Source organism: Acomys minous, assembly GCF_964271855.1.
Source record: "Acomys minous genome assembly, chromosome: 2".
Classification (NCBI taxonomy): domain Eukaryota; kingdom Metazoa; phylum Chordata; class Mammalia; order Rodentia; family Muridae; genus Acomys; species Acomys minous.
Window position 1 is genome coordinate 40,833,999 of NC_140484.1, and position 144,179 is coordinate 40,978,177.

The window sequence follows — 144,179 nt, forward strand, 5'->3', positions numbered from 1 at the left end:
TGAAACAATGCAAAAAGTTCAGTATAGTGACTCTATATCAAGCAGAGACACACCTTTGTGGTGAAGGGGCCATCGGAGAAATTCTTAAAAGGAAGTTTGGACAAAATCATGTACACAAAATGTACAATAAAAATGCATGTTATAGGAGGGTGTGACGGAGCCCGCCTTTAATCCCAGCACTCAGGAGGCAGAGGAGGGTGGATGCCTATGAGTCTGAGGCCAGCCTGGTCTATAGTGATAGCCAGGTCAGCAAGCATCTCAACACACAAACAAAAATATATTACATTTTCATCACCAAACCAACAAAATCTACTATGATAACAACACAGATGATAACTCCTCAGTTTTGACAGCATCTTGACTGGGAAGGGGAAGCAGACAGAAGCTGTGGCAGACATTTTCAGTTCCTGCTCCACCATCCTTTCTTGCTAAAATGTCCTCGCTGTGCCCTATGGTAATGTTCCAAGGTAATGGATGAGGCTGGCATGAACTTACCATTATGGCTCCCTCTTCTGAGCCGCCAGACACTGAGAAGTGACCACGCAGCCCAGATCTGACAGGAATTGAGGGCAAAGAAGCTAGATTAGAGAAGGCCTCGAAGGCCACAGTGGGGATTTTGAAACTTACCCTTTAATCAATGATAACTAAAATCAGGACTTTAAATAGTCTGGCCACAACCATATATGTAGCTGCTAATTTGAGGCTAGGTTTTGTTTGTGTTTTGTACTTATTCTATAGTGCACAAAAGTGTTATCAATGAGTGTTAGAAATAAAGAAATAGTTGGGCGTGTGGGGCATGCCTTTAATCCCAGCACTTGGGAGGCAGAAGCAGGTAGATCTCTGTGAGTTTGAGGCCAGCCTGGTCTACAAAGCAAGTCTAGGATAGCCAAGGCTACACAGAGAAACCCTGTCTTAAAACAACAACAACAAAAAACAAAACAAAACAAAAACCCAAAAACCAACAAAAAAAAAAAAAAAAAAAAGAAAGAAAGAAAAAGAAATAATGTCAACTGACCAAATGAGGTAATATAGCAATATATTTTATATGAGTTGAGAAGATCATGGGCAATCTGTTTTATTATTAATAAACAAACTTCATATTTGAATTAGGACTGCTCTACATGTATACATAATTTTAATTCCCACATTGACAGAGGAATTAAAAAATTACCCAATTCCTATCCCCCATTTGTACTTTTCAAAGAAAGGCTCTGGTTTTACATATGACTGAAGAAACTATGTGATTTTGTAATTCAGAGTGCTAGTGTCAGAAGCATACCCAATCCTTCTATGGATATAAAAATCTCAAGGAGACACACAGTAATGGACATATAGAAGAAAACCTACCTCCAAGCACCCAGTTCCCTGCTGGTTCAAGTCACCTGAGATCGCTACTTTGCGCAATGCCACTGGTTGCAGGAGGGGCGCATTACTGTGAGATGGCAGACAGCAGCAATTTTCAAATTACATATTATAATCAATACAAACAAAATGAAAACTGGATAAAAACCATGTTGTGTAGTGTACAAGGTTCACCTCATAGAGTTTGAGTGTGTATATATACCCAAATATACATACAAATTTGGACATACAACTACACACACACATGTAGAAACATACAGAGCACAGTACACACTGTTGGCCTAGACAGCAACGTTTTTCTTATGCTAGGTACTAGTCAGGAACATTTGACCTTCATTCTTACAGAGGAATGAGCCTTTGCACATGAGCTGCGCTGTGCCTCCTGCAGAGTGAGAGTAAGCCATTCTTGCATTCATGAGAGAGTCCTGTCCAAAGGCACGGGCACACACTGCTTTGTATGTTGTGAAAAGTGCGACAAAAATGAACTGTGATCAGCTGTCCTGCAGGCCATCCTACATCCCAGTTAGTGTCTTCGGCATTTCCCTTCAAGTTCCCCAATCCATCCTAAGAAGGCTCGCTGCATTCCACCTCTGTGGTGTTACTCACAAGCCTTAGAAACAAAGAGAAAAATATGAGGACTGCAAATCTTATTTGATTAGATCTTCACACCCAAAACTGTAAACCCAAGAATGCTAAGATTACAAGGATTTTTGAGGCAAAAATTCTGCTTTCTCACAAAGAACCACATCAAATCCAAGCCCTGTTATTTTAATCCTTACATCAAAATTTAAGCATATCTTTTTTTTCATTTTTTAAAATATATTTTATTAATTTGTTCATATTACATCTCAATTGTTATCCCATTCCTTGTATCCTCCCATTCCTCCCTCCCTCCCATTTTCCCCTTACTCCCCTCCCCTATGACTGTGCCTGAGGGGGACCCCCTTCCCCTGTATATGAATTTAAGCATATCTTAAAAAAAATAGACACATTGCCACAGTCAATGAAGACTCATAACTGGTGCTGAGAGTAAGTGACTGTTGAGTGCGCAGCCATAAATAGGGCATACATATCACTACCCTGCCTCCTAAGGCTCAAAGGACAGTGTAGGAGAGGGGGCAGGAGGGCTCGAAGAGCTGGAATATGCGGAGGAGTGTGAAACACTGACTCTGGGGTTGGAAATGGCTGTTGTACCAGTGAACTTTCTGTAGCTATGATTTCATGCACAAGACCTGCCCAAGACAGGCCCACTAAACTGTATCACGATAGGGAGGGGCCCCTAGAACCCCAGTCCTCCCGAGGAACTATGTGCAGTTAACTGTGCCTGGGAGAAGGGTTTTCTTCAGTGAGGGAGCCACTGTTAGGTTGTCTATGCTCGGGGACCTACCAACACTCACACAATCCTAATTAAACTCAGTGGGCTACAGACAATAACAGCAGTAACGAAACAAATTAACGACCAAAGCCAGCATAGCAAAAAGACATGAAAGTAGGAGGGTGATGTAGTGGGAAGTGGGGGTTCAGTGAGAGTGGGAGGGTGATAGGAGAGGGTTATGAGTGATGGAAACGACTAAGTACATCATACACATGCTCATAATCATCAGCAAATGAAAAATAGAAAGGCCAGATGCCCAACATCATTTGCCACTGGCATAGATACTTGGCTGCCAGAAAAGAAAACCCTTGATGACCTGTAGTGCACCAGAGGGCAGCTGGCTGCAGAATAGCTCTTGTCCTTGAGTGTTGTCTGCATGTGGGGAGAAGTATCACAACCATCAACCCACTGTCTTGACTGAAGAAAGCTTAGCTGGATTGTTCAGAAGGTCGAGAAAAAAACCTGACACATTCTCATTATTCTCACAGTATTTCCTCTGCAGTATTTGATTGCTGAAATAAGTAAAATGTAAAAATGACTTGAGCTCTCTGATGAAAGAAGTACTGCTTCTGAGAACTTATTGCAAGAATGTAATTCAAAGAGAAAACCAACAGTATGCACAGAATGTGTGTGTGTGTGTGAGAGAGAGAGAGAGAGAGAGAGAGAGAGAGAGAGAGAGAGAGAGGGAGAAGAGAGAGAGAGGGAGAGGGAGAGGGAGAGGGAGAGGGAGGGAGGGAGAGAGAAAGAGAGAGAGAGAGAGAGAGAGAGAGAGAGAGAGAGGGAGAGACACGGACGGACACACACACACACACACCCCTGGTTTGCTAGGCATGTATATTAGGCAAGCACTGTTTGCTGACTAGTTTTAAGTCAACTTGACAGAAGATAGAATTATCTGAAAGGAGATAAACCTCAATTAAAGAATGTCTCTATAAGACTGGACTGCAGGATGCAGGGCATTTTCTTAATTAGTGGTCGATGGGAGAAGCTCCAACCCATTGTGGATGGGGCCACTCTTGTGCTGGCGGTCCCGACTTCTGTAAGTCCTTGGCAGGCTGAGCAAGCCATGGTGAGCAGGGCAGTGAGCGGCACATATCCTTGGCCACTAGTTCTGCTCCTGCCTCCAGGTTCCTGTCCTGTGTGAGTAGTTCCTGTCCTCACTGCTTTTGGTGATGAACTGTTATGTGTGACAGTGAAATAAATCCTTTCCTTCCCAAATAGCTTTTGGTCATGGTGTTTCATCATAGTAATAGTAACCCTAACTAAGACACACTCCAACACATACAGATTTTTTTTGCAGGGGTAGGGGCACTAGGTATCAACGTTAACACTGTAAAAACAGCAGGGAGTATCTAAAACAATTAGCAAATTGCTAAATGATGTTATATGAACTGGAGCTATTAAACCAGCTAGTTACAGAAATATTATTTGCTAAGTAAAAATTATATTTCAAATTCAATGTAGGAAAATACAAATATTTGATAGTAAAAAATTCATCCATCTGGTATCGGCCATGGAACATCTTGGTTCTACACTAAAATATCAATTCTAAGTTTTAGATTTCACTCTGGTGTATAAAGAAAGAACTCAGCCTTTGATCTTCTAATGACAGTGACACAGAACTTTGTTATATAATAACACCTACAAAACACAGAATACCGAAAACCACAAAGCAGCATGGCTGGTTACCCAGTGTGCTCACAACATCCTGTAAGACAGGGAATCATATGAACACAGTTATGATGTCTTCTCTGCTTTGCCATAAAGATTGTTGAGAACCAATAGTGATTTTTATAATGAAACAAAAACAAAAGCTTTTAAAAGGAGCTTGGATGTTCCTGGTGGCTAGATTGCTTTGCCGCAGTAAGACTAGGTAATGGTTACATTTTGCTTCCAGCTTCATGTTTGAATTAGGACTACACTACACTTATAGCTTTATGGTCCTGGGTTATTTATGGTTGCAATAATTAAAGCCCAATCTTTTTATATCTACCTATCAGTTTTATTACATTGTTCTGATTATGACTCTATATTCTTATAATGAAGGATTTTCTGAACGGAGTTGTGCAAAGTGAAAAAACCTGAGGAGTCAACATTTGACCCATCGGAAAGGCCACCCTAGCTTGCCGGGGCTCAGCGAGAGCTGCCTATGTTGAGATTCCGCCTGGCTGGAAGAACTCAGAAAGGTGATGGATTACTATAAATAACACAGTAATTTATTTGTGCAATGGAAGACTACTATAAATCCTAGAGGCAGGAAAAATGAATCTGCTTCCAAGTTTTATCTCTTCTAATATTTCTGTTATGATTATTTCACCTCTATCTGTGATCCAGAAGAGAAACTTGATAGCCTTGATGCCAGCACTCCTCACCTACCTCAGCCCTGACGGAGTACATCATTAAGTTATGGCCAATCACAGTATGCAAACTATCTGGACATAGTGATAGCTCTAGAAGTCATGTGATCATGCAAAAAATCTTCCCCATGTCACTTCAGCTGAGTTAAGGAAAATTATTTTTTTAAAAACTTGCCAGAAGTTGGTGGCGCATGCCTTTAATCCCAGCACTTGGGAGGCAGAGGCAGGCGGATCACTGTGAGTTCGAGGACAGCCTGGTCTACAAAGCAAGTCTAGGACAGACAAGGCTACACAGAGAAACCCTATATCAAAACAAAAACAAAAACAAAAAAACAAAACAAAAAAAAACCCAACCCAAACCAAACCAAACCAAAAACACAAAACAAAACAAAACAAAATGAAACCTGTTGAAGGTTGGGTATATAGCCTAGTGATGCTCGGCACATTCATGAGGTTCTGGGTTTAAGCCCTAGCATCACAAAAACAAGCCTGTATAAAATAAACAATTTTACATCTAGAAAGTATTAAAGATAACGCAGGACCACTCAGAACCCCAGCTTATCCACTGAAGGCAATCTTGGAAAGGGTAAGCTACTATTTTACACTGGGTGCTAATAGCAGATTATCACGTCTGTTGGTAGAGTGAACCTGATTTTACAATAAAGTCAAACAGAATTGTAGTGGAACCCGCAGGACACTAGTCTATCTCCTTACTCCAGAAAAAACAAAACAAAACAAAACAAAACAAAAAGCCTAAAGCTATTGCCACCTCTGGATTTTCTTTTCACTAGAGCCAGATTTAGGTAGTCTACAATTTTCAGTTGGTAAAACAGAACTTTATAAAAAATACTTAACAGAATAAAGCAAAGGCGGAGTTCCAGATAAACTAACATCAGCATTTCAAGCCCATTGTGTCAGCTTCCTGCCATGAATTTAAATAACATATAAGCCATTAAGAGACGTAACAAGGATAAATATTTCTAAGCCTAAAACTATCTGACCAACAAAACGATCAAGCTCTAGAGGGGCACTCACTGCCTGAGAGTTAATTGCTAAGCAAAGATGAACGAATGCAGTGTCTCTCTCCTTGTTGGCGCGTGTGCGCACCATGAAGGGAATATAATGAGCTGTTGTCAAGGTTCTTTCTCCTCCACCAAATGATTTGATAGGATGATATTTACCGTTTTGCTTCTCCAATTCTTGCTTGACATCTTCATACACTTGAGAAAAGAGGTCCTCTTCAGACCTTGTTCCATCTAGGTAAACTGAAAAGTGAGAAACAGCAGTTCAAATGTTAGTAAAGAATGCTTTGGAATTTCTTTAAAACACCAATAGCGTTCACCAGAGAACCCAGAACTACGACCTCGGGAAGGAAGGAATGAAAAGAGAGAGAGGTTATGTGTTGGGCTTATGGTACCCACTGTGTATCTATTGTGTATCTATTTCCTCCGCATTGCAACATTCCTCCTAGAGGGAGGAGCAGACTGCAAAGTGAACTTCCTGCCTCATCAAGCTCCTGACAGTTAGATTCACAGGGTCCCTTCCTGGGGTTGCATTAGCAGTAACTGCTGGGGGCAGAAGACTCTCTTATGCCCACAGCAACAAGAAGGTGGTACCGACAGCTGGCTCCAGAAATGTCACATTTATGAGGTGGCACCATGGTGAGACGGGCTTTTGGTGATGCAATTGTCTTTAAGTCCCCCATGCTCCTGTCTGCTACTCCACTAACCTCATTGGTTCATTAAGCTAGAAGTGGGACAGTATCTTTGGTTTGTCCATGGTGCCTGACTGTCACACCATAGCATGTCAGGAGGCCCAGAAATGAGCAGTTCCACAACTGAGATCATCTGAGAAGCTTTCAAACTATGTGTCAGCCTGGACTCTATCACACGCTACAGAGACCAGAAGCTACATATTTTTAGTAAAGCTCACATGAGTACTTGTGGAGAAAAAGAAGTTACCTGGGTTAAAGGAAAAAAAAAAAAGGATCAGTTGGGCATGGTGGCACATGCCTATAATCCCAGCACTCAGGAGGCAGAGGCAGGCAGATTTCTGTGAGTTCAAGCCCAGTCTGCCCTACAAAGGAAGTCCAGGACAGTCAAGACTATAAGAGAAACCTGGTCTACAGAGCTTCATGGAGGTCTGCCTGCCTCTGCCTTCCAAGTGCTGGGACTCAAGGCGTGCGCCACCACTGCCCAGCTGAAGCTCACATTTTTAATACAATTTCCTGGTGACGGCTCGGCTGGGTGAAAGTAGAGACTGCATCTGCCATGCTTAGCTTCCACGGGCAACGTTCAGGCAAGGATGGTTCAGTGAATGCCATTTGGAATCTGAGAGCTTAACAAAAGCCACCAGTTGAAAAAGAAACCAGCAAGAACCAGTTGTAGAAGAGGGAAAGGCGGAGAGTGCCTGAGCACCTCTTCAAAACTCAAAAAACATGGTTTCCAAGTAATCTTTCCTGTGCTTTGATGTAATGGGAAGTAAAAGCCCCCTCGCACCCCCCCCCCCAGGGGGGGAGTGGTACTTACCAATCTCCCAGGTGATGTTGTTCATTTCTTGTCTATGCTTTAGGTACATGGGCCACACGTGGCCATCAAAGTACCCTGGAGGGTCTGGAGGCTCATATACTCTTGTACTGGAAGAACACACAGGAAACATGGTATTGATTCAAAGTTATGACTGACAAAGTAAACGGATCATCGGTCAAGATAACGCGGAAGCCGTGTTCAGGTTAAAGGTAAAGAGGACTCCAGACGACTCGTTTTAGACTCAACCGTGGTGAGAAGGGCAGCAAAATGGGCATTGTTCTGTAATCTAAACCGTGAGCCTGTAACTCACTGGCACTCACCATTACCTTTTCTCTGCCTCTTGTGTTTTATAGAAGAAGTATGGGACAGGTACAGGAAGAAGCAAGGAGCGAGATACTCACAGGGCGGCTTACCCTCTGTCTAGCTGCTGGTCTCTGCAGCTAGAGAAGGACATGGTGTGAAGGGTGAGGAGGAAGGAGCTGACAGGGTGGAAGGTGACAGGGTGGGAGGTGACAGGGTGGAAGGTGACAGGGTGGGAGGTGACAGGGTGGAAGGTGACAGGGTGGAAGGTGACAGGGTGGGAGGTGACAGGGTGGAAGGTGACAGGGTGGAAGGTGACAGGGTGGAAGGTGACAGGGTGGGAGGTGACAGGGTGGGAGGTGACAGGGTGGAAGGTGACAGGGTGGAAGGTGACAGGGTGGGAGCTGACAGGGTGGGAGCTGACAGGGTGGAAGGTGACAGGGTGGGAGGTGGGCCCTTTTCTTAGATAAGTTACTATACACCAGAGGATCAGTTACCGAAAAAATGTTTGGCTTTCATGTTAAGGCCTGTTCAATAATGGCACTTTTCTTTTTTCCCCTGTATTTCATGGTTTGAATGGTTTCTAGACGTACCTCCTCCTCCTCTTACACTCTTCGTATGGAACGGTCAGAAAATAGCTTCTGCTCCAGATGGTGTCCAGTGGCCTAGGATAATAGCACATGCAGTTCACAGGGCTCCCCTCCCTCCACCCCAGCATCCTCCCTCCACCCCGGCATCCTCCCTCCACCCCGGCATCCTCCCTCCACCCCGGCATCCTCCCTCCACCCCGGCATCTTCCCTCCACCCCGGCATCCTCCCTCCACCCCGGCATCCTCCCTCCGCCCCCACATCCCTTCTGGTTGGTACTGGAGTGGGGAGGCTTACTTATAATTAAAGAGAAGGAACCCTTCGACAATTAAAATGGGAACGCCTTGCGCACTCTCCAAGGCTGCTGCTCCTGCACGGTGTCCTGGGTTTTCCATCCAACACGAAATGGCTGACATCATTTCGTCCATGTTAAGTGCTTCAAGCACTGAGAAAAACATACAACGCGTGGAATTAACACAGCAAACTTTTTCTGGGGGCTGGCTTTTTGTGATAAGCATCTCCAGGGCTCTGTAAATGTATGACATAAAGGTATTTTACTTATCCTTCAAGGTATCTAATGACAAATCCTTTAAATGTCCAATTAAAACACTAATAGAGATATAGTTAGATGGTACATCTGAGACATTTTTACTATGGAAAATCAAAGATGTACAAATATAAAATGCAATGAATAACACACCACTATTTCTAGCTGTAATTTTTTTTTACACTGGTATATTTATTGTTATCTGTGGAGGACAGAGGACAACTTGAGGGATTCTGTCCTTCAACTATGAGGGTCCCAGGGATGGAACGCAGGCTGTTGGGATTGGTGGCAAGTGCCTCTACTCAACTGCGTTCTCTTCCTTGCCTGCCAGCCTTGACTACATAAAATTCACGGCTGACCATCACATTAACTACTTCCTTATATTAAGACATTAACAATTTATGGTACTGGAGACTACATCCAATATTTTGTGTATGTTAGGCAAGCATTCAACCATTGAACTATATCCCCAGTCTGATCTTTAAAAATAAAAATAACATTATGGCTGGAGTTATGGTTTGGTGGCTAAGAGTACCTGTTGCTTTTCAAGAGGACTCAGGGTCAATTCCTAGCACCCACACTGTGGCTCACAACTGCCTGTTAACTCCAATTAAGGAAGATAAAATATCTATAGATACACTTGAAAGATAAAAACCATATATATCTGGAACCATATATATATAATATATCTGGAAAGTAGCTACTATTTTTAATAGTAAAAGAGTGCTTTTAAATGAAAACCTTTTATTCATTTATTTTTATGTTTATGGGTGTTTTGCCTGCATGCATGTATGTATACATGTGTGCAGTGTCCAGAGGCCATTAGAGAGCAGTCTGATCCCCTGGAACTGAAGTTACAGACAGTTGTGATTTTCATGTTCTTTTCTCTCATATTTCTTTTTCTTTCTTTCTTTCTTTTCTTTTCTTTTTTTTTTTTGGAGGCAGGGTTTCTCTATGCAGTCTTTGCTGTCCTAGACTCACCTGTAGACCCAGCTGGCCTTGAACTCACAGCAATCCGCCTGCCTCTGCCTCCTGAGTGCTGGGATTAAAGGCGTGCGCTACCACGCCTGGCTTCATATTTATTTTTCTACTGAGGCTACTCAGAGAGTTGTATGATTTTGGTTATTATACTTTTTCAGTTACTAAATTTCTTCTTGGTTCCTTTGTTTGTTTGTTTTCTGAGACAGGGTTTCTCTGTGTAGATCTAGCTATCCTGGAACTTGCTCTGTAGACCAGGCTGGCTTCAAACTCAGAGATCTGCCCACTTCTACCTCCTGAGTCATGCAATTAAGGGCATGGTGGCCTGTGTGAACTTGCCTGGCTCTTGGTTCCATTTTCACATCTGCTGTTTTTTTTCTTGGGGCCATTTAAACTTTTCTCGTAGGCTGCAAGCCTAGCTTGCAGTTCCTTGTTGAACCTGGGTTTTTTTTTTTTTTTTTTTTTACAAAGCTACTTGAAAATCGTTGTCAGACAGTTTTGACAGTGTTGTTACGGAAGTGATGCTTACTGGCCATTATTTTTCTTTTTCCAGTTGAGATTTTCCTGTCTCTTTGACTGACACATGGCTCTTGGGCATTTCCTGATGATCTGGGGTGCTGTGAATTGAGATTCGTATTTAATCTTCATGTTTTGCAGCCAGTCACTCTGAAGTGTGCCCAGGTTCAGAGGGCACGTGTGTTCAGCATCCTTATGATACTGGGTTGGGAGGCCATTCAGGGGAAAAGCTCCACTGCTGCTACGTGAGGGCAGAAGCTCAGCCTTCCACTGGGTCCTGATGACAGGAGTCGTGCAGCCTGAGTGATGAAGATGGAGAGACAGCCTACACTCTCTACCATGTCTCATTCTGACTCTGCTGCCCGTAGTTTGGAAGTTTGGCTCTGCTAAATCTCCTGTGGATGGTGTAGGGGCCAACTCATTCCATATTGCTGGTGATGTCCTTGGGGTGTAGCCCTCTGCTGGCCCTGTGGACACAACAGAAGGTTTTCTTTTTGTGCCAAGCTAAAGGGGGACAAAACGACAAGTGGGCCATCCTTGTTCTGGTCCTTTGGTTGTAGGGTTCTTGGTGCTTTTTACGTCCATGTTACATATATTTCCAGCATCCCAGGTGATACATGGATAGAAATAAAGAAAATACAGGGAACACACCTGTGCTATCCCTTGAGTCACAAAGCCCTCAGCCAGCTTGCTGTCTTCTTTTTCCGTCTTCCTTTCTTTGTTATGTTGTGTCCCAGGTTATGTCTAAATGAAGGCGGCCCAATGAGAAGGGGACAGGGAGTCAAAACATTTGCTACGTGTCCTAGTGATTTATCTTTTAGTTCATGGTATCCATGCATCTTGCTTCACACAAGGTGTGATGATACTTAAGATTTGCTTTAAAAAAAATGCACATTTTGGGTGGGAGCAGAGATGAAGTATAACTACCCGGGGCTTATTGTATTCAGAGCTGGGGAGTAAGCTCATGAGCATTTATTATGCTTTTCTAGCTACTTTCGTATTTATTTGAAACTGCCCATAAGAAAAATAATATTAAATAACTTATAACTAAGAAGTGTGCTCACCCCCCCCACCCCCCCCACCCCCTCCACCCCCCGTCTGCCGCCTTGCAGCTTCACTTACTGAGGTCTTGTGCACAGTATGATGGGTTATGATTGTATTTGGAAATACAATGATGAGGTCACCTTATCATAATTAGTTAAGCAACAGGGCAGGCACCTTCTATGATATGACTGATGCCACTATAAAAGGCGAGATTTAGATATAACACACACACACACACACACACACACACACACACACACAGAGAGAGAGAGAGAGAGAGAGAGAGAGAGAGAGAGAGAGAGAGAGAGGGAGGAAGAGATAGAGACACAGAGATATGACATTAACTGAAGGGAGAGACCACGCTCATGAAGCAAAGGCCAGGGTGTGACACAGAGGCAACTGTCCCTCATGGCCCTCACCAGAAACCAACCCTGGCCACACCTTCATCTCAGACCCCAGCCTCAGAACTGTGGGGCAGCCCCCTTCTGTAGCTTAAGCTGAGCAGTGTGTGCATTTGCTAACTTACTTTTGTAAGTTGTCCTTTTCAGTGGTTACAGCGGTGTGGAGTCTACCTGGAGCATCTTTACATTGCCATAGTTACCTGAAAAGTTCGAGTGTTTCCTAAAGATAGACTCTCAGATGTAGGACACGTGAGTTCATGGCAGGAGCATTTCAAGGCACTTGAGAGACATGTTTGTGTTAGTTTATAATTCCATGTAATGTGCACGGGGTGACTGATTTGTGGTACCCATGCCATTGGGTCATTATCCCTATATTAACATTCTTTGTTTACCTCAGAACTGGAAGAAAGGTGATTTGCCATTATTTGATATTTATAGCCTGACCTGCTTTTTGGAAGCACTTATTCACATTCTTCTAGTACATTTTTTCCTATTTCAGTATTACTTTTTTGTTACTAGTTTATAAGAATTCCCCAATGAATAGGAATGATAGCGCTATGCCACTGTTGAAACTTTTATTTCATTCTTTCTTTATAGAATGTTTTCTGACTTTTGGACTAAAGGAAGAGAAGAAACAATGTATCGAGACTGACACTTGAAAGAGAACAGCAAGGAAAGGATTTGGTCTGAAAATTACCATGTGTAAGAACTGTTAAAAAACCTTCAATCCTCCGGCTTTAGATAACATGACATTTTAGGTGAGTCTCCCCTGTAGGTCTGTATACATACTAAGAACAGCCTGTGATATATAAAAGAGTAAGAACAAAACTCTATTACACTGGTCTCCACAAGAAAAGAAATGCTTTCTGACTAACTTTAATTCTTTGGCTTCTAAATAGTATTAGCCTGGCTCAATGACCACATGCCAGTCTAAAACAACATCCGCAAATTTTTCTAAGTAGTAAAACAAACAAACAAGCTTCTTGGTTCTTTGCTACCAGGAGGGGAAGCTGAACATATGAAAGCTTAATCTGATGGAGAAGAAATGTTCTGGTGGGTGATGGTCAAAGTAGTAAGCAAGGCTAGCCACATGCGCCCAACTCAGGAATGGCAGAAGGATGGCAAACCCACTGTGCCCTAGCTTTGGGAGAAATGTCTGTCATTCCAGTTTTCAGTTTGAAATATAAATCTGTGTAAAATTTTCTATTTATTTAAATAGTTGAGCAGGAAAAAAAAAACACTACAAAGGCTGGCTGAAAGTACAGCAATATTCAAAATTCAATTTGTGTGTGTATGTGTGTGTGTGTATGTGTGTGTGTGTGTGTGTGTGTGTGTGTGTGTGTGTATGAGAGAGAGCGACAGAAAGACAGAGAGAGAGAGAGAGAGAGAGAGAGAGAGAGAGAGAGAGAGAGAGAGAGAGAGAGAGAAGAGAGACAGAGACAGAGACAGATGGGGGGGAGGGGCATTGTTGGGGTGGTGGTGCAGTGCCAGAGCACACTTTTGGAGATCAGAGGACAACTTTGTCGAGTCAGTTCTGTCCTTCCATCTTTACCTTCTTGTCCTCCTATTTAAACATTTAACATTATGCTAGTAGAGAGGGCAATTGTTTGTATTTGAAAAAGAAAATAAACATACATTTAGAATATTTTACGTGACTGTACTTACCATCATACTGCAAAAATCCATTTTCATCTGTGTCTATCTCTGACTCTGGCTGGAAAACCAATAAAATATCCATCAAAACAATATGGAGGGCAGAAGTGATGCAATTATACAATTAATAAGGTAAGCCTTTAATAAATGTTTTGAATAATGATGAAAAAGATCACAGATGGTCACTGACAGATGGTGCCATCTAGTGGGCAGGTAGTCCTACTGCGCCAAGTTTATTCTCAGTAAAAAGCTTTTGGATATAATTTTGCTATTATTTTTTTAAATAGCATTAACTTTGCTATTAAACCTTTTTGTGTTAAATAACTTATCCAAGAAGCTTCATAGATACCTTGAAGAAGTCATCCTGAGATATTATGCTGCAATTGGGAAGGTGTCTCTGCAAGTTCTTAGCCAGTGTTGTCTTCCCGCCATTTGTCACGCTGAGCCAGGAAAAATCAAGAGGTCCAAGAGTACATTAGGGAACATGGAACATTCTTAAACAATATATGTATATGTATATGTATATACACACATATGTATATATATGTATATATACATACATGCATATATATTAAGGATATTTAAAACAATATTTACTGCTTGGTAAAAATGCTCATTTGCACAGGTCATGTTTTGTTTCCCAGGTGAAATCACAGGTTTGTTTGTTTGTTTGTTTTGGTTTTTTGAGACAGGGTTTCTCTGTGTAGCCTTGGCTGTCCTGGACTTGCTTTGTAGGCCAGGCCAGCCTTGAACTCAGAGAGGTCCACCTGCCTCTGCCTCCCAAGTGCTGGAGTTAAAGGTGTGCGCCACCACGCCCAGCGAAATCACAGGTTTGAAAGATAGGTTGTCCTCATAGTAAGGTAAGTAAAGGACGGAGAGGGGCAAGTGACAGTTGGGTAAGTGAACTGGATGCTAAAACTTCAAAGTATAGATATTGTCAGTCAATGCATTGACTGTCAAAACAGCTCCAGGTTCAATATGCACCCCAGAGAGTGTCCTCGGCTCACCTTTCTGCGTTTATAAAACTGCCCATGGTCACTGTGATTGTTTCAACCACACAGGAAGAAAGAGAAGTGTCTTACTAGCCGGGCGTGGTGGTGCATGCCTTTAATCCCAGAACTCGGGAGGCAGAGGCAGGTGGATCACTGTGAGTTTGGGGCCAGCCTGGTCTACAAACTGAGTCCAGGACACCCAAGGCTACACAGAGAAATCCTGTCTCAAAAAACCAAAAAAAGAAAAGGAAAAAAAAAAAAAGGGAGCTCACTCACTCATGAGCCCACATTTCCTGTGGCATGCCTCTTTCTTCCCTCTCTCTGCACCTGGCGTCCAGGTAGAGGCCCCACTGTTAGTCCTCCCACCACCTCTGGCTGGACTGTGGCATGTGGAGACGCAGGTACCTGACTAACTCATATGTCTTGTTTCCTACTCTCTTGCATGCGAGAGACATTTCTCTAGCCAATCTTTCTTTTCTCATTGCGTCTTTCTTTGGAAACAGGGTGTCCCTCTGCACTTGATATTGACCCACTTGTGTATCCCTGGCTGCCCTTGAACTTACAGCAAACCTTTTGTCTGAATCTACTGAGTACTGGGATTAATGATATCAGTCACCGTGCTTGCTTTATGGTATCATTTTTACAAAGAGGCAATTAGCTCAGAGATCAGGGCTCAGTCACATCAAAAGGGTCTATGAAAGAATGCAGGGTCATTGTGAATTTGCAAGAGATTACATCATCTTCACTAAATTTTAAGAGGATATTAGTAGCTCCTTTTATTATAAGTAATAAGCTACAGCAGTGATTATGCCTTGACTTGGGCACCTACAAGACTGTACACTGAGCTACAAGTGGGTGGGTATCTTGAAGTATCATTAATGCTCATTGTTGTTTCAAATTTACCTGTGCTGTCTACTACACTAGACTACTACTACACCACCATAAGGTTACAGGTTTGCATATAAACATTTTATGTATATATATATATATATGTATATATGTGTGTGTGTGTGTATATATATATATGAGATTTATTTGTTTAATTCATGAGTGCTCTATCTGCATGTACACCTGCATGCCAGAAGAGGGCATCAGATCCCAGTATAGATATTGTGAACCACCATGTAATTGCTGGGAATTGAACTCAGAACCTCTGGAAGAGCAGACAGCGCTCTTAACCACTGAGCCACCTCTCTAGCCCCCTTATGGCTGTATATTAATGTAATTGTTTTCCTTTGAAATCCTGTGTTTTATTTTGTGTATTTGAAGTCACCCTGAAGAGAGATGAAGATTTCACTATGCACCAAATGTTCATAGCACAAAAACCCTGACTAAACATCTGTTGGTAAGAACCTGTGATTAATTCTGGGCGAGATTAACACCACAGTGTTTACAATCTCCAAAGGAACACATTCATCAGAAGGTACTTGCTCGGAGGCTAGGCATGGGGGCTGTGCCTTTAATTCTAGCACTCAAGAGCTAAAGCCAGGAGGATCTCTTGTGAGTTCAAGGATACCCTGGTACACAAAGTGAATTCCAGGCCAGCAAGGGCTACATAATGAGACCCTGCCTATGTTAAAAACAAACAAACAAACAAACAAAAAACCAAGCCACCAAAAAGACCCATCCCACCAAACAATAACAACAGAACTCAAAGTGCTTACTGTATATAAATTATCATGTAAATACCTTATTATGCCTGCAAAGTAGAGGGTATTAATAAGTTGGCTCGTTTTACTTTACAAAACACAGGTAGGGAGTCTATGAGGATGCTATTCTATATACTGAGAACCTTTTGTTTAACCAAAAAAATGTGACCCTTTCTCCTTTAACAAATATGTCTATAAACTACACTGCAAGCCCAGATTCAAGAAGTCAAGCTTTTGTTTAAAAGGAGGTAACTTTACTAAGGTCTGAGCAACCAGACAAGAAAATGTGTCATTTTTTATGCTTACAAAGTTGAATCTGCAATAAACAGACCCTTCCCGCTGATTCGTCTGAAGCCACAGAGAAGGAAGCACTTTTTTTGCAGGGCTCCTGCAGGGAACACCCTAGCTGGGAACGTATCATCATAGAGCCCAGAGCCAGTATCCACACTAGGAGTGGAACCCTCCCGGTACATCACGTGACCCTCAGGACCTACTCCTTCCCCTACAGCAACCTCACAACCTCCTTCCCACAAGCTCCCCCTTGCCCCAGGGGAAGGAGGCCATGACTTCAGGATCTCATGGAGAAAGGTGAGTAGATACATGATGCATTTCCCTTCCTTGTTTACAAATAAATGTATAGCTCTTTTTTTTTGTTGTTGTTGTTCTTAATATGCAAGGTAATAGGAGGGTGCAGTAGTACCGGCAGAAGCTAAGAACAGTGTGCACAGTTAACGGAACAAGATGTGAATGCTCCCATAGCAGGGAGATAGTCTAGCTGAGGCGAGTGAGGCTTGGGAAGCTGCTTGCTGCTGCCGTAGGGAGCAAAGTTTAACTCTAGTAGGGTCCTTTAAAAAAATATATATATATATATACATACACACACACAATACTATAATTAGGGGTAATGCCTACTATGGGAGGGTGGCAGTGCATATGAAATGAAGGGGAGGACAACACTAGTCTTGCATAGTAATACCGCTTTGGCCTCGGGCAGCCTGCGGTACTGTCTGATACTCAATTCACCCATAATTTCCTTTGTTTTTTCCTCTGATGCCGGGGTTAGAAGCTAGCCTAGAAGAAGGGCCTCACACACGCAGGCAGATGCTTTAACCCAGTCCCACCTGCTTCCTAACTGACTCCTGTGTGATGTAATGCAGTAACACAACAGATTATCTCCCTCAGGTTACACTTTTAGTATGTCAAATGTTTTGTCACTAGGACACGACACATGAAGAATGACAGACACAATCCAGGAGCAAGGCAAATGATATCCTCCCAATAGCTGTGGATGTCACGCTTGCACCTCAGGTGCTGGTGCCACAGATCGGATGACCACAATTTAGAATATTTGTGACAGAGGGTTAAGTGGCTCATATTACACTAGAGCAACACAAAGTAGCCTAGCCAAAGCGTACACCTGGTTACCCTAAGGGTGGAGGAAGAGGAAGAGGACTAGAGACATAAAAGCCTGTATTCCTCTCATCAAAAGCCAGGCGTAAAAAAGCAGAGGGAGGGATCCCCCCTGCCCCCCCCATACCATGCCAGAGCACTCACATAAGAAACGATAATTACCCCCAACTAACGGAGTGACCAATCAGGCTTCATCGTCAGTGTCCCATCCAGAAAACAGATGGAAATACTGCTGACCGAGCCTCCTCCCTTTCCGGGAAACCCCCACCCGCAGCACTCCTCCTAGAACTTGGGACTCCTCACAACTTTCTCTATCATGTCCACTTGAAAAACCATCTGGACATCTGGAGTGTCTTGCCCAGCTGTTTATGAAGGAATTACTCACCCACCAATTCCAATGACAAATGTTTTCATAATTGGCTTTGGAAACCAAGTCTTCTGAGTATTTCCTAAAATGTATAAAAATGAAATAAATTCAGTGTCTTTTAGTTGTCTAGAGTTTGTCCCGAAAAGACATAACAGCTGAGAGGGGATCAGTGGCCTCAGCCCCACATTCCCCACACTGTCTTGCTGCTCATAATAGCCGGTGTTTTCTTCGGGACTGTTAACTCACATTATGCCTGTGTGAGCCATTTCCCTGGGTTTCCTTGTGATGGCTATTCTTGGTTGTCAACTTGACCACACTCGAGTGAACAGAAACCCAAGCAGCTGGGTACACTTGTGAGGGATTTTTCTTATCTAGATTATTTGAGGTGGGAAGACCCACTTTTAAGCTAGATCTTTGGAGGTGGGAAGAGTCACCTTTACTCTGGGCCATATCTTCTCCTGGCAGCCTATATGAAGGGCATGAAGAAGGTGCTCTCATGCTTGCTCTTGCTAAGTCCTTTCCTTCACTGGCATTAGAGCCTACTTCTTTGGGATTCTGGCATATACTGAAGACCAGCAGAGACCTCAAGCCCAGCAATCTGAGCAACTACTGAATTCTTGGACTTTCCTCTCACAGTCAGCCCTATTGGACTAGCTATAACAGTATTGGAAGCAATAATAATAATAATAATAATAATAATAATAATAATAATAATAATAATAATGTGTGTGTATAATTTCATATATATAAAGGCATGGTTGCCAGTGGCAAAAGAAAATGGAAGTCAGTCTGTCTCTTATTTTCTCCCTGTCTTTCTGAAAAGCTTTCCCAGGTATAGCGTAAATAAAACTGGCTCAGACTGGAATGACATATCCATTTCTAGAAAAGCCAGGAAGGAAACTAGACCAATTAGTGAACATCTTTCTATCATCATGAGAGGCTATGGAACACTTTATTACCGAGAGCACGGAAAGGATGTGGCATGTGCGCTGGCTTGTCAGGCTCAGGTGGACAAACCACGTCATTCTTAGTGATGCATTATTGAAGGGCCATGCATTTGCTGTGTACAGCTAATGGAAAATACTGGTCCCCTTCCTAGCCCACATATCTGTGCACACACATCAGGATATTGCCTCAGTTACATAGGATGTCAATCATGACTGTGGTCGTGGCACTGAAAAGACTTGAGGGGGTTAGTTGTATGGGAAATATAGCGATTCAGAGATGAGGAACGAGGTGGAAGAACCTAATTACGAAATCCCTTAGGGAAGGGGGTAGAAACTCCCACAGCTGAATACAAGGAAATGCAAGGAAATGTGTGTGTGTGTGTGTGTGTGTGTGTGTGTGTGTGTGTGTGTGTGTTTTCCTTTTCTCTCAAATCAAGACAGCAGCCACCCTTCATGCGCCTTCACCAGCCTGAGGACCTGAGTAACTTGCTACTAGTTTGATGACCTGAGTTCAATGCCCGGAACTCACATGGAAAGAGAGAACTGACTCTTTCCAAGTTGTCCTTCTGATCCCTGCATTCGTGGGTCCATAAACAGATGAAATAAATGACTGAGAAGTTGGAGACCCAGGCACCCCGAGTCCACTTAAGTTAGCAAGCTGGGACTATTCAGAGCAGTGTTTGAGTGAATACTAGACCTGTCTCACCAGCAATGAGCAAGTGATAATGTGGTGGGGGGGTGGGGGGGTGGGGTGTAGCGGGTAGGGGCTGGGGGTGGGGGGGTGAGGTGGGGGCAGTAGGGGGGGTGGAGAACTGGACTACAAAGAAACAAGACTGGGGCGGGGCTGAGTGGCCCCTGGAGCAGTGAACAGCCTACCAATTCCTGAAACGCTGCGTTTCAAAAACTGTGTTGGATACAGAAGGCAACTGGCTACAGATCCAGACGTGGCACTGTCAGCTTCCGTATCATCCTATTTCATTACCTGTCAAGGGCCTCTTTACATATGGTTTGAGAACCAAAATTTTTGAACAACTTGCAATCAAGAGTTGCCATGCTCCATATGTATGCTGGAGGGCTTTTTGTTTGCTTTTGAGGGCTTTCATGGGGCTCAGCCTGGCCTTAAAGTGGCTGTGTAGTGGAAGATGGGTGACCTTACACTGAATGTCCTGCCTCTACCCCTGAAGTGGTGAGATTACAGGTGCGCGCCTGCACACCTGGCCTTGCAGCAGAGAACGTTATGGAGCACACACAACTTGGAGCCAAGATAAACCGTACATCTTATGATGCTGCCGCCGGGGAAGCAACCTTTCAGACTCTTCAGAGTCACGGAGTCAGGGCGTCCCAATGCCTTGTGTTTTGTGTGTCACGGATGCAGCTCCTTTTCCTAAGCAGCAGGGGCCATTTGCACAGGGAGTGGGAGAAATGGCTGAGAGAGGCGCAAACTTAAATGAGTCTTTTATGTTTTTTTCCAATTTTTAGTATGTTGAGACAGAATCTCACTATGTAGCCCAGGTTGGTTAGGAAAATTGCTATACAGCCGAGGCTGTTTATGTGCAAGGCTGCCTTCCTCAAAGTATTGGGATCAGAGGCCTGCATCACCAAGATTGGCTCATTTGAAGAATAAATAAATAAACAAATAAATAAATAAATAAAATCATTTGATTTTCACTGTTCAGAATGAGTCCCAGGGTGAGTGAGGAGTCAGCAGGCTGGAAGGGGACAATAAGTCTACCACAGAATCTGAGAGATGACAGGGCAAACACATGTGCTCTTCACATGAGTTGAGGGCACCTGTTTTCAGGGCTTCAGTGCGCTTCATTCAATAGCTACTTGGATATTCTCCTATGGACAGGACTCATTTAAACTTTGATCCTTTTGGTAAAAAGAAATCCCCCACAGCTAGAGTTCCTGGTAAGCAAGGCCCCAGGGCATAACCATCACAAAGTTCCTGGTAACCTTTGCCTCTTTAACTTACTTTTTTTTTTCTAAACTAAACTTCAATAGACATTTTGACCTTCGTTTTTATGGAGGTTCTTTTAAAAATTGATTTAGTAAATTTACATAAATTGCATGTATGTTGTGTGCATGTGTGTGGGATGGTGAATGCCATGGATCTCCACAGTGCAGGTGTAGAGGCCATATAGGTCTACCTGTGAGAGTTAGTTCTCTTTCCATCTTGTGGACGCTACAGTTTGAACTCTGGTCATCAGATTTGGCAGCAAGGGCAGTTGAACCTTTTTGCTGACTCCATAGTTTCTTACATAATCGGTGTTTTCATTTTTCCCCCCTTTACCCTAATATACAACAGTCATATAATACTGACATTGTGAGCTTATGTCCGCGGGATACAATGTCTCTTAAGATGAGCTGTTAGGTTAGGGTCGGGCAACTTTTGAAAAGTACTCAAACAGTACTTTAGGTTTGGCTTTGTGGACAACTACTCAACTCTGACGTTGTAAGGAGAAAGTGGCCACAGTCAATGCATAAGCAATTGATATGTTCTAATGATATGTTCTAATACAAATTTATGGACACAGAAATCTAACTTTCCCCTAACTTTTCGTGTGCCACATGCCACAAAATACTATGCTTTTGTCTCAGTTATTAATAGCTCCAAAAGCTTCCTTAGGTTTTTATACAGCCAGGCAGCAAGAGGGTTGGAGTTAGTTAACCAGATGCTGCAGGAAGGACCGCCCTGTCCCGCTCGGGATCTCCTACCAGCCAATGTGTGGTCTCCTACAGCTACCGCCCATAGAGTAAGGAGCCTTGGCTGGCCACAGTTTAGAAGCTCAAATCCCAACCTGGTTTCCCAAGACGTAACCAGGTTCCGGGTCTGGCTTAGGAGATTCTGGAAGGTCTCCAGGCCTCGGCGTGTCTACGCAGCCGGCAATGAGTACTCACCGAAGCGGATTGGAATACACCCCAGCAGGGCCGCAGAGCAGGCCTCACGAGGGTTTCAAGTCCAGAACTGCCGGCAGATCACCTGAGCAGTGCAGCCCTTCGCCAGGTTCCGTAACACCTACAGAGCAGGGTGTGGGGGCGTGGCCACCATAAGGCTCCTCCTCCAGGGCGGAGGGCGGGGCCCAGCGCTCCGGAGAGGGCTGGACCTCTGAGGCTCCTCCGGGCTCCCCGCGGCAGCCAATCAGCGTCCGGCGAGGCGCGGCCACTTCCTGGTGGGAAGGCAAGGCTGTCTGCGGAGCTCGCTGGTCCGAGTGTCCCGCATCGGCTGCGCGCGAGTCCCGAGCGGACGCAGCCAGCGCAGGCTTGGCGCCCGGTTCCCGTCTGCGTGTGGGGCTCCCGCGGCTGAGCCTGGCCGCTCCGCCTAGCGCCATGTCCAAGCCACCTCCCAAACCGGTCAAACCAGGTAAGAGCTGTGCGCGCTGCGAATGCGGGTCTCCAGGCTGCGGGACACCCGGTGCAGGAGTTCCCGGGGAGCACCCACCGGCTCTCTCCGCGCTCCTCGCCGAGACGTTCTAGCGATGTGGTGGCAGCACCTAGGTCGCGGCCACTTCCTCATAGTTCGGCGTGTCGATGTCAAGTTGGAGTTCTTGACCGGCCGGAGAACGGGAAGTGCGCTGCGGCTGGGTGGGGTTTGCGCCGGACAGCTGCGGAGTCCCGACCAGAGCGGGCCGGGGAACCGGGGTCTCCCGGGAGCTTTCAAGAGCTACACCCGCGCTTCTAGCGGGACACAGTCTGGACTGCGACCCTCTCTGCTCTTAGCCTTAGACAGTGCCACTCTGTCACGCGTCCTACCAGTGCTTTGCGTAGGGTGACTCTGGCGAACTAACTGGAGAGCACGAAGTTCCTCAAAGCAGTTTGCCTGACCACTCTCTGGTTCACTTTTTAAACGTTGTTCGGTCTTAGAGTGCTTTCTGTGACGGGGAGGAACGAGAACGTTTAAAGGGACGGCTGTGTTTCAGTTCAACTAAATAAATTCGTAGGAGCCTTCATTTGGGTAGGTAATTAGCAGGAATCATAGAAAATGGGAGATTAAGGACTGACGAATTCCCAGCCCCTTTCTACCATTCGCCTGCAACTTGGGTATTGCAAAAGCTGAAACTTGAGCCATTTACACCAATATTTATAGCAACTTAACGCTGCTTCAGTGATTTTTTTATTTTAACCCTTGAGGTTTTTTCCGTTTGTTTGTTTTTGCTTTGTTTTGTTTCGGTCAGTCACTCCTACTTAAATATTTTCCCAGTTTTCTTCCTTTACGGCAGTATCAAGCCCCTGAACTTAAAAATAATACACACACACATTTTGTGAACTAGGCATTCTCTGACGACTTAAATTTTGCAGGGCCCAGTGTGAAGGAAGTGGCTCAGACTGACTGGCTTTGGCCTGAGGAGAGTCTGGGCGGTGCTGGTGGAGGCTGCTTTCGATGTGAAATCTGAGAAGTTTGCAATTTGCAATTTAGATGCGGATGTATGAGGTGGCAGTTTTGTAAATTCAGATGTAAGTCAGGACCTCAAGTGTCCAACTAGGCTGAGTCCTTTGATAGCTGTAAACAAAGCACTTGATTTTGAAGAATGTGGTAAGAATCATTAGGTCATGAGATTCTTCATCCCTCCAGACACATTAAAAGTCAAATCTGTGAGTGCTGCAGGCACCACCTATCTTTGTGTACGTGCTTGTGAACTTGTGTATTCAGGCACCCTTGGGTGTGGCTTAGGACTCATCCTGTTACTAAGTGGAGATTTGCTCTGGGAACTAGTTTTGTTGTTTATGCCTGTGCCTTTTCCTCTCCAGCAAACCAGAAAACACATGGCTAAACATTTTCACTGTTTAGAAAGAGCTCTGCCTTCACTGAGATTTACAAGGAAGGCATAAATAAAGTTGCCGTGAGAATCAGTTTGTTGACCTAGTAACTTAACAATGAGAAATATTAGTGTCATAGGCCTGAAGGCTGTGTGCTGGCTTACTTGAAAACTGAAACCTTTATTGTCACACTGGCCTACATGTACTGTGTCCTAGGCACTGGTCTAGTTACCAGGACAGGTTTGAATTAATTTCTTCTCAACAACCCTATCAGGTCAGTAACATTTTTATTTCCATTGCCCATGGAGGGATGAAGGGAAAGCACGGAAGGTCAACTTATCTTGTGTCAGCAGTGGGGTGGTGGTGTTTGGAGAATGGAGGAGTGGGGCCCAGATAGTTTGATTCCAGGATTTGTGCCCCATGTGAGAAGCCCTGAGAATTTACAACGGGATAGGAATCTGAAAGAGCCGGATTGTTTTATGCACAGAAGTGCTGCATACCCCTAGCTAGTGACAGCAGGTGAACTGTCCTGTCTTTCCTGGTACTCTGGGCAATTCACAAGGTCACCAAAGAAGCCTGGCACTCATGAGGATATGTGTTAATTTCTCATTTATTGCTTTTTTTTAAATGCCCTCTCTCATCTCCAAAATATTTCTAAGAATTCAAATTATAAGAGAGAGTTGGGGGAGAGGAAAAAGAAAAAGGCTTGGGGTAGAGAAGGAAGAATAATAAGAAATGAGAAGAGAAGTAATCTGATAGGCATATAGGTCATAAGCTCCTGTAAAGTGACTGAACAAGGTCTGTCGTGTGAGTCTCAGCTTCATGCAGACAGAGAGGAGACCAAGGTAAGGTCTGTTGTGCTCAGGAAATTAACATGTGTTACTTATTCTGGGAAATAGTTACTTTAATGGCACTGAGATCTGAGACAAAATTTCCCGCAGAATCTTCCTGTGTCTGAGGGGATGTCTGTACAAGAAGCAGCAGAGGAGTGAACAACACGACCTCTAATTTAATGGGCCACACTGAAAAGACAGGAGCTAGATGAGGTGACAGAGGGACAGAACAGTTACCATAAGAGTCTAGAATCGTGTTTTACTTATTTTTTTCTGTTGCAATTTAAAAGATTAAGGAATTATTTTGGCCCACAGTTCAGGGGTATAGTCTACCACAGTAGGAATGTCCTGGAGGCGGGAGCTTGAGGCATCCTGCCACGTTGTATCTGCAAAGAGAGAAGGATGTAAGCTCCTGCTCAGATAGCATCCTTCTTCTTATCCACATGGAGTACCCAAACCCAGGGAATAATAGGCTTGTTTAGGATGAGTCTATAGACCTCAGTTAACCTAATCAAGATAATCCCTCCTAGGCACCCATTCTCCTCCTCCTCTTCCTCCTCCTCCTCATCCTCCTCTTCCTCCTCCTCTCTCCTCCTCCTCTTCTTCTCTCCTCCTCCTCTTCCTCTCTCCACCTCCTCTTCCTCTCTCCTCCTCCTCTTCTTCCACCTCCTCTTCCTCTCTCCTCCTCCTCTTCCTCTCTCCTCCCCCTCTTCTTCTCTCCTCCTCTTCCTCTCTCCTCCTTCTCTTCTTCCATCTCCAGTTTTGGTTTTATACACAGTATCCTTGCCTGTCCTGGACTCAATTTGTAGACCTGGCTGGCCTTGAACTCAGAGATCCATCTGCCTCTGCCTCCCAAATGCTGGGATTAAAGGTGAGCGCCACCACTGCTGGCTCCTCCCAGGCATTCTTTTTTTTTTTTTTTTTTTTTAATAAAATTCATATTACATCTCAATTGCTATCCTATCTCATGCATCCTCCCCTTCCTCCCTCCCTCCCGCTTTCACCCCATTCCACTTCCCTATGACTGTGACTGAGGGGGACCTCCTCCCCCTGAATATGATGCTGTGGTACCAAGTCTCTTCTTTTGGTAGTCTGCTATCCTTCCTCTGAGTGCCATCAGGCCTCCCCATATGGCCAAATATCTCCCAGGCATTCTTAAATGTCCTATGTGATTATTCTTAAATGTCCTATGTGATTCCATAGCCCAGGTCAGTGTCACAGCCCAGGTCACAGATACCAGGGGACATTAAACAACAATATGGGTTAATGGGTCTTTTCAGGCCAAACAGCCTGTACCCAGCAAGGGCCCATTCACTGGAGGAGGCTGCCCAGGCAAGTTCAGGTGGGATCCAGCAAGGAGAGAGAGTTCAGCCACTTTTTGTAGGGCAGGGTGGGGGGTGGCGTGGGAAGGATATTCCAGAGTTTGTCCTTCAGATATTTCCTTTGTTCTTTTCTGTTTTCTTTCTCTCTTTGCTTCTTTCTCTGTTTCTTTCTGTTTTGTTTTGTCTTTTCGAGACAAGGTTTCTCTGTGTAGCCTTGGCTGTCCTAGACTCACTTTGTAGACCAGGCTGGCCTCAAACTCACAACCATCTGCCTGCCTCTACGTCCCAAGTGTTGGGATTAAAGGCGTGTGTCACCATGCCCAGCCTCTTGTTTCTTTCTGTGACTAGCCCTAACTGATCTGGAATTTACTGTGTAGACCAAGCTTGCCTGGAACACTCTGATCTCAGTTTGCCTCTGCCTCCTGGGTGCTGGGATTAAAGGCTTTTGCCACCATCCCTGTTTTCTTGTTTAGGCTTTCCTTAATGTAGCTTGTATTTTAGACCCTGCACAGGGCATTGGGGGTTGCCAGGAACTATAAGATAAAGTTTCATCCTTACTTGTTTGGCCCTTACTTAGTTTATGTATATACAACTAGATGGCTGATTTTTACTTATTTAATTGTTTAATCTCATAATTTAAAAAAAAGCAAAATAAAGTATGTAGAGGGGTACATGTCTATAATCCTAGCGCTCAAGAGGCTGAAGTATGAGGAGCCTGGTTATGCAGCACCTACCTCAAAAAACAAAACAGAAATAATGAAATATCTTTCCTACTTTAGAATATTTGACAATTACAGATAATAAATAAATATATTAAAATCTAAAAACCATCCTTATCACCTAGAGTTAATCACTGTTTATATGAATAACCTCTCGTGTTTTATTCTCCACCCTCTGGAAATCAGTTTTATTATTTAAAAAAAAAAATTGAAGCAATTATCTTCAGAATTCTGTCCGAGAGTGTCAGACTGAGAGGTCTTGCTGTGGCCCGGGATATGTTTTCATTCTGTATTGTCTGTATTATGCTAGAAACATCATTCCAGTCACAATGTGTGCCTTGTGTGGCATTTTTATCCCTTGTGGGATCACTTATGGCCAGTGAAGGTTTGTGGATGAAACCCTCCCCTCCCCATTAGATATGTCACTGTGTGGAACATCCTGACCTTCAGATCCGTACAGCCTCTCAGTTTATGCAGACAGCTTTTATGTAGTTTACAGCCACCCTCAGGAGTCTTACACTGCAAGGAGGGTGGCTCTACCTGGCTTGTCAGTGTACAGGACAGAATTCTGTTCTCACACACACCGTTTGGGAAATTTGATGGGCCGTGGGATAATAAATGCCCTGAATGCCATATGAACCTGGAGACCATTTCCTATTGGACAGAGGTGGTGACAGTGCACTATAGTTGGAAACTTGATGTCTGACCTTGACCATCTCCTTCCAATGGGGTATTGATTTTGGGGATGAGTGGAAAACAGCATAAATATTTCATGTGTCTTGTGAAAATAAATCTGGAACTTAGGAGAAACCAGTCAGTGTTCTGGGTTCTTTTGTTATTCACAGTAAAAACACAACAAGCATTGGATGTATGCCTTTCAATAAAACTTGAGAGGAAAAGAGTCTCTGTCTAAATTGGTCTCAATTATTTTGTAATCCATCCTTGCGTAAATCACAAATCAGTGGTGAGAATGACCGCTTGGCTTTCAGATGTACACAGGGACACTTATCTCTTATAGATGTGATGTGTGACTTTATACAATGGCTGAGTCAAGTCCGAGGGAAAACTTTTTTTATTTTTTATTTTTTTATTTTTCCCCGAGACAGGATCTCTCTGTGTTAGCCTTGGCTGTCCTGGACTGGCTTTGTAGACCAGGCTGGCCTCGAACTCACAGTGATCCGCCTGCATCTGCCTCTGCCTCTGAGCGCTGGGATTAAGGGTGTGCACCACCATGCCTGGCCCTGGATGATGATGATGATGATGATGATGGTAGAGATGGGAAAAATTAATGGTTAGTTGGTTCCACATGTCACAGACTCTGCCCTCTATCTCCTGTCTTTATCCTGACGTCCCTGTGAAGTCGGATTAGCTCCTTGTTTTGCCCGGGGTAAGTAAGCTACTTGATGCCTTGAAGCTAGTTGTGAATGGTGTGGCTTGGAAATGGAGCTCAGGCTTTAACTTGGACTTGTGCCGCGCACGTGCGCGCGCGCGCGCGCGTGTGTGTGTGTGTGTGTGTGTGTGTGAGATCTCCACATAGCTGTGGAGATTGGAGGGCAGCTTGCTGAAGTGTGTTCTCTCTTCTACACTGTAGATCCCAGAGACAGCTTGTTAGGTTTGGCTGCAGGTACCTCAACCCACTGAGCTAACTTCTGGCTCAAATTAGAGGGATTTGGAGAAAAATGTACAAATTAGTACCCAAAAAGCCTGGGTTTCTTTTAAAGTTCTGCATCATATGTGCAAACGAATGCACATTTAGATTGTTTCCAGTCTTTTGCTATAGCAGTGTCAGAACAGATAGTGTAGTTTTGAAAATCAGTAGGGCATAGTCCTGCAGTGGAATTTGTGTATCAGAAGGTGGGTGCGCTGGCCTTTTCAGAGACTTTTCAAGTCCATCATATCAGTTCACCCAGCCAAAGCAGGAAAAAAAAAAACCTAATACATTTGCCTTGGATACTATCACATATGACCAGAGGGCTGGAGGCACAGGGCATAGAGCTTAGGGCAGTTGAGAGGATGTCACAGAAGAGAGGTGATACAAGAAGCCGAGAGCTGAGTAAGGGTTTGCAGGGGTGGGAAGGGGCAAGCCATTTGAAGCACTGAGGAAGCAATCCATCTCACTATGCACACTTGACTGACCACAGGTACCAATTTTTTCTAAGAATCCAGGGGATCTTGGTGCACATATGGAACTGCAAAGTGTGTGTGTGTGTGTGTGTGTGTGTGTGTGTGTGTTGTGTTGAATTAAAGAGAAAGCCAAGACATCATTTGCCTAGTTTTTGAAAAATGCTTCTTTTGCATGCAGAAAGTGAGAGCTGAAGTGTTCACAGTCTAATCCTCCATGCAGGCGCACCTGAGGTTGTGGTTTTGTGTATTGGTAGGCTGTTGCTGTTGAGCTTATAGCTGTAGTTAAAGAGTATTAGTACTTAAAATAGATAAAACTAGTTACTTGGTGATTAATGTCACCTCTTCCTCCTCCCTTTTTTTTTTTTAGACAAGGTTTCTCTGTGTAGTCTTGGCTGTCCTGGACTCACTTTGTAGACCAGGCTGGCCTTGAACTCTGAGAGATCTGCCTGCCTCTGTCTCCTGAGTGCTGGAATTACTGACAGGTGTGCACCACCATGCCCTGCTTGGCATGGGATTCTAAAACTGTATTATCCCTAGGACTTTGAAGAGCTACTTTGGTTTTATATTCTTGGGATTCATGAAGCACTTGGAGTCTGCCTTTTCTCTCTTCATTTCATGGGAGCTTGTGAGCAGTTTGAATTCACACTAAGGAAGATTCATGATCAGTGGCATTGGAACCCACCCAGAGGGATTCAACTCTGGCCCCTTACAAGAATAAGAAAGAGCATCCAGGACCTAAGTCACTCCTGTGAGACAAGAGCTATCTTCAGCATAGGGTTAATCTGGAAAGGCCGTGTGTCTTCTTGAGACTTGCCCGAGCAAACACTGCACTTCCTGGGAGATGCTTCCACACCCTGACCCTCTGAATACAGGTGAGGGCCTCAGGTGAGACTCAGTTGATGGGTGTTTTTGACTCTGGAAGTCTGGAAGATTCCTGTGTCTGGTCTTTGCTTACAGTCCAGACTCTGACACTTATCTTTCTATCCTGCTTGCTTACCGAAGTTGCCGGGGTTTTCTAGAGCAACACTCTTTAGCTGTTTGGGGGGTCTACTGTTGTGATGAATCAGCAAAGTGCCATCTTGATGGCCCTCCTGGAAGACCTCAACTGGAGACATTCTCATAGATTGTTCTGGTAAAGACACTGGCTTTGAAACATTGCAACAGAAATCATTCCCTTCCAACCTCATAGATCAAACATATACCAAATTTGAGGTAGTTCCCAGCCTTAGTTTCCTGTTGGGGAGGAAAGCTGCCTCTTCTATCACATCTGCATTTAGGGTCTAAATCCAAGTCACCAGCTGAGCTGTGTACCAGGATCTGGCCCTAACATAAGCTGCATTCTAAAGTAGGAGCTGCGGGCTGGAGAGATGGCTGCTCTTCCAGAGGCCCTGAGTCCAATTCCCAGCAACCTCACTGTGGCTCACAACGATCTATAATGAGATCTGATGCCCTCTTCTGCCAAGCAGGTGTACATACAGACAGAGCACTGTATACGTAATAAATAAATAAATCTGCTGCTGTGGCAACTGCTGCCATCCTCTTTCTGAGATCCCCTCCCATCCCGTTGGGCTTGTAGTTCTTACTGAATACCTTTTTTCTCCTCTTGGAGGGCCAAGTCTGTACTTGAGTATTGAGGCTCAGGGGTTCTTTGGGGACCTTTGGTCCCTAGGACTTGATTTTGCTCCTTGAGAGCTCTGTTTTCTATAACAAGCCCACTTGCTGGTTGGCTGGGGTCTCTGATGTCAGGACACCTGTTCTGGCACTCCCTTTTGACTGGAGTCTAGATCCCCTATGCTCCATCATCTTAGGCATGGCCAGTGTCCTTGGGCATGATAGACATCTTAAGGCACCAGGACCACAGGCCTGGGAGCCTCACCATAGTGGTTTGCTTAGGACTATTGCAGTCTTCCTCGTTCTCACAACAGTTAGAACTTGGTTTCCATTTTTTCCCTGTCCATGCACGCTGAGGATGAATTCACTGCTTTGTCTGACGGGTGAATGCACCCTCAGTGTTAACCCAATCACTGAGCTGTTGTGGTTCCCATCTTTCCCGTCTCCAAAATACTTACATTATAATGTAAGGCAAGGGTCTGGGATGTAGCTCAGTTAGTATAATGCTTGCTGAGTGTGCACAAGGACCTGAGTTCAGTCCCCTGTGTCGTGTAAACCAGGCATGATGGTGGGTATCCTGTAACCCCCGCACTCCTGAGGTAGAGGGAGGAGGATTAGAAATTCAAGTCCAGATTTGCCTACATAGCAGGTTTGGGGCCAGCCTGGGCTATATGAGACTCTGCCTCAAAACAAACAAAAGATACATACGGTATATACAGTAAGTAGCTACCTATATACAGGAAGTAAGAAACAAGCTTCTGGGAAGGAACTCTGAATAGCGAATGACTCTGTAATAACAGAATTTGGATATAATGACCACCTCAGAGTGGCCATTAGAGGCCCATGCTGTGCAGTGCAGAAGAGGAGGCCAGTTATGAAAATGAAAAGTAAAACCCAGCTTTGAGATGAAGTTCTGGCCCCGAGTGTCCAGTATACTTGCTAGGTGACCTTCGTGAGTCATTAGCCACCACTCTGGGCGTCAGTTTCGTCATCATGTCTCAAGTCTGATTCCACGTTTACTTCATCGCTTTGGAATGGCCTTTTATATAATTTTATATAATTTTTCACATTTCTGAATAATCCCACCCACACTGCCTCCGGAGCTTTTAGTTACTTGTAAAAGCACTACCTACCCCTAGCCGTGCCTCGTGCCCCATGCCATATGGATCCACATTCATGGAGAAATGGAACACTCCAGGTCAGATTTCTATGACTGTGAGAGTGGAGAGGATGGCCTGAGGACCAGGGTGGGGTCCAGGGTATTGATAATTAGATCTGATCCCATTTCATTTAGTCTCTGCCCTTGCAGGGTAGTGTTTTGTTTACAACTAACTGGGGAAAGAACATTGGGAGCCTGGCAGGTTGGGGCAGGAGCACCATATGCACGGATCCTAACGAGACTATTGTAAGATGTGACCATACACACATGGCTGCCAGGACAGGTTAGAAATTTTTTATTTTTTTACTTATTTATTAAGCTGATATTTTTATGATTTGAGAAATTGTACAAAGTATTTTGATCATGTTCCTACTTGTCTCCCAGCACATTCCTCATCCTCCCCCCTCCCTTTTTTTTTTTTTGGTTTTTTGAGACAAGGTTTCTCTGTAGCCTTGGCTGTCCTAGACTTGCTTGTAGACTAGGCTGGCCTTGAACTCACAGCGATCCATCTGCCTCTGCCTCCAGAGTGCTGGGATTAAAGGTGTGTGCTACCATGCCCGGCTCTTCCTTTTTTTTTTTTTTTTTTTTTTTTTTAAATAACCACTGAATCGAGTTTATGCTGCCTATATTATATATTCATGGCTTTAGGGCCATTCTCTAGAACATGGTCAATCTAGCAGAAGCCTGGCTCTCTCTCTCTCAGAGTTGATCAACCCATACAGGATTTTATGTTTAAAGAATGCTAGCTCTGGATGTGAATTCTAGGAACAGGACTTGTAGTTTTTAGAAACTCATTTCCTGTGTAAAATATTCTTGGAGCTCACCTTTCTGGGGCACTCCCGTCTTGTCTTTTGATCTCGTTTTCAGTGTGAGGGTCTTATACTCTGGGTTCAAGGTTGGACCTTGCTTTCTAGGAATTGTGGTGTTTGATTCTCCGCAGGAGGGTTTTCACTGCTGCTCCTTAACCAGAGGATGAGATCTTCCCCTAAGACAATGACTGTCCATGGGTTACTCTGCATCCTATGTATAGGCCACTAGGAAACTAAAAGCCTCTTTTCCCCCCACTCTTAAATAATGCTTATGACTGGGGTTAAAGGGATTAACTCAGGAATTTACAATTATTGTGATAGAAACAAGTTACATTGTGATAGCTTTAGGATGAAAAAAATTCTATTTATAGGAGATTATAATACTTTGAATATCAATTTGTGGGACAGATGGTGAGAGATGGTCGGCTGCAGGTGTATGTGGACAGTGTGGATAGAGGAGAGTGAATTCTGTGGTTATCTCAGAGCCTACAGATCAGGGGACCACAGCAAGTGGCATAAGTGGACAGGGCCACAGCCCTGAGGGTTCGTGTTCTTCCTTTTTCTGCCCCAGCCACTGCATTCCCATAATACCACGGAATCTAGGCTTGGGAGGGAACCAGGCCATCCCTAGAGTTTAAGGGACGATTCCACAGTCTCCTCCCACTCATGTTACCACACTCATGAATATGTGAAATGAAGTTCTGGGTACCCTCAATGCAAATGGATTTTTAAAGCTATCATGAGCCTAGTATGGCCTCAGAGGTGGGCGGGACCTTGGCCTTACAGTGTCCTGGAGGTGAGGTACTGATTTGTGATCTTCAGGGGTTGCCACCTCCCTTGCCAAGTGCCGTGAGAGAAATGGGGGTTTCTACTCAAACAGTCCTGTAATTTACCCTGTTCTAATTATGGCCTCAGAAAACCACATCTTTTAGTTTATCTAGTCCTGTTCTCTGAGGAAGTTCTAGAGGCCTCTGCTCCCTTTGGACTCTTCCATCTTCTTAAATCTGAGGTGATTTGGGGAAACACCGTGGTCTTTGACCCAGTAAAGGTCGCCTCTGGCCCTGTGGGAGCCTCTTGGACCTGCTGGGGCTTTCCAGACCTCGTATTTCTGTCAAGCCCTTCCTCTCCATAAAAGGGTGTCAGCTTTGAGGACCAGGGCTCACCACCTGGGTGTCTGCTGCTAGGTGGCCAAGGTTGAGGAGATGGAGACTCCAGACTAGGCCTGGAGTGGGAGCGCAGGAGAAGCACACTGTGCCACATTTCCATGGCCACCATCTATCCCTGCCCCTCCCCTGACAGGCATGGTGCAGACCTCTGAGGTAATGCTGCTGTGTTTGAGAGAGGATGCTCTGAGGGAGGAGTCTCTAGCTGAAAGCTGGGTGACTCTTTGAGATTTTTTTTTTTATGGTCTCTTGGGTGTGCTGTGGAGAAAAAAAAATCTAATCTTATAATTTTCGGAAAAGGAAGGGGTCAGTTTTCAAAGGAATTGCTTGTTGATTTTTTCCCCCTGCTCTTTTTCTCATGATTTTTACATTTTGCACATGCCCATGTTTTGTTTGTCATACCAGAGTTTGAGTGTTAACTCTCTGCTACAAACTTGGCTACTCTTAGGTATAATATCCTGTTCTCCTTGAGTGCGGGGGCCTGAGGTGACATCAGTGTGGCCTCTGGTGAGTCTCTGTGTCTCTTGCACACATTGATATATGAAATGATCTGACCTAATACGGACCTCCCAGTAGTAAGGCAGAATGTCTATAATTAGTTATGACTGGTATACAGAAAGGGCAAAAACAGGGGAGTGGATTCTTCAGGGAGAGGAGAGAAAATAGGAACAAAAATATTGGAGTGAATCCCTGAAAGGAAAGTTAAAAAAAAAAATTGTCTTTTGTTTTGTGAAAACTGTGTGTGTTTCTTGTGAACTACATTTCTTTTTGTGAGTCTTCTTGAAGGACTTGAAAGTGCACACAGGCCTACCCATGTGAGTGTTTTAGCTTTCTAGGAGAGTTGGTTATGCTTGCCTTCTTCTCTGCTAATATGGAATTTATATGCAATTCTCAGCCTGGAAATAATATGGAAAATGGCTGAAGGCTAAAGTGTGGACCCCTCTCCCGCCCCTCTGATCTTGAGGAAGCCCTAGCACTCATTCATGCCCCAGGCCTGATCTCTCACTCTTCTTACCATCCTCTGCCTCAGACACAATGACCTAGTGGACATCCCCAAAATGTACTTCCTGCCCTCCAGCCCCTGCATGGATATATCTTTCTAAGTCAAAATAGGTGTTGCCTCCTGTAACTGTACTGATCTCAGTGTTCACCATGCTATTTTGTGAGTGTCTTTGCCATGCTAGGTGTTTAATTGTCTGCCATTTCTTTTCATGACTATTTTACGGAGAAAAGGGGGAACCAAAGGGACCCCTATTAGTGAACCCTGATAAATGCATATGTCTTCCAAGTTGTCCTTCAGTAGGACATTAATAAAGAACATATTTTCTTATAATACCTCTTCACTCTTGACAGTTCATAACATAAAGGAAATAGCCATGACTTTAATTCTGCTACTTAGGGAAATAGCATTCTGTTTTCCTGTAGTTTATTTCTTTATGCTTATGTTGTTGTACATAGCTAGTTGTCTGAATTTCACAGCCAGTCTCTTAAGTAATAGCAAAACATATGTCTTTTCCCCCAAAGCTATATTTCTGAAACATTACTGATCCTGGGGCCTTGCATAAAGGAGAAAGTGCTCTACTACTGATCCACATCCCCAGCCTTAGAGTTACTTTTTACCTTGAGACAAGCTCCCACTCAGTTGTCCCTGCCTGGAGTATTTGCCCTGCTGCCTGGTGGCTTTGGACTTGGGATCATCCTTCTTGAACCTTCCGCGCACCTGGGGTTACAGGCTGGTGTCTAGCTCAAAACCAAATTTTAAAGAAGATGATAAAACTTTAAAAGTAACCTATATTCTAGAACTGTGTAAATGTACATATTAATGAATGTTTTTAGCTATGAATAATTCTATATTTATGTTCCTAAATATGTTTTAAAAGTACAAATTTAAACTCATCTAACTCTCAAGCCAAGGGATGCAATATATGTTCTGTTCCCTTAATAAAAGCATTGAGATTTTTGCTAGGATATTGTATGTAATGCATTCCTAATATACAAGACTAGAAATTTGATAATACTGCTTTCTTCGGTGACAACAAAGACATATGAAGGAGAGATAAACATGTTTTTTGTTTAGGTCACATGTGGAGGATGAGGAAAAGACTTGTGAGAGAGCAGATGATGTTTATCCCCTTAGAACTCGAACCACCATGTGGGGGAGATTGGTTATTAACCAGCTAAAAAACATCCTTGAGCAAATTCTGAGAGGAGGTGTAAATGTGAACCAAAAACAAAAGGCGGGGCCTTTGGAGACTTGGGATAGTTTTGGCTGTTCCTTTGCTCCACTTCTAGACGCTCCTAGAGAGAATTGCTCGAGGGAAGGCTTGGGGGCTCCGGGCTCTGGCTGAGGTTCCGGGTTCTTGTTGCTCCAGGTTCCAACAGAAGAAATCCTGCTGATTACACCAGGAGAATTGTTCCTTGGAACTGATATGCTTACGGTTTCATTATTGTATTCTTTAATCTTCTTTTCCTGTTGTTTAGGTTAGTCGGCTTATAAGTGAGGTACTCTCGGTTAATAAGTTCGTAATAAAATATATTTGCCAAGAAAATTGGGCCTACAGACATATGCAATAAGCCCTAAGTAATGTCCACACACACACAATGATGGTTAACGCGGACACATATGTGTCAGAAGGTGTACCTGCTACTTTATATATATTAATGTTTTCACTCTCAGGAACCTGTGCTGAAAGCTGGCTTCTCTGAGGAGTGTCCAGTGCTGAAAGCTTGGGTTCTTTGTCATGACCTCAGTGGTCTAGGCTAAGCCTCGTGAACCCATGGCCCTAGGGAAGCTTCTTCCTGGTTCTGTGTACTCACCCACACCAGGGTCTTCCCATCCATAATTGCAGCGTCCTCGTCTGTAAAATATGCTTACTAAAGGATTTGAATTGTTTCAAGGATTCGGTGATGACTGCAAGTTAATGCTTTGCATGGTTCTTGGCCCATGGTAAATAAATGTCTTGTAAATGAGATTTTAGAAGGGTCATTTAGTTTTTGATGAATGGTTTTAGTGTTGGGGAATTTCCTCTCTCTGGTCTTGGATATGTAGAGGTATTTACCCAGCTAATGGTCTCATATAGGAGGAAGCTGAGCCCAGCCTCCTTTGGGGTCTTTGTAGGGCACGTGGGCTGCAGCTCCCCTTGCTCTGCCATAATGTGCCTTTGTCTCACTTGTTACTTTCAGAAGGGGCACAGGATAAGGGCTTTTCTGCACAGGAACACATACTGAATGTTTCAGGCTTGGTGGGCTGCGTGAAGTCTGCAGTGACTCTGCATGTAGTGACAGAGCAACCCGGACAGTATGCAAATGGACAACTGTCTGCACTTCTGGACACTGATTTGAAGTCAGCTCGTTTTCATGCATTGGGAAGTACTGTTAAAACTGTAAAGCCACTTAGGTCATGGATCATATTTTAAAAACTAGGCATTATTGTCTGTTGTCAGTCACCTGGCTTCTGCCTTTCGCAGAAGATGGTCCATATAAGTCTCTGAACTGAAATAATTTTCTTCCACTTTTCACCAGTCTCTTCAAACTATTGAGGAGTGTTGAGCAGTCATTGTTCCCTTACTCTGTTATGTAGTCACCCAGGGCATAGTCAGCAAAGAACCTGCCATTTGGAAGTTTGGCTGCTGTTCTTTGGAACATTTATGTCGTATGTGGAAGAAATGCAAGGAGCCTGCCTGTATGATCTTCCAAGAAGTGAAAGTGGCTAAGCTTGCTGAAAGGCACTGCGGAGTAGAAGCAAATGAAACAAAAAACGGACTAGAGAGGCACACTGTTAATAAACAGGACCCTCTTGTCAGGATAAGACTGGCTACTTTGTAAGGAGCCCGCCATCCCTACAGCTGGAGATAATACTGCAAAGGCTGCTGTCTTCCCTGCTCCTCCTTTCTGGACTGGATAGGGAGGGAGCAGAGAAGGGGTCATGTTGGAATAAGAGGGGAAAAAAGCAGTGCTCATAATCACTTCTATTAAATATACAGATTGGTTTGCTGGAACCCAACCATATGAGTATGTGGGACGGGATGTATTCTTCACGTCCATGGCTCCTGCTCATTGCTGTGCTTTAAGCCACACTGATTTTTCTGTCCAAAGATTATAGTCTACTTTTATTTTTGAAGCAGTGGGCTTTTGTGGAATGAAACACATGGAAATCCAAGCCAAGAAATGTGTTCTGAGACAATCTTTCACTGAGGCCGTTGGAGTCCACAAAGCCCCAGGGAGGCCTGTGTTAGGCCCACAGAGCACAGCTGTTTCCTTTCACCTCAGGAGCGGAAAGATGGCTTTGGGTCTTGGCTACCATCCCTTAGACTCCTCTGTTTCATTTCTGAGCAGGACCATCCTGTTTCAGGCGCTGTAGAGACAGCTTAGGAGTTAAGAGTGCTTGCTCTGGCAGGCGACCCAGTTGCGGTTCCCAGCACCTATGTAGGGACAGCTTGTGACTGTAACTCTAGCCCCGGGGAATCTAATGTCCTCTTCTGGCTCCCTAGGATCCTTGCACTCATGTGTTGTACATACCCACACACAGACATAAAGCATGTGTAATCAAAAATTAAACACAAAAATAACCATCCTGTTTGATCATGCATGGATGATATAATACATGTGCCTGGTAGAAAACATTAATGCTTTCACTTACTCTGAGAATATTTTAAGATAGCGACACTTTTTTTGTACCTGTAAAGTATGGTATAAGATTAATATTGTTACAAGATGTGCAGGGATAAAGATAGAGCAGAGATTAAGGGAAGGTCCAATGAATCCCTGGCCACACCATGAGAGAGAGCTAACCCCTGACACTATTAATGACACTCTGCTATGCTGTCCTCTGACAGGCTTCTGCCGGCAAAGAATCAACAGATGCTAAGACTCATAGCCAAACACTTGACGGAGGGCAGGGAGCCTTCTAGAAGAGTTGGGGGAAGGATAGAAGGACTGGGAGGGGATAGGAACTCCATGAGAAGACCAACAGCCAACTAACCTCGACCAAGGGGGGCTTGCAGGTACTGAAGCACCAACCAAGGACCGTGCATGAACTGATTGGACCTAGGCCCCCTACACATATGTACAGCAGCTTGGTGTTCATGTGGGTTTCCTAGTAAGGGGAGCAGCAGCTGTCTCTGGCATGGACTCTGTTGCATGCTTTTGGACCACTTCCTTCTGCAGGGCTGCCTTGCCAGGCCATCGTGCAAGAGGACATGCTCAGTCCTGGTGCATCTTGATGTGCAGGGAGCGGTGGGGGCTCCCCTTTTCTGAGGAGTAGGGGAGGGGGATAGGTAGAAGAGGGAGGGAGGGTGAGGCTGGGATGAGGGGAGGGAGGGAGCTACAATTGGGATGTAAAGTGAATAAATAAATTAATTAGAAGAATAATACTGCTTTCATTCTTTTAGGCAAATGTGAAAAATAAATGTATATACTAAGATTATGTTTTTTATAGTTTATTTATGGCTAAGTGACTTTACTTTGAGGACCCTAAAGTTGGTTAGACTATTTGCTTTTGAGGGACAGGGAGAATATTGTGTTTTTAATGCATAGCTGATTCTTAAAATTAAAAAAAAAAAGGAAGAAATATTTCATATTCCTTATAGAGTTTTCAGCAGATAGATTGGAGTGTTTTGGGTTTATGTTTTGACCTTGACTTCTAGTAAGACATGTTTTGCTTGAAAGTCTGCCCATAAATATAACTAGAAACATCTGTATACACATATATGCACATACCCATCCCACACACTGAGGAATGCAGGAGTATAAGAAGTTCATCTCAGCCCTGTACTTCTTTCAGAGCCTGCCTCTCATCTTTGGCCAACTGGCCAGATGACGTGACCTACATACCAAGATATCTGCTTAAGCAGACATTGTAGATGGCAGAGGAAACGGTCACACCTAATTTTGGTACCTACCCTAGTAATCAAACAAGGCATTCTATTTGGCTTTACAATTATCTTAATATTGTAATAATTAACAGTGATTGTGAAGTTGTGAATTTTAAGCACCTAATTATTTGAAGAGTGAAAATTATAGGTATAGATTGAGAATTATTGTTGTGAAAACATGATTGCAAATAGTCTTGTGGAAGCCGTGTTTTCTTTGTGGGGTCATCATCATCACCATCGTCACCATCATCACCACCTCCACCCAGTTAAGTCCAGGAGATGAGACGGTACACATCGCCCCCACCTTCTGCTACACAGGAACCAAGGCTTACTATCGCACTGGAAGCCTTGTCATGGGCAATAGCTGTGCTAGCCGACCTTGTGTGTTAGGATGAGTTTTACAAAAGTCCTTTTGGGCTAGACTCATGGTATGGAGGAATTATAGTTTCTAGCCCTTTATATGAAGTTCTGAAAACTGGGGTAAGGCTGGCACACGACTCAATGGCTAAAGTACTTGGCACACAGGGATGAGAACCTGAATTTAAACCCCAACAACCCAGATATATATGTGGCCTGAGCACTCCTTCAGGCAGGTGGAAGGTAGAGCCTGGACTCTGAGAAGCTCTCAGGCCGCCAGCCTAGAGTGCATAGTAGAAAGACAGCAGCCCCTTCCTGGAAGGCTTGGCATGGCTCTCTGAATATGACTGCTTTCATAAACATATGCACATGCTCACAGATGCATATACATATATATGCACATTATACAGAACAAAAGGGGGTCTGCTAGATTGTCTAATATATTTATACTCATAACTTTTTGAATAGTTTCCTATTTTTTATTATATTAAAACATTTCATTCTGTGAAGATGACATTTAGTTTTTGCCAAATATTAATTTTAGCAGTTGCTTGTTTGCTACCAGTATGCCAAGACCTGTGTTTGACATATTCTAAAATATCTATTGAGGCATCCATCCCAGTGAAGAAAAACATTTCACAAAATTATTATTTCAGCTAAGTGTAGTATGCCGTCATCTTTTCTGATCTACTTAATCTTTTGTTATTTCTTGAGACAGTCTCACTGTGTAGCCCACGGGGCCCTGAATCATGCTACCTCAGCATCCTACTTGGCTGCTGAGCACAGAAGGATGATAGGCCTGTGCCACCCTGTGTGGCTTTATTTACAATTTTAAAGCTGCTCTTTTAGTTTCGCAATCTATTAATGCTTTCTGACCTGTGGTTTTAAAGTGCCTTGACTCACTGCTCTGGGGACAAGTGAGATAGCAAGGACAGGTTGCTTAGGTATGTGATATTTTCTTGGGCAAGAGACAGGGTTTTCTCATTTTGTTCTTTTGCTATGTGGATTAGTCAGAGTTCTAGAATGGGGAGTTAAAATCTCAGTGGTATGTTAAGACTTGTGGAAAACAGATTAATGCTATTGTTGAATAGTTGCTTTAGCTAATTCCTGCGAGCTCGTTGAGATTGTAGGTGGTTCTATGTTTCAAATAACATGGTAAAAATTACTGGTTGGGCATCCCTTAATCAAAATGCTTGTTTGTTGTTTTTTTCTCTTTGTTTTGCCTTTGAAGTTTTTAGTGGGTGAACACCCCTAATCTGAGCATTCAAAATCCTAAGTGTTCTGTAATCCCAGATTTGTTTTTAGAGAAGTCTTAAATTCCCAGCAAGATTGAGTGGAAGGCACAAAGATTTCCTGGCTGCCCCTGGCCAGTCCCTATGCATAGCCTCCGAACTGTCCTTAGCAGTTCCCCCCCCACCCCCCCACTGTGTTTTCTGTTGCTGTGACAGAATATGATGACCAAGGCAACCTGTAGGAGGAAGAGCTTATTTGGTTTATGGTTGCAGGAAGATAAGAGTCTATCATGGCAGGAAGGAATGTAGGCAGGAAGCAGCAAGCATAGCTGCTGGAGCAGGAAGCTGAGAGCTCACATCCTTAATCACCACATAAAGTAGGGAACAAACTGGAAGTGGCTAGGGCTAATCTCACTGCTTACCCTCAAGTGATGTACTTCTTCCCGCAAGACTTTGCTACCTCAGTTTCCCCAAATAGCTCCACCAACCAATGACCAAGTAGTTGAATGCCCGAGACCATGAGGCCATTTTCACTCAAACCGTCATATTCAACTTCCTAGTTCCCACAGGCTTATGGCTGTACCATAATGCAATTTAATCTAACTTGAAAAGTCTCCATTGTTTTTCATGCACTCAGCACTGAGTCTCTCCCGAGACTCAAGGCAATTTCTTATTTATAATCCCTCTGTAAAATTAAAAGGCAAGTTAATACTTCCATTGAATAATGGCACAGAATATGCATTACCAATTCCAGCCAGGAGGAATGGGGCATAGTGAAGAAAAATTGAACCAAAGCAAGACCAGAACACAGCAGGGCAAACACTAAAATCCCGCAATTCCATGTGCAATGTCTGCTATCTTAACTTTAAAGGACTTAGAGGCTCTGCCCCTCCAGTTTGCTGCTCACAACATGCATCGATCTCTCTTGAGCAGGTTTCACTCCCTTTATAACTCTGCTCGGTAGATATCTCGTGGCTCAAGCATCTCCAGCATCATGGGCTCTCCTCTACAACTCAGGCTCCACTTGACAGCTTTACACAGTGGCTTTTCACAGCCTCTTGTTCTCTCAGGGCCTTCATGAGAGGGTTCTCTTGTTGTATACTGACTGGCCTCAGCATCTGTCTGAAACCGTGGAGGAAGAATCCAGTGCTCCTTCATTCTTGCAACCTTTGCGCTTCTAAAGCCAGTATGGTGTAGACATGGACTACACTGCCAGTCACCCCACCCCACCCCAAGGAAACACTTTAGCAGTAGAGTGTTTATTTATTTGCTTTCTATGAGGAGAAGATGCCTTCTGTGCTCTTCTACAGTTCGGAAGCTTGGTGTGTGGGATTTTGCCCTGAGGTCACCTTCATATTGTTCCAAAGCAGAGCAGGCTTACAGCTGCAAGCCTCTAACATTAGCTTCCTGTGGTTCTTTTTCTCTACAAACTGGACATTTTGCCCTCCTTGCTCTTTTTCATTGTAGACTACTTAAAAGTTATCAATAATAGCCGAACCACAGATTCAGTATTGTGCTGTTTTGAAATCTCCTCTGCCAAGGCAATCAATCCATCACATCTTAATTCAGCCTCAGGCAAGTGTTTAGGACAGGGGCAGGAATGGCCGCTAGCCCTGGGTTGTTAAAGTCCTTCTGTCTGAACCCCTGTCGGCTGGGCTTCCCCAGACCACTCTGCTGCCAGTCCTGCTGTGTTCTAGGTCCCCATGAGGATGGCTCTTTAAGCTCTGCTTATACCATTCAACTGCTTTCAAGCCTAAGGTTCCAAATTCCTCCTGAAAATGTGGCCATATTCTTCACAGCAATAGCCCATGCTCTCTGGTACCAGCTTCTAGGCCAGCAGAGCATAAGAACAGGAGGCAAAAATTTTCTTAGTGTTGAGTGGCACGACTCCTTATTCTTTTGTTTTTCTTGTTTTGTTTGAGACAGGGTTTCTCTGTGTAGCCTTGGCTGTCCTGGACTCACTTTTGTGGGTCAGGCTGGCCTCGAGCTCTCTGAGATCTGCCTGCCTCTGCCTCTCCCAGTGCAGGCGTGAGCCACTGCATGCAGTTTGACTCCCTATTTCTGACCCTGTTCCTGGACCAGGCTGTAGAAGAAAAAGTGCTGTATGTATTGGATGATGATTTAAAGCATATCTTGCCTGGAGAACCCTTACCAAATTATCAAGTGGAAGTAATATATACACGATCTGGCCCAAGTAGGTACGGAGAGTACAAGCAAGTTACATTAAGAAGTTTCCCAAACGTCTATTGTTTTTACTCCTGTTACAAAGCCTTCTGCTCCCAAGCATGCACTGATGGCTTCATGTAGTGCACCCTGTGGTCCGCTGACTGAGGAAGGAAGGACTAGGGCTTGTTTTCCTGATGGCTCTGAACTATGTCCCCTTGTTGGGATAGCCATCCAGGCTGTTACCACCTTTGGCACTATAACTGTCTTCACAAGGCCATTTCACCCCCATTCTATCAAGCCAGTTGGTTTCGGATGGGGTGTGGGGGAGAATGTGGTAAGTCTAGTGAGTTCCATGAGCATGCACCTTCTGTTGCAGTTCGTTGACCATGAAGTGAGTTCCTTGGTCAGAAGCAAAACTATGTGAAATAAAATGATATAGTGGACCGGTGTAATATTTTATGGAAGAGAGAAATGATCAGGACCCCTTCGAACTAAGTTATAACCCAGGGTTGGAGAGTTAATCTACCCTTGCGATACAACAGTGAAGGTGTATTGCTGGCCTTGCCAACTGAAAGCAAATTACTTTTTGTGGTCATTATGCACAGATACATAAAAGAATTTTTTTTTTTGCAAAATAAATATTTGCATATCAAGCAGCCTGAAATGTATTGATCTAGTTGAAGAGATCACATATGAGATAGCAGCTGCAATTAGAATTACTACTTGATTAAGTTTTTGCTGGTCAACTGTCATACTCCATGATCCATTGATCTGTCTTCTGCCCAGACCAAATAGAGTTAGATATGGTGGGAACTACCAGCTGCGCATCTTTCAAATCCTTGATGGTGATGTTAGTTTCTGTAATCTATTCCAGAATGTAATATTGGATCACAGTTTTTTTTTTTTCTGGACTAGCCAGACCGTATCCTTAAGCCAGTTGAATAAATCCCCTTTTAATATATGTATTTATTCTATTGGTCCTGTTCATTTAAATAACTATTACACTCACCAACTCTGGCACATTGTTATCACCCATAGACAAATTTATAGTGATATGTGCCCATCATTACAGGACAACACAATCACTGTGCTGCCCTAGAAATTATCTTTGCTCCCCTTCTTCTTCCCTTTGATCTTTGTGTTGTCTCTACAGTTTTCCCCTTGAGATAGATAGATAGATAGATAGATAGAGAATTGGAGTGATTAAAGTATGTAGCTGTTCCAGATTGATTTTGTTACTTGGTAATATGCATTGACGACTGACCCATCTTTTCATGACTTGCTAACTCATTTCTTTTTATTGCTAATTCCCTGAGCATGTGTTTCTAGGCCAGCCAATTGCTGTAACTTGCAGGATCCATAGCTGGGCATGATTGAGACAAGTTTTCTTGCCTTTTAGCTTGAATAGCACCTTCCAGCACTATGAAAGCTAGCATGGAAGGATGAACCTTCCAGGTCAACACCAGCTTGATTTTGCAACGTTCTGTGACTTAAGCATGTGGTGTGTTTAGTAATAAGGTCTCACCACCAACTTCTGGATAAAAACCAAGAACATTGGCAATAGCCTATAATATTTGGGGGTCTATGGGACCTCACTGGCTATTCTGGCCAGTTTTATGCCAACTTGACACAAGCCAGAGTCATGTCGGGAGAAGGAACATTAATGAAAAAAAAAAAATCCAGCCAGCCCAGTGGACTGTGATACATTTTCTTGATTGATGTTGGGTGTGGGAGGGCCCAGTTAGCTCACTATGGGTGGTGCTGCCCCCCTGGGCTGGTGGTCCTGGGAGCTGTAAGAAAGGCTGAGCAAGCCATGAGGAGCCAGCCAGTAAGCAGCACTCCTCCAGAGGCTCCGCATCAGCTCCTGCCTCCAGGTCCCTGCTCTGCTTGAGTTCCGGCGATGGCTGCCTTCATGGCTGGTGTGGAAGTGTAACAGAAATAAACCCTTGCCCTCAAATTGCTTCTGGTCATAGTGTTATAGAAACCCTAACTAACACAGTAGCCCACAACTCCAAAAGAACTACCTGACGCCTGACATGCGACTTTTTATCTGTTGTCCTCTGGTGTCTAGCAGGGCACTGATTTATAGGATAACTTTGTTTTTTCACTGTTTTTGTGGATGGGCGTGAGCCAACTGGATCCAGGCATGTGACGCTCCACAGCCCTTCACCATCAGTAAACAAGATAGACTTGAACTTTTTCACTCTGTTTTACAAGTCCTGAGTCATCCCAGTGTTGTTTCAGAGTTCCAGAGGTACAAAGATAAACACTGGAAAAGCCCACACTTCCTTCCCACTGCCCATGAAAGACCAGATCCCCTCCCTCCACTTTCACCCTTCTAAGACCTTGACCTTCATGTTTTGAAGTCTGGGGCCAGCCTTCCTCCAGAGGGAAAGACAACACTTGGTGGTTGTTGGTAGTCTCCTCCTCTCTAGGGGTAGGAGGGAGTTAGTGAGAAAAGGGAAGGGCAAGGCTGGAAAATGAGGCTTCAGAAACAGAGGTTGTGGCTAGCGGTGATGACGCTTAGACCTGCTTACCTCAGACACTAGAGGGATCTTCCTGTGGTGCCAGTTGACTGCTGCTGGGTCATCCTAGGTGCAGTCCAGGTTTAAAACAAAGGTTATGCCGAGTCTCTTTTGGGGCCTTCTTTCTGATGAGTCCCCATTTGAGGCCAGTTCTGCAGTCTCACAGCTCCCAGGCTCCCTTTGTTGCATGGAACCACACTTGGGTGAGAAAAATGAGCAGAGAGCCTCAGAAAGCGTGTGTTGTGTGTACAACAGCACAGCTCTTTGACATTTGTGAGTCTGCCTTCCTGAAGTAAATTTGGAATCCATCAGTGTGTGTTCCTGATCCGTTGCTGTGCTCCCTGTTGTTAGATGTCTGTCTATCGGGGTGTCAGCAAGAAACAGAGATTCGGTTTCATCCCCCAGACACTGCTGTGAGCCTGAAGCCTAGGGAACGCTGCCCAAAGTTAACACAGTGTGTCTGTCAGAAGCACCAGTGGGTTACATATTGGTATTAATTGCTCTTACAGGCCTGTTGCCCTGCAGTTGTGAGAAATCTACTGGTCTTGTGATTCCTTAGTCTCTGGGTGTTTCTTTTACATTCTTTCATTTGTAGTTCACTCGATTTTGAGAAATCCAGCCCTGAGCTTTTTGAACATGAAAAGGATCTTCAAAAGGCTAATGCCCCAGCGTTAATAGAGTCCTGTGTCAAAGTGCCTTCTGTGCTTCACAGATAGAATGCTGCTCTGTGTTTAGCTAATTGCTGTTCATTATTTAGTATACATCAAAACTGAAAGAACTTCAGTTATGCAAATTAGTCATTTGTTCACTTACTCTGTATTTACTTTCAGGTTCTTTAATTTTTGTTGAATTTTATCTGAGCCCATTAAGTTGTCATAGTGTTTTGTTTCCAAGATTATACACATCTTTCAAGCTTACCATTCTCAGTAAGGAACTCAAGTTCTATTGTGTTTGTTGCTCATAAGCAGACTGCTTCCTTGTGTGGCCTCTCTTTGGGAAGTTTGAGGTCATTGATGGTAATCTCCACCATCTAAGAACAGTCAACTCTGCAGAAAGGCCTTCTTCAGTGGCTCTTCCTCCTTCTCCAGCGGCTCCTCCTTCTCCAGCAGCTCCTCTTCCTTCTCTGGTAGCTCCTCCTCCATCTCCAGTGGCTCCTCCCCTTCTCTGGTAGCTCCTCCTTCTCCAGTAGCTCCTTCTCCTCCTTCCCTGCCCCATTGTTTTAGCACAACTCTCACTATGTTGAGCCCAGGACTGGAACTTGTGCTGTGTTAATTAGTCTGGCCTCAAACTCACAGAGGTCCAAGTGTTGGGATTAAAGGCAGGTGCCATCACAACTAGCTTCCACTTTTCTTTTGTGTTTTCTTTCTCCCTAAGGGTTGTGAGGTATGGACAGTCTCTACACAAGCAAACTAACAAGAACAAGAAAAATTACACTCATTTCTGTCAGTGAGCTTTCTCTTGATAGAAACAGAGAGATATGGCCCAGGAATATAGATAGCAAAGAGTGGGACCCTCCCTCCCCCGTGTGAGTGTGTGTGTGTGTGTGTGTGTGTGTGTGTGTGCGCGCGTGCGCGCCTTGTTTGCAGGGACTTTACTAGCTGAGCCATCTCCCGAGCCCTGTTCAGTTTTTGAGACAGGGCTTCACTGTGGTCCAGGCTGACCTGGATCTTACTGTGTGCAGCCCAGGTAGTCTCACACTCATGGCAGTCCTGGCTTGGCCTCTAAACACTAGCATGAAAGGTATAACCACTATATGCCACCGAAGTTTTCTGAGAGCACATCAAGTCACGGGGGAATCTGAGATGTTATTTTGTGGTAGGATATTTAGAGGAAAGAATGATTTTCTCATCTGCTCAAAATGAGGCATCGTTATAATAATGATTAATATGCCATGCAACAGATATGGTATAATGGAAGTTTATTATGGTAAAGGGAGAGGGGAGGGCACCCATGACAGAGAAAAAGAGACAGAGAGACAGAAAGAGTAAGTGAAACAGAGAGAGAGAGAGAGAGAGAGAGAGGGAGAGAGAGGGAGAGAGAGGCTGGTGTCTTTTTTATTGAGCACACAGGCCCTTGAAAGGCAGGCTAGTAGGGCCATCTGTATGCTAAGAGGTATGGTTGCTATTTTTACACATTATAAATGTTGTATGCATTTAGTAAAAGGAATGTAAACAGCAATGTAAATTAGAATGTGAAGGTGTGGTTGTTCAAGGTATGTGTGAACTTGTGCCTGTAGGTGTCTGTGTCTGTGTGTGTGTGAGGCCAGAGGTCAACACTGAGAGTTCTCCTCAGTTGCTCTCCACTTCGTGTTTTGAGACAGAGTCTCTCACTGAACTTGGAGCTTCCAGATTTGGCTAGGCTAGCTGGCCAATTAGCTTCAAGAATCTGCCTGCCTCTTTTTCTCTGTTACTGTTCTGAGATTACCAAAACAGGCTACCACAGCCAGCTGTTTACAGGAATGCCTAGATGTTGTATATGACCCTGGTGACCCGCCATCCAAAAATGAAGGCACCGAGACCTTTTAATATTTCAAAGCTTAGGCCTTAGCAGGGTAGGCTCTCAGCTGGCTCATTTAAGTTAACCTGACCATCGATGTCCGAGCTCTTTGCTGCCACCTGTAGCCATCTTGGTGTCCATGGACCAGGCTGCCACTCGACATCATATTTGTGTTTGTGGTCTGTGCTGCCTCAGAAGCCATGTTGATGTCTGTGGCCTGTGTTGCCTCCAAGAGCTTTGATGGTGTCCATGGCCTGTGTTGATGTCCACAGTCTGTATTGCCATTGGAGACCATGGTGAGTTGAGGCACATGCTAACAGAGACCATGTGAATATCTGTGGTCCGTGCTGTAGTCAGAACCCACGTGGAAGTCCGTGATCTGTGCTAGCACTATCTGTAAGGGGTAAGGAAGCTTCTTTTGCAGTGGTGTGGATGACTGCAGTCTCATAGTTGAGCAAGGAACATAGAAGGGTTCTGTGACAACCCCTACTCGTACCCCCTGAAAAAAGTAGCAGCTCAGACAAAACATCATCGACGATAACACCTAAAAAGTGATAAGGATGCTGAAGTGTACTCTTTACGATTGATGGCTTCTGGTGGGGGTGGGGAAGGACTCAGTTTTCTTAAGGGCCTGGCCACAGGGAGTTTGACCATGCTCTAGTGATTATATAGTATGTAAGTAACACAGATCGGACTTTTTTGGGGGCGGGGGTAGAAAGAGGGCACAAGGGTAGAGGGAACAGAAACAAGGTGGGAGGATTGGGAAATGAGTGTGATAGGATGCATTATGTGAAATTCCCAAAAAATCAATACAAATAGGTTGGGGTGGGGGGGGGCGGTAAATAATATTAAGACTCAGTCCCTTAGTCCCACGAGCCACATTTTATGTGTCCTTTGTCTGTGTGTGAGTAACACAAACAGCTTTTCTGCACCTGTGTGGAATTCCACTGGATAGTGGTGTTTTCCCGTTGCTGGATGCAGGCTGTTTGGAGCACAGGCTTCTGAGATTTCCTTTTTCACCGGTCTTCATTCTGCAGCAGGGGTTACTCAGAGCCTCTTATGTGCAGAGCTCTGTGCTGTGCACTTGGAGGTCTGTTGATGAAAAATTAAAAATATGTATCAAAGGTTAAAAAAAACTCTCCCAGTAAGCATTCATGTAGTTACAAACTGTGAATTACATCATGTTGTTGTATTATAAAATATGATCAAATAGCAACAAAGAAAGTAAAAGATAAAAATATAAATTCTGCAGCAAGCTTTCTTTTCTTCCTTGGAGGCCAGTTTTCAATCAGACTTGGTTTGGATGTCGTCCCTAAAGGATCTTCCGGAGCATGAACGGAACTGTTATCAGCCTCTAAGTAGATGGTCCTTCTACTTTGATCTTTCTTAACCCATTTGTGTTGTAAAGCAAGCACACCTCTTTGCTCCCTGTAGGCCCTATACAGCTTAATTTGTATTAATTTTGTGAACTTACGGTTATACTATATGCACTATAGCTGCTGCAAAATTGAACAAGTTGGGGCCCTTTCCTTCAGTTGTACCAGGCCAGTGCAAGTGATCCAGAGTGCTCGGGACATGTGGGATGGGGGTGACATTGCTCTTACATGGTTCTTTTCTTTTCCTCCATTTTTTTCTTTTTTTGTCCTTTTGGAAAGATAAGGTCCAAATTGGTTGATTTAAGAACTTTAAGAACATTTAGATTGTCTTTCATAATTTGTGTTAAGATGTTCAACATTATCTATCTATCTATCTATCTATCAATCATCTTTCGAGACAGAGTCTCTCTATGTAGTCTTGAGTGGCCTGGAACTTGCTATGTTGACCACTGTGACCTTAAACTCAGAGATCCTCCTGCCTCTGCCTCCTGAGTGCTGAGATACAGGTTTATATCACCACGCCTTGCCTGGATAATTACCTGTAAAGATTAATTTTATTATTCACTTATTTGTTGAGGTGTGTGTATGTGTGCTGTATGTATGCAGGTTCCTACAGAGACCAGAAGAGGGCATTTGATCCCCCTGGAACTGGAGTTACAGGCAGCTGTGATCTCAGCTGTGATCTGCCTGCAGGGGATCTGTATTGGGTCTTCTGGAAGAGAGACAAGCGGTCTTAACTAATGAGCCATCTCTCTAGCCCCCTCAGCCCCTTACCTTTATATTTTTACATTTGATGTTACTATTAGAAGGACTGTCTACACTTAGGGCAGAAGTGCAGTGTGAGTCTAATTCCTGTCAAAGAAAGCCATCCCCAGAGACGTGTTCCATTCATTTAGCTAAAGATGCATCCAGTGGGAGAAAAGGTGCTTCCTCTAAAGTAACATTCCCAAACAGACTTTAATTTGGGAATCCTGACAGGGACAAACCAATAACAACCGAGAATAAAGTTAGAAATAAAAGAATTGATCATATTTTTTTTTCCTTCTTCTTTTAGGGCAAGTTAAAGTCTTCAGAGCGCTATACACATTTGAACCCAGGACTGTAAGTATTCTGACTTAAACTGTAAGATTGACACAAGACAGCTGTTCTGACCTAAATAGTCTGCGCCTTCTGCCGTGGCTGTAAGTAATTCACAGGATGAGTGCTGAGTCTGTCCCCACTGCTCTGAGGTTGATTTGCATGGCCTGAGTTTGAATGTCATAGACTTCCTCACATTGTATGTGGTGACATCTGCATTCTAGTCAGCCAGTGGTCTACATACAGGAATACCTATAAACTTCAGAGACTCAATCTCCCAGCCTTCCTGTGCACCACACACCAACTTCCCTTTCCTTTGCCTTGACCCTCTTCTTCAGGCTTTTGCCAGCCCCATGGAGCATTTTGTTCGTGTCTCTTCTGTAAGTGTTTTCCCATTGCTGTGGTTTCTGGGATCCACCCACCCACTCATAGTTTATTGGGCCCCTTTTTTGTGCTACATTCTGGATGAGGCCATGAGAATTGTGCAGCAACAGCCAGGTGTGAGTCAGCAAGCACCACCATTCCTCCATGATTACTCAAGGCTCCTGCTTGAGTTCCTGTCCTGATTTCCCTCAGTGATAGAAAGAAGCCACACCAGCCCTTTCCCCCTCTAAGCTGCATTTGGTCAGAGTGTTTTATGACAGCAACAGGAAGGAAGCCGAAACACCCTCCTTCGGTTTCTCCATAGCGCCCATCCTTGCAGTCACATTGTTTGTACGTCTCTCCCACTCTGAGTACTGTCAGTGTCACCAGGCCGAGGCCTGCCGGGAGATCACCATCTGCCATCTCCTAAACCTGGAGGCCCAGCTCCTCATGGGAGTGAACGTGGGGATACTGCTTGCTGCTCTACACTACAGCCTTCCTGCAAGCCTAACAGGAGATTGCTATTTAAGATCCATCACTTGGTGATCATCAGCCAGTGGTAGGGATTAATAGGCAGCCCAAGTCTTGCATCCTCAGATGAGCTCTCCTCAGACCTCAGAAACAGCTTCTGGGGCACAGGGGCCAGTTACTCTAACAATAGGAGGTGATGGTGGGCTATGGGTGGAGTGTTTGTGGAAGGTACTGATGCTGTGGCATCACGGATCTGAAACTTTAGCCATAGACATACAATTCCTCATAACCCTGGAAGCCAGAGTCCCAGACCAAGTTGTCTTCAGGGCTGGTCCCTTCTGAGCCCATTGCAGTGGCTTCTAGGAAGTCACGTTCTCCCCCTGTCCTCATGTGGCCTCTCCTTGGGTGTGTCTGTGTTCCAGTCTCTTCATGCACACCAGTTGTGTTGGACTGGGGTCTGCCTTGAAGCCCTCATTGTATCTTAGTCATCTCAACAAAGACCCCGTCTTTGAGGACAGTCACGTTCTGAGGACCTGGGAGTTAGGACAGCAGCCTAAGAATCGGGAGGAAACACAGAGGGCCATGACAGCTACTGCCTGAGCCCAGAGTCATCTATAACTCTGCTTACTGAGACAGTTTCTGATGGGATGAGGATAACCCCGGGAGGATAACTAGGGCATCAGTTTTCCAGGCCAGACCAAACAAGCTTGAGGCTACACAAGCCTGCTCAAGAATGTGACCTCTGTCCCTGAGGGTAAGACTGAAGTGATTCTGGACACTTCCTCTCTATTCCCAGGGATCCTGAGCTGAGTCATCGGTGTCCTTTCTCACCAACCTCCTCTCCCTGTGTGGCTCCTCCTGACTTTTGGCCTTTCCTCACTCTCAGTATGATTCAATGACTTCTCTATTCTGTATTCCCCACTAGGTTAATGTTTCCAGTTTGTGGTTTCGGCCCACCACCTGCTTCACATCTGTATTTCGCTATGTGGTCTTCTTTGGTCTAGCTCTTGTTTCCAGTGCTTCTGGCCGCTGCCTCTCGTCCTTCTTGTATCACTGAGAAGATTCTCAGTAGAGCCTATCTCTGTACCTGTTATGCACCCAGGGTGTAGCCGCCTCTATGCTCATGTGAACTGCCTGCCCTTCCATGTGTACTGCTCTGTGCATCACTAGAAGTGTGTGCCTCTTTTACTGTGACCTGCTCAGGCACAATGCTGTACAGACAGGTGATCTCTGGGGAGCAGAACCCAGGTTCAGGGCTTTCTAATTTGTTCTGCCTCCTTCGCTGCTTTATGACCTGGAGATTACTGAGCCATTGTCTCTGTTGTTTCTATTGGTTTTAGCAAGAACTATAATAATGTAAAAGCAACAGCAGCTGGAATAGTCACTGTTGCCAAGGAGTGCTGGAGCTAAATTGATAGACATTAGTAAATATTTTCTTTTGGTTGACATACTGATTACTAATTTACCTCCATTTCTTCTCTAGAGATAGTTTCTCCATGCTGTTTTCTAAAGCCTTAGTCATTACTGAATATTACAGGATAAGATACATATCTAGTTCATTAGGTAATTAAAAATATTCTATTTTTAAACTGTGCCTTTAGTTTTTGATACGCTGCTCTGAGGATCGATGATAGCCATTCACACCTTATGATGTCACACTCCTCTATGTTCTCCCTTCCATCAGCCTAGAGACAGGAGACCACCAGCTCACATGGTTACAACTGTTGTGAAATATTGACCATTCTCCCAGACAGTCGCTTACTTTTGTGCGTGAATGAACCTGGCTCTTGGACAGTGTTGGAGCGTAGTTTGTTTCCCTGTGACAGGCAGTCATCATATTTGTGGGGGCACATAATACACTGAGCACTTAGCATGCCGTGCACCAGACACACACACACCATATACCATGACATAAGAACACCACTGCACAGCCCACAGGCTTTTCAGCATACTGTGTGGCACACAGCACAGTGCATGCTCAGCAGACTACACATTGAATATATAGAACGCACAGCACACCATTCCCTCAGCATACAGTCAGCCTGCCCAGGGCACAGCACTCTGAGAACACAGCACATTGAGGTCATAGCACACATAATACTCAGCACACTGAGTTCACAGCACACTACAGAATACACTGAGCATTCAGCTGAGTGCGTAGCACGCCACAAGCTCTGCATTCTGAGCACACTGCTCAGCACAGTTGAGGTCACAGTACTCCATGTCCTTTGGCACTGTATGTTTGACATACCAAGTATACAGTGCATCACATGCACAGTATGCCGCGTGCAGAACACATTATAGGTTATAGCACACCAGCCACCTCTTTAAGGCATTGTGGCCTGGAAATAGTAAAGGCTGAGCTGGAAGCTATGGGCTGTTTGCTTGCATATACAGCAGCTGAGAGGCCATGGTCCTGATATTAGCAACTGTTATAACCCCAGGAGACAGTAAGACAGTGAGGAGAGTGACGGCCAGCCCTAGTTTTGGTAATGCATTAGCTAGGTAAAGCAAAACATTTGTGGCTCTGATTATCTTGCTTCAAGGAAAGGTATCTCTGTTTTCACGCAGCTCTCCTTGAGTCTAACTCTCTCCCAGCTCCCATTTGGATGCAGTGTCACACAGAGACCTGCCTGGACTTGGATGGACCAGTGTAAAAGCATGTTGGTGGGGAGGAACAGTGGGCCTGAGGAGTGGTGCTTTCTGAAGGAAAACCAGTTGGACCTGCTTCATCCTACGAGGCTTGCTAGGCTGCTCTAGATGACATGTGGGTGAGGGCTAGAATGGGGATCCAAAAGCTGAGACAGGATCCCAGCCATGCTGGTCACTGTGATCTTCTGCCTGTCTGTATCCACTTGCTAAGTAGAGATACCCAAGCCCCAACTGCCTAGTAGATTTTTCCAAGGACTAAGTGAGGCCAAGTGTACTTTGCATGGGAAAGGGACTGTTTTTGATATTGCTGCCCTGCATTATTGAGGAAGCAGAATGAGGAATATTTTCTAAAACCATCAACGTTGAACTAGGTCATGACACTATGTCGACCAGTAATAGCAATGTGTGATGTTTCTGTGAGAGAAAACATCAGCTGCGGTTTGGATTTGTCACTCCATAGTCTTGAATATCACATGTATGTGACAATCTCATACTGTCTTTAATAGGACAGTAAAGAATGGCCTTACTTCTTAGTATTGTAAAAAAATTACACTAGTATTTGCAAAGTGCCCAGCACATGAATAAATGCTATAAGATATTAAATGAAAACATTTCAAGGAAAATTTATTTTTCATTTTGATTAATTTTTGTTATCTTTAGGTTACTAAGTCTAAAAAAATTTAGAAGTATATCATGATTTTTCTAAGCTTTTCAAAAACCGTATATTTGCATTAACCAATAAAATAACTGCCTTGGAAGTCTGTTACCCAGCATACATAGAACAAGAATGAGAATGTCCATTTGTACTCACTACGGTAGCACCAGTCACGGCTTGTTTCCTGTGGCTTTTGCTTTGCTAGAGACAGTGCTTGTCTCTGCACTCAGGCTGTCCTTGAGCTTAGAGCAGCTCTCCTGAGTCACCATGCCTAGCTCACCACTTTTTTCTAATACCTTGTGGTTCTTCAAGGAGAGGATGAGAGATTGTGGCTAAAAATCAGAGAGCAAGCTGGATGTGATGGCGTGCTCGTGGTGTCATTGGGCCACTGCATTCCCACTTCTCTTCCATGACTGCAATGCTGGGAATGTAAAAGTAGATCCCCATTGAACAGTTTCTGTCTGGTGATCTGTTGTGGATTCTTAATGGAAATTGTGATTCTCTTAGGGAACGTCTGAGTTTTAAGCCACAGTTATGTTATTGACTGTACTGTCCCCAGCAGTGTCAAGAATTTCATAAACCACCCCATAGCCAGGTTAGGAAAGCCCTTCCCTTTATTTTGTCCTTTTGGAAGAAACTGCGTAGGCAGCACTGTACTTGAGGGTTATTAAAGGAGAATAAACTATAAAAACCAATGAAATTGCTAGACCTTTTTCTCTGACTGATTGGTTTCTTGTGGCTTCATTTGAACAGCAAACCTGACTGCGGGGAGGGTTGCTGCATTTGGGGGTGAGAGTAGCGGGGCACTACTGCAGTCGCCCCTGTAGAACAGCATACTGTTCGTTTAAAGCCAGTTGAGCAGTGTGAAGTCTTCAGATGACTCAGCTTAGTGACATTGCCACTAAATACAAGAACTACCCAAAAGGTGCTGAGCGTTTTGACTATAATTGTTTTTGAAACTGGAGTAAAGCTCACACAACATAAAATTAGCCATTTTAAAGCAGACAGTTGTGTGGGACTATTACAGTTACCATGGTGAACAGCCACTTCCTTTACCAGGTTCCACAACCTCATCACCCCGAGTACAGCACTGTGCCCAGGGAGTGGCCACTTCCCCTTCCCAGCTCATTTCTCAGCTCATACGGAGAAGTAACCAGAGATCCGATGTGTGTGCTTATGTTACACACATGCTCCTTGCGTATTGGAGGCTATTTATTTGGCAATGATATTTTTTCTGGGTTTTTGTTTGTGTCGGGTGAGTGATTTTTGCTAATGATGGGAATTTAGGCAGACCTGACTTTTGAAGGAGTCTAAAGCGACAGGGAAAGGTGGCTCCTTGGCTTCTCTGAAAGCACTGACTGAAGAGGGCTCTCCAGGAACCGTGAGTGGACAGGGACAGGAAACGGCCCAGGACATCTCTAATGTGCATCAGGGACATCTGTCCCTTGTAGAAGTGCAGTCACAGTAGACGCAGCTGCAGTTCACAGCTGCCCTTGTCTTAGGGTTTTATTGCTATGAAGAGACACCATGACCATGGCAACTCTTTTTGTTTTTCAAAACAGGGTTTCTCTGTGTAGCCTTGGCCGTCCTGGACTCAACGTTGTACACCAGGCTGGCCTTGAACTCACAGCGATCTGCCTGCCTCTGCCTCCCGAGTGCTGGGATTAAAGGCATGCGCCACCATGCCTGGCTCATGACAACTCTTGTAAAAGAAAACATTTAATTGGGGCTGCCTTACAGTTTCAGGGGTTCAGTCTATTATCATTGTGGAAAGAAGCATGGAAGCGTGCAGGCAGATGTGGTGCTGGAGAAGGAGCTGAGAGTTCTGCATCCTGATCTGCAGGCAGCAGAAGGAGACTGTGTGCCACACTGGCATAGCTTGAGTATAGCCCCACAGTGACACACTTTCTTCAACAAGGCTATGCATCCTCTAACAAGGCCGTACTTCCTAATTGTGTCACTCCTTAGGGGCCAAGCATTCCAGCACACGAGTCTTTGAGGGCCATTCCTGTTCAGACGAGGACAGCTCCCCCACCCCCCCTTACTATGTTCCTTCTTCCTTTCCGTGTCTCGGTACCTTCTTAGGGGAGATGCAGTCAAGTGGTGATAAAATGCCAAAGTAATGCTCCGAGATGGCTACTGTGTTCAGCTGCCGTGCTGTGGTGACAAATGTGGGACTCTTAAGTGTCTCTGAGAAGATCTCGTTTGCAGCTAGCTTTAACAGAAATTGTTTCTTTAATCACGTGTTATGACTGTGGCATATTGGAAGTAATATTGGTCATCCATCTTCAAAACAATGGCTAGAGAAAAACCTCAGAAGTCTTTTATATCTGTCCTCCTGCACATTATTTCAAATGAAGTTACAGTGTGCTTCCTCAGGTCCAGTGGGCTTAACTCATTTTGTGTAGCTTCTGCTGTGAATCTAGTCTCTGTAAATCAAAGTGTAAAGGTAATAAATGCTTTAGGAAGTTGCCTTTAAAGGAAGTCAGCCATTTTGGGGGACATCATAAGTCACCATTCACTAATTTTTATGTCTGAGCGCATCTTTCACCTGACTTCATACTCTGGTTGCTTCAAGCCTGATGCAGTTGATAACGGTCTTTGTTTATAGTCAAGGGAAAACAGCAGCTGTAATAGTGTAGATCATCTTGAATGAAATCCATCACTAGGGTAGAGTCATATATGCTCATCCCAGTCTGCTCCAGAGAAGAGGCAAACACTTGGAGAAATGATTGGAGGAAATAATTTGTTTTACTGGTATAATTTTTGTTTTGTTTGTTTGCTTGTTTTTGGTTTTTCAGGGTTTCTCTGTGTAGCTTTGGCTGTCTTAGACTCATTTTGTAGACCAGGGTGGCCTCGAACTCACAAAGATCTGCGTGCCTCTGCCTCCCAAGTGCTGGTATTAAAGGTTGCGCACCACCACTGTCCGGCTTGTATAATTTTTACTATGTGTGTGGAATAGGCAGAAATAACAAGTCTTTTTTTTTTTTTTTTTTGAGACTCGGTTTCTCTGTGTAACCCTTTGATACTATTATTTTTTCTTTTCTTCAAGGTCTTTTTAAAAAAAAGACTTATTTATTTTGTATGCATCAGATCACATTATAGATGGTTGTGAGCCACCATGTGGTTGCTAGAAATTGAACTCAGGACCTCTGGAAGAGCAGTCAGTGCTTTTAACCACTGAACCATCTCTCCAGCCCAACAAGCCTTTTTTTTTTTTTAAAGATATTTTCCTACTAGTATGATTAAAGTGTACTTGGATATAACAGCAAATTTCTGTGCACAATTGATGCACAATCAGCATCTCATCCCGTGTCTGTGCTGGGTATTTTTTAGCCTAGTGATGTAAGCATCTCTGTCCATAGCTGAGATTCTCTTTGCACTTCCTGTACAAACTCATCATGGTATCTAGTTACACATCTACTAACAAGATGTGCAAGCTGTTGGCTTCCTTAGAGAGGGAGGCACTAGCTATGCAGTGAGCCCTTAGAGTTGCTAGCATTTCTTGGTGGCCACAGTTATTGCTTCTGTACTTTAGCTCTTTAGGCTGTAACGGCTGAGTTCCTTATTAATACTCATGACCAGCCAGGCGGTGGTGGCGCACGGCTGTAACCTAGCACTCGGGGAGGCAGAGGCAGGAGGATATCTGTGAGTTTAAAACCAGCTTGGTGTACAAAGGGAGTCTAGGACAGTCAGGGCTACCCAGAGAAACTCTGTTTTGAAAAACCAGGAAACCCCCAAAACCAAAAACCGAAAAAAACTCATGTACAAGAAACAGTCACTTGCTGTGAACATGAAGACCACATAATAGTTTTCTGAAAATAGGCAAATATAAGTAACAATACTTTCATGGTTTTGATTTTAGACATTTATCGATATATATGTGTGTATATATCGCGCGCGCGCACACACACACACACACACACACACACACACACACACACACACACACACACACACAATCTACCATAGTTTCTAAGAAGGAAAAGTTTTGCCAGTGCTCTATGTAGCTGTGAAAATCCTTTGTGATGGAAGAGGATAAAAGGTGTTAGGAACGCTTATTTGTTCTATATACAATTCTTTGATAGCATTTATCACAGGACAAATCCAGCTTTAGAATTCAAGTATTAACTTGCTGTAATATTTTGTTGTGTGGTTTATTTGTTAATGTTAATATAGAAGTAATATCGTCTATAAGAACACTTTAGGAATCAAAATTACAAAATGAAAGTAGTAGCTATGTTATAAGATAGGAAACATTTCACAGTGTCAACTTTTTTTGTGTGTTTTTCTTTTTAGCCAGATGAATTATACTTTGAAGAAGGAGATATTATCTACATCACTGACATGGTAAGGCCCGCTAGTATTCTGTACTACTAGGTGCATATTAAAGGTATATTAACATAGTGCTAGGCTGTTTTATGTAGTCATAATATTATGGATTATTTTAAATGTGTATTTACATAGAAATATATATGCAAAATCTCACTTTTTGACACGCTTTTTGACATATCATAGAAAGTAGTTGTTTTATTCATCAATAGAGAATAGTTGAATTAGGTTTGTTATGGCCACAGATGGAACTCGGCAGCCATACAAAGAAACAAGGATATCTCTTAAATTCTATTCTGATGTATTTCAAGTGGAATAAAGCAAGATAAAAATGCCTACCTGTATTATACCTTACTTGTCTAAGGAAGGGTGGGGTCCTATAAATATGCCTTTATTTTCTTACATTGAAAGTAAAGAAAGACTTGCAAAATATCACTTAAAAATCAGTTTTCCCTATATCAAGAAAGAAAAAGTAGATTTTTAAAATTTTATTTATTTTAATTTATGTGCATTGTATGCCTACGGGTGTCAGATTTTGGAGTTACAGACAGTTGTGAGCTGCCATGTGGGTGCTGGGAATTGAACCCAGGTCCTCTGGAAGAACAGTCAGTGCTCCCAACTGCTGAGCCATCTCTCCAGCCCGGAAAATAGATTTTTAAAGTTATGATTTGTTTTGAAGATTTGACTTTGCAATCATATAAACTTTTATGTGGCTATAAAATTAAACAATAAAAAGCAGTCCCTAAAAATTAAGAATGAATCAGATGACTTTAATCGTACTCTGGCAGGTATCCTAGCTACACAGAAAGGAATTCTTCTCAGGAAGACTTGGCAGTTTGATTAAACATCCCTAGTGACTATACCAGACAAAATAGAACTGCCAACAAAAAAAATAAATGAATGAATGAACGGAGTACCCCCCTTGACAGACATCTGCTCTGAGGCTATGGTGTGCCTGGCTTTTGAGGGCACATGAGTCATTAGGTCGCTGATGTCCACTGTGGGCTCTCAGCATGGGAGGAGGGGGCGCAGATGTCAGTCAGTAAAATGGAGTAGAAACATAGGAGACCTTTGTTTGAATTGGAAGAACATCACATTTTATCTTTGAAGGGGCCCTAGGAAAGGGACAACCCCGTAATTATCTATTGCTGTCTTGGAAGTAACAAGGCCCGTTTGAGAAATGGCTAGTACCAGCTATAGGGCATTAAATGTGCAAGGTAACCTGGCTGTCTTGTGACAGCAATAGAAGGGCCATACCAGCACGATGAGGAAACCGTTATACACTGCCCGGAAATGGGGCAGTTTGAGCGTCAATCAGGGCAACAGTGCTCAAGGATTGAAGCACTGTTTTAAGTTTATGGTTTCCTACTGTTACCTCGAAACAGACCTCACTGATACTGTGAGGGAATGCTCCACAACTGTGGTGAGTGTTCTGACCACTGCTAAGGGAAGGAGTCAGTAGTGAGTCTGTCCTTTCTTCCTGAACTTTACTGCCAGTGACCTCAGAGTTGGTAAGGGGAAGTTACTCTTTGAAGAGATAGGCTACTTATTTAAATGGAAAACATTCCCGTTCTGCAACCCCTGTGGCTGTTGACAGCAGCTGCCATCCCTACAGAGGCAGCCTTGCCTTGTGTGCTCTCTGTTGATGGGAAAATCAGTACCAGCCGTGCAGTAGCCTTCCCTAAAACATGCGCCTGAATCTGCTTATGTTTTCAGAACTCAGCAGCAACTCGGGAGTAAAGCACAAAACGGGGATGTGTTTAATGATAGCAGAGGTGTTCAGCAGGCAAAATCCAGACTGTTTCAATTTCTACAGAAGAAATAAATCATTTCTTCAAATATATATATATATATGTGTGTGTGTGTGTGTGTGTGTGTGTGTGTGTGTGTGTGTGTATTACATATCAAGAGCTAAAAGCAAAAAACAAAAGCAACAAAGAAAAGACTGGAGAAGGAACCTGTAGATTAAAGGACATGTAAGAGGGAAATTACTTGTACTACATGGACCTTATTAGAAATCCCAAAGCGTGAGCCATTAGGGATTTTGGCTTTTGCCTTAGATATTTGATGATGTCATTGGGGGGAAAGTCTGAAACTGTGATAATGGTGTGTCACAGTTGACTTTGAAAATGTGTTTATCTTTCAGATGCACATTCTGGTTTTTCAGAGTAAAAATTACACCACCTACCAGTAACCCCAGTAACCCAGAGGGAAAGAGGGTGGGGGGTTGGAGTGGTCACAAGCAGTGAGTGAATCACACCGTTAGCAGACAGCTTACTTATCACATTGCTCTTTCTGCTTCTGTAGAGATGTGACCTTTTCTATAATAAATAGTTACCCAAAAGTGAAGATAAAACAAGGAAAAGAATTCCAGAAAAACATAAAAGTATATCAAAGAAGAGATGCTAAAGCCTGGCCATTTAAATTCTGCAGCTATAATCTACCCTCATGTTTTCCCCCTTCCCTCGCCTGCTCTGCTCTGTCTCACTGAAGTTCTGTGGTGTGTGTGTGATGTGAGTGGGAGATGCTCGTGTGCTTATGTTCTGGATAAGAGAAATGGATGCAGATGGCAAGGGTTTGAGGATGCTGATCAACGGGGAGGTGCAGTTCGGGCCCCAAATGGTTTCCGATACAATTCCATGCTGACTCCCTTCTTCTCTTGGCAGAGTGATACCAGCTGGTGGAAAGGGACGTGCAAAGGCAGAACAGGACTGATCCCGAGCAACTATGGTAAGTGGCCAGCTGCACTGTGAGCCTCCTGTTCATAAGATGGTTATGCACACCAGCTGTGCCCAGGCCTAACTCATCGCTTATGACAATTCATGTAACAAGGAAAAAAACCACAGTTACTATGGAAACACTGGATCTACACATTCTGCTCTTAATCTTTTTTTTTTTTTAAATGTCCTTGAACTCCAGATCACAAATTGTTCCTCTGGTTTGTGGTGAAGAATTATTACTTTGTTAACTCACACATGGGCTAGTTATACTCACTAAGTGTATGTTGGAGCTGCTTGTCCTTATTAAGATGTGACCCCTTTGTAAAATTACTAATATGGGCAAAATAGGCAAAAGCACATAAGTAGAAACTAGCAGAGTAAAGTTAACAAGGCACAGGTTTAATAATCAACGGTCCTGAATTTTAGTCTTTTTCTTCCACTTAGTAGCAGGTGCAGTAGTAAAGACACCCAGAGTAATGCCTCTGAGATTTGATTCCACATCGGAATACTGAGTGTACTGAGTTTAGGTGACTATAGGACTGACAGCGCCAGCATCAGGCACTGGTTCCCAAATGTCAGAGAATGCCCTTTAGAGGCATGGAGGCTGTGGCCAGTCCTAGCTCAGGAGCCCTGCCGGCCCTGGCCTTCATGTGTTTCTGTTCCTTTGAAGTCCCACATATCTTCGCACCGTGATGCATTTCCAGCCTTGGCCGTAGATACTGAGGGGAGGAAGTGGACAGAAGGAGTATCTGTGCCAGTCCTCTTAGGGCAGGAGGTGTGGGCCTGAGGTGACCCTGGAGCAGCAGGCTTCCTCTGGGCACTCCTACTCATTTTAGGGCCACAGTGGAGAGAAGGTAGGCGGCAGCTATGTGAGTACAGACAGTGCTGCTGAGCGGTGCTTGGCCCACCCCCTAGAACGGAATCCAAATTAGCATCAGGTATCCTCAAAGCAAAGGGGTTTCACAGATGCTCATGCCATTTACAGCTGTTTCTTTATTAAATACTTGAGTAAACTTGGTGTTTGGTTCAGGGATCTGTTCACTCTTGGTTCCTTCTCTGTTAATGGCTGTCCTTGCTGCTGCTGTTTATGCTTGCAGTTAATTGCTGTGTTCCTGCCTTACTGCCTGGCTCGGTTTCATTTAACATAGACTCCAGCCCCCTTTCAAGGAAGTGCTATCAGTTATTTTCTGTTACTTCTAAGTAATTAAGCTGTTGTGTCTGAGGCCCAGGCCATGAAGCTGGGTGCCCATGGGGCATGACCAACTCCCGTTAATCATTGAGTGACCTCAATAGTGAGCTTGTTTCTTTGTTTTCAATCTAGTGGCTGAGCAAGCAGAATCCATTGACAATCCACTGCATGAGGCTGCAAAAAGAGGTAGGTTTGATTCTCTGTTTCTTTTTGGTAGAGGACATGGCATATTAACATGCGTAGGCTTTCTGTACGTTTCTCTTATTCTTTGAGGACCTCATTCACGCATACAAATAATTTGATCATTCCTTCACCTTCAACTCTTCCTTCCCTATACCGTGCCCCCCATCCCAACTGCATGTTCTTTTTAATTTTTTTAAAAAATATGCAACCCCCGAGCCCAGTTATTGTACACATGGCTATGGGGCCATCCACTGGGGCATGGGCAACCTAGCAGTGGTCCCACCCCCAGGAGAAATCACTTTCCTGTCTCCATCAGCTGTCAGCTTTAAGTAGCTTCTTAAGTCATGAACCTTCTCCCATTCCAATAGGAGTTCTGAGTGGTTTGCTCTCGTGCATAGAGTCACAGCTGCTGTGAGTGGACAGGGGCAGCGGCCGTGTCATGTCAGGAAGACAGGGCTCTGCACTACTCTCCTCCACTCTCTGTCTCTCTCATTCTTTTTCCTTATTCCGCAGTGCTTCCTGAGCCATGGAGGAGAGGAGGTGATACAGATATCCTTCTAGGGCTGAGCACTCAACACTCACTTTTTCTCAGCACTTTGACTGGCTGAGCCTCTGCATTAACTGCTGTCCGCTGCCAAACAGGAAGCTTCTCTGACCAGGGTTGAGAGCAGCACTAATCTATGTGCATGAGCGTACATATTTAGAAGGCAGTTAGGCAACATAACCATTTAAACAAAACAAAAGTTGTAGGTTACCTGCTATGGCCTGTGAAATCTCCACTCAGGGGCACTGACACAGTTTATAAGTACCAGGCATGAAATTCCTCCTTTTTAACAGGTCTCAAAAGAATCAAAGAAATTGGTTGTCCCCGTAGCAGACTTGCCACGATTGCACTGTTAGGCACATCTTGCCTGACAACTTGGTATTCTAGCAAAATGCCTAGGTTTTAATTTTGCATGGTTTGGTAAGTTTTGACAAGTACATATATGCCCAGAACACCAACATCCAGATAAAGATCTAGAACATTTCTGTTGTCTCAGAATGTTCTTAAATCACTGCCTTCTCTAGAAGCAGTCTTTGTGCTGGCTTTTCTCACCCTAGAAGAGTAAGAGTGATTTTTAATTTTAATTTTAATTAATTAATTAAATTTTTTTTTTTGGTTTTCTGAGACAGGGTTTCTCTGTGTAGCCTTGGCCATCCTGGACTCTCTCTGTAGACCAGGCTGGCCTTGACCTCACAGTAATCCACCTGTCTCTTCCTCCTAAGTACTGGGATTGAAGGCATGTGCCACAATGCCCGGCGATTTTTAATTTTAAAATACCAGGTAACAAACACTTTTTTGAGCACTTAAGAAAGGTCATGATCTGAAAACTCAGTCAGATAGAGGCAGATAGGCCTAACAGATCATGAAAATCTAATGTCCTGAGTCCCGGAGAGCAGGAGGGTGGCAGTGTCCTGGGACATAGCACTTAGGAGAGTGTTGATGCTGGGGGAGGCTCTGACCCAACAAGGATGGGAGTTGTCTTGACTTTCTTCCTGTGGGTGACACTTACTCACCACATGTGGTAAAATGTGGGGACATTTTGACTGTCATAAGTGTAGGCATGGTACTGGCATTCTTCCGGTAGAGGCCCGGGCTGTTGCTAAACTTCTTACAGAGCCGAAGGCAAGCCCCTTAACATAGAATGTCTCTAACCCCAAACACCCATGATGATTTTATGATGAAACCCTTCTTTGAACAATGGGAAGTGCTGGTGCTGCAGCCTTGGCGAGCTATTTCATTCTGTTCCGTAGCTGCATGTGCAAAGGAAAAGGAAGGGCTTAGACTAACTAAAATGACATAGAAAAAACTTCTTTGAGCCATGTGGTGGCTGGTACCTGGGAAGCAGAGGCAGAGGTAGGCAGATCTCTGAGTTCTGAGTTTGAGGCCAGCCTGGTCTACAGAGTGAGTTTCAGGATAGCTAAAGCTACATAGAGAAACCCTGTCTTGAAAAACCAAACCAAAAAGAAAAAAAAAGAAAAAAGAAAAACCAAACCAGCCAACCAAATAACCACCCAAAGCAAAAACACTAAATAGACAAACAAAAAACCTTCTTTGTAAATGAGGTACTTATGATTTTAACCTGAAGATTTTAAATTAATAATTATACTTTAGCATAGAGCAGTAGCTTTGAGTAGCTTAAAGTACTACATTTTTTCCTTCCAAAACTTGAAAATGTCTTTAAATATGAATAGAGAGAGTTTCTGTTTGTGGTTAGGTTTTGTGTTAGGCCGCACCTTTCAGGATAAAATACCTTTAGACCTATTTTGGCAACTCTTCCCATTAAAGATGGATGCTACTACTGTTCGTCAATAACCCGGAGTGCAAATGTACCATAAAAAGCACATTAACAGGCAGGTCTTGTTTTAAGATTTGCTGATTGACCCATCACAAGGAGCTTACAAAGGATGAAACTGATTTGAAAGCAAAACAAAGAGTAAAAGGCTTTTCTTTGCGTTTTTTTTCTAAGTGTAAAATTCTTTCAGGCAACTTGAGCTGGCTGAGGGAGTGCTTGGACAACCGGGTGGGTGTGAACGGCCTGGACAAAGCTGGAAGCACAGCCCTGTACTGGGCCTGCCACGGGGGCCACAAAGGTACTGCAGCTTGCTAATCACACATTTCTGTGTTGCTGAAAACCTCCTTCACCAGAAGGGAGCCTACTCTTTTTAAGTGATAAAAGCAGTGTCCTTCAGGACATCAGCCAAAGGCTGTATTTCTGGAAACTACAGAGAGCAGTGAGGGTGGGATGTGGATGCTGGGCCCTGCTGGGCAGACCTCTTGAAAGGCTGAGGACTTCCCCTCTTCTCTCAGGCTTCAGAAGGTACCAGAAAACGCCAGTAACAGAACAGGATAACCTCTGTCACCTGCCACAGAGGAAAGGCAGGGTTGGCGCCTGTAGCTTTTCCCAGCTATACTTTTGGACCCATGTTTTAAGTGTAATGCAAAATTCTGAAGTACCGTACTGACTTACGTTTGTAATACTGTTGCAGTCAGTAATAATGACAGGTTGAAATTTTTCCATGTATTTTAGTCTAGCCCAAATCCCACTGTCCATTCTTTTTCACCAACTGAGCTGAATCTTCAGGTTTGAATTTTTTTCTTCTGTAATCTACCTTTTAGGGTTTTTAATTTTTTCTGAATATAAAATTTAAGAAACTTGTAAGAATTTTCTAGAACGTTCTCCTAACAAGTTATGTCTTTTGCTATTATGTCTGCTTTTGCAAAGTTCTCTGTTTTTGCCTTTTTTTTTTTAAAATGCCCTTTTCTGTTTGAATTGCAGACATAGTGGAGGTTCTGTTTACTCAGCCGAACGTGGAGCTGAACCAGCAGGTGAGGCCGCTCACTGTGAGGAGCATGTCTAGCACACCCCCTCTTTCTTGTTCGCACACTACAGCTTGTGCTCATATACACTATTTTAGTTTAAACGCTACAGGCAAGCATATGGAGTTTTGTTGTTGTTACTGTTTTTGTGTTGTGGTACTGGAGTTTGAAGCCAAGTCCTCACACGTGCTGTTGCAGTACACATCAGAGAGCTGCTGTGTCCTCAGTCCTTGGGCACATAGCTCTGTGGTGCTACAACACAGGGTAGAGAGAATCAGCTCACCCAGGGGAGAGCTTTTTTTCAGCCCCGGTGAGGGAGGTGGTGTCCCACGATCAGTTGGCCCCATTTGCTCTTGGGCTGGTACCAAGGTGAGCGAGCACTGCATCTCCAGTGAACAGAATTCCACTACCCTCTTTGAGTTGTCACCTCAGCCATGAAGGTTTCTCACTTGCCCTTCTTCCCAAAGTCCTATCAAGTCCCTCTGGATAGCAGCATGCCAGGGACCAAGCGACAGCCAGGACCCTTCTGCTAAATGTTTAGCTCTCTTCCAGACTCCCAAAACATGAGCCTTAGGAGGCAAACTCTCACCATATCTAACCCTGGCAGTTTGCAGTCCTGTTTGTGATCTGTCTTTTTCTCATTAAGAGTCTTTGTCTTTGGTGTCCTGAAAATTCACAAGGGTTTTAGCCTGAGAAATTATCTTTTACTGTTTCTAACCATTTTCTTTGCTCTTTTGATTCTACAGATTGAACCTCAGATTTTCTTTTTATCAGAGATTTCTTCACCTTTATCTTAAAAAAAAAAAAAAAGATTCCTCTTTTCAAAGTTTATTGTTAGGTGTATGGTTTTTGCCTGCATGCATCACATGTGTAATACCTGTGGAGGCCAGAAGAGGGCATCAGATCCCCTAGGGCCTTTAGTTGCAGACAGTTGTGAGCCTCCATATGGTTACTGGGAACTGAACCTCAGTCCCTTGGAAGAGCAGCCAGTGAATGCTCTTTATCTCGGAGCCATTTCTTCAGTCCCCACCTTTTTATATATATATATATATTTTTTTTTTATTTCTTAGAGTTCTGTATTCATTTTCTATTGTTATGTATCAGATCATCCCTGGTTTAGCAATATTTGTTGGGTGGAGTATATTTCTGTGCATGACCTCATAAGATTCTTGACTCAGGATCTCACACTGACAAGTGCAGCTTTAGTTGGCAACTGTGTTCCTAGGACGCTTGAGATCCCCTTTTAAGCTCACTACAGTTGCTGAGATTTGAGCTTTTTAGACACCCTTAACTTTTAGAGGCCCCTCTCTTCCATCATAGTCCACAAAATGGCTGTTTGCATTCCTCCTCATGGCTAGTAGGAGCTGTTGTTTGCTCTATCATTTAACTTTCATTTTTAAAAGCCTTCCTGATCAGATGTGACCTACCCAATATAATCTCTTTTGATGAACCCAATAAGTATTATCTACAAAATGATAGGCTTTATATTTTTAAATACATGGTCTGACTCTGTATCCCAGGCTGCTTTAAACTTGCTGTGTAGGCCAGGCTAGACTTGAACTCACAGAGATCCACCTATCTCTGTCTCCTGGGTGCTAGGTTTGAAGCTCTGTGTGTACTACCACGCCCCAGCCAAGAGGTCTGACAGCCACTATATTCTCTGGCTCCACCCACACTTGAGGATGTGAGGCTCATACATGGGGTCGTCAGAGGGTCAAGGAGAACAGCTATTTTAGGGGTCGCCTGAGAATTTTGTTGACCACAAGCTCTTATTTCACTCTTATTTTTAATAACGTCCTTTTCTTGTTTGATTATAATACCACCTTATATAGCTGATATATTAATTATTGCTTTTAAAAAATGTTCTCTCCTGTTTACTTTTCCTCCCTAGGGGCTTTTTAGTTTGTTTAAGTTGGCCTCTCGAACACTTAAGCTGTTTTCAGATACCCAGTATCTTGGCTCATCCATTTATCTGTGTGATTAGAAGCTACGTGAACTTGGTGGTGGTGGGGATGGTGTCCTCCTTGGTGGGCTTCCACAGAGTGAGGGGTGAGGCCCCTCCTGTATTGGTGAGCATGCTAACGTAAATACCACTCCTACCCCCGGATGTGCGGCTGCACTGCAGCCGTGGTCTACACTCCCCTGCCTGAAGGCACCCCTTCCCTGTATACACCGGGCAGTGAGCTAGGTACAAGTAGCTGACGGAAGGATCTTACTGTTCACTGTACAGGTTTTTATCTGACTGGCTCTTGTCTCCTTCTTGTATTGTTGTGCATGAGCTTAGGAGCTCTGGTAATTTCTCAGCAGTAATTCTACTGTTGTCTAGTGGGACATCTGCCAGTAACCTGTCCTAGGGTTCTGTTTGGCACTCCTGTTTTTACCCCATGCCTCGTTCTTGCCCCAAGCTGCTAGAAGTAAGTTCCTGACTGTTGCTGGGTTTCTGTGCATTTCCTGCTGGAGTCTCCCTCTGAAGGAGGCTGTGCCTCAGCCTGTCTCTGCCATGTTAGCTTTGCTCCTCCATCCCTCCCAGAGAGGGCAGTTCCTCTCGTTGCTCGACTCCCTCTTTCCTTTGACGTTCCATATGGTTCTGTAGCTTTTTTCCTCATTTAGATTTATGTGGACTAAACTTTTATCACTACCTTCATCTCATCCACTATGTATTTTTATAACACTTTTCCCTTTTTTTTTTTTTCACCACAGAACAAGCTGGGGGACACGGCTCTGCATGCAGCTGCCTGGAAGGGTTATTCAGACATTGTCCAGTTGCTACTGGATAAAGGTAAAGTTTTCAATTGAATTTTCCTGGTCTTTGCTTGCCTTAAAAAAACTAGCTTCTAATAAAGCAGGCCATTTGAAACAGTAGGTAGACCAGGTCTTCTGTTAAAACTGTAGTTTTAATCTCTACTCTGTGCATAGCATGGCGTCATTACAACTGAGGTGAAATAATTGGGGGTACGTTTATGGTACTTTTTACTGTGAATTAAGATCTTGAGAAACGTAAAAAGCACATACCAATGTATTGCTCGTAGAAAGAACTTACTGCCCCTGTCTGTTTGACTGTAGGGCTTTAGGAGATAGGTGTTTCAGAGCCTCATGGCCTGAGAGTTGGGGTAAAGTTGGTGAGACTTCTGGTTGCTTGGGAGTCTTAATAGACAAGGAGAAAGGCTGTAGCTGCTCTTGTCTAAGCTGAACCAGGTGTGAAAGATGCGTACTTTGATCTCATCTCTTGCTTCTATGTGATTCACTGTAAACAGCTAAACTGGGAACTGCTCATCCATTTGTCTGTTTGGTCCATAAATATTAAAGGCTCTTGCAGAGGGCTGGCCAGGTGTATTGCTCAGAAGCGTGGCACAGAGGGCAATACTATGGAAACTTTCTCCAAGCCACAAGTTATAGACTCTGTGTTTAGGAGTCTTTGGGGCAGCATTGTGGAATTTATGAGCAAGGATGGTTTTGGTTTAAGTGTGACGATGATGCAAACCCCTGGTCTAAAAGATTACTTACCATGAGGACTGTGGTTGGGTTTTTTTGAAGCACATGTTAAAGGCTGTGCTGTCTAATGTGGCAGCCACAAGTTGTGTGCTGCTGAGCCACACTTAATGTTTTGTTTTCAAAGTGATTGCAAGCACCCTTAGTACTGCCTAAACTGTAGAAGCACTGTGATAGGGCCCTCATGACAGACAGCTTGACAGTAGTCCTCAGTACCCCACTTCTAGAGAACCCTTTAAGTAAACCTGTCAACAAGTTATTCTGAGATGCTTCTCTTTACACTGTTAGGGATGATGAAAATCAGAAAGAACTGATTTCTGTCAGTAAAGCTGTGATGAAATGTTTTGAGACATCCATGAAATGGAATACCTATAAATATTGAGGTACATTGAGTTTTGTGTGTACTCCAAGAAAAGTATACCACCATTTAAATACGGTTAAGTTAAAAAATGAAATCATAAGGCTGGTGAGATGGCTGAGCAGGTAAAGGTGCCTGCCACCAGCCTAAGGACTTGAGTTCAGTCTCTGAGACCCACGTGATTCAAAGAGAACACCAACTCTGACCTTACATGTGCAGCATGATACAGGTGCCCACACACATACGAATAAATACAGAGCAGCATAGGTAGTTTGACTGTGTGCACCTGTTCGTATATGTGCAGATCATTGGCAACATAAAAGAGAGACAGTTCAGGGCAGTTCTAAGAGTGGCCATCTTTGAAGAGCTTAGTTCAGGGCAGTAAACCAGCACTGTTGAACATGCCTCTGTAGTTTTTTGTTCTTCAGCAAGTGTGTTCATGGATTCTGATGTAATTTTTAGCATAAAGACAAGGAAAAAATGAGTCGAAGAGGGCTTACAGGGACAGTGAATTGGGGAACAATGAATTGCCTGTGAGTTTTATTGTTTTGCCATTTGCTGATTTGCTTATGAGTGAATGTACAGATATAAACTATGGTCCTCTGATGTTAAACCCCATGGTCTTTGCTAAAGGCCCTCATGAGCTGAGGGGAAGGCGAAGCGTGTGAGGGATTGAAGCCCCACAGCCTCCTGACGGCGTCCGCGTATCCGTTGGGGTTCTGGTTGTGGCTTCGTTTCAGGATTTCCCCAGGGCCAGGTAATGGGCTCACTGAAAAGTCTCTGTACAGTCCCTTGGCACCTGGAAGGGAAGAGCAGCAGGATCTCTGATGAAACATGCCAGCCACATTAATTCTGGGCCAGAATTGTTCTCCTGGTAGCTTTGCCAAAGTGATTAGCTTGTTACAGAGGACTGGCTGCCACGTTCCCATCTGCAGAGACACATAGTTTCCTTTTCTTGTGTTGGGCAGGTGCGAGGACAGACTTGAGAAACAATGAGAAGAAGCTGGCCTTGGACATGGCCACCAATGCTGCCTGTGCATCGCTCCTGAAAAAGAAGCAGGGAACAGGTATTTGTCTTAAACTCTTCTCTTTGCCTTGCTTATGGTCAAGACTTAGCAGGTTTTTATTGTAAAAGCTGACACACATACCCCGGTGAGTGATTCTGAATTTTGAATATATAACACTGATATAAATCAGATCTAAAGTAGAATATATTTGAAGTAAGGTAGGGTCTTTCACATTGTGGTTTCTTGTGTTCTGATAATAATGGGTGTGCTTTCCACCCTCACGTCACGGCTTCTGTGAGTGGCTGAAGGAGCTCGTCATCACCATGCCATAACTGCCTTCTGCTTTAGATTTAATGAGGGGAGCAATAAACTATAATTGAAAAATTTTCAGGCTTTGTCAAAGATTGTGGACTCTATCCACAGTATTGTAGATGTTCTGTTGCTGTGAAGAGACACCGTGACCAAGGCAACTCTTATAAAAGAAAGCATTTACCTGGGGGTTGCCTTACAGTTTCAGAGGGGTTAGCCCGGGATTGTCACAGTGGAGAACCTGGCCACAGGTAAGAGAAGTGGCTGAGAGCTCTGTGTCCTGTGGAGAGAAAGGTAGACAGATAGATGGAGACAGACAGACAGACAGAGACTGGGCCTGACATAGGCTTTTGAAACCTCAGTGCCCACAGTCAGCAACACACCTCTTCCAACAAGGACACAGCTCCTAACCCTTTCCAAGCAGCCCATCAACTGGGGACTAAGCGTGCCGTTATCTGAGCTGGAGGGTGAGGAGGGTGGGGGCGGGAATCACATTCAAACCACCACAGGGTTTAAAACACAAGTCACATGTGCGTACTTAGAAGCCGGCTGTTATTGATCGGCCTGATGGCTGTGGGGATGTGCCTGACACGGTCTCTCCCGTTCACCTCACCTTTCTCTCTTTCCATCGCTGTGCCTTTCTCCCATCCATTCATCCACACCCCCTGGCCTGTGTCAAGCCCAGAGAGGTTAAATAAGTAAATAAAGCAGACAGATTTGATGAAAGGCACAAGGAAAGAGAGGGAGGGAGGGAAGGAAGGAGGGAAGGAGAGTGTCTGTGTGGTATCATGCACTTGTGGAGACCAGAGAACAACTTTCAGGAGTTGGTTCTCTCCTCCCGCTGTGGGGAGGCAGCACTGTAACAGAAGGCTCACCTCTGCAAGTGCTTTGCAGCTGCGTGTTGCAAGCCCTGGTGGGGCTTTAGTATCTGCAGTACAGCTGATCCATATCTGTAGTCCGAGTTTCCATTGTGGAGGGAAAGATGTTTGCTTCTGTGTTAACCTGCTTATACTAATGCTTCCACAGTTTGTTTTCTGTCTAGTGGAAAACTGGTTTCATTTCCCTTTATCCCCATTAGTTTTTGAATCCTGAGGAAACTTAGCCCTCTCTCAAGTGTCATTACTCCCTAGAAGCGACGAACCTCACTCTGTGCCATAGTCCACTCCAAACAGAAGAAACAACAAAGATGCTCCTTAGGCCCCTGCCTCAGCGCAGCAGAAACAGCAAACCTCCCAAATTACCCTCCTTGTCCAGTACCCAGCCCCACCACAGCCCGCCCGTGAGCCTGCGGCCCCCTCTGTTTATTCTTCACTTCAGTTCACTTACAGTGTAAACCAGCCTGGGGTTTGGTGTCTCAACTGGATAATTCTCATCAGAAGAGTTGGTGTTTCTTTAAAGACACTCATTTATTGATGTGGGCTCTAGAGGGAAAGACAAAGTGCTGTTAGCTTAGCTATAGCCCAGCTACAGATTTGGGGGAGCAACTGTGTAGGACAGAAACCAGAAACCATTTTTTGCTGCTGCATGGGTGGCTTTTGCTTGAGGTCAACCTCCTGGCTCTTGCTGTCCAGTTGGTCAGGAAGGAGGGCTGTGGCCTAACTTCCTTTCTCTACCACTGACTTCCTGTTGCTAGACTAGAGCCTTCAGAGAGACTGCCCTGAGGTATAAGGTTTCTTAGGCACTGGAGGCTCTCAGTCTGTCCTTTGAGCCTGGACCCCGCCAGCAAGTTCTCCTTGATAGGATCGTTGCTTTCTAGCTTGACAGGGTGCTAGGTCTGTCTCCCCGTAGGCTCCACTGACTTGTCACAGGCCATCCTTCCAGGGAAGCCTGGGCTGTGCTAGTGAGAGACCACGGTTCAGGTGCCATCCACCCTGCATTAACTCAGCTCTAAGAGCACAATTATGTTTGAGTTGCATTTTCCCTTCTCAGGAAATTTGATACTGTAAGAATTTGATGAAAACAGGTTATCTTCCTTTTGACGACTGTTCAAGATTTGCTTTAGCATTTAATGGGGGCCAGATCTTTCTTTCTTTTTTCTTTCTTTTTCCTTCCTTTCTTTCTTTCTTCCTTTCTTTCTTTCTTTCTTTCTTTCTTTCTTTCTTTCTTTTTACTTTTAGTCTCTTGTTCTTAAACCTACTTTTTCTGAAATGAAGCTGAAGCATCTTTGTCTTGCCTCTCTCCTCGTCAGTTATATCTTTCTGTCTTCTGCCTTCAGGTAAGGCGCAGGCTGTGAGCTGACTGATGCCATATGAGGAGTGGTTACTGGTGTGCTCCATGTTGGCCACAGTGTATGTGGCTAGCTGCCTGGAATTGGACAAGTTGTCCCTCCACCAGGTGCCACACTCTGTCACATGGCTCGGCAGTCTCTGCAGCTGTGACCTTCATAGGCTGAAAAGCAATGAAGGGATGGGTCTCAGGAACAGCACAATCCCTTGGTCAGAGGGAAGATCATGGTTTGAATTGTCAAAAGCTCTGAAAGTGAAGAAAATTCTCAACGGTTTGTAATTTCTTTGTTTTGTTTCCTTCCTGTCTTCTCCTTAGATGGGCTTCGGACGCTAAGCAACCCCGAGGACTACATTGATGACGAAGACTCAGACTGATTCCTCCCAGAGCGCTTTGATGCCTAAACTTCTTTTGCTTTTGCCATTCCAAAGCCTTGGTTGTTTTGCCAGAAGAGTATTGATAACTGTTCTCTTTAAAGTCCGTGTGGACGTGGCACTATGGCATGTGATCTGTGATGAGTTGGCATGTACATGGGTGACTCTCCTGTGGCTTGCCAATGAGTGACAGGATGCTATGCTCTATAAAATACACATATGTTCACCAGGGTGAAACAAAACAAAAAAGATTATTTCTATTTATCAAGCTAAAGGAATTTTAATATTTTTTCTTTAAAAAATTAATTTTTTTAAAGTTCTTTACCTCAAGGAATAGGAGGTTTTGAATGGGTTTTAATGGGGGGCAATGCTTTATTATAACAATAGACCAAAATTCTCACAGAAAAGTGTCAGCTCTTCTGACAAAAATAAACATTTAAAGAGACTTTCTTACCTGTTTTTGTGCTATTACTCATTGCTGGTAAATAAATAAAGCTTTTTCTACTCAGGTAAGAACTGACTTTATCTTACGTTTAGATTGCGTTTTACATTGATCAGCCCAGAAGAATCACAATAGCTCTATTTCACAGCTTTCCGTGTCTGCTTTGTTCAACACCATACTCAACTGCATGTCTAAGAAAAGATACAATTTTAATAATTACGAAATACTCAGAATCGTATCCAAGGTAATACTTAGACTTAGAAACTCAGTAACCTCACTAGTTGGATTAAAGTGTAGGAGGTTTAAAAAAAAAAATCTCTCTTTCCTTACGGAAGCCGCCATAATGTTCAGTGTGGTGTAGTAAGGAAACATGAACTTTTCTCTTTCAGATGACAGTTGTTTTTTCAAAGCGTGTGTCTAGCTTACAAGGTTCTGGATTTTTTTTTCCTGGGTCACGTGCTGTAGGGAGCCTTTTGCAGTACTGATATGACACTTTATTCGAAGTTCTCGTTTTGTGTCACAGTGTTGAAAATGGCTTGGTCTCATAATGTGTCTAGATTTTTAGCCCTGGGCCAGGAAATATGTTTTCAAGAATTCACTGCTCATTTCAAAAGGCATATTGGTCAAGAGAAGTAAATGTTTGAAGAAGGAAGTGGGTTAACTCAGGAAACGAAGAACGCCTCTGTAGGTGCGTCTTCTGACCATATCTGACCATATCTCCATGGGTCTCTTGCGAAAGATGCCTGGAGGAGCCGGGTTGAGGTCTTTCAGATACCTCAACTAATTTAGTAGAAAAGAACCTGTGGAAGAATTGACAGGAAAGCACAAGCTATGGGGTTAATTAAGGAGTAGGCATATTGTCATCTCTAAATAGATGTGCTGGTACATTGTGTGTCTTTCTGGTTGTTTGAGATAGGGTCTCAAACAGCAGGCTATCCTGAGACACACTATGTAGCCCACGCCGTCCTCAAACCTTGCCTCTGCCTCCCAAGTGTTGGGGTGGTAGGCATGGCCACCGCGCCTGACTTGTTAGTAAATTTAGTGCAGCTGTTTGTATTTCTGTGTAAGTATATAAGGAAAGATACCAGTTCCTTCCAGAATTTTTCATTCTTCCCATAGAACTTGGAAGGATGTGCTTCAGCAAAAAGCCTTTTGAGACCCTGAACTATTTCATTCTTCTGTCCTTTGCAAGTAAGGACAGTGCAACAGCTATTGACAGGGCAGAGACAATGAAAGGGGAGAAAGAGTCACATTTAACTCCTACCGCATAGGCGTACCAGCCGCCTCATCCCTCCCCTCCCTCACTTAGGTCAGGCTTTTCCAGACTCTGCCATCCCCTTCCCCCTTATTCCTCTCAGCTTTTCAAGACCCCACCCACCCACCCACCTACCCCTGCCCCCTTTGTTGTCTGGGTGCTTGGGGTCCCACCTTCAAGTTGCTTGATGCTAGCTGATACATTCAACATCTTGACCATTGTGTCTCTTGCCTTCCTTCCCCTAGTTCCTGTGTGGCAGCACCAGGCCCAGATGGTTCAGGGCCACATTAGGTCTACCTCGCAAAGCCAATTCCCCCTCTGTGCTATATTCTGCACCCTGGCATGAATTAACTGCAGTCTGTATATAGTAGATTCTGTTTCTTTGCTCCTTCCTGAAGCTTCTTTTGGAATGATTTAGCCACGGTGAGGGTAAGAACTGACAGGCAGGAGAAGGGCTCTGGGTGGCAAGCTCTGGAAGGTAGCTGAACAATCCCCTTTTGAGCCTGGCCTACAGAATGATAGCACCCTTCAGCCCACTGCAGCCTTTTTGGCCCAGAGAGCAACTTAAACCTTGCCCTAGGGGACTGAGAGTGAAATCAGACCCTAAACTCTCCAACTCCAAACTGAATGCAGGTAATTTTTATAAAATTATATGTGCTTTTAAGTAATATTTGTATATTTAAGGTAAATAATAATAGAGCTTTCTTTTCTTTCTTCTTTTTCTTTACTTTTTAAATGCATTGAACCTGTGAGTATCCCAAAAGTTAGCCAATTATAGCTTTAAGGCAGGAGGAAAGGGGCACACGGAGAACTTGGGTGTGGCACCAAGTTTGATGCAGTCGGACAATTTAGCTGTGGTTGAAATGTCTGCCTCGCAGATTTGAGCGTCTGTGAGTTGTTTAATGCTGATCTCAGCAACAAAAGTCAGTTCCTAGGAACCCCACCACGTTGTGCACGGAGGCTTTGGTTGTGTCCTGGAAATGGCTGGCAATTTGCTGTAACCTGAGTTTCTGGTATCACCCTGACCACTCTGGCCGTCGTATCCTTAGGAAGAACAAGGCTCCAGCCTTCTGGTGAGCTGCGCTGCTGGGCCAGCTGTACCCCAGAAGCTTCATGCAAAGGGCAGGCCTGTTAGGGCTTCCTGATTTGGCTTCAGCTGTTGCAGGTTCGTTTGTTGAGTGGCTATGCGTTCTAACTGCTACTCAGAAGTTCTTCAGTGATACTTCACTGGCTTTTCCCCCCTCTCAAAATATTAGTCATGTTGTTATTACCCACAGATGAAAAGTGGAAATAATACAGAAAATGATAATGTCTTTGTTTTGAGACTGGCTGGCCTTCCCAATGGCTGGTATTGAAGATGCGCACAGACGCCATCAGCGTAAGCAGCCTTGTACAGAGTGTACATTTCTGACTTTGGCGTGGGTAGCACTGTGCTCTTCATGCACGGCTACAAAATATACCATTTATATCTGATCCTGTTTTTCCATATGGACTGGTTTGTGGGGTTTTTTTTTTCTTCAAAGATTTTTTCAAGATATTTATACTGCAAGTATGTATGTAATGGTAATACACAGAGCAGAAATATATTATTTAGTCAAATTTATAAGTATCTAGTTACTAAAATGTGAAGTTTTAGTGGGAATAGTCAAAGATTTCATGGCCCATATTTTCACAGAAAATATAGCATAGGCAAACAGTTTTCTTGAGTGCAGGGAAAACTTAAGGCCACAAATTTATGGGTTTTGTCTCCTTAGTTCTTAATAATATGTTTTTTAAAAAATCTGCTCCTCCCTTACAATGACATGAAATTAAATAAAACTGCCATTAAGGGCCTTCTACTGATTTCTCTGGTAGGCACTTTCACAGACATTACATCATTAATCTTTTTTTCCTGTTTTTATTGCTTTATTTTTTAAACATTTAGTTTTTTGAGTATTTTATACATGAATACTGTAGTTACATCATTTCTGCCCCCTCCGCCCTCTGTCTCCTCTTTTGTCCTTCTCCCCACTGTGCTCCCTTTTAACTACACTGATCTTTTCAGCCACTGCAGAAAAACTGCCTTGTCTCTGAGAGGCTGTGCTGTGAAAGAAGGGGCTGGCTCAAGGTTACTGTGCTTGAGGATGGACACAGAGGTCTGCCAGTGAGCTGAGCCCACAGCACCTGGCAGAGGCTGCCATTCACCCTGGCTCAGAAACGTCAGCAGAAACCTCAGTTCCCTTATAACTGAAGGCCTGGTGTAGGCATCTAAGAATTCAGCCCTGTCCCTTCAAAGAACCCCATGAATGTTAATAAAAGACTTTGTTGTTTTGTTTTGTTCTCCCCTCTTGGAAACATGTTAGCAAAACTTTTTGTTCCTCACTCCTAAATAAAATATGGTTCAGTAACAGGTTTCCCAAATCAACTGTGTACCTGGTTATGGAAGTCCCACAGTTCTTTTGAGCTTACTTATTTCCGTGTAGCATGGAAACAGTGGTGGTGCCAGGAGGGCCAGTGACTATAGCGAGTCCAGTTGCTGCTTGTGTGGGCGTACAGGAAGCTTCCTGTCCCAAGCGCTTTCGCTGCTGTTTCTTGTGGGGGTCCTCAGTCTGCAGCAGAGGTTTCCCAGGATGCTTGGCCTCAGGTCTCTGCTTGCGCTTTCTGCAGACTACAGACTTTCTGCAGAGCTGGGCAGAGGCTGGACTCCTAGATACCGCTGGGAAGGAAGGCTGGGGCAATCCAAGGGACTTCCCTAGGGAGCCACAGAGAGCCCAAGGGAAAGTGGGAGAGACACGGGATAAGCAGCAAAGACATGGCCACCTTTTGTAAATTGCTCCTCTGATAGAAGTCATTAGAGTGCTACAAGAAATGGTTAAAAATGTTCAGGAATTGGAGTCAAGTTCTTGGTATTTGTATGTGTTTCCTCTGCAGCTCATGACTAGGTGACCTTGGCTGAGTTTCTTAAGCACTCTGATTCCCTAAGCCGAACATAGACAAACAAAAGCAGTAGTGACTGCCTAGAGGAGTGGTTTTCAACCTTCCTAATGCCACCCTTTAATACAGCTTCTCATATGCTGGTGCCCCCAACCATAAAATTATTTTTATTGGTACTTTATAACTGTTATTTTGCTAGTTGCGAATTGTAATATAAATACATGAGATGCAACTTTGGTGAAAGGGTCGTTCAATCTCCCTTCCCAGAATTGTCTCGAAGCACACGTTGAGAACCACTGGCCTAGACTATTAAGGCTTATATAAAATGGTACAAATGATTTTGAATAATGCTTGGCACTGTGATTTCTTAATAAATAAGTGTTTATTATAAATAGGGGAATAAAGATATTCTCATTAGAAACAAACGTATGTATAAAAGATGCATCCGTGTTTCCCTGTCACTACAGAATTGCCTCAGACACTCAGAATAACTGGACGCTGGTGTTTCCTTCGAGTCATTTAGATGTGCTCATGTGTGGCAGTCGATTTGAATGTAAAGTTACTTTTGTGAGCTACAGAGGAAAGCCTGATAACTTGAAAAGGCCTAGTTAAAAATCAAGTAACAGGAATGGTTGTGTACATTGGTAAGCCCAGCACTTGGGAGGAAAAAGTAGGAAGGTCATAAGTTCAGGGTCAGATGACATAGCTCATAACCAGCCTGGGGTACACGAGACCTTCTGTCTCTATAATCTCAGAGGGCAGCTGGGGAGAATATTGTGCCACTTAGAGCTTTATATTGTCACTGAGGAGCAGTTTGATAGGGTTCATAGGTTCTGTGTCCAGTGCTCAGCATATCCTGATTTCAAGTCAGAAAGGCATTTGGATTCCTATCTTTTATATCATTTCAAAATTAAAGCAATTCAAACGATTCAGCTTTATAACTCCTTGTTTGCCCTCAACACTGAGAACTGACGGCTGAGTTCCATAATGTCAGTGAGAGAAAGATGCCATTTCCGCCACTCTAAGTTAAGTTTCATCAATCACTGATTTGCAACAAGAATATGAAAAGAACTTCCCTTCCGCATTCCATGGACTCCTTGATATCAGGAGATGCCTTAAGTCACGAAAGAGCACAGGGTGTGGAAATAGCAACTGCGTGGACACAGGTGGCCTTGGAGGACCCACCAGTGCCTTCCACTCAGAAGTCAGTCATGACAGTCTCGTATGTCACTGTGATACCAGGGCTCAGGGCCTGCAGTCCTCACCCCATCGTTTCTCTATCGGTGACACTGATGAACTCTTCTCCATCTTCTCAATAACCACATGAGGATCAGGCAGTGTCATCTAGTGTGAGTTCAAGGTGTCATTGCTATATCCATTTTTTCCCAAAGTTTAAGAACTGGCCCTCAAGTCCTGAGTTTCGAGAGCTCTGGATAACCTACTGCAGGTGGCCCACTAACTCTCTTGCCTGTGGGTCAACTGCTGCTGCACTTGGTCTTGGAACTGGGGTCCACATGGTAGGTCTGTGGGTGGACAGTGATCAGAAGCTTTCAACTTAGACCCAAGCTAAGTGAATGTGGCCTGGGGTGAGTGGATCTGACTGGTTAGATCTGTAGACATGCAGAGGGCAGGAAGCATTGCTCTTCTGTGAGTCACATGATTTTCACATGTCATTGAAGTCCTGACCACCACTCAGGGAACACTTTTCTTTAAAAGTCAGAAATTGTTATTACCATATTTCTCCATTTTTCATTTATGGTTAGCAATAATTGTTTTTCTCCACAATGTGAGTTCATTGGTTACTACTATTCCTACTACAGTCTGTGAAAATTTAAGTAATCAGAAAATTATTAGTTTTCCACAAATAAAAGAATTATTTTAAAATTTTGTTCTTGATAAGGCCTTAGAAGTCCAATGTCTGTACCTCTCCTTCTTGAATAGCTGGAGCTGGAGCCCCAAAGCGATTTGCTGGAAGGAAAATAAAGCTGATACACAGCTAGGGGTCAGGTACAAGGGCTGTAAGAGTTGCTGAGTGAGACAGCATTTTCCTGTTATGGGCATTTTTCCTTGAGAGTATTTTCCAGGCGTTTTATATCCAGCCCCCCACCCTTCCTTCTCTTTACCTCTTGTTCTGGGGAGCACCGTAGCTACAAGGGGAGTACAAAGGGCCCGATCAACTCAGCATCCATTGTCTTTTATTTCAAATAAATGCTGGTGTGATTAATATGGGAAGAAACTGGGATGCTAGCCCTGGTGCCATTTGAGATGATGGCAGGTATTAGCCACATTTCATAGCTCTCCATCACTATGGTGACCTCTGTCAGGTGACAGGAGTTGAGTGTCTCTCGTGTCCTCACTTCCTTTGTGCCTTAGTGACTGCAACAACAGGGTCACTTGATCCCCTGCGGTGTCTCTGGTAACAGAGTGGCAGCCACTCATCTGTCGGCAACTGGTGTTTTATGTTTAAGGAATTTCCTCTTCCAAGTTGAATAAGAACTGTATGAAGTTAGTGTTTTTGTGGAGTCATTGCCATGTAGGCCACAGGAGAGTCCCCAAGATGAAAGCATGGCTTGTTTTGGAAAGCATTCTTAGTAAACACTATAGCTGTTTTGTTTTCTTTTTAAGGGAGAGCCCAGTAAACTTTACAATGTCTTTAAATAAATATGAGTGGGAGGCCAGTTTCCTTTCCTCAGTCATTGCTAAGGTGCTGTGCTTATTTTAATGACTTGCATATATTTTTGTTACAGTGCTAATAGTGATTTCAAACCTACACATAAAATGCCATTGTACTCAAATTAGTTTGTGGCTCTTTTCTGTTACATACAATCATGGTTTAAATTACACTATATACATCCAGTACTATTTAACTTCCTTTTATTCTAAGTTTTGTAATAAACTTTATTCTTATGAAAGTCATAGGCACTTGAACATAATTTACTTTTTAGTTATTTTTGTTCGTCATTGACAATTTGTACTTGAGTGTACTTCAGATCTCTTGATCAGATCTACTCCCACCCGTAAATTCTCAGTCCCCCTGAAGTCCCCAGTATCTCCCTCCTACCTTTATGTTCTCTCCTTCCTTTTCTTTTTCTCTTTGTTTGTTTTTAATATACTGGGTGTTGCCATCTGGGATGTTGACTGATCTCAGGCAGGTTTTGTGCAGGGAATCATAGTCGTGGTTAGTTACTGAGTGCTGACAGTCATGCCATTTCCAGAAGATGGCATTTCAGAGCTTTGCTTTCTATCTTCCAGCTCTTACATTATTTCCACCGCCTCGCTGGAGATGTTCCTTCTTCTGTGGAAGATAGAGAGGGAGGACCATATAGAGTTATCCTCAGCTGAGCACTCCCAGTTACTCTTAGCACTTTGGCCAGTTAGGAGCCTCTGCATTGATGCTGCCTGCTGCAAAACAAAGCTGCTTTCACCAAAGCTGAGAGCAACACAATCTATGCGTATAAACACAAGTGTCGATTAGGCTGTTTGACAACACATTCATTCCCTGACATGCTGGCTGGTCTCATCGGCTTCTTTGTGGAACCTTTACACAAACTTCAGTGACGTCATAACTCTTGTATTCATCAATCCTGCAAAATGAATATCATATGGATTCCTGCTGTCCCAGGACAAACTCATTTCTCCTTAATAGCACTGATCCCTTTAACATTTACAGCTGTTTAGTCCACGCCGGTTATGCGTGTCTTAACATGAGTCCTAGAGTATCTAGTGCTGTGAAGAAACATCCTGACTGAAACAACTTGGAGAGGAAAGGGTCTATTTAGCTTACATTTCCACATCGTATTCATCATCAGAGGAAGCCAGGACAAGAACTCAAACAAGAGCCTGGAGGCAGGAGCTGATGCAGAGGCCATGCAGGAGTGCTGCCTACTGGCTTGCTCAAGAGACTGCTTTCTTTTCAGTGTCATCAGCCTAGGATTGACACTACCTACAGTCCTCCCAGTCCCTAAATAGAAAATGCCCTACAAGTTTGCCTACAGCCAGATCTTATGGAGGTGTTTTCTCATTCAAGGTTTCTTCCTCTCAGATGACTATAACTTGTGTCAAGTTGGCATAAATCTAGCCATAACATTGTTCTGTTCTATGATCTGGTCTTTACTGTTATTTGCTCACTGTAAATCTGGCAATAAGGATGGTCAGGAACCATGCCACAGCTAAGCTAAGCTGCCTTGAAATTTTCTCTACCATTCCAAGTTAGCCATTGACTTGGAATTTAGCCTCACTAAGATTTTTTGGACACAGGCTGAATGTAGTCAGATTTCCCCCCCCCTGTTTCAAATCTATTTGTTGTTTTTGTTTTGTTTTATTTTGGTTTTTTGAGACAGAGTTTCTCTGTGTAGCCTTGGCTGTTCTAGAACTTACTCTGTAGACCAGGCTGGCCTTGAACTCAGAGATCCCCCTGCCTCTGCCTCTCGAGAGTGCTGGGATTAAAGACATGCACCACCATCCCCCTGACCCTATTTCAATTCTCCATACAATCTTTGTTGCTCTGTGAAACCTCGTGAACACAGGCTTTAATGGCCGCATCCCTCCATGGCTGTGTTCTGTTCTTTCAGTTGCCCACTAAATCCTTCCATCAAGCTCTTCTCAGTATCACAGGTGAGTCTCTAGCTTGCAATTCCTAACTGTTCCATGTTCTTCTACAAACCACTTCCGAAGCTCTAAGGACCACAGGGTCAGGTTCATCACAGCAATAACGTGTTCCGTGCTACCATTAAAAAATTTTTTTTGATCCTCCTCCTAATTCCTCCCACAACTACCCTCTTCCACCTCTCCCCAACGTTGTGTCCTCTTGTAAAAACAATTGTAGGCCAATTGGTCTTGCACATATAGACCCCCGGTTGTGGGACCATCCACTCCAATGTGGGTGACCGAACAGAGGCCACACCCTTAAAGAAAACTGACTCTTCCTTAGAAGCCAATAACTGTGAGTAGACTCTCAGTTGTGAGGTGGAGACTTGTAACTCCGTCTGTGCTAGAATGCTGACGAGCTTGATCTTGTGCAGGTAATGATAGCTGTCCTGAGTTCACAAGTGCAGTGTCCGGTTGTGTCCAGAGGACACTCACAATGGCCCTTTCTAACCACTGGCTCTTAGTTGCTTTGATTCTCTGATGCTGATTTAAGACACAAAACTGCTGCCTCATGTTCTCTCTGTAAGAGCCAGCAGTTGCAATAGTTCACAGAGCGTGGTGGTCACCGAGGTAAACACTGTAGGAGTGGAGCTGGGTTTTAGGCTCAAATTACCATTCCACTGGGGGGGGGGGAGTAGAGATTAATTCGTATCCTCTCGAATATCTGATGCCTTTTGTGAGATGCTTCAGCAGTGACCTGGAACTCTGGGAATTAGGGCTATGTTATAAGAAGCCTGCCAACTTCTGCTCAGGTCTCTTGGAACCTAGTAGGCAGGGAACCCGAAGTAGCCCCATGGGGAGGAAACCAGCCTGTAGCCGAAAGCAGTTGGTGATCTCCCTGTGACAGCTAGAACCAGCATATCAGGTGTAGAAGTGAGCCTTCTCAGGTATGGATTCTTCAATTGGATGCAGATCCTTCAATTGGAGGTGGATCCTGCAACCCTTGAGGCATCACCTTAGCTGATTCTTGAAGTGCCAGGAACATTCAAGCAGTCTCTTACTGTAATCCTGATCTGCAAAATCACCAGTGAAATAAAACTGCTATTTTAAGCCACAAACTTTTAGGGTTATTTGTTATCTTGTATGCAGTGCTACGTAACTCCACTTCACGTGCTATTTAATTCTCACAATAACCCTATGAGTGACTTACTATTATGTCATTGTGATGGTAATGAACTTGACCCAAGGTGTTAATTTGCCCAAATGTCTAACTAGCCAGAGCAATGGGAACTGAGTCAAGCTCTGCCCACTGTAGCACACGCCAAAGTTTTGAGCTAAGCCGCTAATTAACTTTACTTCGGGTTTCAGTTTACATGGAAAATACAAATTGGTCATTTGAGTGTGGTAGGTCCTTAGTTTTTCAGAAGTCAGACCACCTCTTTTTAATCTTAGGACCACAGTGTTTTATAAACAGCTGAGAGATTTTGGAAATACCCAGAAAGCTCTCTGGTCTCTATCAGAGGGTCAGATCGCCGAGTAATGCACAGAGAAGTTGTAAGTAGTAAGAAATGAAACAGAAGCCACAAGTTGCAAAACTGTGCCCAGAATGTTAAACAAAACAAAACAAAACAACCCCCCCCCCAAAAAAAACAAAACCCCAAACCACAGCAAGCTGTGGCCTTCAGGGCTACCTGAGCCCCAAGGATCTGCATTTGCAAGACTAACCTGTAGCACCAGCTCATTAGCCTCCTCTTCAGGACAAACCCTGTCTAGCAATTGTAAAGAGCTCCTATCACTGAGAAACCAGTTGTTGACTATTCCGGGGTCCCTCCTGCTCACACAAATTCTGATGTCTCTGTCCATACCTTGCCCAGCGCCTTCTGCCCTAAATACACACCGCGACAAAACTCCAAGCCCTTTAGCCCCCTCCCCTAGTGACCACAGCTCTCATGAGTGGTTCCCCATGCTCCAGGAAGCCAATACACCTGACCCCTTTTTATTTATTTATTTATTTATTTATTTATTTTTTGTTACAGCTGCCTTCTAGTGATATTATGTGGGTGAAATTTAATAGTAGGGAAAAGAAAGGCATAAAAATGAGGCATGACACTGAGGTGTGCCTAGTTTTAAGGGCATACTGTTTCATGGACCTCATTATTTTCTTCCTAGGCTTCTGTCCTAGGCTGACAGTGGCCGCCTTCCCACTCTGCCCTCACATGCCTCTGCTCTGTGAATGTGCACCCCTGCTTTCCTTTCGTGCGCCCACATATTCCTTTCTTTTGAAGAAAGCAGTAAACTTTATTAGGGGTCGCCGTAATGACCTATATTTAACTTAATCACTATTTTTGAGATTCTATTTCCAAATATGTATTGGGAGTCAGAATTTCAAAATATGAGTGGCACATAGGGAAGGCACAGTTCTGCCCTCAACAAGGACTGTAGACAATTGATGATGCTTGGGGGGGGGGTGGGGTAGGGGGGGGGGGAAGTATGCTGACCTGGTTCATGAGTGTCAAAGGATTCTATTTTATTCCACGAGGTTCTCTGTGATTATGGCTATTGCGGTGAGTGTGGACTAAACTTTGGTTAAGCCTTCGCCAGATGGAGGAGGTGAGCAGCACAGCAGGACAGTCATTAGAAGAGGTAAATGAATGAAAAAAGAAGGACATGACAGCCCCGGGCTTTGTTGGGGAGAGGTTTGTTGTAGATATGAGGAAGAATGCAGCCAAAGGCATCTGGAAGGGTCCAGCAGTTCCCAACCTTCCTAATGCTGCCACCCTTTAGTGTAGTTTTTCATGTTGTGGCCACGCCCAATCATAAAATTATTTTTGTGGCTACTTAATAGCTGTACTTTTGCTGCTGTTATGAATCTTATTGTAAATATCTGGTGTGCAGATGGTCTTAGGTGAACTCTGTGAAACGTTGTTTGTTCCACCTCCAAAGGAGTCATGGCCCAAAGGTTGAGAAGCACTGGTCCACACTGAACCAGGCCATCAGTCCATGAGAGGAAAATGGAGGGAGGGGCAAGAGAACAAGAGAAAAGAGAGGGAGCAAAGAGAGCGCTTGGGATCCAAGAGACTAAGAAGCACGTGGACTAAATGGCTGAATTACATAGGAGTCGGGGAAGGGAAGGGCTGGGGAGGCTTAGACTAGGGCCTGCAGGGGGAGGGGGAGGTATATCCAGCCAGGATGACCCTGTAAGGGGTATTTGCCATTCTGAGAGCCTGGAAGTAGCATCTACTTTAATATGTGAAATAGGCACCTCAGTTATCCACTTGTGCTGAGTTTGAGACCAAACAGTAATTTCCTGCAAGAAGTCCGTGGGATTAATAGCAGATCATCTTCCCACTGTGACACACGTGGGTAAGACATGTGGACATCCGGACAACACACGTGCAGTCAATTTCTTGTCACCTCCCAGGGTATCTTTAAGTGATCTTTCCTTCCTCTACATGTGAACCATTTTAAATGGAGGCGATTTTTTTTTTAAGGCTCTGGAGATTGTGCTGATTCATATAAAATAAAGAATTTAGACAAAGTCTTCAGATATTTAAAATTTAGCAATTTGTTGCCTAGCTGTTACCATATTCTTGAGTTTGGGCTTCTTCCCCTAGTTCCTCTAGAGTTGTTCCAACATGAACCCCACAAGCTTTGGGAGTGCATGGTCTCTCCAGTCCATCTGGAGAGCTCGGCATTTCTTGAGATCACAATCTGCTTTAATCTCCGGCTCCTTCTGAATCAGCATCCTGGACAGAGAGAGTCCTGACCTTTCTCCCACATCTTTGCCCCCTGCATGGCCTCACTAACTCAAAATGCCACCACCAGCAGTGGCCCAGGGCAGATTTCAGCAAAGGTGTTTTTCCTTTGTTGCTCTTGGCAGTGCTTCAGGAGAGCTTCCTGTCCACACTCCCCCTCTGCTCATCTCCTGCTGCTTCCCCTGAGGTCTCCCATGGGGGAAGTTCCCCATCCCCTAACTGCTAGAAACACCCTGGCCATTTCTAGATGCACACACTGTGAGTTCAAAGCCCTAACAAGGCTTATCCTGACCACGTGTGTCTCTTCAGCCACTGTCTCAGGTCCCCGTTTCCAGCCCATCACCACTTCTTTCCTTGAGGAAAGCTGCCAACCTCTCACCACCACCTGTCCATGCCACATCACAACTTAGCTGCTCTTTGGCTACTGACACTGGGTCCCTGTATATTCTCCATTGGATCAGTCCTGGGCCCCACTGACTCTCACCACCACTTATCAATTCTCATTTCTTTATCAGTGTAACAAGAAAATTCCTTTAAAGGACCCTGCTCCTTCTAACCTTTGCACATTCCCACCACCCACTCAGTGTCATGCTACTTTTCCTCTGCCCTAGCAATGGCTGACATCATTTTGCCCTTTGCATCCATGCCTCCTATTGCCAAAGGTAATACCCACCAGCCAGCCAGCCTGCTTTGAACCCTTCTTGTTTTCCTTAGTGCATGCCTAGTAATCCTCATGTCCACCCAATCCCTGGAGTGGCAGCTTCTCAGAACTCACCCCTAGCATTATGTCTTTATCTGTCCTCCACATGTGGAGATTATCATGGTTAAAGCTTTTTATTTTTTAATTTTTTATTGAAAAATGAAATCATTCATATTACATTTCATTTGCTATCCATCCCATGCATCCTCCCATTCCTCCCTCCCTCCCACTTTCACCTCATTCCCCTTCCCTATGACTGTGACTGAGGGGGACCTCCTCCCCCTGAATATGATGCTAGAGTATCAAGTTTCTTCTTGGTAGTCCGCTATCCTTCCTCTGAGTGCCATCAGGCCTCCCCATCAAGGAAACATGGCCAAATATGGGGCACCAGAGTTCGTGTGAAAGTCAGTCCCCACTCTCCACTTAACTGTGGAGAATATTCTGTCCCTTGGCTAGATCTGGGTAGGGGTTTGATGATGACTGCACATATTGTCCTTGATTGGTGCCATAGATCGAGCAGAACCCCTGGGCCCAGATCTGCCCATCATAGTGTTCTTCCTGTAGGTTTCTAGGACCCTCTGAATCCATCTATTTCCCTATCTCCTATATTTTTCTCACCTAGAGTCCCAATAGGATATCCTCACTTCTATCTCACTTTCCTGGTAAGTGAAGACTTTCATGAGACCTGCTCCTTGGGCTAGTGTCCAGATATAAGTGAGTATATACCATTTGAGTCTCTCTGCTTCTGGGTTAGTTCACTCATTATGATCATTTCTAGTTCAATCCATTTGTCCACAAATTTCTGGAATTCCTTGTTTTTAATAGCTGAGTAGTATTCCATAGTGTAAATGTACCACAGTTTCTTTATCCATTCTTCTACTGAGGGACATTTAGGCTGTTTCCATGATCTGGCTATTATGAATAAGGCTGCTATGAACATGGTTGAGCATCTGTCCCTGTTGTATGCTGCAGCATCTTCTGGGTATATTCCAAGGAGTGGAATAGCTGGGTCTTGAGGAAGCCCTATTCCCAGTTTTCTGAGATAGCGCTAGACAGATTTCCAAAGTGGCTGTACTAGTTTGCATTCCCACCAGCAATGAAGGAGTGTTCCTCTCTCCCCACATCCTCACCAGCATGTGTTGTCACTTGAATTTTTGATCTTAGCCATTCTGATGGGTGTAAGATGGAATCTCAGAGTTGTTTTGATTTGCATTTCCCTGATGACTAAGGAGGTTGAGCATTTCTCTAAGTGTTTCTCAGCCATTTGATATTCCTCTGTTGAGAATTATCTGTTTAATTCTGAGCTCCATTTCTCAATTGGGTTATTTGGTTTGGTGGTGTTTAATTTCTTGAGCTCTTTATATAGTTTGGATATTAGACCTTGGTCATATACAGGCTTGGTGAAGATCTTTTCCCAGTCTGTAGACTGTTGCTTTGTTCTTTTGACAGTGTCTCCTGCCTTACAGAAGTTTCTCAACTTCATGAGGTCCCATTTATTAATTGTTGATCTTAAGGCCTGGGTTGTTGGTGTTCTGTTCAGGAAGCTGTCTCCTGTGCCAATGTATTCCAGGCTCTTCTAACTGATTTACTGTCTCTGGTTTTAAGTTGAGGTCTTTAATCCACTTGAACTTGAGTTTTGTGCATGGTGACAAGTATGGGTCTAATTGCATTTTTCTACACATAAACATCCAGTTAGACCAGCACCATTTGTTGAAGATGCTATCCTTTTTCCATTGAATAGATTTTTAAAGCCATAGCTTTTTAATAGATCCATCTGAGTTCAAGACGTAGTCCCACGACGTGCTACTGACTTTGGGTAAATTTTAACTTGCTCATGCTCTGTGCCTCAAAATTCCCATTTTGCTAAAATAGGAATAATGATGAAGATAACATTGGGAACTTTATAAGGTGATTAATATTTAATATGGTATAGGTTTACATAATCCTTTGATTAATGTCATTTTCTTCCCAGTCTTTATTTTCTCATTAATGAGACCATATCTTGGTGTCCATCTGTCTGTCTGTCTGTCTGTCTGTCTGTTTATCTATCTATCTATCTATCTATCTATCTATCTATCTATCTATCTATCTATCCCTGGCATAGTATTTGCCAATAAATATTTTTCTAAGAAAAGAAAGTGAATTAAAGTGTTCCAAAGCCATAAACTAGTAAATTGTTTTAAATTATCTAATCTCAGAAATTCTTTTATAACAACATAAAATATACTAACACACTTGGATTTTTTCCACACTTTCCTATATATTTCTTGTGCTGTTTCATTTTATGTGACTCACTGTATATGATATGTATCATATATAAAATACCCCTGTGTTACATAGGAAAGGTTCTCTAGAGGAGCAAATACAATAAGGTGTGTGTGTGTGTGTGTGTGTGTGTGTGTTTAAAAGAGATTTTACTAGATTGGATCATGTAATACAGATTGGATAATCCAACAGTGGACATCGGCATGCTGTTGAGACTGAGAACCCAGTAGCTTCTCAGCCCGTGAGTCTGGATGCTCCAGCAGTCTTAATCTACTACTGGAAGCTTGAAGAATATCCTGAAAAGTAGTAGGCCTTTGATCCACAATGGCAGCTGAGGATGCTGAAGTCTGATGTCATTAAAGGGCAGCAGCAGGAGCAGCAACAACAGAACAAGAGGGACAGTATGCTAACCACCAAGAAGTGCAGGCAGGCAGGCAGGCAAGGTGATAGGGAGGGAGGGAGGGAGACAGAAAGAAGGGAGGAAGGCAGGCAGGAGGGAGGGAGGCAGGCAGGAGGCAACACTGCGTTGACATCAGACCCTTTTCTGTCTGGGCTACCTGTTGCAAGGCACCTTTTACTCTGAGGAATTATTTTCTTTCTCAGTTCATCTTGTCTGGGATTCCCACACAGACCCTCCAGAGATATGATTCTTTTTTTTCCCATTTTTTTCTCCTTTATTAATTTATTCTTGTTACATCTCAATGGTTATCCCATCCCTTGTATCCTCCCATTCTTCCCTCCCTCCCATTTTCCCCTTATTCCCCTCCCCTATGACTGTTCCTGAGGGGGATTACCTCCTCCTGTATATGTTCATAGGGTATCAAGTCTCTTCTTGGTAACCTGCTATCCTTCCTCTGAGTGCCACCAGGTCTCCCCCTCCAGGGGACATGGTCAAAGGTGAGGCACCAGAGTATGTGAGAAAGTAATATCCCACTCTCCACTCTACTGTGGAGAGTGTTCTGTCCATTGTTTAGATCTGGGTAGGGGTTTAAGGTTTACCGCCTGTATTGTCATTGGCTGGTGCCTTAGTTTGAGCGGGACCCCTGTGCCCAAATCTGCCTATCATAATGTGTTCTATTTGTAGGCTTCTAGGACCCTCTGGATCCTTCTACTTTGCCATTCTCCCATGATTCTCTCATCTAAAGTCCCACTAGAATGTCCTCCCCTCTGTCTCAGTTTCCTGGTAAGTGAAGGCTTTCGTGGGACATGCCCCTTGGGCTAATATGCAGATATAAGTGAGTATATACCATTTGAGTCTTTCTGCTTCTGCGTTAACTCACTCATTATGATCATTTCTAGCTCAATCCATTTATCCACAAATTTCGGGAATTCCTTGTTTTTAATAGCTAAATAGTATTCCATAGTATATATGTACCACAGTTTCTTTATCCATTCTTCTATTGAGGGACACTTAGGCTGTTTCCATGATCTGGCTATTATGAATAAGGCTGCTATGAACATGGTTAAGCAAATTTTCTTGTTGTGTGCTGGAGCATCTTCTGGGTATATTCCAAGGAGTGGAATAGCTGGGTCTTGAGGAAGCCCTATTCCCATTTTTCTGAGATAGCACCAGATAGATTTCCAAAGTGGTTGTACTAGTTTGCATTCCCACCAGCAATGAAAGAGTGTTCCTCTCTCCCCACATCCTCGCCAGCATGTGGTGTCGCTTGAATTTTTTATCTTAGCCATTCTGATGGGTGTAAGATGGAATCTCAGAGTTGTTTTGATTTGCATTTCCCTGATGATTAAGGAGGTTGAGCATTTCTTTAAGTGTTTCTCAGCCATTTGATATTCCTCTGTTGAGAATTCTCTGTTTAGTTCCATGCCCCATTTCTCAATTGGGTTATTTGGTTTGGTGGTGTTTAATTTCTTGAGTTCTTTATATATTTTGGATATTAGACCTTTGTCAGATATAGGGTTGGTGAAGATCTTTTCCCAGTTAGTAGGCTGTCACTTTGTTCTCTTGACAGTGTCTTCTGCCTTACAGAAGCTTCTCAGCCTTATGAGGTCCCATTTATTAATTGTTGACATTAATGTCTGGGCTGTTGGTGTTCTGTTCAGGAAGTTGTCTCCTGTGCCAATATGTTCCAGGCTCTTCCCCACTTTTTCTTCTAAGTGACTTAGTGTCTCTGGTTTTATGTTGAGGTCTTTAATCCACTTGGATTTGAGTTTTGTACAAGGTGACAAATATGGGTCCAGTTGCATTTTTTTACACATAGACATCCAGTTAGACCAGCACCATTTGTTGAAGATGCTATCCCTTTTCCATCGAATGGATTTGGCTTCTTTGTCGAAAATCAAATGACCATATGTGTGTGGATTCATATCTGGGTCTTCGATTCGATTCCACTGATCAACCAGCCTGTTGCTGTGCCAGTACCATGCTGTTTTAATTACTATTGCTTTATAGTACAGTTTGAGATCAGTTATGGAGACTCCTCCGAAGCACCTTTTATTGTACAAGATTCTTTTAGCTATTCTGGGTTTTTTGTTTTTCCATATGAAGTTCAGAATTGAACTTTCAATGTCTTTAAAAAATTGTGTAGGTATTTTGATAGGGATTGCATTGAATCTGTAGATTGCTTTTGGTAGGATAGCCATTTTTATTATGTTAATTCTCCCGATCCATGAGCAAGGAAGATCCTTCCATCTTCTCATGTCATCTTCAATCTCTTTCTTTAGAGTTTTGAAATTTTTTTCAAACAAGTCCTTCACTTGCTTAGTTAGAGTAACTCCTAAGTACTTTATATTGCTTGTGGCTAATGTGAAGGGTGTAGTTTTCCTAATTTCTTCCTCTGCAAGCTTGTCATTTGTGTATAGGAAGGCTACAGACTTTTTTGAGTTAATTTTGTATCCAGCCAATTTGCTGAAGGTGTTTATCAGCTGTAGGAGTTCTCTGGTGGAATTTTGAGGGTCACTTATGGAGACTATCATATCATCTGCAAATAGGGATAATTTGACTTCCTCCTTTCCCATTTGAATACCCTTGATCTCCTTTTGTTGTCTTATTGCTCTGGAGATATGATTCTTAAGTGGTTCCAGATCCAGTCAAGTTTGACAGCAAGATGAACCACACACTCTTTCATGGAAAAAATAATTCTGTCCTAGAATTTTGTCTTTTAACAGATCAATTCATTCTGGTTTAATTCTTATTACTGATATGTTCACACTTCTGCCAGTTCATTTCATGCATTGTATATACTATGTGCTATTTTTGTATTTTAATGTATTTATCAAATTGCCTTTATTACTTTTCACTTTTAACAGTTTAATAGTTAAATTTTTATTTTTCACTGTTTCAATGCTCATTCGTAATTCTGTATATGCTTGGATGGTTTAATGAACCCTAATGTTTATGTTCTTAATTCCCTTTTCAATGGTCTTTAAACTCTTTAACTCCAATTGCTTTTTCTCTTACATGCTATTATTGTCTGACTTTAGTTCCTTTGTGTCTTTACCCTGACATCAGTCATTTTTACCTAGACATAGAGGAACTGCTGAGGATCCACCTGGGCCCTTCCTCCAGGTTGTTGGACAGTGGAGAAGCTGACTGGAGCTGGTGGGAAAAGAGAGCACTCACTCTGTTTGAAACCATCATCCTAATACGAACTAGATAGAGCCCATTAAGGATCTTGTGTTGGAAAGCAAGCAGTGTCACATCACCTGAATAACTGCATCTTGTGTTTATACTTGTATGTCTGCGGCCAAGCACAAAGTGTTTCTCCCACTTAAGCATCCTAAAACAAGAAAGCACGCCATATGGAGCACCTTCTTCCTCCTGGATTCCAGATGCCTAGTGTAGCTAACTGCTTCCTAGCCCAAGCACATCTTTCCACCAATGCCAAGAGAGAGCATCGTTTAGCAATTATTTCTAAAAGTTATGTGTGGGATCTTCAGATATCCTTCCTCTTCCTTCCCGTGGAAGAGATGATGTGTCTTTGTATAAGAAGTTCTAAATCATGTCTGCTCACTTCTTTTCTGCATGATAGACTATTAATGTCTAACTGTTCTTTATTTCTCTGTTCCCCTTGTGAAAACTTTGACACCCCCCTTTTAGCTTTACTTCACTTTATTATGATATTTTTAGAGTTCTGTATTTTATGTAAAGGAAACCATTCACATTGAGATTAATATGTAATGCTTAAAATTAATGAGTATAAAATTGTCATTGTGATGTAGTGAGGAAAGTTCAGTCCTATTTCTCTCTAATTGCCTACTCAGGGGCATGTCTGAGCCTCTTTGTTTTCCTGTAGACTACCTGTGGGGCCGTGGTCCATAGTTTGGAAATAATAAGTATCCCACTCTAGCAGCTCTTGTTAGTGGAAGAGTGTGGAGTTTCCTTTTATGGAGTGTGTTGTTCAATTTGATCATGTTACCACGCTCTGCAGAAGGGCATGGATGTGTTCCTTTGTCTGAGTCCTATTCTCTCTCTCTCTCTCTCTCTCTCTCTCTCTCTCTCTCTCTCTCTCTCTCTTGCTGTTTAATAAAAACAACATTCATATTGTATTACAGTTCACTGAAGTAATCTTATTTTACTTGAATTACTTCTTCAGAGATGTTGTCTCCAAGGATACTTTGTATTCTGAGGTCCACAGGGTTTCAGGTTCAATACATGCATTTTAATGTGAGGAAGAGAACACAGATCAGCCTGTAACAATAAGAGTATCTACTGAAGGAATGAGATTGTTTAAAAGAAGTACTTGTTATTTTATTGACTATAAATACTACAGTTTTAATTGTATAAAATAAATTTTTCTTACAAATACATGCACAACACTCATTCATTTTGGTAATTTTTAATCTACTGCCATTTCTTTTCCTGTTTCTATAAAACTTTCTCCTCTTTCTTCCTTATTTGTTCTTCTTTTACTTCAGGAAATGTTTATTTTGTGACACATGATGGAAAAAAGGAAACTACAATATAGGAGAGGGAAATAATCATTTTTTAATTTAAAATTTGTTCATATGATATATTTTAATCATGTTTCTCTCCTCCCCCAACTCCTCCCAGATTATTCTTGTCTCCCTACTCAACTTTACATTTTCTTTAAAAAAAAAACAAACCAAAACCAAAATCTCCCACAAAAATGAAAATCAAAACAAATGTACAGACAAAACCCAATAATGCACAAAATGCCAAAACAAAATAAAGTGAAACAAAAGCCCCCCCCCACCCCCTGCCACAAAAAACAAAACAAAATAAAAAAACCCTAAGCCCATGGAGTTTGTATTGTGCTGCTCAACTATACTTGGGCATGTGGCCTTCCCTACAGTGTGGCTGATTTACACGGTGACATTTTATTGTAGAAAACTGATTTTCCCCATTGTGTTGATACCCAATGAGTATCAATTGCAAATAGCTCTTTGATTAAGGGTGGATCCTGCATCCACTCTTCTCTAACTCAACCCTGTGCAGGCCTTCTGTGTGATGCCAAAGTCTCTGTGAGTTTATATGTGCATCCATCCCACTGTGTGTGCAAGGCACTATGTCCTTAGAAGGAGGGAAGGTTTCATGAAAGCAGGACTTTTGATGACTTTAGGATGGCACACTCCAAACTTTCTCACTCTCTTCATATTGTTTAGTTGTAGATCTCTGGGATAACTCCTGCCTGTTGCAAGAAGCTTTTTTTTTTTGATGAGTGAAGCTTTGATCTATGGGTTTTGAAGCATATCATTAGGAGGCATTTTGTTGCTATGCTCTTTTAGTGGAGTAATTAGGTTTAGGTTTAGTATGAGATCTTCCTGTAGGCCCATGACCTATCCATCCCCAGGTTTTTGACCACATTAACAGTGTCAGGTATGGGTTTTATGTCACAGGATGAGTCTTAAGAAAAAAAAAGTGATTGGTTCCTCCCATAATATTTGTACCAATATTGCACTAGTATATATTGCAAGCAAGCTGCTGTTGTAGATCACACGGTTTGTAAGGGGTGGTATTGATGATTATCTTTCTCTTCTGGTAGGATGCAGACTACCTTCCAGTATCATGAACACTAGTTAGAAACTTCTGGTTGAATAAACAGCTCAACTTTGTGTGTGTGTGTGTGTGTGTGTGTGTGTGTGTGTGTGTGTGTGTGTGTTCAGTGACATAAATGTTGTCTTCAGCCACAGAGGCTTACCATCAAGTTGGGGGGCGGGTATTGATAGCCTTAGCCACATCCTACGATATTTGATGGGATCTGTGGGACCCCTTTGAACAATTACTCAAAAAGATGTAACCCATTACTGGCACTGTAGGCTTTACTTGGTGGCATAAGATGCTTAGTTGGGGTATTGCCTTCTACAACTCTATGGTGTCTCCATTTAGATGCCTTTCATATGTGCATATATTTTAGGAAGCTTCTTAGTAGAAGGTTTTCATATGTTTTCTCAAAAGGCCTTTAGAGATTGTTGTCCTCCTCAATTCCCCTCACTTAACCTTCTCTCCCGTATTCCTCCTCATTTAATCCTTCTAGTTTTGGCTTATATCTCCATTACACCACATTCTATTTCTTCTTCCTTGGAGGGTTATTTGAACTGTAGCATACATATGTCAAAAACTTAAAAGCTAACATCCATAAATAAATGAAAACACAATATTTGTCTATTGGAGTCTGGGTTACATCACTCAGAATGATTTTTTTTCCTAGCGCCATCCATTTACCTTCAAATTCCTTTCTTTTTTCCCTTCTTTTTCTTCTTGTTGTTGTTTTTCTTCTTCTTCTTCTTCTTCTTCTTCTTCTTCTTCTTCTTCTTCTTCTTCTTCTTCTTCTCCTTCTTCTTCTTCTTTTTCTTCTAGGTTTTTGGAGACAGAGTTTCTCTGTATAAACAGCCTTGGATGTCCTGGAACTTGCTTTGTAGTCCAAGCTGACCTTGAACACACAGAAACCCACATGCTTCTGCCTCGTGAGTGTTGGGATTAAAGGCATTGGGCTGGAGAGGTAGCTCAGCTATTAAAGGTTGTGTTCACAACCAAAACTACAATTTCCTTTTTCTTAACAGCTCAGTAACATTTTATTGTGTAGCTATATCAGACTTTTCCAAATCATTCATCTGATCATGGACTTCTGGGCTTTTTTCCCCTAATTTCTGGATATTATGTAGAACAGCAGTGAACATGGCTGAACAAGTATTTCTGTAGTAAGATATTGAGTCCTTGGGCATATGCCTAAAAGGAGTACAGCTAGATGTTGAAGTAGATCTATCCTAGATTCTTGAGGAACAGCCATACTGATTTCCATATTTGTTGTACCAGTTTGCATTTTGGCCAGCAACAAATAAATGTTCCTCCTTCCCCACAACCTCACAGCACATGTTTTCATTTTCTGTTCTTGTTTTTTTGTTTTATCTGTGCCATTCTGTCTAGGGTAATATTGAATCAAGTAGTTTTAATTTTAATTTTCAGTTTCAATAGCAACCACTAGATCTCACATACAACAAGAATCTGCTCTATACTTGCCTCTAGCATCTTGGCAGAGCTTCATTTTTTTGTGCACATGACCCCACCTGTTGAATATTTTGACTCCACTATAGATGTACCATCATGTATTTATTTTATTATTTTCATATGATCTCAGAAGGGAGGGGAAGAAAATGATTGTGAACTAGCTGAAATTTCAAAGGAAAAGAATAATTAGTGATCAATAATACAGCTAAAGAAATTTCAAATGGTTAAACTGTTCATATCAGAATGCAAAATCCATCATGCTTAATTATGCTGCCTGATTTTAGTGATAGCTCTATTTGTTTTCATTTTCATGCATTATAAAGTGTCTGAAAGTATTTTTTTGGGTAAAGAACTTAAGTTATCAAGTAAGTCTGTAGAGTTATGCTCATGAACTTGCAACGCTTTGTTTTTAATCAAATACCTAATATTCTGATCAAATAATATTCTGATCAAATATTGTAGAATATCTGAAATAATACAGGAAAAATTGAACTACTGAAGAGCTAGGAATGTACTTTGTGTCTAGGTATCTCCTATAGACAGCCTCAATATGTGTCACAAATTCCCCTCCTGGCCACCAGAGGGCACTAGTTTCAACGACTTTAAAAAGAATTACTAAAAGTTGTATATATAGCAATTGTTGTCTGTAGTATTAACTCTAAAATCATATCTGGTTACATCATATGGACAATGTGACTTTGTTTGATTGAGATTGAGAACGAGGTTCTTCTACCATAAACTTTCTGCTAAAATGGAAATGCAAATTACCTGCTTACAGGAGAGTGTATGAGAAGAATCAAGGAGTGCTGGAGACAGTCTTACTCAGGGGAAAGAGCGAAGACGGAATAGTGGAAGAAGAAATAGGAATATATAACAACAAGTTGATAAAAGGAAGGGAAGGAAACAAACCAGATGCAGAAGGAGAAAATCAGAAATGAAGCATCCATGTGATATTAAAGCAAAGGGCTGCGAGGGGGACTTTCTTTCCATCCTGCGCTGAGCTTCTCAGATCTATGTACAGTAGCAGGTTGAATGACAGTTCCCACGTCAGTTTTCTCTCTGTTTCTAAAGAAGTACCCAATAGGGCTGGAGAGACAGCTCAGAGGTTAAGAGCACTGTCTGCTCTTCCAGAGGTCCTGAGTTCAGTTCCCAGCAACCACATGGTGGCTCATCATCATCTAGAATGAGATCTGGTGCCCTCTTCTGGCAGTCAGGCACACATGCAGGCAAATGTTGTGATAAACACAATAAACATAGTGAATGTAATAAATATAATAAATAAATAAATCTTTTTAAAAAACGTTCCTGATACAACTGTCTTAGAAAAGTTTTTAATCAGAGCTCAGGTCAGGAGGGTTTTAGTGTCAGATTTGGTAGACGTTTTGATATAGGCTTCTGCTGGGGCCACCAGAGAGTGGTGATGAAGAATGTTAGTGGTGATGGAGAATAGCACGGTGATGGAGAATGTAGTGCTGATGGAGAGTATATGAGAAAGTATTATTTACCTCATTGCCAGGAAGTGTGTGTGTGTGTGTGTGTGTGTGTGTGTGTGTGTGTGTGTGTGTGTAGGGGGTGGTGATGAATTCCTTCCAAGTGTCTCTAATGATCTGAGATCACTCTGCTAAGCCTTATCCCTTAACAATCTATTGCCTCTCGATAGCACCATCCCAGGCACCATGCGTTTAACATTTGGCCCTTTAGGGGGAACAGAACATCGGAACCGTAGCATCTCATAAGGAGATGGCCCCTAGGATATTATTATAGGTGGATTTTGTTGTTGCTTAAGTTTATTATAAAAGTGTGTGTGTGTGTGTGTGTGTGTGTGTGTGTGTGTTTGCAAGATTTGCCATGATGCACAGGTGGAGGTCATAGGACAGTTTTGGGGAGTAAGTTTTCTTTCTTTCTTTCTTTCTTTCTTTCTTTCTTTCTTTCTTTTTTTTTCAAGACAGAGTTTCTCTGTGTAATAGCCCTGGATGTCCTGGAATTCTTTCTGTAGATCAGGCTGGCCTTGAACTCACAGACGTCGGCCTGCCTCTGCCTCCCAGGTGCTGGGATTAAAGGCAAGCACTACCACACCTTGCTTGGGGAGTTAGTTTTCATCCTCTACCTTTTGGTGGGTTTTAGAGATTGAACGCAAGCTGTCAAACCTGATAGCAAACACGTACCTCCATCTGCTGAGCCATCTTGCAGGTCACAGGTGTAACCTTTTCTTTAAAAAATTTTTAAAAATATATTTTATTGATTTATTCATATTACATCTCAATTGTTATCCCATCCCTTGTATCCTCCCATTCCTCCCTCCCTCCCATTTTCCTCTACTCCCCTCCCCTATGACTGTGACTGAGGGGGACCTCCTCCCCCTGTATATGCTCATAGGGTATCAAGTCTCCTCTTGGTAGCCTGCTATCCTTCCTCTGAGTGCCACCAGGCCTCCGCATCCAGGGGATGTGGTCAAATATAGGGCACCAATATTTTCTAAAAAAATCAATTTTGGTTTTCTTACAAATTAACATGTAATAGTTGTTCTTATTTATGGGGTACAATGTGATCAAAACCAGTACAATATATTGTGATTAGATTAGGGAAAGTAACACATCCACTGCTTAATATACTTTCTGTTTCTTGGCATATAGCCTATTTAAACATGCCTTTTACTTTTCATAACATATAGAATAGGGTTTAAACTTGCTAAGCATGCCAAAGTGATATCATTCTGACGTAGCAAATGGGCCTCAGATCCAATGTCAAGTGTCTTCATTAGAGCCGGAAGTTAAGGAGCCATATGTAAGGGCAAGCTTTGTGAAGACAGAGCAGAAACACGCTTCCAACCATGTATCAACAGCCACCATGCCCAAGAAAAAACAGGGAACAAGGAATGCTAGACGGGAGGAAGCCCCTTCGTCACCTTGATTCGAGACATGCGAATATGGAACTATGAGAGAATATACATTTGTACTTTTAAGCAATGGTTTCTGTTAATATCACCTCAGTTGTTCCAGGAACTGCTAAAACATACATGGCAAGCTCCATAGCTGAATCAGCTTGAATCCCAGGTGTTGCTGCCACCCTGGGGATTGTACTTTGAGAATAACTGCTGTTCAGGATCTCACAGATGTACTCTAGAAAAGCTTTAGGGAAGAGAAGCTAAAAGCAAGTTTGTTAGATTTGAAAGCGATTGATGGAATCTATAGAAGCCTTGCAGGCTGTTACCCAGCATTGTGCCTGGCTTACATGTTGTCAGGAAAATGCCACATCTGAATTGGAAATAAGAACCTCTGTGTATGTAAAAACATCCAGCCTTACTCTTCTAACCATGCTTACTTAGAGCGATCAGGATCTAGGGGAATCTTGCTTTCATTATACTTGTCATAAGTTAATTTCTTCGAAGAGGTTCCCAGGTAACTAGAGAACACGAGGGAATCCTAGCTATGCAGAATGATTAGTGGGCACCATGATGCCCACATAGCTTACCAGATTTTCTATATTAATTTCCTTTACAGGTCAATAAATGGATAGGAGGCAGAAGAATTAGAGATATTCTTTCTTTCTTTTTTAAAAAGCCTGTTATTCACCCTTATTGAAACTACAACCTACAATGATTGAGTCATACAGAAGAGATTCCAATAAAAAAAAAAGCCTTGATGTCAAATTAGTGGATTAGAGCTGATGTTTTGGACTCTATGTCTTCAAAGAACTTGTTGTATGATAAAACGAAAGTTAACTGGAGTGAGAATTGCATTCATTTGAACTGGGTAACCACACCAAAATTTTACAAATTTGTTTCTGTGCTTGTGTAGACTCTATGGGTAGGATTCTAGTGTAATCTAAGACTCTTTAATTTGGTATGGGTATAAATTCTTTATGAGAATCAGAAGAGCCAAGAACTGTTTACTGCCACACAGATATTCATCCATAATATTGCTTACAAAAATGAAACCTGAAAAAAGATCACTGAATTTCCAACGACTGAGGATTGCTTAAATGAATTATGGTATGTTTATATAATGTAATTTATACAGCCATTTAAAACACTTTATAGGAGCATATATATTTTAGAGTCATATACACTGGTAAAAAGTTTTCATATACAGATTTGCTTCACATACATCGTTTGTGCTGGTAGTTTTTTGCCAACTTGACACAAATTAGAGACAGAGATAGAGTCACCTGGGGAGAGACCGCCTCAATTGAAAAGATGCCCCCATCAGATTGGCCTGTGCCCAAGTATTTGGGGCATTTTCCTGATTACTGATTTACATAGGAGGGTCTGAGTTAAGTAAGAAAAGCAGCTCAGCAAGCCAGAGAGAGTAAGCCAGGAGGCAATGCTCCGTTGTGGTCTCCTTTATAGCTCCTGCTGGTTTCCCTCCATGATGGGCTATAATCTGTAAGTTTAAACATCTCTTTCCTTAAATTGCTTCCTTAAATATGCTTTATCATAGCAGCAGAGTAGCAAATTAGGGCAACTTAGAGATTCTGTTTCTCTGACTTGACTACTGAAAAGCAATTGTACCTTCCAGATAACTTGAAAAAATTAATTAAAAAATCAAGAAAATTTAACTCTAAGTCAAAAGTGTGTTTTTATGCTGATTACGTTAATAAGTTGCTCATCTGTGTGTGTTTTTTTTTAACACAGTAGTTTCCTATTGTATAATGTAACACAAAACACACGAGTTGGGCGCTATTAGGTGATTCCAAAATACTTGGGTGTGCAGTCACATTCATGTGGATGAAGGCATGGAGTTTGTGTCTTTCCCATACATTAAAAGGGTCTGTCAGGCCAACCTTTCCTTTGGCTTCCTGTTTTTCAGTCCTCTGGCTTCACACCTAAGTACAATTACAATTTTGAGTACAAAATAACAACCATTTCCCCAAATGTGAAGACTTGGTAAATAAAATGCTGCATAGAGAATCTATCTTTCAAAAGAACGAGCCACCAGAGTGCTCTCAGATAGCATTCACTCTCAGGACCCTTTCTCACTGTAGAAGTAGTATGCTAGCTGTAAAAACAGTATTATGTTAGTCATTGTCAAAAACCATACTCGGGTGTTTTCAAGGATTGCTGTCTATTACTTAGCTAAACTTGTTTTTGTTTGGTGAAAACTCTTTTGATATAATTGGTTGGAATAAAACATGTCAACATTTTTACCAAAATTAATGAAAATCAAAAGAAATTTATTGAGCAAGGTTTTTTCCAAAAAATTCATTGAGCAAGGTTTTTCCCTAATTGACTAATATAGTTAGAAAAGCCTTGCTAGATGAAATTAAATAAAAAAGGCTGAAGCTTTTGGGCAGTAGAGGATAGACACAGTGGAAATGTGAACATGCTCATGTCAATAGTGAGCTGAAAAGGTGTGTTGCAAAGCTGGGTCTACCCAGTGCTTGTTATGTTAGACGTGGGTGATTGACTGGTTGCTTCCTTCTCCTTTTCCCTTCCCTCCTTTCATCTTGGCTTTCCACTTTTCTTTTTGCTTAAGTGGCAAGATGACGTTTGGGATCTATAAACTAAAACTTCCCCCAATCAATTATTTTTTTAAACCCCAGTGTCTGTCTAACTCACCTTTGTTTGATGGGGGAAACGTTTATAGAGAGCAGATTATGAAAACCAAACCAAAACCAAAATTTAAACTTATTGCTTTTGAAATAGCAAGAACCAGAAAAGACAGCTTGGGGAAAGTAGATGATCCTTAGAAGCGGCCCTCCTGTGTACAGGGCTGGGACACTGAGAAGCAGAAGAGGGTCAGTGGGCCAGGGAGAAGGCAAGGCATCTTGATGGGTTGTGCTCTGGGATTTGGAAGGATGGGGAGGCAATAGGGTCTTATAAGACATTAGGGGCTGGGTGGCAGGAGAGAACCAAACCTCTTAGGCAGGTATCTTACAAGCTGCTGACTGAGGGTGCTTCCCATTGGGCTGGTTACTGGTAGAGAAGAGAGCGGGGAAAACATCTCTGAGATTTGCTCTAGCCCAGAGATCTGCTTGTTTTGACAATAGACTGGTAAGAGTTTGAATCAACATAAATTTGGGATTATAACCACATACAAAACCTTATTGCCCTTAGACCCCAGTAAATAACAACCAGTGCTATATACTATGCAGAGGTAACATTCCTAGAAAACACTTGCTGTCAGACTGTATTTATACTTACTCTCAAGTAACTAATAAAACCAACAGTTTGAAAGCCCAGAGATTCACAAGGCATCATTTCTATTAAAAACTAATTTCAATAAAATGCACAAGGTTAAAATGTTGCTTCATTTCTCACCTGCTACTGCCTAATTAAAAAAAAATAGTATTGCACCAATAATGTATCTCTTTAGGCATTCTAGTAAGGAACTGTCTTGCTATTCACATCTACTAGACAACTGCAGTGTCTGTAGAAAGGCAACAAACTGTGCACTAACCTCATTTCTCTTGCTGCTTTGCTTCCTTTTCTCTTGGGACCTTCAGCATCTCTTTGAATCACTGTCCCACTACAGTTAGCACCATTGCTAATGCCTCATTCAGAGGGCAATGTTTCTGCTTATCTCTTTTAATCTTCTTAACATCTTAGCCCAATGCCTTTCATGTAACTCATAGTTAACTCAGGGGAGGGGGCTGTGTTTATTTTATGTGATGTGAAGAGTGTTATAAAAGTGAAGAACAATAGCCAGAGATTAATCAACTGCACAAAGGCACAATCTGATCAGAGGAGTGATTTGTGATGTTCTATTGCACATAGGATGATGAGGGTAAATAACATTGCCTTGAATATTTCAAAGTAGCCAGGAGAAAGGACTTCTGAATGTTCCCACCACTAAGAATTGATAAATGCATCAGAAGATATACTACTAATGACTTTATTTAATTGCTACATTACATATTCAAGCACTGAAACACGTCGTTGCACCTCATAAATATGTGAAATTATTACCTATCAATTCAAAACAACATACAAAGAAATCCGGAGTGATCAAAATATTACAGTGCTGTGTTAAGTCCTACTGGAGCAAAACAAAGTCATACCGGAGCCTTAGGGCAAAAAAAAAAAACCAACAATCAACAACTCCCCAAACCAATGAAGCTAGTTTTAGCTATGCATTTGATTAGATTACAAATTTTCCAGAGTCTGGAAAATCACATCTATTCACTGGGAAGCTTCTAATTCTGTCCAGCAGAGGGCAGTGGTACCTAAGTAAACAGTGGTACCTTGTCCTGTCCTCTTTATCAATGGTCTTAATTTCAATATGGAACGAACTGAAGATGAAGGGCTTTTGCTATGTGCAAGCTTTACATAAATCTGCTGTGGAAGTAACCAATAGTAAACCACCTTACATACAAAGTTTCTTTCTTTCTTTCTTTCTTTCTTTCTTTCTTTCTTTCTTTCTTTCTTTCTTTTTCTCGAGACAGGGTCTCTCTGTGTAGCCTTGGCTGTGCTGGAATCACTTTGTAGACCAGGCTGGCCTCGGACTCACAGTGATCTGCCTGCCTCTGCCTCCTGAGTGCTGGGATTAAAGGCGTGTGCCACCCATGCCCAGCCCAAAGTTTCTTTTAATAAATCTTTTCTAGATTTGATTTGAAACGTAGCCAAAAGTCTTACAATGTAGGAAGCCACATAGCAATGTACACTTTGTACTTCTTCAAAGCAGCTGTCAACATCGTGGCCACCATCCCTTCTCTTAATAGCAGGATTGAAGACATGGCAGAGAGACAGTCCCATCACTTGCTAGATAAGGAAGCAAGAAAGCAGATTCAAGAGATATCAATGAATATATGTGACAATTCACCTGTTCATTCATCTATTAAATAATCTTGTAAGCATTTATCATCTATTTCAATAAGTAGTGTGGTGGAATAAATAAACACACTGACTAACATAAATCCAAATATTTATCTTTCAAGAGTAACTAAAAAACAAGAAGTGATGCCACAAATTCTTAAGTTCATGTGCAGAGGTATAGGTAAACAGTCTGGGAGTGCACCTGAATAGCATATAAGAGGTCATCAAATATTTATTGTTGAGTATTTTTGTAGGAGAAAATGAGAAAATGGGGGGCTTTAATTGGGGACAAAGGAGGGAGGCTAATGCAGAAGAATAGGAGGGAGGAGGAAAAATAGCACCAAGGATGTCTTTAAAAGCCTTAAGGAATTATGTGATTATTTATTGACCTAAAGTTACATGTCATACATATGTCTCTCTCTGTGTATACTTTACTCTTATGTAAATATATATAATTTCGATGCCAATGCTACCCCCAGGAACCATAGACTATCTAACAAAAACACCAACATGAGACACACCTTTTTAGTTGTTGACTAGGGAAGTCCAAGAGACTCCCCAAACAATATAGGCTATTGTTGTTGCCCTTGGTTGCCTCCCATAGGTGGGAGGCAAGTTCATCTTCCTGGAGACACCTTCAGACACAGGATCTGGAGGGTCTGAGCTGGATCTGACATGAGAACTCCTTCCTGAGGACTAGCTTCAATAGTCCCAGCAAGTGCTATGCAAACTGCTAAGGGAGAGGAACAACCCACAGTCCTACCCTGCTGTGATGCATATGAACCACAACAAGGACCAGCACATCAAGATATTCCCAAGGATGCAGTGGTGTCACTCACTTAGACTTCAGTTGTAACCAACAGCTCCCTAATTGGGCTTAAGGCCCACAATATAAAAGGGAAATCATACATGCCATTGGAAACCTAGCTAAATATTGGGGTCTAATAAGGTCATATATGTTAGAGAAGACCTGCTGCCAGCACTTTCCTGAACTAGAATCGTTCGCAGCTTCATTCTGAATATTAACGCTCATAGCCACATGGAAGTGTAGCTCTCATCCCTCATCAAAGCAAGTTACCTTTACAGTAGATGGAGACATAGCTGTGGTTGTCTAACTGTAGAGAACAACTGAACGCCAGGTGTCCAGTCCAAACTCACGCTAAGGCAACAGCACAGAAGAGAGAGTGGAAAGAGTCTGAGAGTCAGAGGACCAGAGAATCTGCTGTGAGACTGTGTCTTCTAGAAACGCCAGGGAAATTTCACTCATGAAGTCTCACCAACATGACTGCCTTAAAAAGCTTGAAAATGTGCAAAACCATCATACATGTGAACATGGAATGGGGGAAATCTCACGGGGCCCCATACATAGACAAAAAATTATGGGCAACTAAGGCACCTGATAACAGGAGACATAATCTTCCCTGGGGATAAGCACAGTAGTTGGATATTAAATACCAGATGGTCAGCCCTGAAATCATATACATATAAGTAATGGTAAAGGACTGAACAGGCTGTATTTAAATATTTACATGCACACACACACACACACACACACACACACACACCAATAACAAATAAACTAAGAGGGCATGAATTTGAGAGTGAGGGAGAGAGGGTATATGGGAGATGTTGGAGAGAAAAAGGGGAAGGGGCAAATGATGCAATTATGTTTTAATCTTAAAAATTATTTTAAACTCCTCTAGGAATCTGGTGTTTTGTTTCTGACTACAGCTTGCGCTCAGTGAATGCTTATCTTTTTAACCTGCACACATTTCAGTGTCTAATTCATGAGGTATGTACAACAAGAATGGAAAGTGTCACCATCTGAGACTCAGAGCAGAAAATCTAGCCCCCAGAGATTGTTCCGGCATGTAGTCTGTAAACCATGTCCTTGGAAACTTCTGGAACAGTTTTTCTTCAGTATAGTCAGAATCACCTTTAATTATGTTGGATTATTTTTTAACCATTCCTATTTCCTTCCTGGAAACTCCACAGTTAGGCTCTGGAGGGATTGGGGGTGTGTGTGTCTAGCATTTATATAATGTGCCAAGTCAGTCTTAGGTCATGCTGGATTGCCCATGAACTCTTCTCCTTGCTTTGGTTAGCTCATATAAACCTTCAGTGCAGACACGGACTCTGGGTTATTTTACTATTGTGTTCTGAGTCCTCAGTACCATAGAATAATAACATCTGGTACAGAATAAAATATTTATTGACAGAATTAAGTAAGTTAATTTCATATAGATTATTATACAAACATAATTTCTACCTGAAGGTTCAGTGTGATGAAGGTTTCTAATGCTAACAAACAAAAATGTCTATTGTCTGAATCATCTTCTAAAGAAAGGAAGACAAGTTGGACAGCTGAAAGTCCTCAGAGATACGGGTCTCTTGTATACTTACATTGGGTATAGAATATATTGTAACTATGTTCTTGAAGCCAAGGTTTCATTGCATTCTAAATAATATCTAATTAGTCAGATCATAATCCTGGATTGAGTTCAGTCTAAAGATCACAATTATAGAAGGATTCAGAGGGTCCTAGAAACCTACAAGAAGACCATCAAGGCTGGTGGATCTTGACCCAAGGGGCATCTGCTCAAACTGCAGTACCAAGCAAGGACAATGCGTGTAGTAAACTTAGAGCCTCTATTCAGATCTAGCCAATGGACAGCACATTTCCCACAGTTGTGTGGAAAGTGGGGACTGACTCTGACATGAACTCTGGTGCCCCATATTTGACCACTTTCCCTCAGTGGGGAGGCCTGGTGGCACTCAGAGAAAGGATAAGCAGGCTACCAGGATGAGAACTGATAAGCTGTGACCATATGGTGGGGAAGGAGATCCCCTTCTGTCACAGACCTAAGGGAGGAGTATACGGTGAAAGAAGGAGGGAGGAAGGAATGGGAAGATACAAGTGAGGGGGTAACAATTGAGATTTAATCTGAATAAATTAATCTAAAAAAAAAACCAAGACATTTTACCAAATGTCAAGTGCCATTAAAACTTGATTTCTCCTTGCCTGCCATGGCTGTGGATCATCCCTTAGGACTGGGATGCCTGACATGACAGACTCAAGTTAAGACTTGATAGTAATGTGACTTGCTATGTGTGAACATTTCGATTCACAGTTTCGATCTTGGGGCCAAACCCTTTACTTGGACCCCAGTGTTCAATTCAATGGAGTTTAACTTTTTTTTTTTATAGGGGAAGAGGCCTAAGTTTTGTGACTCATGTGCTCAGTTCTACTACAATAACTAGATCGAGCATCTGTGCCTGTGAATGCCTTTACTCGGCTTTATAGATACAATTAGGTAGTCTTTGTATAGTTATGGGGAAAATGCTCTTGCTGAAAACACATTGTCTCCTCACGTGGACTATAAGGTATCTAAAAGCAGGATAAAAGGTTGGTATTTCTGCCTTCATTTTTTTCCACGTCTCCTTTACTTTGGATAAGCCTCCTGTTTATCTCTGCATAAGAATGTTATTGGTGTGTGTGTGTGTGTGTGTGTGTGTGTGTGTGTGTGTGTGTGTGTGTGTGTTGACAGTCTTGGGTGCTGGATGTAAGGTAGTCCTCACTTTACATCTTTTTTATTCTTTTATTTTTGAGATTATAATATAATGACTCATTTACCCCTCCCCCTCCAAACCCTCCAAAGGAACCCTTCTTGCTCTTTTTCAGCTTTACAGACTCTTTTTTCATTATTTGTTCTCATATGTATATAGAACTGTAGGTGTATACATACATGTTCTTAATTATAACCTGCTCAGCCTGTATTATGTTATGTGTATACACTTTTCAAGGCTGACCATTTGATATTGGATAACTAATTGGTGTGCTCTTCCCTGGGGAAGAGTATTTTTGCCCCTCTCAGCTTTCCTTTGCTGCCTATAGTTCTTTGTGTAATACTGAAGCCTTCTGGGCTCTCCCTCATCTGCACTAGCATGTCTGTTAGTGTTGTCCTTGTTCAATTCATGTGTAGACAATCATGTTGGTGAGAGCTTATGGGTGTCGCTTTTGACACTATAGAAGACGCAATCTGACAGCCGACTTCCTGGTCCTCTGGCTCTTACTATCATCCAGTCTCCTCTCCGGCAATGTTCCCCAAACCTTAGGTGTGAAAGTATTTTGTAGATGTACCAATTAGGCCTAGCCTCCACAATTCTGCATTTTGATTGGTTGTAGTTTCACCTTCCATCTTATGACAGCATTTCTGTTGTTCTTTGCTGCTCGTGGCAGGATAGCTGGCCCTCAAGGTTCTAGGCATTCTCCTGTCTCAGCCTTCATTTTCCACAGAAGCACTGTGATTACCGATGCACACTGCCATGCCTAGAGCTATGTGGGTTTTGCTGATTCTTACTCAGGTCCTCATCCTTGTATGGCACATGCATTTACCCACTGAGCCATCTCTAGCCCTGAGTATCCAGCTATAGACTGGTCTATGTCCATCTATAGAGTGACATTTATTTTATATTTCTTTTAAAGATTGAAGGCACAAAGGTAAGAATCATTACCCTAAACACATAGTCACCATGGACATGGTGGTGCATGTCTTTAATCCCAGCACTCAGGAAGCAGACGTAGGCAGATCTCTGAGTTTGAGCCCAACTTAGTCTACAAAGTGAGTCTAGGACAGCCAAGGCAACACAGAGAAACCCTGTCTAGAAAAACAAACAAGTGACTGCCACATTCACATCAATGTATTGCTGAAGGTGAAGTCCTTGGGTAGAAAAAAAAAGTAGAAAAATAGATGGTCCATTATTCTAATTTTTCTCTCTCAATGTAAATACAGAGTCCCTTGAAAAAGGAAGCGAATTAAAGAGATAAATCCTGTTTCCATGACATTAGGAAGGGGGTAGAAGGGAGGGTAGGAGTGATACAGAGTTGAAACTGCATGCTTGGAGACTGTCTTCAAGGAGATTGTACTCAAAGCAGACATGGGACAAGGGTTGGGGTATAAGCCTTGTCTTCAGAGGAGAGCTTGCGAAGGCCCAGGAGGGAGCAAGAAGGGACTTTTCCCCATTAAAGATGGATGGGATGGGGTTCTGTATGTTATCCTGAACACAAAAAATTAGAAGTTCTTCATCAGCTTCACCCTTTCTTAGTTTACTTTGATCCCTGGGACATTCACTGCCTGTTACTTTCATCTTCTGTCTACGATCCTTTCTGTAGCCAAAGGATGTCCTCTGGTGAGGAACATTTTATAAGTCCATGAGAGGAAAAGAGAACCAGACCCATGACTTGTTCATGGCAGAGAGGACTTGAGAGGACACATCTAGAAGTGACCGTTAATTTCATGTGTCATGGACAGCGTATGTTTAGATGACTTTAACTTTTTTTTTTGGACACAGATTTTCTCTGCATAGCCTTAGTTATCCTGGAACTCACTTTGTAGGTCAGGCCAAACTTGAACTCAGAGATCCACCTGCCTCTGCTTCCCAAGTGCTAGGATTAAAGGAGTGTGCCACCATGACTAGCGGTATTGACTTTTAAAGAGAGAACTTTATGAAACTAAAGTGCCTTCATGTCTGTGGGATCTTTTACATTAACGGAAACGCTGAGTAGAAAAAAAGATGGAGCCCACCATCCCTTACACGAGAAACTTCATCTGCTCTGTGGACTCTTACTCCCAAAATCCTGTGGGCTGGAGCCTCGGGGTCTTTGCTCTCCCACTCTCTCACTGTAGATTTGCAGACCAAGCAGCCCTCAGAATCAAGCACATAAACTTCATCTAATGTGCTCCTTCTTTTTGGTTATTCCTGTGGATTGTCCTGTCTGTGATTATATGCACGCTTGATTGGATTCTTCTGGCTAGGCATGAAAGGAATAGCTTCACTTTGAGAAAGAAGGCAAGATGTCTCTTTAAAAAAATTATTTCATTTTAATTCCAAGACAGACCGGTATTCTGTCAAGTTCTCTGAAAGTTGTAAAACAGTTTACAACTTTCTAAATTCTAAAAAAATGGTAACCAATAATATGAATACAGTGGCATCCAAGTAATGCCACTGACAGCAGTATTCTCCTTTCAGAGGCCCGCTTTCTGCAGAGGTGAGATCTGCAAATGTGAGGGTTTGTGTGTACTTTTATGCTCTTTTCAGCATCTTGACTATATTAGATACATTCACAAAATTGTGCATATATGCCTATAGTGTACGCACATACATGGGGGACCAGAGAAGGATGTTAGGTGTCCTGCTCTATCACTGTCTGCTTTATTTTCCTCAATCAGGGTAGATATTCCCAGCTATTCTTTGTCTTTTCCCACCCCCATGGCATGGCACACCGAGTTTTTCTTTCTTTCTTTCTTTTTTTGTTGAAACATGGGTTTAGACATTTGAACCCATGTCCTTATATTTGTGCAGCAAGCACTCTTACCTACTGATCCATCTCCCCAGCCCATAAGCTACAATTTTTACAGTGGATTTAACTCACAGAAACTTCGGTCTAAGGAACAGACTATGGTTGAAGTTGTGTTTGAACCTTCTCTGTTTAGCACTACCCCGAGTGACCACAACCACAATGACTTTGTAGCTCACCCTGAGCCACAGGCGTCTGACTCTTCCTCGTGATGCTTTTCTTCCCTAGGTTCCTGAAAAGACTAAGAATTTGGAGCTAGAGACATGCCTCCGTAGCTAAGGATTCTTGCTGCACAGGCCTAAGAGCTTGAGTTCAGTATACGGAACTCATGTAAGGTGGAAGGAGAGAGCGGACTGCATGACGTTTTCCTCTGACTGCTGTGGCAAATGTGTGTCCCACATACATACACTCATCACTATATACATAAAACACTGATATATGTCACATATTTTTTAAAAAGAATAACTGTGGGTTCAGGTTGGCAAAGCCATTGCTTTCTTATTTGTGCTGGGTGGAAATTCCCTCTGGTGCACCACAGTTGCAATGTTAGCTGGAAGCCCTTGAACTTCTGAAGAAGCTAGACCAGATAAAAAACATTAAGGATGATCTGATGATCTATGTTAAAAACTAATTTTCAGAGCAACAATCTGAATGAAGGAAATAATCAGATTGTTTTCTTTATCACTCAGCATTCTCCAGATGGGAGCGGCCTATATAAAGGTGTAGCATTCAGCCTGAGTTGGATATAGATCAAAATCATTAGCTTATTTTAAAAACTCCACTGGGAATATCAAAGACATGGCCAAGATGAAATTTATGTTTTTTTTTTTTCCGGCATGAATTCCAGTGAAGTGAAGCCAAGTAAGTAGAAAAAAAAAATCTTTTTGACAAAAATGTATGTAGTGTATATGAGATTCTTGTTTCTGTGAGCCAATCTGAAGCAGAGAGTTTATGGTGGGCCAGGTTACCAATCAGGAGATAAACTCGGGGAGAAAATATTCACCCTCAGCTCCTCATGCTTCATTCTTTGCATCCTGCCATTATTGGAAGAATGACATTTGCTGCTTGTGTTAACTAAGAATGTGGCATATGTTCCAGAGATGCAGCCTTCCAGCAATCATGCCCTAGGAAATTAAAAAGTGACAGAAGGATAAGTAGAATTAAGAACTAGAGTACAGCTGAGACCCTCAGTCTTTCATTTCTCTACTAGTGTTATTTCCCTTCTTCCTCAGTAAAGTCAGCTTTTCCCACATGACTGTCTGTGCCTATGGATATATCTCAAGATGTACATCTTCAGTTTCACTCATGGGTGTGGGTTTGACTTTAGATACACAGACTCAAGAATGTATGGGACACATACATTTGCTCATCAAATATAGGAAACGATTTCATGACTTTCTATGTGGTCACACAAATTTGGCCAGGGGGAACCCACCCAATCCAGGTAGATTTTATTGGGGACTTTGCACTTGTGGTCTCTAATCAAATTATACCTTAACCCTTCTCCAAAATCAGATAGAAAGAAAATAAATCATTGTAAATGTAACTTTTCTTTGCCTGAAACAATTGTCATCTCCAAGGCTTACTGCCTCCTTCTGCTAACCTAGGCCTAGTCCTGGAAGCTTCTAGCCTCCATAAAATCTAGCCTAGGACTAGAATGTTTTCAGCGTCCGAGACTTAGTGCTGAAGAAGATCACCCTTTTATAGCTCTTTCTGAACTCTGGCTGGCTGGTTCAACTCAGCTATCTCAAAACTCCTCACCAAGCTGACTGATTCAAACTGGCTTCTCTCACTTTTGACTGAGTTGCTCTGCTTGGCCTGAAAATAAAGCTAGGCATCTGTGTAATGGAAGTTTTGGTTTCCTTGTGAACTCAATTATATTATGTAAACATGCTTTGTTTTAATCCCAAGTGTGGAATTTTAGTTTAGGCTTTAGTATATCCACAGCTGATAATTGCCTCCTGTGGGGTGGGGTCTTTGCCATCTGGTAAAGGCCTGTCTTATGCAGCATTGAGAGGGCTATGGCCTAGGACTCTGAGGAAGATAAATATGAGAGCCTGGAGAGAGAAAGTGTGTCATGTGTTGGCCTGCAGAGACCAGAGATGGACGGTGTAGTGAAAGGGGAGAAATATTTCAATATAGTGGTTCAGAGTCTTCTTGCTGCATTTACAGTTGATGGAGATTGATATTGCCCCCCAAAGAACCCACTGGCCCTAAACAGCCAGGAAAAGTAAAGTCATTTCTGTCCCCTCTCTCCACTGACCTTCTTTCTCTTACCCAGGGTTAAGGGACTGATGGAAGAGAGGTAGAGGCTTCAATACCTCAAATAAAATAGAGTTTAAAAACAAGCATCTACAAATCTGTTCTGATCTTCTGGCATATTCTCTGGCAAATTCTGTCTTTACCTGTCTCTTTAAAATTCTTCCTGTAAAACTGCTTCCTTTTTCTCTCTGCCTGCTCTCTCCAGTAGCTTCTTTTTTTCTGTCTGTTTTGTGAAAGTTGGGCACATCCTCTATCTGACTCATTCTGTCAAATATTTCTCTGATTTATCACTTTGTATGACCCTCAACTAGATGTCAATTTCAAATGTGGGTGCTTCTTTCTACAGACTAACCTTACCTTCATTGTTTGGGATTAAAGGTGTGCACCCAGAGCATGTCTGCATTCCAGCCAGATCATGCAGATCTGCAGGAGGTCTTTGGAAGTAATCAGAGCAGCCATGTTGCTGGGTTAAAATTCCTCTACAAATCATCCAAAGAAACCTGGCTAGTACATGCTAGATTTTCAATTTCAGCCACCAACTCCATCTGTGCTAAAAGTTGCTATGTAGCCCAGGATGACCTTGAATTCTTGCCTTTACCTGCCAAGCGCTGGGACGACAGATATTGCCACACTCCCTGATTCATGTAACTTATGGTGGCTAAACGTTGTTTACAAGCGATGTCATCAAGTTGAACTATCATGTGACTGTCAGATACCCAGTCATTTCCTTCAGTAGTGCCTTGTATCTGACAATACTGAACATCAGGTGAGTTCTGGAGATAATAATGCTTTGTATTTTGGGAAATAACTTGCTGTGGTGTGGTGGATAGTTTTGATTGTTAACTTGGCTACATATGGACTTTTTAGTTAGTTAGATCAACTGAAGTTGGAAGACCAAATTTAAATCTTGGGACATCTTCTTGGGGCAGCCTATATAAAAGGCATGTAAGAAAAAGCATTTGCTTTTTGCCTGCTTGCCCCTATTCTCACCATCAAGTTCATATGCCCTCCTGCTGAGGCGTTCCTTCACTGAGGTAGAGCCTGGTTCTTTGGGACTCCCACATTTATTGAAGACCACCTGAGATATCCAGCCTCGTGGACTGAACAGCTATTGGATGCTTGGACTCTCTGTCATGAGACAGTCCTTTAGACTAGCTAGAGCACAGACTGTAAGCTATTCTAAAAAATCCTACACACGCACGCACACACACACACACACACACACACACACACACACACACTGTTTGTTTGTTTCATTTTATCAGCTCTGTCCCTCTAAAGAGACTCAACTAACACATGTGGGGAGTCGCCACCTAAATACAATGTAGATGAGACTTGCTGTCCACATTGTTCCCTTCCTGTGACTGAACGAACACCCATGGTCAGGCCGAGGGTGGGCACTGGAGGTTTCACGTTTTGTCTTGTGACTGGCCAGCTGGACTCTTTGTCCTAACGCAACTAGCTGGACACAGGCATAGACATTTTCTTTTAAGTGGATTGAGACTTTTAATTGCAAAATCAATTAAACCTGAAAACTTTCCATCTGTAATTAGTTTCTACCCATTTCCCTATAAAAGTATAAGACAGAACTGTTTTGCCTGGAGATGCTGATCTTGATCTCCAGGCCTATGGTGGTTCTCCTGCTGCACTAGACAGTGAGATTGATTCCCTCAAAATGACAACAGGAGCCCTATGCTCAGTCTGTGTTGGTGCTTACGCCACCCACTCAGATGCCTGGGGATGCTCCTCAGAAGGAAACCTCACCAGTTCCCACCATTAAAGGCTTGTGGTAGGCAACTGGTTTCTATGTGCACACATTTAGTTGTGCCCCCCGCCAGGGGTTTAATGTCTTTAATGTACTCAGTGTGATGCTCCCCTCACTTGTCATAGACGGAACCTTATATAGCAGAAGCACCAGGAGGCCAGATACTTATTAAGTGTAAATTCAGAGAAACAGTACCTAAAAAAAAAAAGTGTAATGCATTTGAGAAAATTGTAAATGGAAGCTTCGAAAGGACATCAAAGGGCAACTTGTTAATACACAACCCCCTCCTACTTCTATCTCTTTAATATCGCCAAGTTTTTCAGTTGATACTCTCTTCCCTTCCATGCATGCAAGGATGCCATGTGTAAAGCCATGTGGTATCTTCATTCTCTTTCTCAATGGCTTTGTGGAATATATAATTAATGTAAACAAAAACTATAAACAAACTTCTTGAGTAAGACTAAGGTGTGTGTATATATATATACACATACATATATATATATGTATATATATATATATATATATATATACACCTATATATGTAGGTATAGAAAATAGCAATTAAAGAAAAGGAGAAGCAGGCTTGTATTAAAAATAGCAAGTGTAGCTACATGCAACTCAGTGTGTTTATATGGTGCTCTACATATAGGAAATTCCAGCAATAATTTGAAGCACAATAATAGCCTCAAAGTATTCCTTTGAATAGTAGCAGAAGAATTGTGTAAAAGAAATTTTAATAAAAAATGCAATTTTGGGAAAAAGGGCTTAAATACCTGTGGACTTGATACCTGAGTGGTAGAAATTCCAGCTCATTGAGAGGATATGCTGTTCATCTTTAAAACTAAAAACAAAATTAAAAACAAATTATCATTTTTCTTACCATTAAGGCAACATATATTTATTTGAGGAAAAATTAAAAAATATATACACATACACATAAATATACACAAATCTTATTAGGTATTTTCTACTGTTGTGACAAAACACCATGACCAAGGCAACTTATAAAAAAGCATTTAATCAATCATATGGTTTCAGATGATTAGAGGCCATGATGGCAGCAGGAGCAGCTGAGAACTCATATCTCAAGCTGTAAACAAGAGGCAGAGAGCATACTGAGAATGGCACTTTACCCTTTGAAACCTTAAAAACCCCTTCCTGGGTGACACACTCCAACAAGGTCACAAACTCTTAATCCTTCCCAAATAGTTCCACTAACTGTTTAAACAGGTGAACTGTTCTCACTTAAACAACCACACATATATAATTATATATACACATAAAAGGATTTTTAAATGAAATTGCCATATATTTAGGGAGACAATACCTAAACTGGACAGCATATGCTATGAAATGGAAACCCCCCCAGGAGCAGAAAGAAGTCCTATCTTTTTGAGTTGTTGGATAAAGGCTACCCATAGACGCCTAAAACATTACAGGCTATTGCCAAAGCTACTGGTTACCCTCCACAGTCTGATAGTAGGACCCTGTTGCTGAAGACACCACACAGCTAGGTCAATGAACATGTTAAGCTGGTACTCACCTACAAGTTTCACCTCTTTCTTTCTCTCTTTCTTTCTTTTAAAAAATATTTATTTTGTTCCAATACAACAGATTTCATGAAGATTTAATGGATCATTAGGTAATATTACTAAAACTATGTTTCATAAACTGGAAAATCTTAAATACGGATAAGATCCTAGAATCATATGACTTTCAAAAATTGGTTCAGTAGATTATAAACAACCTATACAGAATAATAGCGAGGAGTGAGGTTGAAGTAGTAACAAATGTTCTCCCAATACATTAAAGTCTAGCATCATGGATTCACCACTGACTGCACCAGTCCTCCGGAGAACGTACATTACTATGTGCACAGTGCTCTGCCTGAGTGTCTGGCCACCAGAAGAGAGCACCTAATCTTTTTTTAAAAAATTAATTTATTCATATTACATCTCAGTTGTTAGCCCATCCCTTGTATCCTCCCATTCCTCCCTTCCTTCTACTTCCCCCCTACTCCCCTTCCTTATGTCTGTGTCTGAGGGGGACCTCCTCCCCCTGTATATGCTCATAGGGTATCAAGTGAGAGCAACCAATCTCATTATAGATGGTTGTGAGCCACCATGTGGTTGTAAGGAATTGAACTCAGGACCTCTAGAAGAGCAGGCAGTGCTCTTAACCTCTGAGCCGTCTCTCCAGGTCCCTAGAAGCTTCATTTCTATTGGCCAACGTTCATTGTGCTGCTAGTTGTTATATGCACTATTAGAGATGAAAAAATAATTACAGTCTCACTCAGGTATGAACTGTGCATGCTACAGTAGCTATCTTGCCTGTAAGATATGCCTACAGATGCAATAGTGGCATGAATGTAATGGGAGTAATCATCTACTTTTATTTATTTATTTATTTATTTATTTATTTATTTATTTATTTATTATCACCTACTTTTAAACACTGGGTTTAAGGCCCACTCCATGAGCTGGAATCTGATGCAGATTCAAAGCTCTGATGCAGTAACAAGATCAAGGACCTAAGACTAGATAGGTAACGAACCCTTGAAGAATACTTACTACTGTAATATAGCAATAAAATGGCTACTACTGACTTTTTGCCACATCCATAAATTAGTACATCACCCAGTCTTCCTCTTACAGTAAGTGGGAATTAATATACAGATTCATAACTGGTCAATCTCTAGAGAGCGAGGGCCCACAACCCTAAATTGAATGTCTTTACCACAGTTCTCAGTGTTCGAGACTCTGTTTTATTGAGGAGTCAGAAAGACTATAAGAGACAGAGATGGTAGATGAAATCAAGGAAACAACATTTTTCAGACACAGTAGGAGTGTTGCGCATACAAACTCACAGAGACCGTGACAGCAGGCAGAAGACCTGCACAACCTCAAGTCAGATAAAATACCAGCATAAAGAGGTGGGGGTGGTGGTGGTAAACACAAAGACCTTATGCAAGGAGCTCTTTGCAAATGATTGCTGCTGCGAAAGGGAAAATAAATTTTATTAGATGAACTAACACTAGGCATATTAATCACATGCCAGAATGAGCCCATGATCAGGAGTAGTTCATCAACACAAATTTGACTCCGTGTGTGTGTGTGTGTATGTGTGTGTGTGTGTGTGTGTGTGTGTGTGTGTGCTTTGTTTGTTTGTTTCTTAAGAGAAATAAAGAACTTGAAGTTGGGTATGTAAGGAGGTGGGGAGAGATCAAGCAGACATTGAGAGACGGTCAAAGAATATGATCAAAATATATTGTATAAAATTCTCAAACACTAAATAAAAACATAAAAGCCAAAACCAATTACCATTGACTTTTCTTACTATTAAGGCAACACCTATTTATTTGGAGAAAATAATGGAAAGCACCCATTGTCTCAGCTCCCTATAATAAACTTGATAAGCAATCTGTTGCCAACTTCCTGTATACTCACTAATTTTTAAGTTTTCCAGTGTTTTAGCATTTTGTTGTCTTGGGGTTTTGTTTTTGTTCCTAGACAGAGCAACAGTGTACCTTCAATGACTGTGATGGGTTCACGGATCATTATAGACACGTTAACCTAGGAGCTCCAGGCTGTGGAGATGTTTTTCCTCAGAGTTTCCTGTTGCCCATCACGTCAAAGGTGATGCTCTTTCTCCTCATTTCTCACACCTGAGTAAGCGCTCTGTCTACTATGGATGCAGTTCATAGACACCCCAGCAAATGACCAGTCCAAATAATCTAATTAGGAAGCAAAGCACTGGGCTACCCATCTGGAACACAATGGCTGCAGGGACAAAATACAGGCTCACAACAGTCAAGGGCCTGGAGAGTTCTCCGTGATTTTATAAGGAGCTGGAACTCTGAATGAAGGGATTATTTAATTATCCACCTTAACTTGTGGATTTTATTTGGTTAACGTATGAAGTAAGTGAAGACCAACTGGGGTGAAACCGAGGCTCGAGATTAACCATAGAATGAGTTTACTCCATTACACTGAATCTCACTTGCCCAGATAGCTGAGAATTGTACTGGCTTCCTAAAGGAAAAACAGTTCAGGTTGCAGGGAGATAAGGGCATTAATGAATGAAGGAACATGGACTTTCTGAGTCCTACCTCTCACTGTTCCCCCTCCCCCCCATACCAAGCAGCTGAGACTGAGGGGTCTGCTCTAGCTGGGTCTAGATGCGAGTAGCTCTCTTGACTTAAGAAGTGCTGCGTGGGGTCTGCTTTATGTCTTAAACTCCTGACCCGTGACTGTTATCACATTAGAACTATATCAATCACCATAGCTGTAATTGCATTGCTTTTTAAGATTATCTAGAATGTCTCGCACATTAATAGTGGAGCCTTTTAAAAATTCCTATTTAAGAATAATTACCCATATACATTTCTTATGTCATGTAAGTCGGTGTTTGTTTCATTTCTGGGCATAAATGCCAGCATCGGAGTAGCATTCAGAAATTGTTTTGGGGGAGAAAGCCATTGGGTTTTCTGCTCAACAAAATCTTTCAGTGTGGGAGTAACTCTGCATTATAGGAATGTGGATGCCTTTCTCTTTAGGGTGTGTTTCCTGCCTGATGATCAGCCTGCTGACCTGGAAGGGCTTACTATTCTATGTTTTGTTTCAGAAGCGTTATATAGCTCCTATGCTATTGCATTTTGCCCGTGGGCCTTTGCAGCTTCAAATAATTATTTTAATATCTGGAATTGATAAGAGCAATCTGAAAAGAACTGCAGCATTGTTGGCCTCACATGGCCACTTAGGAAGTAATGGCTATAACAATGTTGAGTGCATGTGAACTTATCAAGTGGCTTGCTTCATTTTCCAAGTGAAATTCTCTGTTTGAACAATGTGCAGACAAACGTGGCCGGCTTGTACTTTATCCTTGCTTTTATGTCTTTGATGTTGATGTATTTGTTCCCATTAGAACTGTTTACTGTTGAAGACCACTATTAGAAAGCAGTGTTTTTAAAGGAGGTTTTAATTTATATGGCACGTTTCTGAGTGTTCAGTAGCTTCACAGGCCAATGCCTGATATGTGTGTTCCTTTTCTCTCATATGCAGAGCAGTCTTGATAAAAACATAACATTATGTGATGAAGAAACAAATACAATGATTTCTTTGTTACTGATTTTCATAGCAACTTTCTCCCTCAACCCCATTTTCTTTCCCATTCCCAGTTGGGTATATTTTAGAGTCTGTTTTTCAATGCTATTTTGTTTTACGAGAAACAATGACCAAAACGTGACAAGACAGCATCATGGTAGACTTGATTTCTTGTTTGGGTATACAACTACTATGCTTAGAAGCTTAGAAGTTAAGATAACACAGGATGTTAGTCAATTTAGCTGAGCAACTCTGTGGCATTTGGTGCCTTCAAGATGGCATGCAGTCACTACCTCCAATATGGCTCTAAATATTTATACCACCTTAAAGGAACTCTACCTGCTAGGAAATTGTGTATGGATTTACCCATTCTGGATATTTCATTCTTATCACAGCACGTCTGTGCTCTCTGTGTCTGACATTTTTCACATAAGAATATTTTCCTTTCTACATCCCCTACTCCTCCCTTCTTCTCTCATATTTTTCTTTATTTCCCTCCTCATCCTATTCTTTAGGGTACATGTTATTCAGGGCACAGATCCTCATTGCAAGTAACATCTGTGGAGCTTTGCTCATACAAGCACGGTCACATCTGTACATGAATGTTATTTCCCAGTGAAAACTGGGCCAGAGAGACCATTATTAGCCAGAAAGCCAAAGCTAGACAAAGTGATGTTACGTATGAAGCTATGGGAATGGTTCTTTCAGATCTACCCAGGCTACTGACGTGGAGAATGGACACAATGGATGCTCTCTATGATGTTACTTAACGATATTTTAAAATAGAAAAAAAGTTATTCATTACCATGGAGCTGATTAATAGTCATGGCACATCATTAAATGAAGAATCATTCAATGATAATAAATGATGTAGATGAATATTTAAATACTGCAAGGCCTAGAGAATTTTCAATGCATTTGCTGAACCACCTCCCTAGCCTGAGTTTTAACTTTTAACATTTCTTTTACCCATTCATTACTTTGTATGTTTGGTGATTTTAGCTTTAAATGGACCTTGTGATTAAGATTTCTATCATGTCTTTTCTTTTTCCTGGGGGATAACTGTTAATTCTCTCTGTTCCTCCCCATCTCCCTCAGCTTCCCTGCACTCTTCGGTCACTTGGTTTTCATTTGCTTCTTCTAGTTTTTGAAGCCATGGGTTACTTACCTTTCTTATCCTCCAGTGCCATTGTAAACGCCTCAATTCAGTTTGCATGCAAACTTATCGGATCAGATTTCAGGTGTTTATAGTAGACACTGTCCCACAGGTCTCTCATCTTAGCTTTAGAGAGACCTGGCCGCTTGCTTGGAGTCATTCATTGTTAATTTCACACCTCACTTGATCGTCTTTCTGGAAAGTCTCTACTTTATCCTGCCTTGGATCCCTCATTTCTCTTGCCATTTGTTTTCCTTCCTCCTGGTAGATGAGAATTTTTTTTTTAATGGAACACATCCTTCTGTAGTTTTCATAGAGAATGTTCAAGAAAAGAAACAGTTTCAAAATTTGCAGACCTCATATTTTTAAAAGTCTAGCTTTGCAACCAGCAGCTTGACTGGTTCAGGATTTTAGGTAGAAATTCATCTCTTTAAAATCAACCTAGCTCCTGTCATTCAGCACTCTCGCCATCCATTGTTCTGGGTGCTAGGTGGATTTTTTAGAAATCAAAATTTACATGGACATCTTATTTTTCTTTAATTTAAACTGTATGAATATGATGTATATTTTGTAGTGATGTTCTCGTTTGCTCATTTTTGTTCAGTTTCCTGCTCCCTTTTTGATTTTACTTTCTAGGAGAGTTACTTGACTTGACTTTCCTAGTATTTTACTCAAAATTTTATGCTATTTATTAAATTTTAAAAGTTGTCAATACTTTTTATTTTCCCTCTCATGTATAGTTATATTTATTTTCTACATTACTTATTTTCTTCAAGTTCTTTATTTGTTGTCCTTTGCCTGTTGCCTTGGAGACACTGTTCATTTGCGTCTAATGACCCGTCGCCATGGTTGTCTGGTCACACTTAACAGGAGTGCCTGGGAGCTTATGAAAAGCCATAGCCTACTGACGCAGCCCACTGAAAATCCTCAGAGAACAATCCAGCCCTTTGGTCGGCAACTTTCACGTTCTAATCTTGCGATGCTTTTGTTTTTGGAGTGCTTCAATTTTAGAAAGATGCTCTCCAGGCCACTGCTTGAGGAGTAAGACTTGGACTTCTGGGATCCTGGAGGTGTCTGAGAAAGAGGGCCTAGAAGTCCCATTTTAAGCATGTAGAAATCTGATGAGCTCTTGGTTTCAGGTGAATGCCTGTTTTGAGTCTTGTGTGCTAACTTCTGAATTAATCTTAATCAGACCTTTGCTTCTGTACTTCTCAGCATTCTTATGGAAATCATAGGAAATAATGACTGTACTCATAAACGTTCATTCCACGTGGTCTACCTCAGAGTGTGCTAGGCACAGCTGACGTAGAATGATAAAGGTCTAAGTCTCTACTCTTGCATTTGTAAAACTGGAATCACGAAAGATATTAGTAACATCTTTTATTATGTGCTAAAGCACCCCCCCCCCCCAGGGAAGTGCTAGAGGAATATTAAGTGAGATGAAGTGTCATTTAAGTGGGAATCTGAAGAATGAGTGGCAGGTAAGCAGGCATGGAGGGTGGGAAAAGCATTCCAGGCAGAGGCCGTGAGAAAGGCACTGAAATGTAGCAGTAAGGCTGGAGTGAAGGGGGCACCGAAGAAGATGAGGTTAGGGTTGTGGTCAGGTCAGATCACACAGTTCTGCAGGGAAGTTCTGTCTAAGTTTACTGGTCTTTCTTGGTTCAGGAAAGCAAAGGGGACCTTGCAAAGGGAGGAACTGTAGAGGGGAATAGCAAGGTACAGTGATCGGAAGAGGGAAGTGGGAAAAAAGCCCCTGGCTTTAATTAGCGAGAGAAGAGAGAGATAAATAATAATGAAAAGGAGGGAGGAAGGTAAAATACCAGTAAGAATGACTGAAAAATAAAGCATCACGCTATTATATATCTAGCTAAATATATGTATATATAATAGATGTAAGACCAGGTATACATATACATGTATAATTTAAATCACATTTTCCTTCTGGGTTGACAGTGCTCTCCCCAAAAGCCAAAGATTTTTCTGATGAAAGGTTCAACATCAATCCTGAGAATCCCTCTTTTGAGTTGTTCATCAGAGTTGACCAACAGTCTCACAAAAGATTATAAGATACTGCTGTTGCCCTTTGCTGCCTCTCAGAGGTGGAAGGTTAATTCCTATTGCTGAAGACACCATTTCAGCATTTCAGACGCAGGACTCAGGGGAACTGACCTGGATCTGATCTGAAAGTCTTCTCCTTGAGGACTAGTACCAGAGGGCACAATGCAAGTTTTCAAAGAGGGAAGCAACCAGCAGTCCTACTCAGCTATGATGCCTATGAACCACAGCAATGAATAGCATCGAATGATGTCCTGTAGGGTGCAATCATGGTGCACATACCTTGGTGGTAACCAACAGCTCTATACTTGGACTTGAGAACTGCTCAACAAGAGCCAACTACCTAGGGCCAGTAAAATCATGGATCTTGGAGGAGAACCTATAACCTTCATTTTTATTAAACCAGTATAATTCTTAACTACATTATAAACATTTATCTTTATATCCACAGATAAGTCCTCATCATTCATCAAGGAAACTTCTCTTAAGAAATCCCCAATCAATTAAAATACAGAGAACAAGAGACTGTGTGGTGCTCAGTCTCAGCTGATATTTCTATAGCACAGTTTCTGCACCAAAGGCTCAGAGATCATTGCAGAAAAGTGGGCAGAATGATTACAAGATCCAGAGGAACAGAACGTTTTCTGCGAGGTTGTGGTTCCTAGAAATGTCAGAGAGGCTACACTCATGAAGTGTGGGCTTGTTATGTTTAGTGTTGCTTAGCATGCCTGTCTAAATAAGACTTGAGCAACGACAACACCACTGGACACGCTGACATGGAAGTGGGGGAGGGGGGACACTCATGGGGCCTCAACCCTGGAAAAAGAGCCACAGGCAACTGGGGAATGCTGAGAGTGGGAGAAATGCTCTTCTCCAGTGAAGAGCTCCCCAACTTGTTGTTCTCAGGTCAGCCCTGAGATCTCAGACATATGGGTAGCATTGTACTGACTGAGTGGGTTATATTTAGGAATGTGTGTGTGTGTGTGTGTGTGTGTACATATATATATGTACACACACATATATATATATATGAATATGTGTGTATACACACACACACATATATATATTTAGGAATATGTGTACACACACACACACATATATATGAATATGTGTGTATATACACACACATATATATATTTAGGAATATGTGTGTACACACACACACACACACACACACACACACACACACACATTAAAGAAAAAAGCTGTAAATCTGAAAGGGAGGAAGGAGGTACATAAGAGGGATTCAGGGAGGAAATGATATGATTATATTTTCAAAAAATATAAAATTATTAAGAATAAAAATGGTTAACTAGAAAAAAGTTAAGTAGAGGTTAACAAGGGACAAAATTAGCTTAAGACTGTAGTACAGATGTGTACTAGGAATTGATGTTAGTTATTGCCAATGCCTAATTGTTTAGCCCACTTAGGTATCAGAGAAGAGATGTGTATGTGGAATCCAGGTCTGTGAATTGCTGGTGGCCTGTATTTGAATTCTGGCTCTGATTGTTCTCTGTTATTTACTGCCAGACACCAAATAACATTGCTGTGCCTTTGTTTACAAGATGTAAGCCATGGAACCAATAGCCTTGACTCCGAATTTTAAACTTAACACGGTATTATTAAAAAAAAATCAGTTCAAAGACAGCAGGGAACATAGGACAGGCTTTGGCTCATTATGAACTGCTACAGTTGTTGCTATTTATGTTTGGGGCTATAGTGAGGTCCACAGTATGCTGAGGCCCTTCTTACTTTAAGGTAACCAGGAAAATGTGTCTTCCATAAAAATATCTATCCTGTGTGTGGAGAGGAAGGACTGTGTTTGAGTGAGAAGCGTTGTTATGAGCCTGGGGATGTAATTCACTGCTAGAGGCCTGATTTAGCATGAGTTGGGCCCTAGGTTCAATTAGAAGCACCAAAAAAAAAAAAAAATAGATAAACAAAAGTTTTCAAATCTTGTTATGGTTCAGGTCAGAATTGCAGCTCCTGGTCTGTGGTTTGGAAGGGCTTTTCACTCTGTGTCACCATTTTCAGCATTCATTTCTTATACCTTTCACCCTAGTATCCTATACTAACATGCAGAAATTGGTCTCCCTTGCAATGTGAGGAAGTTTTCACTCTAGTAACTTGGTGTTTTAAGTGAACTCATCTCAAATTGAACATACTTGCTTTTCTGGTCTAGGAGGCACGGCTGGTTTTGAAGGACAAGAACAAAAAGGATGTGAAGAACCATGGCACATCGATAAAGATTTGTTTTCTCTTACTAGAAAATACTGTCATGTCACCCCATCTCTTTGTTCCTCAAAATATTCTCACTTTTTCCCACAGCCCACATCTTTTTTATTTTCTGTCTTGTATTTAGATTCTGCCTAATTGGATGATTTCATTTCCCCTTCTGATAAAAAAATCTAACATGCAGAATTGGAAACAAGAACGGTGATTGTTTCCTTATTAATTGTGTTATTGCTTTTTCTTAAGTCCTGTGTTAATTGGTAGCATCTTCGCAAGGCCTGCTTCCTCCCTATGTGTTAGATTATAGCAACTTGGTGTCTGGGATCTCAAATGTGACCCATCTGTGGGAGAATTAAATCACAGCAGGAAATAATTTAGATCTGAAAAATGAATAATTATGTTTTGTAAGAGAAAAGAGACCAAGAGAAAAAGGTAGAGATATAATGTCTTACTAAGTGCTCTTCCTCACATTGCTGTGTCCCCTTGTCTCTAGGTGGGAGGACAAGGGGCACCCAATGTTTCTTAGCTCTCCATCATATTCAAATGGAATGCAGTCCAAATACAATCTAATCTAACCCATGTCCTTCTGAGTCCCAGCAGGTATGGTCTCTATGGTAGAGATGGGGAAATGAAGGCTCTCATTAGTAAAGCTTCATTTACCCAGAGGCAGGCAGCACAGTGAGGGCTGGGCTTGAACTTGGTCTTTTGACAATGAAAATAATGCAGCTGAAGGTTATTAAGAAGGAGATAGACTCTGGTTGCTAGTTATCTTCTCCTTAGCTTTCATTTTAACGCCATTATCCATATCCTGATATTAAAAATAAATAAGGAATGTGGGTGGACATCTCAAGTCCAGAGGACTCTGGTGTAGGATGTGTGCTGTTGTCACTGAGTCACAACTAGTGATGTGAACATCAGTGCAAAGGAGTTTTGTGTTGTGTCCTGGGCTCTAGAGAGCTGGAGCTGGTACCAGTGGGCTCCAGGGAGTTTGTGCCTGATGCATTAGGCTCTAGAGAGCTGGTGCTGGCATCAGTAGGCTCCAGGGAGTTTGCATTTGTCCTTGGTACACTGCACTCCAAGGGATGAGCTAAAAGAGTCACTCAGTCACTCCATGACTACACATACTGCTTTGCTTTTTCTATGTGTGTGACAGACCAAACTTCCCAGCCCACATTCTGACTGTGGGTTTTGGTTAAAGTGACTAGCGACACTATTCACTTAGATTTGGGTGTGATGAAGACTTAGGGATGCAGTGGGGTGCATTTATCTATGACTTATCTGGATTAAAATATCATTTTAGCATTAGCAGATAATTGTACTTTAGGGTTGGGATACATCTTGGAAACACTGAGATGAAGTGATGTGACCGAAGTTATACACAAGGTAGAGACTAGGCAGAGTCTAGAATTCAGGGCTATTTCTCCTCCTTTGGTGTTTTTTTTCCTATTCAGTGGTTGTTAAGTGCCAGCTCTCAAGTTTAAGAACTGTTCTGTGAATACAAGGGAATCTAAAAATGCTGATGCCTGGGTTCCACCCTTGAGGATTTTGATTTAATTGGTGTGGAGTATGAGTTAGGGGGCAGGAATGCATAACTTTAGCCAGGTGATTCTAAAATGTCCCAAAGTTTGATACCATATGTCATTAATTGTCAACTTAGGTACAAATAAAAACGACCTTTGAAACTTCTGAAAGTATTCATGCCTCTTAAACCCCACCCTAATGTAAATAGGAATCTCCATGAAGGATGGTAAAGAAGAAGGAGGAGGAGAAAGTCCCCATTGATGGAACCTGTGTCCTGCATCCTCTTTCATCCATGGCTTTTCATTCCCAGAGCTCTGCACAGTCCCTGATACAAGAGCTACAAGGGCTATTGTAGATTCTTAACTAAAGACCAGTGCTTCTTAATTTCAGCCCCAAATTATCTTCTTACTGTATTTCATGTCAGAGATGTTATTCCTCATCCTGGACTTCAGAGACTAATGAGAAAGGAGGGTGATGACAGAGTATTTCAAGCACAAAGGGTCCTGTGCTTGGCTACTACATTGCTTGCCATTGATATTGGTTGATATTGGGGTTTAGTGAGCACCTTCTAGGATACCCAGGTTTTTGTGTCCTGTGGCAGAGAGTAGAGTGGGGACATCAGTCACTCCAGAAGTGGAGCTGTTTAAGAAGCAGTCGACCTCTGAGAAGGGAGTAGTTAGCTAGAGTGGAGACAAAGTTTAGGAGCACAGGATGTGTTGGAGAGACAGTTCTGTAGTTAGAGTGCTTGCCACACTAGCATGAGGACTATAGTTCAGAGCTCAGGAACCCACAGGAATGCAGATGAGTGTGGGGTCTCACCTGTAATTCTGCTTGAAGGGTAGAGAAAGGGAGTTCTTCTCTCCCCACACCCAATATCAGAAAAAAAAAAGCCCAAGCTGGTCAATATGACTAGCTTTAATTGATAGATATGCTTTGATGGCTAAGATGGAAAGGCAGTCTAGGATAATCCCCAAATCAACTTTGAGTCTCCACATTCCCCCACCCCTGAGCAAAAATGGAAAAGGGGAAGGACAGCAGCACAATGGTTGGTGATGTACAGAGGATGGGGGCTCTTATGCTGTATAGCATGGGCTTTTGGGGACATTAGCATAGCATCTATTCCCTGCACAGGCTGTCAAGTTACATGCCGTTTACTATGAACCTTAGATCACCTTTAGTTTGAAGTGCCCATTTCAGTGGCTCCAGCCATAGTTTCCTTCTGGCTTTTTATCCTCTCTCACTAATATAGTAAGGAAAATCACCATACTTCCTAGCCTTCAGTGCTGGGGAGGGTCAGTTCTTCATAAAATCCTGTGACTCAGACTGTGGGATAACAACAAAAATGGAAGAAGACACTGTCCATGGTGATTCAAATAGAACAACCTGAGACTCTTCAAACAACTGGAGCTTAGCTCTCAGCTGTTCTCAACTTATTGGCCAGATTTGAGCCTTTTGTTAGCAGGGAATGCAAACAGTCCATTTTGCAGGTTCTTAGTCTTAAAGAGTTTTGAATAGGACAGAGGAGGAAGTGGGAGGGCAGCTTTGAGCCTGAGAGAAAAAAACTCAAAGAACAGACAAGCTGGTGATGTCAGCAGCTGCCAGAAGGAGCAGGAAGTGTACAGGGGACGGAAGTCATGCTCGTTGAGTTAGAAGTCAAGGGAACTGGCTGGCTTTGCAATGAGTCTGGGAGCAGATCCATGGAGTGAGTCCTCAGAGTGAGCATGCTCAGTGTCAGAGCAAACAGCCTTAGGAGTCTGGCCAGTGTGTGAAAAGGGGAGACAGAAGAAGAAAAATAAATGATCATTGCTTTCCGAGTTATAACTTACAAAACCTGGCGGGCTTAGCTGGGAGAATATGTAAGCAACTGTACTGACGAAGGGCCTTCTGGAGGACATTAGTACATATCTCAGTAAAGGGCTTATTATTCTTGTCTTCTTAGCATGTCTTTAGATGCACAGTGTTTCTTGCAGTTTCTGGAACCAACGTTGTCCTGAGGAGTGTTTTCCTGTCTAGGTGATTGACAGGTCTGTTTGATTTAACTCTTGAGAAAGGAAACAATAGTTCCGTTGTAAGTTTAGAGAGCCATGTTTCTACCTAGGACAAGGAGTACAACTCAGATCCCATTGTTTTGGGGATTAAAAAAAAATCATGTAACAGTAGATTTAAAAGAATTGAAAAATACATCTATAAGGTAGCTGTTCTTTAGCAGGAATAAACAGTCTCCTTTGAATAGCTTTCAACAAAACCCTGCTCTCTCCATCTCCACTCCCATATTGTATTTTCACATCTGTAGGAGAGGCAACTGTTATACTTTATCTTTCTTAAAATTATGTTCCCAGAAATATCAGACATGGAGTTCAAAGCTGATTATGAGGAAGAGGGCTCATATGATTAGCAGGACTCTGAGAGTGCTGAAGGCTCACTAGCTACCTAATACAGTGTTCTAAAAAGTTTCTCCAGAGTCAGTCAGGAGTTAGATGGACATTAAGGTCTTCTTAAGCTAACCACCTTAGCTTCCCACTGAAGGGGTTGAGCGAGTACGGCCCGGCCGACTTGCTCAGCATGCGGGTGTGAGCCCCTGGCATAGAGAGGCACGGTCCATCCACAGGCGGCCACAGTGTCAATTCTGCTCAGTGCCTTTCGGGCTCCATTGAGTCTGTTCTCTTTGTTTTCCTCCCAACCTCCAAATGAAGGGAAACAAAGGGACAGACAAGAAGAGCAAGCCTTGTTCCAAGGAGTCCACCAGTATCTGGGGCAGGGGCTGCGAAGAAGATAGCAGTGTCCTTACTGGCTTCCTGGGCCTTTGGCCAAGGTGTACTTTAGGCTTCAATAAGAATCATGGTGTTACGTGTAGGTAACAAGCCAAATCTCTCTCACTAGAGGCAACCTGGAGGGGTTGACATGCAGCAGTAACCGGAAAGGTCTTAGGGACACCCTCCTCTGAGTTTGATGGTTCCTTTTTGGACAGAACCTGACACCGAATTCTCTCAGTCTACTACTTTTCCACCTTTCGGGATCTTAGTACTCTACTCTAGCCACAGCTCAGACTTTGGTTTTTTTTTTGGAAGACACTAGAGTCTACCTCATGATCCTCCTGCCTCTACCTCCACAGTGTTGGGATTATGGGCATGTGTGACTTTCATCCTCTTATGAATATGGATATGTAAATTATTTTCTCCTCCGGCTTCCTGCACGTAAAATGAAAAGATCACTGTGGAAGGCAGCTATGAGGTAGAAGAGACCCAAGCCAATTTATTCTTTGTTTCACAACTTTCAGTGGTCACCAGAAGTGCAGAGCTGAAGGGAGCATGGCAGAGCCAGGCTTTGTCACTTTCCTGACCCCCGTGAGTTTGACTTGAAGTTGTTGAGACTAATGCCTTAGGTTACATAAGAGTTGTGGAAGAACTAAACGGGCAAGCTCTGTGGGGGAGGAACTGATTGAGGCATGTCAGAGACACCCCTCCCCCACAGAGGTGAAAAGAGGGCCTCCTCTCTCTTGGTGCCTGGCGTGTGTGGCAGATACAAAGTAAATATTTGCTGGATGGACTTGTCTGTTGTACGCTCAGGCAGCAGTTCAGAAAGACGTCATGAAGATGTTAATGTGCTACTTGGCTCTAATTCTGGTGCTTCTCTAGAAAGACAGAGATACTATTAAGTTGAGGCCGTTCATTAGTCATCGCCAGAACAGTTTTATAGGATGACTATTACCACATATTTAACTTCTCAGATCCCCATAGCAGTTTACTGCTGATTACTGTTCTGCGAATCCATTCAGTGGTGATGGAGTTGCATTCGGTTTTTAAGCACAGGCCAATCTATTCAACTAGCTGCATGCCCAATGAACTTGCAGTTAAAAGTCCCCACAGAGACCCTCCCAGATTGTATCAGGACCTTTAATTATGTGCTGCTAATAGAGATCGCACAATTTTCCTTTGACATTTTCACTTGAGAGGTATATAGACATCTGTGATTACCATTGTGCAGAAAACTTACCAGTGCAGCTTTAATTAAGACAGCTTTCAAGGGACCAGTGTCTAGGAAATTACTGAGTTCTTTAGGAGAGAAAGAAACATTGACAGACAGGTTTCTAGGACTTTCTGTTTACATAGTTACCGGACAAAAACCCAAGTATTTAAATACTTTTTCTTTTGTTTTGATCTCTCCTTGAAAGAACATTCTTAAGTTCTTCTGATATAAAATACATCCTCATAAATAAGGAAGGTAAGTATCTGTTGGAAACAAATACTGTTGTAAACCAGAGTCTGAGTTGTTGCAAAGAGTTCCACATGCTACTCTATGAAATTAGAGTCCCTTTATCTCTATGTTGACTTAGTGCCATGTTTTCATCCATCTTTAGCAGCAACATAAATATTTCTTTGAGGGCTTAAGCCAAATATATGAAACACAGAAAAGTGAGCTCTTTTACTAGAGCCCAAAGTGGTCTTCCCTCACCTCTACATAGCTTCCATGCCCCCACATCCTGTCAAGGCTGAGGATGTTTCTAGAACTTATGGTCTCTGCATGCCTTGAAAACGGTTGCTTTATTTAGTAGAATCTAATGATGAATCTGCAGAAGGAGAACGTATACATTGTCTTCCATGAAGCTTCAGGTACTCACTCCTCTCTCCTGAATGGTGCCATTCAACATCAATGGTAATGTCAAAAACATACTGTAAAGCATCCCTTTGTTTAGCCTTTAGTTTTGCTCCTAAGGGAGCTCCTTGGGAAATGCATTGTGAAAATCCCTGGAGACAACAGGTAAGAAGTGTAAACGTGGTACTCAGGATTAGCCCAGTGTGCACGAACAATTCAACACATCCAAAATAGAAGGCACACGGAGGCAACAGTCTTGCTATGACACCTTTTAATTTTATTTAACAAGCTGTTTTAGAAGAAAGGATTAATTCAGATCTCTAATAAAATATTTCATCCATGGGACTCCTTCCATAAAAAAGAGAAGGCTTAAATTAAACACAACTTATAAAACCTCTGAGCTCATATCACAATTCAGTAGCGCAGTTGTACGCTATAGAGTGGAAATGCCTTGACGTAAAGGAGCTGACCTGACATCAAAGCCCAGAGATACTAAATTAGTTGGCCAAATTCCTTACCTGTAATGTGTGGATGATGAACTTGATGATCTAAGGTGCCTTTCAACTGGTGCTTTCCACAAACACCTGTGATCTGTGCCTTCATGGACCCTGTTTCCTGACATACATGGGTGAAGTCAGTAAGTCAGCCAGAGGAAGCAGCCTGTGATTTGTGTTTCTTTCTCCCATCACTTTCCAGGTATGCCAGTCGAAATAGTGTGCTGCAAGCTCTTTCCTCATGTGAAATCTTACTTAAGTAAGTCTCTGTGCCTTGTTGAGACACTTGGCCAATCATTTGGTGTTCTGCCTTTTAGGCATGGCAATCAGCAACTGCACGTCTAAGAAGTAGCTCATAGTTGGAATTTGCACATCACAATGGATTATTGACTTTTTCATTTATGTATCCAAAAATACACATTATGATGAAAATCAATTGCCTTTGGCAGTTTTAAGCATGATAATTGTCTTTTTAAAGTAGCTTACAATGCAATAGTTTTATCTTACATCTAAATCATATTTTTATGGTCTTATATCTTTATATTATTTCACATAAAGCATTAAATAAGAAACTCAGTTTTTATATTCTTGGAGTTTTGTAAATTAAAATAAAGGTACATTTATTTCCATCCGTGTGAGAGAGAGAGAGAGAGAGAGAGAGAGAGAGAGAGAGAGAGAGAGAGAGAGAGAGAGAGGAGGTCAGAGGACAGCTTGCAGCAATCAGTGCTCCCCTTTCAATCATGCAGGTTCTGGGTACCAGGGATCAAACAACCTTACCAGCTGAGCCATCTCAGCAGCCCTCCTCACAAGAGTCTAGCAAGTTATTATGAAAATATCCTGATATTTGCATCTCCTTTCATATTGGCATGAATGTACACTTTAAATAAAGTCCCCAACATAGTTGTGTATCAGGTGCCTTGTACTCTGAAAACCCGAGTTATACTAGTTACTCATATAAGATATTAGTAACACTAGTTTTTAGATGTTAAAATCATTGATTTTTATTTTATTCACAACCTTTGCCTGTGAAGTTCATTATACAGAAAAGCAATAAGGACTGTAATTTTTACTGTAAATATTTTATATACCTTTTTCATTTGTATCTTGGCTTTGTATGTTATTTCTTTTCCCCTTACAAATGTTTGAAATATGGTTGTTTTCCAGCTCCTTAGTATTGTATGTTATCTGGGCTTAATGACATATGGTTTTGGAATCTTTTATGATGTGTGAGGAGGTGAAATGACGTAGAGAGTAAAGGTACAGGCTTTCAACTCGGGCACACTGCACTCAATCCCTTGAATCCATATGGTGGAAGGGAGGACTCGCCCCTGCACATTTTCCTCTGAAAATGGCATGCTCCACAAATGCATATATGTAAAATAATTTACTCTGTACCATACTTTTTCTATATGACATAGTTTAGGTTTGTTTGCCAAATCAACAAAAACTATTATTTTCAGGCTACAGCTTAGAAAGATGTTTCCTTGTGTTATTTCTTACTTTTGTTTATGGTTTTATTGCTTCAGTTTCAAGCTTTGATTAGTTAACTTAGTTCTCTGGCAATCTCACACATGTTTACAGTGAATGGGAATTGCTCCTACACGCTATTCTCTCATTTCTCTTCCTCATTCTTGTCAGTGCCCTGTCCTCTTTATGAATCACTTTCCCACATTCAGGACTGTTTTTTCCCATATCCTGACTCACTGAGTTTGACTAAGCTCCTCTGTATGACCGTGGGTTGGAGCAGTCCATTGGTGTTTATTAGGCTGGATAGTGGGAACACAACTGAAAAGGAAGACTGTCTCTCTATGTACCAATAGCCAGCTAGATGAGAGGAGGTGTGTAGGGCACAGGAGCCTCTCCGTTTATAATTGATTGATGACATGACCAAACTTCTGCAGGCGCAATGCAGGCAGCTGTTTACTTAGAATAAAAGTAGTTGTCATGAAATAATATTGTCATGCTTCTGTCTGATACATTCAAAATATGGCATTTTGCAGACCCTCTCCTGGCTCTCTTATGCTTTTTATGCTCTCTCTTCCTCAGTGTCCTCTGATCCTTAATTCACTGTTTTTGTACTGAAACTTTCCTGGCTCTGACTTTCCTACAGCATGTCTATATTTCTATTAGCATGATATTTATCCCTGGTTAAGTTCTTTCTCTTTATGTGTCACTCATCTCTGCCACATTCTTTAAAGACACAATCTAGTTGCAGGTACTTGTTTGAGAGATTTTTCTGTGAATGGCATAAATCTATTTATGAAGATCCTCTCCAGTGCTTGACCTTAAACTTCAGCATAAATAAAAATCACCAAAGGTTTGTTTTTTAAAGTGTTCTATAATACTAATATTTGGCTAAACAAAATATATATTCTATAAGCAAACACAGCATGAGGGTAAGAGAAAAAGGTAAGTAAGAATGAGAAATTGAAAGCTCATGGTGGTAGCAGAATTGCATATAAACGGAACTGGAAGTGTTCAAGGGTCTTTGGGTCACTCACTGGCTCTTGCACACACTGTGTATGGAAGCCTTTGAATGCCATATGCGTAGGTCCAAGCAATGTGAAAAGGAGCTTTATCCTCCAAAGAAATGTCAATAACTTATGTTCACAATGGACGTAAGGTCTTATTTGTGATAATTAGTAAACTTGGCTATAATTCTGGTTGGTGATGGTTGAAATGGCATTGAATAGAAGAAGAGCAAGGGCCAACCAGGTCAGGTATAGAAGACAGTGCCAAAGAGACCAACTTCTCAGAACATGATGGAGTAGCCAATTAGAGATTGTGGTGCTTAGTGTAGCAATGGCTTTATTGGATTAAAAGAGCCCCCCAGTTTCCTGACCACTAAGTCTGCTCCTGTGATTGACATGTTAAGTACCAGACTAGTTCTTTTGCATGGGGGAGATCTATCCAGTGCCATAGATCTCAAACCTGCAGAAGCTATAGCTTCACAAGGGCTGAGCCAGTCATTACTTTGATGCCACACTACCTCCACATGGAGGCATGCACACACAGACATGTGGAAACATACAGTTACACAGACACACAGACACACAGACACACAATACTGTAGGTGAGATGTATGGTCTATTTCACCTCTTCCTTTTTGTTTTCCAAAGCTGCAGAAAATAATGGTCTATAGCTATTTGAAGAGGAGGTAAGGGTGGGCCAGCCCTGTTTGGTAAAGGAAACTGCCTGTCAGTGACAGTTGAAGCTCTCCTACCATACTGCCTGATGACCTAACTCAGGGCTCTGGGTCTAGTCACTAAGCCACAGTACTTCAAGCAATTTGGTTTGTTTTTAATCTCTGAGAAGTTTGTCTTGTCTTCACAGCATTTTTTTTCACCTAAGTCAGTCCCTAGATAGGTGATTGGAGGTAGATTTTTTTTCTGGTTTTGCTAAAATGGTCCAAGTGGAAAATTTGTGAATCTTCTTTGTCTTTTGTCTCAGGGCTTCCTAAATCAATGTAGCTAAATAGAAGGCATGACACTGGCATGAAGAAAAAACTACCCCCTGACTATCCCATGACATGCTCTTAGATGTCTTTCTTGTTCTTCCAGTCTTGCTAGGACATTGTGATATTCAACTATCAGAAAAAATTCTTTTATAGAGTGCCAAAGTTGGCTATAAGCTCTTAAAAATGTACTAAAGGGCAATGTAATACATTGTCGGTCACATTGGTTTAGAGATGGTTTCCCAGGAGGCTGAAGCTTAAGCTCTATGTCACTGAAGCTACTCACCAGGCTTTCTGCATATACTGTGTCTTCAGACCTACTGGGACCACAGTAGAAAAAAGAGGAAGCAACCTTTCTGTAAGCCTAGAGCAGTACTGAGACTCCAGCAGAGCCTTTGTGGAGGAACAGACCATACAGCATGGTTTTTATAATGGTCCACACCTCTGTCTTACCGTACAGGCAAAGCTAAAAGGAAAACCCTAAAGAGATGCTTGAGAAGTGGCCAGGGCAGACTACAGTTGCCTCTTCTGGTCCACCAGAAAATCTAGTGGAGTGGAGGTTGCACTAGACCCCCTCTCACTTCTGAACCCAAGTCACTAGTTGCATTTTGAGAGGTAACTTGAGTGGACCCCAGCACAGGCTGGAGAGCAGGTTTGTGATGAAATTCATATTAGCAAGATAAAAACTTAGATACCCTGGGCTTTCCCCCACCAAGCGGTGTAGCTTTTGGTTTAGTGTTCATAGTGATGTTCATGTTGGGGTTCTACTTTCTGGTGTGCTGTTTCTCTGGGGTGTCTGTCACTAAATGAAGGTGTTTGGAGATACTTTCTGTGTGATTATGGGGCTGTCCTTAAAGATACTGACGTGGTGGAAGACACAGAGTCCTGGGTGCTTTTCCTCCTGACAGGTGTTGGTGCTTCCTGGGGCACAAGCAAAGATTCAGCTTTGGTCTTGCCTCCTTTCACTGGCACACAAGTAGTCCTGTGCTTCGTCTGAGGTTCCAGAGAGGCCTGGGCAAGCCTACTCTTCTCTCCCAAGGAAGATGGGATGACTCTGTCATCAGGGTTTCTAAAGGCCCCTGAAGTCTCCAGTGTTACTTGGAGAAAAGATTAGAATCAAAAGAAAAAAAACCCCACTTGTCCATTCGCAACAGAAAAAATAATTCATATTAACTCATTTTACCATCAAAGCACGGGATGTAAAAAGATGGATAAAATGTACATCGTTTTCCCACCTTTCCCCTTCAAAACACCATGTCCTTCTTGCTGTTTTTATCTCTCTTTGGAGGCTTCCTAAGCCTCCATGGATGAGGACAGAATAGAATCAGACACATTACACCCTTTCCTTCATTTTTTTTCAAAGTTACTGCACCAGAAGACAGGGCCTACACCTTGTGGATCGTTCAAAATATTGGAAGGGGATGGCTACATCCTGTGGCTGTGTGTTGCAATTGCTTTGGGGGAGGGGGCGAGATTAGTTCAAATGTTGACATACAAAAAAGACATGTTTATTCACAACTCACCATTGTGGTGTCCCCCATATTTCTCTCTTCTCAAATTCTAGATGGAAATCAATGACATCTAAATTTTCCTTTATTACTTTGTTCTTTAGGGATGCAGAGATTTTAAAAGGCTGTATTATTTTTGTACACTAGTGTAACTGGACAGTAGAGGTTCATTGTAGAGATTATAAACAAGAAACAGTTACTATAACATTTCTGGGGCTCAGGTGGTCTATGTACTTTCTGTAGTTCCTCTATGTTACAACATCTTTTCAGACCAGTGCAGTAATGTCCTCATTGCATGGGAATTTGACATACATAGCTCTTCTTTAACAACAGGATTAGTTTCTTTAAAATACATTTGAAGGACTTCATAAAGGAATACAAATAAAGACCCTTCTTAAAGCAAACACAAGCTGTTCTTTCTAATCTGCTCTGTCACAATCATGCTAATGATGTTTAAGTTTAATTTTATATAAAAAACAGGCAATTATTCCTCCATTATCTTTCTGTTCTTGCCTAGAGACCACTGGTGACCCTACCAGAGAAAGGGTTTCACTCTCTTCTCTTCTTTCACTCTCAATGTTATTTTTGGATCTTCTAATCAAATGAGTCATTCCTGAAATGTCTGGTTTGTTTTATGGTTGTGGCATGCCAGGAGGCAGGCAGCTCACCTGCCCTATACCACGGCTGATTCTAGCTGGGAAAGCTCCCGACATCTGTGCCTGTAATAAAAAGCATACAGAAGCAAAACAAATCATGTTTCTACCTCCATTTCTCCTGCACATTAAAGGCTGATCACCTGAAGTCACGATCCGGGCTTTGAATTGCGTTGCAGCATCTGATCTGATGGAACAAAGAGAGATCAATAGCTGCCACCATAAAAAGTCAATGGAACATAAATTAGCAAAAGAATAGGTTCTAACTCTGGCCCCAAGCAGTGACTGGCTGGGTTCAAACCATACTTTTGGTCAATGAAAAGCAGAAAGCAACTTTATTTAACAGTGGGGCAGCCTACACTAGGATTCTATTTTGTGCTATCTCAACTTCTCTTTATTGATCTCCAGATAATGACTTGAAGCATGATGATCCTCTGTGAAGTCAAGTTCACTGCCAAACATTGTCAGGAAGTTTCTAACTGTGGCTAGAGAGTTATGTGAGTCTAAGACACATACTGAGGTTTTCTGACTGCAAGCAATTTGAGAATCTATAATGGATCTTGGTGAGCTCCAAGGCTCACATTAATATATCCAGGAGTGTCTTAGGGTTGGGGTTTAGCTGACTGCTGAGGAGCAAGTCAACTCTTCTCTCTTCAGTCACACCTTGGCCCAGTGGGATGAGCAAATTTGGAAAACTTTCAAAATGAAAATAGTGCTTTCTTTTTTTGATGAATAAAATTAATGTAAAATTAGGGCTGTAGCTCAGTGTCAGAGAATGTGCCTCACATGCACAAGGCTCTGGGATTGATAGCTTGCTCTGTAATAAGCAAGCAAGCAAGCAAGCAAGCAAGCAAGCAAGCAAGCAAATGTAGTTATTTTAGGTGGGAGAAATGATTCAAGAAACTCACAAGAATAGCAAAAAATGCATGCCACTAATTCCACAATCACCCAGGTTTTACTGGTCACATGTGAACAACACTATTTCCATCTTGTTTTCAAATGCACTCACATATGCTTCAAAAGTAATACAGAGTATAGGCAGTTTGTGGTCCTCCTGGTAAATAAATAACATCTTTCCACTCTTTTTTGAACTGCTAAAAACTACCAGCAAATGGGACTAGAGATGCGGCTCAGTAGAGTTCCCAAGTTTGTTTCCTAGCACCCATGTCAGATGACTGACAACCACCTATTCCATCTCCAGGAGATGCACCTCCTGCTTCTGGGATCTGTAGATACATGCACTCATAGCACGCACACACACACACACACACACACACACACACACACACACACACACACACACTCACACATTCAAATTGGCTGCACTGACCATCACAGGGTTACAACACATAGCTCAGGGCTGGTTTTGAAGTTATGATTCCCCTATCTCAGCCTCCTGAGTCTTCCTTTAAAAATTATTTATTCACTTCCATCCTGATTGCATATCCCCCTCCTCTCCGCCAAGCTCCATCCTGCATCCCTTCGCCCATTCTCCCCTCTTCTCCTCAGAGAAGGCGGAGGTCTCCCATGGGTACCAACACATCCCAGTACATTAAGCTGCTGCAGGACGAGGCACATCTTTTCCCACTGAGGCCAGACAAGCCAGTCCAGTTAGGGGAATGGGATCCAAAGCCAGGCCTCAGAGTCAGAGTGGGCCCCACTCCAGTTACTGGGGACTCATATGAAGACCAAGTTGCACATCTGCTACCTATGTGCAGGGGGCCTAGGACGTATGTCCGTGCATGCTCTTCGGTTGGTTATTCAGTCTGAGTCTTCCATTTAAAGGTGAATATTTGCACCTTTTACTGCATTGACTCTACCTCTTAAGGGCCTGTGTTCTCCCTGAGTCCCTCTGTTGAAGGTTCATCCCCAGTGTGATGATATTAAGAGATGGTGCCTCTGGGAGATGATAAAGACAGAGCTCCCATGAGTAGAATTTGTGCTTTATAAAGGGAACTACAGAGACCAGAATTCTCTCTGTCTACCACATGACAAGCTTCCTCTGTGAATAAGGAAACCATTCTCATACCTTGCCTTTGGTGATGATTTGCTCTTTGATTGATTGCTCAGCTGACAGAACTGTGAGAGGCTAAATTTCTGTTCTTTGTAAGTTACCCACTCTCCAGTATTCTCTTAGAGCAGCACAAATGAACTAAATTATCTGATCAATGGTGCCATGGCTTAACATTATTAAAGGACTTAATGTCAATGTATCATCTTCTGTAGGCATAGATAAAGCCTTCGGTGTGATAGTCTGAGGGTCAATTCTAATAGTGGAAAGCAATTTATGGCTTGCTTGCCACCTTATTCTTTTTAAGGAAAGGTTTCTCAGAATCCAGTACTCATTGATGTGGCTAGTCTAGCTATGACCCTGGTGATCCCATATCTCTTTCTAACCACCTGAGTTATGGGTAGCCTCAATGCCACTTTACTTGGGTACTAGGGATCTGAACTCGGATCTGTTTGCTGTCTGCAACCATTTTACCCACTGAATCATCTCCCCAGCCCCTACAACTTACTAAAGAGCTGTCTGAGAGTCCCAGTAAGGCGTAGATACAAGTATAGAGTTCCTACATAGCCCTTGCCTTTACCACTATCAGAGTAGTGCACCTGCTGCGCCTGTTCATCATGCATTGCTATGCTGCCATCCCTCCAAACTTACGGTTTATGATAAGCTTCACTTTTGGTATTATACATTCCATGAACTTTAACCATTGCAGAATTAGAGCAACACTATTATGGCACCATAGTTTCACCCTAACAAGAATCCTCTGCATTCCTATTTACTCCCTACTCTGCTCCAGTCCAAAGCTGCTACTAATTGTATACTCTGTATTTCTGCCTTTTAAAAATGCTTTCGTTCAAATGGAAACATGAACTATGTAACCTTTTCACACTGACTTAGTCCACTTGGCAACATGGACTTACAGCTTTTCTATGTCTTTTCATGCCTTGGCACTCATTTCTTATTGGTGATGAATAATAGTGTGTTGTCCAGAAATACCACACGTTAGTTATTTATTTCTGTTCACAAATCTACTAAAGGATATGCCAGTTACTTCTAAGCCTTGGCAATTATTGACAAGTTGCTATAAGCATTCTGTGAAGGTTTATGTAGAGGCACATGTTTCAGCTTCCTGAGAAATTCCTGTTGACAAACCTTCAGGACTGAGTGTCTTCCCTCAACAGAGTAACCACCTCACAACGGCATTCCTTACTTCTGTTACTGTGTTTTTGCTCCCTAGTAGTTTTTCCTTATCATTCTTAGAACTTGTGTCTTTCTGCTTACTTTACTTAACTATCCTTGCATGTGGTCTGCCTTTTTCCACTTGACCTCTTAGCCTACGAGCCCGAGTTGATTTTAATATCACAGTGCATTAATCCCAACTCCTCTCTATAGCCTAGTGTGATTTTGATGCTTGGTTTGTCCTTCCAAACTATATTTTATTCTTCTCTCAAAGACTACATCCTGACCACAGTTTCCCCTCCCTCCCCTTCCTGCAGTCTCGCCCACCCCTCCTGCCCCAGATCCACTCCCTTTCCCGCAGAAAAGAGCCTGCTTCACAGGAATATCATCCAAACACTGTACAACAAGCTATGATACTACCAGATACATACCATCACTTCAAGGCTGAACACGGCAACCCAGTAGGAGAAAAAGGGTCCCACAGGTAGGCAAAAGAGTCAGGGACAGCCCCTGCCCCCATGGTTAGGATTTCCACAAGATCTCCAAGCTACTCAGCCATAACATGTATGCAGAGGACCTTGGTTAGACCCTTACAGGCTCCTCAATGTCTTTAAATTCCCGTTAGTGCCCGATCAGTTGATGCTGTGGGCTGTGTTCTTGTGGTAATCCTAACTGCTCTGGTTCCTCAGGTCCTTCCTTCTCATCCTCCACAGGACTCACCAAGTTCCACCTAATGTCTGTGGGACTCTGCATCTGCTCCCATCAGTTGCTGGATGGAGACTCTTCTGGGCTCTGGTCCCTGAACACTCTGCAGGCAGGACAAGTTGTAGGTTAAAGGTTTTGTGTCTAGGCTGGTGTCCCATTCCTTCCACTTGAGGTTTTGCCTGGTTACAGAAAATGGCTGATTCAGGCTCTGCTTCCCCGACTTCTAGAAGTCTTGGTCAGGGTTATTATCATAGATTCCACAGTGTTTCCATTGCAGTAGGTTTCCAACTTTCCCCTGAAATGCTGGCCAATTCCAATTATTAGTCCTAGTATTTTCTCTCTCCCTCCGCCACCTGATCCCTTTGGTTCCCAATGCCACCTGCTTTCAGTCCACCTGTGAAATTTATTCTGTTCACCCTTCCCAGGGAGATCTTTAAATCCCCACTTAAGCTCGCTTTGTTACGTAGCCTCTCCTCTGTGGATTGTAGCATGATTATCTTTTACTTTACAGCTAATACTCACTTAGAAGTGAGTATATACCATGCTTGTCTTTCTGAGTATGGATTACCTCTCTCAGGGTGATTTTTTTCTAGTTCCATCCATCTTCCCACAAATTTCATAATGCCCTTGTTTTTAACAACTGAGTAATAATCGATTGTGTAAATGTACAACATTTTCTTTATCCATTCCTTAGTAGAGGGATGTCTAGGTTGTTATCAGTTTCTGCCTAGTGTGAATAAAGCTCCTATGAACATAGTTGAGCAACTGTCCTTGTGACAAAATACTCCCAAGCAGATTCCAAGAACAAATCAAAAAGATCATTTCACCACGATCAAGGAGACTTCATCCCAGAGATGCAGGAATGGTTCGGCATATGAAAATGTGTCAGTGTAATCCACTATCTAAACAAATTGAAAGAAAAAAAACCCCATATGACCATCTCATTAGATGCTGAACAAGCCTTTGACAAAATCTAACACCTCTTCATGATAAAATATTTATTTACTTATTATTATGTATACAGTGCTCTGCCTGCCTGTACACCCACAGGCCAGAAGAGGACATCAGATCACATTATAGATGGTTGTGAGCCACCATGTGGTTGCTGGGAATTAAACTCAGGATCTCTGAGAGAGCAGTCAGTGCTCTTAACTGCTGAGCCATCTCTCCAGCCCTCAAAATAATTTTAAGGCAAAATTATACCAGGACCATACATAATATTTAAGAGCAGTGGTAATTAGCCAGAGATCTTTGAAACTTTGTCAAGCAAATCCTCAATAGCTGCTCTGGATGTCTAGTGATCATGCTAGACAGTCAGAAGTCTCTGGAACTTTGTCAAGCAAAGTCTCTACAACTTGTCCTCATGTTGTGACACATTTGTAGGCTTTCTGTTGTTTCTTTTGTTGTTGAAATCCAGCTTTAATCTGTGGTGGTCTGATAGGATGCAGCGTGTTATTTCAGTTTTCGTGTATCTGGTGAAACTTGCTTTGTGACCAAATATGTGGTCAGTTTTGGAGAATGATCCATAAGGTGCTGAGAAGAAAGTATATATTTTTTTGTTTGGGAGAAATGTTCTGTAGACATCTGTAGGTTCACTTGATTTGCAATGTCTGTTAGCTCCATTATTTCACTGTTTAGTTTCTGTCTGGATGACCTGTCCATCGGTGAGAGTGTTGTATTGAAGTTTCCCACTACTAATGTGTAAAAGTCGATGTGTTTTTTAAGCTTTAGTAATGCT

General features: G+C 42.6%; 2 protein-coding genes across 2 annotated transcripts; one reads left to right on the plus strand and one right to left on the minus strand.

The window, feature by feature from the left end:
- Positions 1-1,019: 1,019 nt before the first annotated feature.
- Positions 1,020-22,079, minus strand: NMRK1 (nicotinamide riboside kinase 1). The gene is made up of 9 exons (XM_084771752.1): positions 21,916-22,079; positions 18,086-18,149; positions 13,999-14,089; positions 13,662-13,710; positions 8,808-8,955; positions 8,516-8,587; positions 7,623-7,729; positions 6,276-6,359; positions 1,020-1,972 (listed from the first exon to the last, which is right to left on the minus strand). The coding sequence occupies exons 2-9, from the start codon at positions 18,112-18,114 to the stop codon at positions 1,965-1,967; spliced, it is 588 nt and encodes a 195-aa protein (XP_084627878.1). The 5' UTR covers positions 18,115-18,149; positions 21,916-22,079; the 3' UTR covers positions 1,020-1,964.
- A 110-nt stretch (positions 22,080-22,189) lies between these two features.
- Positions 22,190-74,745, plus strand: OSTF1 (osteoclast stimulating factor 1). Its single transcript, XM_084771753.1, has 10 exons — positions 22,190-22,378; positions 50,592-50,638; positions 59,055-59,105; positions 61,754-61,817; positions 63,129-63,182; positions 65,706-65,813; positions 66,500-66,549; positions 69,241-69,319; positions 71,356-71,454; positions 74,245-74,745. Exons 1-10 carry the CDS (start codon positions 22,345-22,347, stop codon positions 74,301-74,303), a joined length of 645 nt encoding a protein of 214 aa, XP_084627879.1. The 5' UTR covers positions 22,190-22,344; the 3' UTR covers positions 74,304-74,745.
- Positions 74,746-144,179: the final 69,434 nt, after the last annotated feature.

Excerpts from the sequence above, each read along its gene's own strand:
- OSTF1 (XM_084771753.1), top strand. The coding sequence starts at position 22,345 with ATGTCCAAGCCACCTCCCAAACCGGTCAAACCAG. Across the intron at positions 22,379-50,591 it reads TCCCAAACCGGTCAAACCAG|GGCAAGTTAAAGTCTTCAGA; the intron begins GTAAGAGCTGTG and ends TTCTTCTTTTAG. Across the intron at positions 66,550-69,240 it reads ACGTGGAGCTGAACCAGCAG|AACAAGCTGGGGGACACGGC; the intron begins GTGAGGCCGCTC and ends TTTTCACCACAG.
- NMRK1 (XM_084771752.1), bottom strand. The coding sequence starts at position 18,114 with ATGAAAACATTTGTCATTGGAATTGGTGG. Across the intron at positions 8,588-8,807 it reads TTCCTTCTCTTTAATTATAA|GCCACTGGACACCATCTGGA; the intron begins GTAAGCCTCCCC and ends CTATTATCCTAG. Across the intron at positions 6,360-7,622 it reads CAACATCACCTGGGAGATTG|TTTACCTAGATGGAACAAGG; the intron begins GTAAGTACCACT and ends CTCACTTTTCAG.